This window comes from Nyctereutes procyonoides, unplaced genomic scaffold, assembly GCF_905146905.1.
Source record: "Nyctereutes procyonoides isolate TBG_1078 unplaced genomic scaffold, NYPRO_anot_genome, whole genome shotgun sequence".
NCBI classification, from domain to species: Eukaryota; Metazoa; Chordata; class Mammalia; order Carnivora; family Canidae; genus Nyctereutes; species Nyctereutes procyonoides.
Genome location: NW_026575052.1, coordinates 64,157,278 through 64,258,498, shown reverse-complemented (window position 1 = coordinate 64,258,498; position 101,221 = coordinate 64,157,278). Strand labels below are relative to the sequence as shown.

The 101,221-nt window shown below is 45.0% G+C and overlaps 2 protein-coding genes across 9 annotated transcripts; one reads left to right on the top strand and one right to left on the bottom strand.

Moving 5' to 3' along the window:
• Positions 1-22,885: 22,885 nt before the first annotated feature.
• On the top strand, positions 22,886-92,686 carry NMT2 (N-myristoyltransferase 2). Of its 3 annotated transcripts, XM_055331638.1 has the most exons (13): positions 22,886-23,086; positions 62,652-62,787; positions 63,243-63,285; positions 67,070-67,214; positions 70,506-70,624; positions 70,721-70,812; positions 70,962-71,078; positions 72,321-72,491; positions 73,626-73,734; positions 82,890-83,060; positions 89,842-90,009; positions 91,516-91,653; positions 91,838-92,686. In XM_055331638.1, exons 1-13 carry the CDS (start codon positions 23,059-23,061, stop codon positions 91,856-91,858), a joined length of 1,458 nt encoding a protein of 485 aa, XP_055187613.1. In that variant the 5' UTR covers positions 22,886-23,058; the 3' UTR covers positions 91,859-92,686. The 3 variants fall into 3 exon arrangements, with proteins under 3 accessions (XP_055187613.1, XP_055187611.1, XP_055187614.1); XM_055331636.1 differs by lacking the exon at positions 63,243-63,285; XM_055331639.1 differs by lacking the exon at positions 67,070-67,214.
• Positions 92,687-95,368: 2,682 nt separating this feature from the next.
• Positions 95,369-100,532, bottom strand: RPP38 (ribonuclease P/MRP subunit p38). Of its 6 annotated transcripts, XM_055331643.1 has the most exons (4): positions 100,434-100,524; positions 99,677-99,860; positions 97,610-97,746; positions 95,369-96,306 (listed from the first exon to the last, which is right to left on the bottom strand). In XM_055331643.1, exon 4 carries the CDS (start codon positions 96,295-96,297, stop codon positions 95,452-95,454), a length of 846 nt encoding a protein of 281 aa, XP_055187618.1. In that variant the 5' UTR covers positions 96,298-96,306; positions 97,610-97,746; positions 99,677-99,860; positions 100,434-100,524; the 3' UTR covers positions 95,369-95,451. The 6 variants fall into 6 exon arrangements, with proteins under 6 accessions (XP_055187618.1, XP_055187615.1, XP_055187619.1 ...); XM_055331640.1 differs by lacking the exon at positions 97,610-97,746; XM_055331644.1 differs by lacking the exon at positions 99,677-99,860 and having other exon boundaries at positions 100,434-100,522.
• Between the last annotated feature and the right edge of the window lie 689 nt (positions 100,533-101,221).

Sequence of the window (101,221 nt, the reverse complement as noted above, 5' to 3'; positions counted from 1 at the left end):
AGTCAAACTCGAAATCAGAGAGGGAGACAAACCATAAAACACTCTAATTCTAGAAAACAAACAGGATTGCTGGAGGGGAGAAGGTGGGTGAATAGGGTAACTGGGTGATGGGCATTAAGGAGGGCACGTGATAGAATGAGCAACTGGGTGTTCCATGCAACTGATGAATCACTGAACTCCACCTCTGAAACTCATCTACACTCTATGCTAATTGAATTTAACTAAAATAAAATTCAAATTTAAAAAAAAATAAAGTCTAATAAAAACAGACAGTAAAAAAGTGGTTGGAACCCCGGGGTTAGAGGCCTGGAGGGATATAGGGAAATGGTGGTAAAAGGGTACAAGCCGTCAGCTACAAGATGAATAAGGTCTGAGGATCTTATGTAACGCAGGGCGACTATAATTGATATCACTGTGTTACATAATTGAAATTTGCTAACAGAGTAGAGCCTAAATGTTCTCATCCACACACAAAGAGACAAACATGTGAGGTGATGGATGTGTTAATTAAGTAAATGGTAGGAATCCTTTCACAAAAAGATTTCTTTAACTTTATCCTTGGGGACATTAGCTGTCAGATGATGGCATCTATTATGAGTCAAAATCTCTTGGTTTTCTGGAATACCATAGTAACAATATTTTTTTTTTTTTGCCATCGGAGAATAACCTTTGGAATAATGAGAAAATTGCCTTCGTATGACTCAATATTTTTTCTCCCTCTGTCCTCTGAGGCCTGTAACATTGACCTGCCCTAGGAATTCTGGATTCCAGAAACCCTCGGTGGGTGAAGTCAACACATTGTCGATGAGATTACTCACCAGTGTGATTATCTGTTATCTGTTTCCTTTAAGAAAGTCACTCCCAATTGTTGCAGTGTGTGGATCTACTGATAAAGCCATTACACTCTGTCATCTATATTCATACCCTAGTCTGCTGCTCACTGGGATGACAAGAGTGGCGGCTCTATCTGACTCACTCCTAAGAGTAAGCAGCCCGAGGATAAACGTTCTTAAATTGTTTAAAATGGGTATGAACAGGAAGTTCACATTTTTGCTTCAGGTTGTGGAACTCTTGAGCAATCCAAGGACTCCGAGCCCTAGAGCCTCAATGTTTGCTTCCATGGAAGGTGCTCCAAACCCTTTTATCTGTGACACTGCTGTGACCCAAAAGGAGCAGGCTCCTTCCCTGTGGAATGCGGGGCTGTCCCCCTTGCTTCTCCTAATAATAAACTTGCAATTTTGCTGAGGAAACAAATACACATACTGGAGAAATAAACAGTGCGAATAGACAGGATTTAAGACTTTTTTTAATAATAAATTTATTTTTTATTGGTGTTCAATTTGCCAACATACAGAATAACACCCAGAGCTCATCCCATCAAGTGCCCCCCTCAGTGCCCATCACCCAGTCACCCCCACCCCCCGCCCTCCTCCCCTTCCACCACCCCTAGTTCGTTTCCCAGAGTTAGGAGTCTTCCATGTTCTGTCTCCCTTTCTGATATTTCCCACACATTTCTTCTCCCTTCCCTTATATTCCCTTTCACTATTAACTCTCCCACCTGGGGAATGGCTGAGACAGGCTAATTCACCCAGAAAAATGAAGGGAAAGAGTCGCACAGGTTCTAGGCAGGACTGAGGCCCAGGAGCCCCAGAAGACTGTAGGAATAGTTTGTAGATTAATAGGTATAGTCACCAGTCAGGTGTCTCTTTCTGAAAACCGTCAGGATCTTAAAGTCGTGATCAGAGCCAGCATCTTTGAAAGACAAACTCTGACAGAGAAAAGGAGGCCGTGGAATTACCTGAAGGTGAACATCAACTGCCTCTATGTGGAAGTGACCACACAGCACAGAGTAGGGACCCCCTTTGGCTAAATGGTGTCGCAGCCACACGTGGCAGAGGGAGGAGACTTCAGGAAGGCCAGGCGCAATTACTCCACAAAGTTCAACCTTCACTCTTTTTTTAAATATTTTATTTATTTATTCATGAGAGGCAGAGAGAGAGGCAGAGACACAGGCAGAGGGAGAAGCAGGCTCCATGCAGGGAGCCCGATGTGGGACTCGGTCCCAAGACCCCGGGATCACGACCTGAGCCAAAGGCAGCTGCTCAACCACTGAGCCACCCAGGCGGCCCGCCTTCACTCTCAAGAATGAATTCCTCTTGCGAAGGATCCGTTGAGTGATTCAGTAAGAGGAGGGACTTCACCCCAAGTTGATGCTGGGGGTGCAGAGCGTCATGTGCTGAACTTTCAAAGGAAATGTCTAGAAACTGGTCCCACAACACTTAGCCCATTTCCAAAAGGGTCAGAGAGAGAGTGGGAGCATTTGGGAAGATGCCTTCAGATAAAACAATGCTGTGAACTCCGGGCACAGGGCCAGACCCTGGGGAGGGAGCCGAAACCTCTGGGCAGAGAGGCCAAGGTCACAGGAGGGGCGCTGACCACAGCCTCCTCTGGCTCCCTGGCCATGTGCTCTGCGGTATGGCCAGCCCCATGGGGAAGAAAAGACTGAATGCCAAAACAAGCAGAGGTTCTGCTTATTTACAGGCCTGAGCATTCTGATTAATAAATTGAGGCACACTTTGGCATCCACTGGTCTGTAAGACTGTTGTTCCTCTAGAGAGTGACCAGAAATGACACCCAGCTTGACGGTTTTTAGTGGATGGACAGAGGAAACATCCCCCTGCCCCCAGCAAAGGCTAGCGGGAGAGAAAACCAGGTTTAAGTTGTGTTCAATTATGTAACAAGTTTAAGTAACTTAAGCCTGGTGTTCTCTATTTTCTCCTCCATTCTCTTCCAAGCATGTAGCAGAAGGTGTTCCATTTCTTTAGAGCACCCGGCTTCACAGGTCGTGTAAAAGATTCAGGTAATTTAAAGAAATTGTGTTAAGGGGCTCCTGGGTGGCTCAGTCAGTTGGGCAGCCGACCCTTGATTTCAGTTCAGATTGTGTTCTCAGGGTCATGGGATCAAGCCCTGCACTGGGTTCTATACTCAGAACTGAGCCCGCTTGAGGATTCTCTCTCTCTCTCCTTTTCTTCCCCTCTTCCTCTGTCCTCTACCCCATAAAATAAATAAATAAATATTTAAGGAGATTGTGTTAAGAGTGCTTTTGGCAAATAAATTATTGGGACTTCATCAAGATAAAAAACTTCTGCACAGCAAAAGAAACAGTCCACAAAACTAAAAGACAACCTACAGAATGGGAGAAGATATTTGCAAATGACATATCAGATAAAGGGCTAGTTTCCAAGATCTATAAAGAACTTATTAAACTCAACAGCAAAGAAACAAACAATCCAATCATGAAATGGGCAAAGGACATGAAGAGAAATCTCATGGAGGAAGACATAGACATGGCCAACATGCACATGAGAAAATGCTCTGCATCACTTGCCCTCAGGGAAATACAAATCAAAACCACAATGAGACACCACCTCCCACCAGTGAGAATGGGGAAAATTAACAAGGCAGGAAACCACAAATGTTGGAGAGAATGCAGAGAAAGGGGGACCCTCTTGCACTGTTGGTGGGAATGTGAACTGATGCAGCCACTCTGGAAAACTGTGTGGAGTTTCCTCAAAGAGTTAAAAATAGACCTGCCCTACGACCCAGCAATTGCACTGCTGGGGATTTATTTACCCCAAAGATACAGATGCAGTGAAAAGCCGGGACACCTGCACCCCAATGTTTCTAGCAGCAATGTCCACAATAGCCAAACTGTGGAAGGAGCCTCGGTGTCTATCGAAAGATGAATGGATAAAGAAGATGTGGTCTATGTATACAATGGAATATTCCACAGCCATTAGAAATGACAAATCCCCACCATTTGCTTTGATGTGGATGGAACTGGAGGGTATTATGCTGAGTGAAATAAGTCAATTGGAAAAGGACAAACATTATGTGGTCTCATTCATTTGGGGAATATAAAAATTAGTGAAAGGGAATAAAGGGAAAGGAGAGAAGATGAGTGAAAATATCAGTGAGGGTGACAAAACATGAGACCCCTAACTCTAGGAAATGAACAAGGAGTAGTGAAGGGGGAAGTAGGCGGGGGGTTGGGGTGACTGGGTGATGGGCACTGAGGGGGGCACTTGGTGGGATGAGCACTGGGTGTTATGCTGCTATATGTTGGCAAACTGAACTCCAATAAAAAAGTTTTTTAAATTTAAAAAATAGGGATCCCTGGGTGGCGCAGCAGTTTGGCGCCTGCCTTTGGCCCAGGGCGCGATCCTGGAGACCCGGGATCGAGTCCCATATCGGGCTCCCGGTGCATGGAGCCTGCTTCTCCCTCTGCCTGTGTCTCTGCCTCTCTCTCTCATGACTATCATAAAATAAAAATAAAAACATTTTTTAAAAAAATAAATTTAAAAAATAAAAAAAAAGTGCTTTTGTCAGTTGTGAGGAAGAAGGATTATATATTTAGGGACTAAAAAAGGAACATCCATTTCCTTATTTTTGAGATCTGAATCTGAGGCACATGGATTATTACGAAATTCAATCTGAGGCATAGTTGGACCACTTCCCCTCTCTCAAAATTGTACGAAGATGCCCACTGGTCTTAACTGGCCCTTAAAGTGCACTTGAGAGTGTCTTTCCTTGGGGCTTCTGCTGGACAATTGTGATCCAGGTCTATATGGCTCCTCTCCATCCAGCGGCTCTACTCTAACCCTTAAATCTTGTTAGGGTAGGAGCATCTTGGGCAAGACTGGCTACTTGGTGCCTGGGCCCAGCATCCTTCCAGGTACCACCAGCCATCTCTGTCAAAATCTGGAGTCTGATATGGTTTAAAACAGCCAAACTCTTTACTTCAAGTCAGCAAAGGAAAATCTTGCAGGAGAGATGAGCAGGGTCCAAGGGAGGCATGATTCTCTCTGCCAAACACAGAGACGGTGACTCTAGTTGCACAGACGGGTTGCAGCAGAGCAGCAGGGGACAGAGTAAGTGTCCCTCCCATCCTAACTCGTTATTCTGAATTTTCCTGGGGGCAGAAAGAAGCCTAAACAGAGCAGGGTCATTAACCGAAGGCTAAGAATGGGTGAAGTAGGACTAGCAGAAAGACAGTTCCAGATCTAAAGGCTATCTGGCTTTGGGTACAAGACCATGACGTTGACTATGCTCTTCTTATACTTAAATAGAGTTTCTCTAAACGCAACCTCATGCTATGATGTTGAACATTTCCTGTTCACCGTTCTTTTAATTGGATCTACTTCTGCTAAAGAGAGTTCTGTGTGACTCACAGTCTTTGACTTCTTGCTCCCAATATATTTTTTCTTTATTTGGTTGACCCGGGTCATAATGCCAACTAATACAAATGGAAAAATGAAAGATCCCCCAAAAAAGATTCTCTTAAAAGTTGGCCTAATTTGGTATTCTTTCTTTTTGCCGTACATTTGTAACAGCTAAGGAAGCAAGTAGAGTGTTTTCACTGAGGCTTATTTTTTTTCCCCATAATCTCAGTCTCTTCAGTATCCCAAGCGTGTATCTACATCCCTGGTTTTTAGATTATTCTCAAGTGTACTGGGGATCCATGCAGTAGGAAGCCAAGAGAGGCTCTTTCAATCTTAGCTAATTTATATACTTTATGGGTCTAGTGTAATTGCTTTTTCTATACTTGATCTTAGCCAAAAGGCCAAGAACTGATGTAATTACCTTTTCTAAGGTGATTTCTTAAAAACAAAAACAATAGTAATATATGAGGACTATTGTCCTGGGCACTGGCCACAAGGGTCTGGTCTTTGCTAGTTGTTGTGTTGTTATGCTTTAAAATAAATAAAATAAGTAAATATATAAGTAAACAGGGAAAGAAATGGGTGGAAGGAAGAAGTGGGGGCATCAAAACAGAGAAGGCTGTATCCCTGCAGGGGGGGCTCACATCCAGAAGAAAATTAGCCCTCATGGACTCCACATCATGCTAAAACTGAGCCATTTAAGGGATTTTAAAAATTAACCCCACAACTGAACTCAACGCTGTAAGTCAGAGGAAGAGCAGAAAAACATGCAGAGAGGGTCGCTGCTTCCAGAGGTCATTAGATGGTTTGATGTCATCACAGAACAAGTTGCAAAATTCCCTCAGTGGTCACCTGGTCCAGTCTCCTCATTTGCAGATTTAATGAAAGGCTGGACTGAGGGAGGTTTCAATGTCCATGCGTAGGCAACCTGCAGCTATAAAAGGTGAGGGGCACCTGGGTGGCTCAGTGGTTGAGCATCTGCCTTCGGCTCAGGGCGTGATCCTGGGGTCCTGGGATCGAGTCCCACATCGGGCTCCCATCAAGGAGCCTGCTTCTCCCTCTGCCTGTGCCTTTGCCTCTCTCTGTGTCTCTCATGAACAAATAAATAAAATCTTTATAAAAAAAAAAAAAAGGCTGTGGTGCCAGCCAGCCCTTTACAAATTGCTGTCCTACTCTAAAGATAGAAAATTTTTTGAGGACCTTCAAAGATAGCACATAGGGAACCTGATATAACTGGTGAATTTCTTCCCATGCTCTCTGCACTATGTGGGTTCCCTGGGCCACCTCGCTGAAGCATCCAGCAGCAAAGTTATTTGAGGGAGTGATGGCTGAAAAATACCTATGCATACATTACCCATTGCTATTTTTAAAGTGAATTTGCATTAACTATTCCATGTTCCCTTCTTCATTGGAGAAGGCGGGTGAATTCCATTAAGCAATACTTTCCTGTTGAGTGAGAGTTAGATAGAGCCCATCTATATCTTTCCAGTTTTTCTAATGATTCTTCTCGCATATGTCTACATCCCTGAAGGCTGGAGCAATGGGGGAGAGATTCTCTAATAATTGTGTATCATGCTTTAGTTTACACAATATCCCTCAATGTTTAGCGTCGTTTCTCAAATACCAATTATGCAATGAGCACTAAACAAAATCCTGTGGGAACAGAATGGTCGCAATGGGTTCTGTCCACAAAGCTTGCTCAATCATAGTTGTCAAAGCCTAAAGGGTTGTTTTTAAGTTCTGTTGGTGATCATCTCACCTTGTTAGAACCATAAGAGGTGAGCAGTTTTCCCGTGGGTTGGGGCTTTCCCTGTTGTACATGTGACATAGCTGTTCAGGGCTCAGAGAGACGTTTCAAGGCATTCCATGGCACAGATTGATCCACCCAAGTCATACAGAGAAATGGATTGGGGTCTGGTATCCATCGGTATTGTGCTCCTATGTAAAAATCATCGTGGTAATAAAAGACAAGCCAGTTCTGGGGCTGGGGTTGGACAAGCCTTGGGGATAGAGGACCAAAGAGATGCTCTGAAGGATCTGGGCTGTGAGAAGAGTCCTGTAAGAGGGCTGAGCCCACGCAGGGGGTGCCACAGTGATGACTGGCTTACTCACATGAAATCTTGACCTTCCATAAGAACAAAAAATGCCACTGCATGGGGGCCCAGGGCCAGCCAAGTCCTGGCTTAAGAATCATTGGTGCAGGGATCCCTGGGTGGTGCAGCGGTTTGGCGCCTGCCTTTGGCTCAGGGCGCGATCCTGGAGACCCGGGATCGAATCCCATATCGGGCTCCCGGTGCATGGAGCCTGCTTCTCCCTCTGCCTGTGTCTCTGCCTCTCTCTCTCTCTCCCTGTGACTATCATAAATAAATAAATTAAAAAAAAAAAAAGAAGAATCATTGGTGCATTTGCTTCCCCTTCTCGCCAAATCTCTCCCGAGGAAAACTGTCCAGCTTTTGAAGAGATCCTACTGTGGGACGAAGGGTTATAACATTAGAATGGGACTGATGTTTTCATTTGCAATTTTTATCTTGTCCTTTTGTTCATATGTGCATAAATAGGGTTTCTCGGCTTCTAAAGCTCGGTGCTGCAGGACGTTTCTTTTGATTCAGGGGCCTGGTGTATGAGGGAGAACTGAGATCGGCTGTCTCATGGCTATTCACGTGAGCCCCCAGAAGACACCCCCGGTGCATTGCAAGGCTGAGAGGCGCCACCAGAGAGGCGTGCAGAATGTGCTGTGCTGAACAAGAAGCTGAGCTGTGATTAAAGCTATCAGCCCAACAGGTCATTCAGAAAATTGTGATGAAAGTAAATCTCCTTCCCTCATCTCTACCCACTGCACAAAGGATTTATTCTCACAGGCAGACATGAAGATGACTCTCTAGCTCGTAAAAGGGAGAGGCATTGAAAAGAAGAGGTAGGAATATAAAGCTCGTGGGTTCTGGAGAGGAGATGGACAGCCCTGGCCTGGTCATCGGCACAACCAAAGGCATCATGGCCAAATGTTCTGGAGGCTGAACCTGCCATTTACATGCCCTGCTTATAGGGAGAAAAGGTAGAGACCCCACTAGATGTTTTTAATTCTTAGAAGAATCATTTAATTTGCATCAAGGGAAGGTAAGCAGCATCCACTGACTTGGGATAAGGTCTAGTAGGACCTTGCATCTCTGGCTTGGCAACATTGTCTCCCTGCGGAATGGCCCCATTTTCTTCACGTACTAAGGCCGTTTGAGAGTGAAGACTCGCACCCCAATCCCTTCTCTGCAGTATCTGAAGTTAGGGAAACCGGCAGAGGGGTCTGTTAGCTAAGGAAAACATACACACACACACAAACACACACACACACACACACACACACACACACACACACACAGAGTGATAAAGGTCTAGAAGATCCTTGAAATAAAATGACTGTAAAGACTGAAAGAAACAAGACCAGTGAGTAGGACACTGCTCTGAGTCAGGAGGGAGAAATCAAGGCAGGAGTGGTTCTGTCCATGAGGAAGCAGAGCCTCTTCTGGGGGCAGGCTGACATCCCAGGGGAGGGGTTGACCAAGAGAATCCCAGGTGTAAACCCTTCCTGTCCACACAGCCCTGGGGAACAGAATCCCCTCAGGGAGCTGTGGGAGCAGGGAGGAGCGATCCAAGGGATCCAGCTTCTGGGAGGCTTGAAACATTGTCCAGCTCCCTGTTTGAACATCCCTTAGGGCGTGAGGGGTAGGGCAGCCAAAGGCAGGCCCTGACATCCCCAGCTACAGTGAGTCATACGAGGCCTTGGAGGGCAGGCCGGGTTAGACCTTGTCTTGCTTATCATGTCATGTGGGGGTAGAGACGGACCGTGGGGACCCCAAGCAGGTGGAGGCCACTATTTTGTAAATCTGAGCTGAAATAAACAGCTTCTGAGACTCTTGAGATTTGGGGGGCAGTGGTATACTGTCTCTGATGGAACACAAAGATGGAAATGTAGGATGCCAAGGGAAGAGGCCAAGGCAGGCTCAAGCGGGTCCCTGTACATGAGTGTAAGCCCAGGGGGCACAAGAAAGAGAGCCAATCGTTTACAATGCTTGATGCCAACCCGGAAGCAGGAAGGTGACCTTCACAGCAGATGCCACCAGGCAGGCTGTGGACATTATATCACGCCCTTGACCCTTGCTCTCGGCCCAGGCTTCTGCATATTGTGCTGGACCTTTAAGTCCCCACCAAAGTGGGGCACCTGGCTGGCCCAGTCAGTGGAGCATGCGTCTCTTGATCTCAGGGTTGTAAGTTCCAGCCCCCCATTGCACGTAGATATTATTTAAAATCTTTAAAATGTAAAAATAAATAAAATAAAATCAGTCCCCACCAAGGGCTCATTTGAGACCTTATACATCCAGGCTGTGACCAAGTCCAGCCACTCTTGGGGTGACTCCCCCAAAGGACCCAAGGAGACTGGCATCTAAGAGCCTAACTGCATTTGCTTGGGTGTGTCCTATAGCTGGTTGCACAACAAACTGAGGCCCAGCAATGTTCCCCATCCCCAACCTGTCAGAAACCAAGGCAGAGAACATAGGACAGCAGCGGGGGACAAATCTAGGCTAGAAGAGCAGAAGCAAGGAAGCAGTGTCAGGTTCTGAAATCCTGGAGCGAAACCAGATGCAAGACGCCAGCAGTTCAGAGCCAGGAATTAAATGGACCTGACTTCACAGTCCAGATTCAAGGTGTCAGGTCAGAGGCAGGCCCTGGTGAGGAAGTGTGAGTGCTCAGGCAAGAGGCAAGAGGCAGCAGGTGGGGGGGGGGGGGGGGGTCAATGGGAGCCAGTACTTTCATCTCCCCTCATCTGCTTAGGATCTTTACTCTTTCCTTCCAAGAATGAAAGATGGCTTAACCAGAAGTTTGAAAGGGAGCTAGAAACTCAAGCTTTCCTGAAACCCTCACATGCCCTTCTTCATCCCTGCCATCGGGCTAGTCTATGCCGACAGCAGTAGCAGGACTTGAAAGCACCAGCCTGTTCTTCCTCTGCTCAAAGCCAGAGCAATCAAAGAACTTCTAGGCCACACTTGAAGAACCCACAGGAGAGCCAAACAAAAGGCTGAGCGTCACCATAGTCAACTTGACCTTCACTTTCTGTTATACTATGTTTGCACTTCAGGGACATCTGATTCCTGAAAAATCTACGAAACATAGAATGACACCTGTCATCATTTCTTTTTTACGTAACCCAAGGAGGAAGCTAAGGGCAGAGACTGGCAGAGCAACTATGGGCTGATTTGCAGAAGAGTGAAAGCCAGAGAGAGCGTAATGTGAAATAGTGGGATATGGAACATTCGATCCAAAATTGACTGTTAAACTTAACCTTGAGGGGGATGTAGCTTGACTCTCACGGTCTCAATAGTTATTCTCCTAAGCCCCAAATATACTCTAACAAAGTTGAGGTGATGGTGCCCATTTAACCGTTGAGAAAATATATAGAAGAACAAATGTACCAACCAATCAACTAAATATAGAAATTTGTGTGACATCATTTAAAGGGATGATCTTAAAGCAATGTAGAATTAAAACACTGACTTCTGGGGATCCCTGGGTGGCGCAGCGGTTTGGCGCCTGCCTTTGGCCCAGGGCGCGATCCTGGAGACCCGGGATCGAGTCCCACATCGGGCTCCCGGTGCATGGAGCCTGCTTCTCCCTCTGCCTGTGTCTCTGCCTCTCTCTCTCTCTCTCTCTCTGTGACTATCATAAATTAAAAAAAATTAAAAAAAATTTTAAAAAATTAAAAAAATTAAAAAAAAAAAAAAACGCTGACTTCTCTTAATGTCATACTACTGAAAAGAGTCACACACACACACACACACCCATATAGGAAGGAGCTTTCTCAAATGACCATACTTCCCCCAAAGCTTCCGGCTTACTGAAATTTGTATGGAAGACTCTAAATGTCTCCACAATAATTTTCAAACCTTCACTGTCTGCATAGACCAACCCTAGGAGGGCTGTCTGGGGACAGATATGATGACACATTGTAGATAGTGGAGGATGGGAGTGTAGTGGCCTTCAAGCTTTGAATTTCTTAACATTTAGAGAGCAGTTCATTTTATCACACTATCTGAATATTTTCCCAAGAGTTGGCCTGGTTTTCAATTGCTACGGAATTGCACGTGGTTGATCGTGCAACCTGGTGTGTTATTCTGTTTTGAAAAATACGGTATTTTTAGCATTTTCTCCCCAAAACTGAAAAATAAATATAAGAAAATTCTCAAGTTGGGCTTCTTTCCAAAAGATTTCCGTGAGTTCGCTTGTACCAGACAATAAATAATTTTTGAAAAACAAAGTAGAAGTTAAAGCATGAAGCATGACTGTGGGTATTATACAATCTGATATACTGGTTGAAAAAATGTATGAAATGCCATACTTAGTCGTATAAAGAATTCACTTAAAATTTCATCATGAATATTAGATGACTGTAAAATGGTAGCTTCTGCACAACCACATCAATAATCCATAGCAAAAAAAAAAATGTTATTTCCTAAACTGGTCACCATTAATTATCATAGCCATGAGATAATTCCTTTTACTGAGGAAACGATTACACTTTCTAGTAACTTTTTTTTTAAAGATTTCATTTTTTTAATTTTTTTTATTTATTTATGATAGTCACACAGAGAGAGAGAGAGAGAGAGAAGAGAGAGAGAGAGAGGCAGAGACATAGGCAGAGGGAGAAGCAGGCTCCATGCACCGGGATTCGATCCCGGGTCTCCAGGATCGCGCCCTGGGCCAAAGGCAGGCGCTAAACCACTGCGCCACCCAGGGATCCCTAAAGATTTCATTTTTAAGTAATCTCTACACCTCACGTGGGACTCAAACTCACAACCCCAAGATCAAGAGTCGCATGCTCTACCAATGGCGTCAGTCAGGCACCCCTTTCTAGTAACTTTCAAATGATTGGTTAAAATGTCAGAACTAATGCTCTAAGTGGAGAGTTTACTTTAGACTTTGAGATGTCATCTTCTCATTGAGAATGTTCCAGAGCTCTCCAGATTTCATCCAGCTGTCCAGTCTCTCCCACACTTCTCTTCAAGCCCAACTGGTCTCCCGACTGCATCCCAGACCATCCAGCTGACTTCCAGACCCCAATCTCAGGTCTCAGACACCAAGATTTTCTGGCTGGAGATCCCTTCTTTTCCCTGCCCTCTACTCCCTAAAGTGCCGAAGGAAACCAGCCTCTCAGACAACTCATGCACTTCCCCTTCTGGAACCCCTCCTGTACCTCCCAACCAGCCCACCTACCACGGTGTGCAGCCTCACAGTATCATTTATTTCGGTTGCGTGGCTTGCTACCACAACAAGATGAAGCTCCTAGAGGGCTAGCCAAGTCTTATTTTTCCTTCAACGCCCCCCGGGTGTCCAGCTAGGAAGCCCAGAAGTCGATTTGGTGCTTAGAAGGCCTGCGTTAAAATCCCAGCCCTCCCCGTCATCTCCTTCATGACTCCCCTGAACTAGCAATTACGCCACTGTGCTATGTCAGCCTGTGTTCCGTGGGGGAATTAAGGCCGAATCAGGCATGGGGACCACTTTCTAGGTGCTCTGGACCGAGGTGCATCCTCTCCATCCCCCACCACCAGATTCATACACTGAAGCCTTAATGTTCCATAGGGTTGCAGATGGAGATGGGGGCCCTAGGGAGGTAATCAAGGTTACCTGCAGTCTTAAGGTTGGGCCGAGGCAAGGGAGTGGTCCTGTTGCTAGAGAGGAAGGCCAAGGCTGCTCTGAGTTCCCAAAGCCCCTGGCCTGGGATGTAGGGATCTCAGCATCAAGCACATCTCAGGGGTTTTCCTAGAACCCCCCCCCCCATCTGTCTTCCTAAGCTCTCCAATGCTTCGGGAGCAAACAGCAGAGCTAACCTGCGTAGACAACACTCTCAGCAGAGGCTCGCTTAGCCTCCTCCCCCCTCAACACTTCTCCCCAGAAACTAAAAATGAAATTGAGAACAGGGGATGATTAAACAGTAGCATTCAGCTGCGGCAGGCCTGAGGCCTCAAGCTTATTCTGTAGAACGTGGAGCAAACCAGAAGCAATGGGCCTGCCATGACCCCCTGCCTCTGGTCATCCTACCCTCCTCTGGGCACCGGGAATTCATGGGGGGGTTCACCGGAGCGCACCCCCTGCCTTGACGTGACTCAGCTTTCCTCTTAGCCTCCAGGGGTTTGGTCTTGTCTTGTCTTATCTTTTCAATTTTCCACCCCCTGCTAAATGAAAAACCGTCTTCCTCAACCTCCAGTTCAAATTCCCATTTGATTTTCAGACTCCCTTTGGAAGGCCACACTCATGCAGGGTGTCCTGAGGTCCCTCCGTCTGTCCGTAGTCAGGCTGCCCTCGTCCCCCTGGCCGAGACCTGTGGGCAGGACCCTCTCCCTCGAAGCGAGGGGTGAGCATCCAGGCCTCTGGGGGGCCAGCCTGCCCTGCCCATTGGGAGTGGAATGCTCTCAGCTGCCAGTTCCAGAATCTCCAAGTACAAGGGTACAAGGGAACCTAAACACTAAGAGATTATTTTGCTCCCCTAGCAGGAAGCCTGCAGGAGCTGGAGCTCAGAGGCTCGGTGACCCCACGGAGAACCAGGCTTTTCACGTCTGTCCCCTCTGTCAAGTGGCTGGACTGCAGTTGAATCAGTTCAAGGAATACATGACACGTTAGGATCTCCCAGGGGTTGGGCCGCCTGGGTGGCTCAGTGGTTGAGTGTCTGCCTTGGGCTCGGGTCATGATCCCAGGGTCCCAGGATTGAGTTCTGCACTGGGCTCTCCACAGGGAGCCTGCTTCTCCCTCTGCCTGTGTCTCTGCCTCTCTCTCATGAATAAATTAATAAAATCTTAAAATAAAAGATCCCCCAAGGGCCCCCAAAGGACATCTTTCTGTTTCACTGAGCACAGGAGACACAGGATCACCTCTAGCTTCGAGAGAGGCAGTGAGAGCAGTGAGAGAGAGCAGCTGTCAGTTACTGCCCGGACAGGGGCCAGTGGGTGCTGGTGACAGGTCTCAGAGGGTGGCACGTTGCTTAGGCAGGTGTCTGCTCTCCCCAGGAAACACGCGACTGCCACAGCGCTGTAAGTGCTAGAAGACTTTGCTAAGACACTATTTTGGATAAGTTACATAACCTCTTTGAGGCTCACATTCCCAAATGGAGAACGAGAATAATATCTACAGCACAGAGCTGTTGTGGAGATTAATGGGAAGCCGTTCACATCACCGTCGTGTGTGAGAGAGCCCCTGCTTCTCTCCCGGGCATGCAGCAAATCCACGCTTGCTTCACCTTCCCCGTCACCTACAGTGGAAAGACCCCGGAAACACTTGCTAACCAGATGAAACACCACTTACCTGGAACATTATCCACCTGAAGTTTGTTGGATGTTTGTAGTAAAAAAAAAAAAAAAATCAGTTTGACATGCACAGTAAAAGTAAACATTATAAAAAAAAAGGCAAAGGTTGGCAAGCTAGGAATTAATTTTTTTTTATTTTTATTTATTTATGATAGTCACACACAGAGAGAGAGAGGGGCAGAGACATAGGCAGAGGGAGAAGCAGGCTCCATGCACCAGGAGCCCGACGTGGGATTCGATCCCAGATCTCCAGGATCGTGCCCTGGGCCAAAGGCAGGCGCCAAACCGCTGCGCCACCCAGGAATCCCTAGGAATTAATTTAAAATGCAATCACGCCTCATTGTATTTACCAGAAAGCTCATAACTACATTTAAGCATCTAACACATTTCCCCTAGATCATCTGATTATCCATTGTCACCCTCCCTCAGGCACGGAACCTCTGAATAATCTTCCATTCCTTCCTCCCCGGGCTCGGGGCTGAGGTGTTGGGGGATTTTTGTTGTTGTTTTAAAACTTGGTGTATGTTTAGTGTGGTGTTTGGGGTTTTTTTTGTGTGTGTGTTTTTTGTTTTTTGGTTTTTTTTTTAATCTACTGTAGAGTCTCTGGGACAGACTGGGGTTGTTTCTCATCTGAAATAAGTCAGACTCCTAACTCTGGGAAACGAACCAGGGGTGGTGGAGGGGGAGGTAGGTGGGGGGGTGGGGGTGACTGGGTGACGGGCATTGAGGGGGACACTTGATGGGATGAGCACTGGGTGTTATTCTATATGTTGGCAAATTGAACACCAATAAAAAATAAATTTATTAAAAAAAAGAAATAAGTCAGAGTAACTGGCAGTCTTGCCTCTAGATGCTCTTCCCTACAAGAGGTTCCAGACACTATGGTTAAATCCATTTCTCCCACCTGTATCTTGGACAACATAACCGGTGGATGCTTCTGCAGTGGATTCAATTTATTCACATTTGATTTCAAGACTCTTATCAAATTATCCTAATTATATCACTTCCCAGATCCTTCCCCTGCCAATTATGCAAAAGGCATGTGGTTTCCTTCTTTCCCTTTCAACATGTCACCAGAGGCTCCTGCTGTCTGCCCAAGATTCAAGCATTCTTCCTTTTATTCAAAATTCTTCCCCGGGGGCACCTGGGTGGCACAGCGGGTTAAGTGTCTGACTCTTGATTCCCGCTCAGGTCATGGTTTCAGGATCTTGGGGTGGAGCCCCTTGGCCCTCACACTCACTGGGGAGTCTGCTTCCCCTCCCCACTCCCTTGGTCCCTCCCCGCCCCCCAAATCATCTTAAACCCCATCGCCTCCAGGAAACTGATACTTGCTAAGTGTGATGCTGTATTTGTGTCCTAGGGGTGCCATACAAATGACTACAGACTTACTTGGTGGCTTAAAACACAGGTTTATTCTCTCATGGTTCTAGAGGGCAGAAATCTGAAATCAAGGTGTCATCAGAGCCACACTCCTGAAGGCTCAAGGGGTATACTCCATAGCCTCTTTCAGCTTCTGGTGTTTCCATGCCATGGCATCTGCAGGCAGGGGACCCTATAACCCCAGTGTCTGCCTTCGGCTTCCCATGGCCTTCCCTCCTGTGTGCCTGTCTCCTCCTCTTCTGTGTAATCTCCCTCTGCTTTACCCTCAGGAGGACTTGTCACTGGACTTAAGGTCCACCTGGGTGATCCAGGATGATCTCATCTTGAGATCCCTCAGTTAATTACATCTGCAAAGACACTTTTTCTCAAATAAGGGTATAGTCACAGTTCAGGGGTAAATTTTATGTTACGTATAGTTTACTGCAATTACAATTTCTTAATTAAAAAAATAGAAAAACAACCGGTTCCCTAAGGTCGAGCTTCTTCTCCTGAGAAGTATACTCCTGAGAGTATAGTCGTTCACTTGCATCACCCCTGTGGGACTTGGGGTCAAGGGGGACTGACACAAATACACTCCTCTCCTGTTTCTTACTGTGCCATGAGACAAAATCGTTTGTCTGTGAACCAGGAAGCTCATGTCTTCTAGTAGCAGTAAAGCTGTAACAAGCATATGTGTTAGCTTGCAAGCCAGGTAACATCTCAGATCGCTCACAATTCTAGACACACACTGTCATCAGGTGGACGTATAACCACGGTGTGTGCTGAGCCACAGAGCCCATGCTCCAGCCCTAGAACATTCTGCTCCCTAGTCCTTGCATACAGCACTCAGAAAATTGTGCCCATGATTCCTGCAGAAGACCACAGTGGTGGAAAGAAGCTAAAGTTAAATTCAACTCAACAAAATTTCATTATAAGGGTCTCCCAGGCCCCCTATAAGACCCTAAAGATGACTGACAATGGACCTCATTCTCACGGAGCCCATTGTCCAGGGGAGATGCAGACTCGGGACAATAATAAAGTGTGATTGATCACCACGTGTACCACGTCCAGAGGCAGCAGGGTAGAGACTGACAGCTCTGGGCCAGCATCAAAGGCAGACTCACGCTCTCAATTATTACCATATGGAAAAGTTCCCTGAGAAAGGTATTGTTTATTTTGACATATGATTGCTAAAACATGAACACAAAAATGTGTCATCTTTATTCATAAAAGGAAAATGAACTTTGGCCATACGCTATCCAGCAATGCCCTGGTGGACAAAAGCTGGGATATATTCAAGGAATTTGGGAGCGGTATGGTTTCAAGAGAGTGAAGGCACCCTGTAGCTCAGGCTATGGTATCATCTTGGCATCCTCCAGCACACTCGTTGCCCTCAAGTCCCACCCCATCCTCCAGGGGCGGGAAGGACTCCCCCACCTAAGGTTCCACAATATTCCACAGTCTGCAGTGTTCTCTGTGGTCCCACACTACTGGTTTGATTGCGTATGAAAACTTTTCAGCAGGACACCAAGCAGCTGGAGTGTGCAATTTTCACATTCAGAGTGCCCCTCAGAAGTGCTTCTCAAATGCAATTTCCAAAGGTACAGCATATTCCTAGGTTCCTACACAGTTAGAAATGGAGTCATTTGAAAAAAAACAAAACAAAACAAAACAAAACAAAAAACAAACCATGAACAGGAGTCTGAAGCCGACCAGCTCTGAGGAACAGAGTCCAATGGGCAGGGCTTGGGGCGCATAGAGTAGAACGGGTAAGCTACTGATCTGGCAAGAGTCCCTCAAACAGACCCTGACGTACAGACAGTAACCACACTGATGAGGAGGAAGGAGTCCGTCTTTAAGATCGCAAGTTCTGGTCGTTGTGTATCCCTTCCAATTCTGCTTGCAAACAGGCGACTTCTTTCCTTAGCTCATCTCTTTCTTGCAGATCCCCATCACGTGCGGTTGGGAGTAATCAACTGACAGTTTAAATAGTCAGCCTTGAAATGACCTTTCTTGAATCTAAGTTATATTAGATATATTTTCTCTTATGAGTTGCTAACAACAAGAATTTTACCCAAATTTTATTTATTTATTTATTTATTTATTTATTTATTTATTTATTTATTTATGAGAGAGAGAGCGAGAGAGAGAACACAAGTAGGCAGAGCAGCAGGCAGAGGGAGAAGCAGGTCCTTGTGCTGAGCAGGGAGCCGGACGAGGGACTTGATCCCAGGATCCCGGGATCAGGACCTGAGCCGAAGGCAGACACTTAACCCACTGAGCCACCCAGGCACCCCTACCCAAATGTTGTGACGCTACACAACATGGGACACCATATATATATATTTTTTAGGCTTTTATGGTTTCATTACCACTTTTCCAATATCCGCCTGCTAATTGCAAAGCCAATAATAGCGCATGTTTAGTGTGGCACCATCCCATGTTACATTCCAATTTCTGTATCAGTTACCAATGGTCACATAATAAAATACCACAAAATTCAGCGTCTTGAGTCAATGTCACTTATTTCACACAAATCTACAGGTCTGCTGGGTTATTCTGCTCATCTCAGCTGATCTTTGCTGGGATCATGAGTGTATCTACAGTCAGAGGGCAGGTGAGCTGAAGGTTGACTGGTCCCTAGGATGGCCTTGTCTGGAAGACCCCCTAACTGGTGGAGTCTCTCATCCTTCTAGGAGGCTCTCTAGGCTTGTATTTGTTGCAGTGGCAGGATTCTGGGGGAAAGATGGAGAGAGAGAGGAATCACACAAAGTCTTTTGAGGTTAGAGTTGGATCTGACACGCATCGCTTCCATCACATTCAAATGGCCAAAGCAGGTCAACAAGCCAATCTACACTCAAGGGCTTTTCCTGGAAAGAGATGCAAAGCCATACTGCAAAGGACATGACTACGGGGAGAGGTTAAGAGTTGGGTCCATTTTCTTTTTTTTTAAGACTTATTTATTTGAAAGGGAGAGACAGAGAGCGAAAGAGTGCACAGGGAGAGGGTCAGAGGGAGAGGGAGAGAGAAATCCATGCAGACTCTGCCGAGCATGGAACCCACCTCGGGGCTCAATCCCATGACCCTGAGATCATAACCTGAGCCCAAACCAAGAATCAGATGCTTAACTGACTGAGCCACCCAGGCGCCCTTGGGTCCATTAGAGCCATTAGATGTGGTTCTAAAATATTTTATTACTGTTCTTAAAAAACATACTTTGTAAGCAGAAACAAGGATTATATATAAATCTCTGGTTATATCAAAAAGTTATGGCACCTCACACCCATAGGATGGCTTGCGTCAAACACCTGGGTGGCTCAGTCAGTGAAGCGTCTGCCTTCAGCTCAGGTCATGATCCCAATGTCCTGGTATCAAGCTCCCTGCTGATCAGGGCACCTGCTTCTCCCTCTTCCTCTGCTGTTCCCCCACTCTTGCTCTCATTCTCTCTCTCTGTCAAATAAATAAGTAAAATCTTTAAAAAAACAAGAACCAGAAGATAGCAAGTGTTGGCATGTTGATGAGAACGTAGAAAAATCGCACCCCTTGTGCACTGTTGATAGGAGTGTAAAATGGCACAGCCTCTGTGCAAAACACTATGACAGTTCCTCAAAAAAAATTAAAAATGGAATTACCATATGATTCAGTAATTCTACAGTGGAGTATGTATCCAAAAGAATTGAAGGCACAGATTCCAAATGATGTTTCTCATCCACATCATAGCAGCATTATTCACAAGAGCAAGAAGTGGAACCAACCCAAGTGTCTATGGAAGGATAAATGGATAAACAAAATGTTTATATCCATACAATGGGATATTATTTAGCCTGAAAAAGAAGGAAATTCTGACCCATGCTACAACATGGGTGAACCCTGAGGACATTATGCTAAGTGAAGTCACTCCCCAAAAGACAAATACAGCATGATTCCATTTGTATGAAGTACCTAGAGTAGTCAAATCCATAGGGACACAAAGCTGAATACTGGCTATCCGAAGGGGAAATGGGGAATTTTTTGTTTTTTGTTTTCTAAATTTATTTGAGACAGAGAGGTCAGGTGCACAAGCACGCAAGCAAGAACAGGAGCGAAGGGTCAGGGTGAGAGGAAGAAAATCTCAAGCAGACTCCCCGATGAGTGTGGAGCCCAACTGGAGCTCCATCCCATGACCCTGAGATCATGACCTGAGCTGAAATCTAGAGTCAGACGCTCCACCAACTGAGCCACCCAGACGCCCCAGAAATGGGGAGTCATCTAATGGATACAGTTTCAATTTTGCAGGTTTTGGAGATTGGCTGCACAACAACATGATTATACTTAACACTATGGAACTATACACTTAGAAAATGGCAAAGACGGTATATTTTTTATTATGTGTATTTTACCACAATTCTTAAAAACCAAGAAGTTATCATAGTTTTGATAAAAATGAGACCAATTATACAATTATGGTCTTACACCTATAATAGGAGATGAGTTAGCAGGATGGAAAACTGTCTAGGGCCTCTTTTTTTTTCTTTTTTTAAATTTATTTTAAAGAGAGTGAGAGAGAGTGTGCAAGCACAAGCAGGAAGGGCAGAGGGAGAAGGAGAGAGAATCTCAAGCAGACTCTGAGCTGAGCAGGGAGCCGATGTGGGGCTCGATCTCACAACCCTGAGACCATGACCTGAGCAGAACCAAGAGTCAGACCGTGTACCACCCAGGCGCCTCTCTCCGGGGTCTCTCTAACATACTGGTAGCTACTTTATAGTACTCTCCCCACATCAATCTTGGATCTGAGATTCTAGAAGATGCCACCTGGCTGCAATTCCCCCAAACTCTAGAATTAAATCAGGCAAAGTGGCAAACCTTGGTAGAAACAGCGAGTTTCCATACACGACAATAGGATTTAGGATTCTCCAGGGTCATCTGCAAACTTTGCCCTCCTTCAGCTGATTAACAATGACAAACGCTGTATTATATAATACCTCAATCCTGTACTGAACAGACGTCCGGGCCAACTTCTTTCCATTCTGGGGAACAGATGTTCCCTGTGTGTCATTGTTTTCCAGCGTTAAACTGATTTTTGATGCCCTCGTTCTAATTTCTCTAGGATTATTTGTTTTCTGATCCTTTTTTTGAGAGGTGTGGAGTCGAAGCTTCTTGCAAATTCAAACAGATACGTCTGCTGAATTTCCTTTGCTTTGTATTTTTAAAATCTTTTCAAGAGCCCTTCCAGTAGGTTAGTGACTGATCAGATAAACGGGCTCCTGGCCATGAGCCTGCTGGTTACCCAACTAGGTTACAGTTATCCGACTGTTCATGTTCCCAGGCAAGAGCCGCGGGAAGCGCTCTGATCTGTGTTTGCCTTTATTCTCAAGTTTGGAGGCAGAGGCCACAAGTGACTGTCTGCCTCAGAAATAGTGCAATTGTGAAAGATAGTATTGTATTTCCTTCATGTTTTTGGCCCGATTTTGCACTTCTTCCTGAACTTTAGCAAGCTCAATACTGTCAATCATAAAAGGCTGATGGGCTTTGAAATCGCTCTGCAATTTTTGTCTTGATATTCTCCGCCTCAATACATTTTAAGGGCATGGTCTCCCTTGTGGGGGGATAAAAGAGGCACGCAATGCTCCCAATCGCTTCTGCAAAAAAGGGACCCACGCCAAAACTTTCAGTGGCTTTTTATTTTATTATTACTTTTAAAAGATTTTGTTTATTCACGGGAGACACAGAGAGAGAGGCAGAGACACAGGCAGAGCGAGAAGCAGACTCCCTGCGGGATGCCCAACGCAGGACTCGATCTCAGGACCCCGGGATCACGCCCTGAGCTGAAGGCAGACGCTCAGCGGCTGAGCCACCCAGGCGCCCCTCAGGTGGCTTTTTAAAGTTCCATTTTGCTCGCTGAGCAGTTTCTGAGAACTCTCTTTCTAAAGCTCCGGGTGTCTGGCAGGACTGTTGAACACCAGCCGTGCCAGGGAAGCAAACGAAGGGCTGCTGTGTACGGAACGCGGCCGCAGACGAGCCTGCACTTCACCTGCCCGGTACTTGGCCACCCACGTCCTTCCCTCCAGGTCCACGGGGGCCACCGAGAGTTTCACCGGGGACCGTCTCCGTTCGCTCGGCCGTGTGGGTTCACACTTGCACGTGGCGAATGCCAAGTGTCCGATCCCGCAGCGACACGGACAGCACTGCCCCAGGACCCCTAAGGCGGTGGCTGTGCTCTGGCCTGGCTGCGGCGATGTCCACGGAAAACAGGGGCAGCTCAGGGGTTTCCTCTGTGAAGGGTTGTGGGGCTGCCAGGCCGTTGGCATGGGGAGGAGGAGGGGGAGGGGGAGGGGGAGGGGGAGGCACTGCTTGGCCTTGGACTTTGAGTTGACAGGGTGTGGGCCCGAGACACAAGAAGTGGAATTTTTAAAGAGCGTCTGTGTATGTGCGGGAGGCTTCTAGAAATCATGGGCCCTGGCACGCCTACTCTTGAGTGGAAGATGCCTGCGATGGTTAAAAGCGCTCCCTAACCCGTAGAGCGGGAGCGTCGCGGCGGTGCTCCACGGGGAAGGCTCCGGGATCCGGAGCAGCGTGCGGACCTATTCCGAGCCGAGCCCCGGGCGGGTGGCAGGGAGCGCCCGGGGGACCCCGCCCCGCTCCACCCGCCGACTCGCGCCCCCACCCCCCGGCACCGCCCCCTCCCCTTCCCTCTCTTCCCCTCCCCTCCCCTGCATGGCCCCTCCTCCACCCCACCCCACTCCGTCCGCCGGCTCGCGCCCCCCTCCCCCTCCCCTGCATGGCCCCTCCCCCACCCGCCCACTCCATCCTCCGGCTCGCGCCCCGCCCCCTCCCCTGCATGGCCCCGCCCCTCGCTCGCATGGCCCCGCCCCCACCGCCCCCGCCGCGGTGGGCGGGCCCAGGCCGGGCGGGGCGGGGAGGGGCGGGGCGGGCCGGCGGGCGCGGCGCCGGGACTCCCGGCGCGGAGGGGACGGCGGGCGGCACTAGGGGGAGCTGCTCGCGCCGCCGCCGCCGCCGCCGCCGGTCCCCCACGCCCGCGGCCCCGAGCGCCGCCTCCCCAGCCCGCGCCGCCGCGATGGCGGAGGACAGCGAGTCTGCGGCCAGCCAGCAGAGCCTGGAGCTGGACGACCAGGACACGTGCGGGATCGACGGGGACAATGAGGAGGAGACGGAGCACGCCAAAGGGTAGGCGCGGGGCGGCGCGGGGCGGCGCGGGCTGCGCTCGGACTCCGGGGGCGAGGCCCCGGGGGCGCGGGGGCGCGGGGGCGCGGGGCGCGCGGGGGTCCCCGGGGCGGGCCCTCCGCTGTCACCTGCCGCGCGGCCGCCGCCGGCCCGGCTCGGCCCCGTCCCCGCCTGCGCCTCCGCCTGCGCCTCCGCCTGCGCCTCCGCCTGCGCCCGGCCGGGCCCCGGCCCGCGGGTGCGACGCGCCTGTCCTGGCCGGCGTGCGGCTCGGCGGGACCGGGGGAGGCGCGGCCCCCGGCCCTCTGTGGGGAGGCGTCCTCGTCCGCCGCTTGTCATCCTGTCCAGGTCCTGCCCGGGCCTCCCGCCCCTCCCCCAGCCGCCGCCGCCGCCGCCGCCGCCTCGGGAGGAGGAGAGGACCCGGTGGGGGAGCGGTGCTGGGATTGCGCGGGGTGGTCCGCGCGCGGGCGGCGGCGGGGAACTGCGGAAAGTTGTGCTCCCCGCACGGCCTGCGCGGGGCGGGGCGGGGCGGGGCGGGGGCGCGGGGGAGCGGACCTGCCCCCGCCCCCGCCCCTGCCCCCGCCCCCGCCCCTGCCCCGCGCGCCCGCAGAGCCCTCTCTCAAGCAGGACCGGCCCGCTGGTTCCGGCTCAGGCTTGGCGGGGGCGCGGGGCGGGGGCACCTGAGCAGATCCTGCTTGCAAAGCGGGTGTTTGATCTGCAAAGCCAGCTGCACCCCGCCTTTTAGCACCTGGTCAGATTTCTTCTTCCTTTTCGCTGGCTCCCTTTTCTCCCCCCGCAGACTTGATTTTACTCTCCCTTTGGAGAAAAGATTGCTTCCGGTTAAGGGTATTGAAGTTCTGTTTTTAGAGTTTGGGGGGGGGGCGGTCATTTTAAACCAGACTGGGGTCCTTGGAGGTGGTGTTTGCGTTACCCCCCTTTACCCCGTTGGGATTCAACCTGTGCGCTGGCACAGAGCACTGACTGCTGCTGCCCCTTAGATGTGAGATTTTGCAAACCATGGTGACTGATGAAGTGGGTCAGCTTGAAAACATGATAGGGAGGCCTTCATCACAGATGGCTTATTTATTCAGTTCATGGAGAGGATCCTTTAAATGATTGATGATATAAAGTGTAAAGCATTTGCATTCTCTTTAACGTCTGCTTGAAGATTTGTTTAAGAAAGGAACTTTTACTGAGCTTTCATGTGTTATAAAATATTAAAAGAGATCAAGAAAAGGAAAAGCTGACTAAATGTTTCTCCCATTTGCAAGTTGCTTTTTATATTTTTTTTTTTGCAGTGAATAATACTTCGGTGGCAGCTGCAAGTACCGAATGTTACAATTCAAGTCTGGAATTTGTTTTTTTTTGTTTGTTTTTTTTTTTTTAAGAGGAAAGGAAATTCAACAGAAATCTGAGCTTGAGTTCTGTGTATGTGGGGATAGAAATTTGCCCATGATAGCTCACTAAATATAAATACACTTTTGAGACAATAGTATTAGGGCTAGGGTGAAGTGTGCTAGGATGGTCCAGGTGAAATATGGGTTACCCAAGTAACTTCCGCACCTGTCTGTTATCTTTCTGGAGAGACCCTGGACTTTTGTCTTCTCCACTGTGATTTCTATTTATTATTCATTCTTTGGAAGGTTTGATTTGTACCTCCTTGCCTACACAGTGCAGAGCATTCATGCTACGGAGAACGGCTCATCTGTGTGCCCATTGATCTGGACCTGGCCCAAGACAAGCCTTGCCATGTAGAGGCTGCGTGAAGTTCCCAGATCAGCACCCAGAGGCATCGCTACGTCCTCTTCAGAGATTTTCAGTTTTGTACACGCACATTTTGTAGGCTAGCACGGTTACTCAAAATTTAGAGATGCCCAGTGGACTGAAGTGTTTCAACCAAGAGCAGATAATCTAACAAGTTCTAGTGGGAAGAGATTGATAGAATGGATTTCTTTATAGGCAGTTACATGGGAGGAGATCGGTAAAAAGTCGAGTTGCTGCACTTGTTGGACTGCTTTTTCAGATTTGAATTTAGATGGTATGTGCCAAGTTTGGGGGTAATTGTGTTTCATTTGGCTTGTGTACTGATGCCATGGCTCAGGAGAAACCTAGATTTTTTTTTTTCCTTGCATAGCTCAGGTTTGTAAATGTCTTCATTTGAAAGACTCCTCTTTTCTATGGTCGGCCTCTTCATTCTTTACTGGTTTAAGTTAAGTGACCAATAAAGAGCCTTTGGAGGAATACGTAGGTAAACAGTTTTCCTTTTAATGATGAATTATCGCTTTCAGGCCACTAGGTACGGGTCAGCGCACAAAGCAGTAATTACTGTGTAGAACCCTTGTGGCCTGAAGGAATTAATTTATCCCCACAATTGAGTATGCAGATGACCCTTGAACAACACTGGTTTGAACTACATGGGTCCAATTGTATGTGATTTTTTTCCCCATAAATAATAGAGTGCAGTACTTTTTTTTTTTTTGAGTGCAGTACTTAAATGTACTTTCCTTATTATTTTCTTAATAACATTTTCTTTTCTCTAGCTTACTTTACTGTAAGAATATAGTATATAATATGTATAACATATGCAATATGTGTTAATCGACCGTTTATGTTTTTGGTAAGGCTCCTGGCCAACACTGCGCTATCAGGAGTTAAGCTTTGGGGAAGTCAAAAGTTATACAAAGATTTCAGACTCCATGGGCTGTCAGAGCCCCTAACACCCATGCTGTTCAAGGGTCCACTCTCATGTATTTACTACTCATTTTAGACATACCAAGTTGCAACTAGAACCTCAGATAAAAGGAAGATACCAAATTAGATTCTTTCACACCAAAATGTAAACATATTACATAGTATGCTTTTCTCTTGTTTTTATAGGATTTTCTTTATGGACTAAAAAGACTACTTCATTTTTGTGGATAGTACTTCAAATCCACGAATGAAATATGCTATGCTCAGTGAAAGGACTAATAGATGTTCTCCTAGAAAGACTGTTTAAATAACTCCCCTTAACGTGTGATTTACAATTAGGGGAAGTAACTGAGTCCTAAAGAGTTCGGAGGGAACTTGCAAACTTTCAGGCAAATTCGAAGTTCTGAGGTAATCACATTTATACTCTTATTTTCTTAGCAAAGACTTTCTGCGTAGATAAAAATGAACTTCAATCCAGCTTTCTATGTGAATTATTAGAAATAGTCCAGATTACTGAAGATTTTTGTTGTGCGAGGGAGCAGGTGGCCATGCACTGAAGAGGTTACCTATCGGGTGACCTCTGTGGGGCTTGCCTAGGTGGGTTCGACGTTAGGTAAATACTCAAGGAGCTTTAGTACTTATCTCAGTTTGATGTATAGGTGGCTTCTGTGCCTTTCTTTGGAAAGGATTTGGGAAAACATCGAGGACGTTGTTCAAGAATCTGCCAAGCTCACTATCTTCTCATTCTGCCCCCATTTCATGTATCTTTTCTCCATTCGTAAAGTATATGGGGTAGTGGTAAATACCCCTCATTCGGCCTACCCTCCTCCCACACAGATGAAGCATAGTTATTGTCACAGTTGGCCCCAAATGAAATGAGTGTTGAGGCTGGCACAAAACCAAATCTCTTTTCTGGCTTTACCCACACTGATTTTCAGAATGCAAAACCAAACAAAAGAAAAAATTCTTTTTCCTAGACAGATTGATGTTTTTCATCTCCTTCCCACTAAGAGCTTTCTCCTCAGTATTCACGGCAGTGGAATAGGAGGCAGTTACCAAGAATATTTACTTAGGGAGTAAAATAAGCATATATGAATATGCTGTTGTTGGCACACAAATGATCAAATTATTCCCTGGGGTAGATGTGAAATAGTTTTAGTATTGGAGAGTTATTCTGAGACATTTTTAAGAATTTTTTTTTCTTAAAAAAATTAAAGATCTGGTATTTGGTAAAGACTAAAATTTTGGAATTCTTTTAACAAAGAGCATATAACCTCTCTTCTCCTACACCTAGCTCGGGGGGTGGGGGGGGGTGCGGGGGGGAATTGACCTTATTCTACATGCAGTGTGTTCTTCTTTCTGACTCTATCTGTGTATTGTTGAGACCGGCTGTGGGAATTTCTCGGGAGGATAATTCAGAGCCGCCCTTTCTGAAATTTGACCTGTTATCAACTGTGTAAATCTAAATGGAAAGGTGTATTAACAGCCTATGCCCAAGGAACCCCCTCAATTCAAGAAATACAGTTTGCAATCGTCCAGTGCCTGTTCCAGCTTGCATCTGAAATGTGATATCACCCATGGGCCCTAAAGGAACTTTTTCCAGAAACTGAGCTAAACTCTGGAAAATTTCTAGGTGTGGGACACACTCTTTGTTGTGTTGAAATGGTTTATTAACACGAGTGTCACAGTAATTATATAGGAGTTAGAGTCAGTTGCTTAGTTAACTCAGGGATTAGAACCATATTCTAATCAAGCTCAAGAAAAACGTTGGTTGACTGGGTTTTTGTTTTGTTTTTTTTTTACCATATAGGAAAATATGTTTTGACTTTTACTCATTTTAAGAATAAAATAAGCTTTATTAAAAATTCAGACAAAAGGGCAAGCTTCTGCCTTTGACTCAGATCATGATCTCAGGGTATTGGGATCAAGCCCCCTTTCAGGCACCCTGCTCGGTGGAGTCTGCTCTTCTCTCTGCCTCCCCTTCTGCTTCTCCCCGTGCTTGTGCTGTCTGTCTGTCTGTCTGTCTCTCTCTCTCTCTCTCTCTCTCTGCCAAATAAATAAATAAATAAATAAAATCTTTAAAAAACAAATTCAAACAATAAAGTGTATAGGGAGTAGAAGACCCCTGGTCATCTTATTTGCTAGAGAAACCACTATTCACAGTTTAATCAACTAATATTTTAATAGATACATGAAAGTGCACATTTAACATTAAGAGGATCAAACTTTACAAGGACTCATTTCTTGTCTTTTCCTCTGTTAGTGTTGTCTGCTAGAAGTTTCTGCAGTGATGGGAATGTCCCAATAAAGAGGTCACTAGCCACTTGAAATGTGGTTAGTGTGACTAAGGAACTGAATTTTAAATTTTATTTAATTTTTATTAATTTAAATTTAGCCCTTCCTGAGTAGTGTGTATGAGATTGGACAGCTCAGATCATATCCTGCTTTTGACTTTTATAAACTTTTGTGGTGCTCAAAATACTTCTTTATTCTTGTCTTTAGAGGATAGATTTCATTTTTTCCCCCTCTAATGGTTTGGAAATTCTTTACCTTATTATTTTTTTTTTCTTCTGGGAGTGATCCTTAAATTTTGAACAAGCATGTTTCTATCTGTATTTCTATCGGTGATTAAAATTAACCACGATCCAAAATAGTTTACCATTGAGCGAAACAAAATGTGTAGGATGTTTTAACTTTTCCTTCCTTTACATGTCCTGGGTTTTGTTGGAATAGTCTGAAATTCTAATCCCATGTGGCTTTTTTTATTTTTGCCTTCGTACCCCGTTAAAACTTTCTTCTTAACTATTACATTATATTCACAGCCATATTGTCAAAATCTTCTCAGACTCCCCTGTTTCTGTTGCTTGTCACTATTCCTTGTAAACCATTCCTTCTTTTTTGAGTACTTTCTCATTTAATTTTCTTATTAGCATAGGCAGATGACATATTTTCTGAATTCTTGTATGTCTGAAGATGCCTTTCTTTTGTCTTCATGAATAAACCATAGTCTGGGCATGCGTGTAATTCTAGAATAATCTTTTTTTTTTTCCTCCAAACTCCACAAATGCTTTATTATCATCTAGCATTTAGTGGCACAGATGCTGTCTCTCTGCCAATCTGCTTCTCTTTCTTATATAGGAAACCATACTCTTTCTTTGTTTTGACTTGTTTTGAGTCTGGAAGTTTCTAGGATTTTTCTCCCTGTCGTTCTATAACCTGAGGGTTTTCCACCTTGATGGCGATTTCTTGAGGATGGAGGCCTTCCTGGCACGCCGCCCCCCCCCCCCCACGCCGGGTTCCCTCCAGCCACCCGATCACCAACTCTAGTGCTTTTGGCTCCTTCCCCGCTACATGGGACTCGGGGGCGGTTAGGCATCTGTCACCCCGGGTCCCCCCCAGGCGCTGCTCACGAAGGCTGCTGCACCCCACATCACTGCTCACCCAAGGGATTGACTTAGTGGCCTTGCCCGTCCACCAGCCGCCGCTTCCCACCTGTTCTGGGGAGTCCTCCCCGCCCCCCCCCCGGGGTGTTCTCTGAATCTTCCCACCTCTGCCCCTTCTCCAAATTCCAGGTCTGGCTCCGGTGCCCTTTCTGTCGCCAAGGCAGCCACCCAAGGTGGTAACCCCTGTCCGAGGCCCCATAGGGCTTGCCGGGACGGGGTGGCGAACAAGGCTGGCACCGCAGTACAGGCCTGCCCAGCGCAAGTGAGGGGCCACCTGCCTGCCTCCAGGTGGCCGGATCGTGGACTGTGCCTGCAGCCTCTGATCCCTGCCACCCCTGGTGCATTGAACACCTTGGTGGCTTAACATGAACGTGTAGCCACCTGCCTTCCTCCAGGTGGCCGGAGCGCGGGGACCGTGCCTGTGGCCTCTGATCCCTGCCACCCCTGATGCATTGAACACCTTGGTGGCTTAACATGAGCGTGTGGCCGCCTGCCTTCCTCCAGGTGGACAGAGCGTGGGGACCGTGCCTGCAGCCTCTGATCCATGCCACCTCTGGTCATTGAACGCCTTGGTGGCTTAACAAAGATTTGCTGACCGGATGCCAGTGGTTCTTTATCTCCACTGACGAGTTAATTTCTGATCTGAAACTTTCCCCCGGACGCATGAGGAATTTTGTGATGTGAAGGATTTTTTTCCCCTAATTCTAACTGAAAGGACGTGGACTCTGGATTTGCAGGGGGGTTCTATGCTGCGTCGACCCCAGCGTGGCAAAATAATTGCAAATTTTTTGAACTTTTGGTAACGCTCTTCATACTCTGTGTATACATTTTTCTTGTTGAACCTTTGCAACAACCGATGGGGAGACGGGGGCTTTTCCAAAAGGGAAGAACTCATCCAGGCCACACTCACATGCAGACTCCGGTCCTGGGCCTCTTGCCATCTGACTGTAAACTCTCGGCCCCTGCACTAACCTGCATGAGCCATAAATCAGTGGAGTCATTTGTTTGATAGTGTTTCAAGCTTATCTCCCTTTCAGTCAGAGATGACCAACGTGAGCACCTCGAGAGCCAGAATCCACCGGTGTAATGAGTACAGGAAATGTCAACGAATTTAAAAATAAATGAGTCCATTTCCTTGTGTAAGAAAAAATCTTGCAACTTGATTACAGAGAGCCCTCTTAAATTTCTCTTCAGGTCTGCTCAAGGACTAATTCTAATTATAGCATCCGCATTTTACAGTGAGGTCTTTCTTCTTCCGTGCCTGCTTCGTGGCTGTCTCGTCTCCCTTCTAGAGCAGGATCTGTGGCCGCCCCGCCGTGGCCACCTGCATACCAGCATCCTTCCATGCCCTCCGCCTGCCAGTGCGGCCACCCAGCAGGCCTGCGGGCAGCTTTCCTGCAGGGAGCCGACAGGACTCTGAATCCAGTGTCGAGTGTTCCAGAAGGATAGAGCTGCTGGAGGAATCCACTGGAGCACACTGGTTCCCCAGCTCCATGGCCCGGCTTGTGTGGCACTTGAGCTTGTCGTGCTTTTGTGGGTGTTTTGAGTTCCTGTGAGTGACTTAGGGCCCGTCAGGCTCCCCATGCTAGGAGGCAAGGCAGTGCACAAGTCACCTGGTGGGGGTCCCAAAGGGAGTTGGGATTTTAATTTTACAGTTTTGCTTTTCTTAGTACGTTGCATGTCTGTTACTGGCTTAAACACACACACACACATATGTGCATGCACGAGGGAAATGTGGGCTCCTTCATTCCCGCGGCTATGTTCACTTTGTGTTCAAGTTCATATAGTATGTTCCTAAGAAAGATAGTGATTCAGTTACCATGATCATTTTCCATAGTCTTTTCATTTGTTTTTTTTTTTGGGGGGGGGAGGGTAGAGGGATACTTGCTTTTTACTATCCTTTGGGTGTTTGTTAACATTTTATAGAAACTGAAGAAAGAGGGCAGCCCGGGTGGCTCAGAGGTTTAGCGCCGCCTTCAGCCCAGGGTGTGATCCGGGAGACCTGGGATTGAGTCCCACGTTGGGCTCCCTGCATGGAGCCTGCTTCTCCCTCTGCCTGTGTCTCTGCCCCCCACTCCCCCCCCCATCTCTCAAGAATAAATAAATAAAATCTTTTAAAAAAATTAAAAAAGAAGAAGAAAAGAAACTGAAGAAAGAACCATTGAGGGGCACCTGGGTAGCTCGGTCAGTTAAGCGTCCTCCTTCAGCTCAGGTCACGATCCCAGGATCCTAAGATCGAGCCCCACATCCGGCTCCCTACTTCTCCTCTCCCTCTCCCCCTCCCCACTTGTATTCTCTCCGTCTCTCTCTCTCTCATTCTCTCTCAAATAAATCAAATCTTTTAAAAAAGAACTAGTAAAAGCAGAGTTTTTTGTTTTTCCAAATGAAGTTTTTTAAAAAAAATTTTTCAGAAGCACGTAGAACGTCAGAATGTATCAAGAAGCAAAAAGACCATGCCTTGGTGTATTCATATATACATTTTCCTGTTCGTATTTTTTATAAAAATGCAAACATTTCCTGTCATCCTGGAGATTCCTGTCATTTGACATGCTGTGAACATCATAGCCCTCTCTGGCCCTGGGGAGACTCACCATTTATTCAGTAAATGCTGTTGGGCTTATGCGCCAAGGCCGCAAGTGGACCCCTTCTTCCAAGGCAACACTGTCTTTACTTGCCACCTGGAGCATTTCCCTGGAGCCTCCCACTGGCCCGGGTGTGCATGTGGGATGAAATTGCGTTGGACCAGGTGAACCCAGCAGACATCCTGGGGATGGCAGCAAACAAAGTGGAGGGAGCCTGGCCCATCTTCTAGAACTTAGGCACGTGGAGATTCATGAGAGAGAAGTGAACTCCTGTGTCAGATGCTCTGTTGTGTGGGACCTTACTTACCTCAGGCAGCCCAACCTGTATGCTAACTAATACAACATCTGTGTATTCGCTTTGGCTTTGTACCTTCGTGTTTTGAATTTAAAAAATATTTTGAATAGGCAGTATGAGCACGTGGTTACAAAATACAAAATCGAAAGGCACAAAAGGGTATCCAGTGCAGAAGGAATCTTACTCTCCCAGTACTGAGTATCCCTCCTCAGGAGCAGCTGCCATTGCCAGTTCGTGTCCGTCCGTCTACGTATACAAAGGTATGGTGTGCATGTGTGTGCATGTGTGCATGTGCGTGTGCTTGTACATGCATTCAGTGCAAAGGGCAGCATGCTGTACCACTGCTGCACCTTGGTGTTTCACTTAACATGTGTATCTCTGAAATCATTAGGTGTATCAGACCATATAGACCAACCTCATTTATTTATTTATTTATTTATTTATTTATTTATTTATTTATTTATTTATTTATTTATACAGAGAGAGGAGGAGACATAGGCAGAGGGAGAAACAGGCTCCCTGTGGGGAGCCCGATGCGGGACTCGATCCCAGGACCCCGGGATCACACCCTGAGCCAAAGGGAGATAGATGCTCAACTGCTGAGCCACCCAGGTGTTCCCAACCTTATTTCTTATTTTACTTATTTATTAACATTTTTTTAAAGATTTTATTTATTTATTCATTAGAGATACAGGTAGAGAGAGACAGAGACACAGGCAGAGGGAGAAGCAGGCTCCATGCAGGGAGCCCGATGTGGGAATTGAACCCAGGACTCCGGGACCATGCCCTGAGCCAAAGGCAGGCGCTCAACCACTGAGCCACCCAGGTGTCCCCCAAACCTCATTTTTGAAAAGGCTGTATATTACATCATTGACTGGCTATATCATTATTTCTTTAACTTGTTCCTGTGAATAGATTGTGAGGTGGTTTCCTATCTTTTGTGCTAGTAAACAGTGCTGAAATTAATATGAGGGACACACACAGAGAGAGGCAGAGACATAGAGGGAGAAGCAGGGGCCCGATGCGGGACTTGATTCTGGACCCCAGGATTACGACCTGAGCTAAAGGCAGTCGTCTCTCTTCAAAATATTTCTTAACAAATACCTTTGAATTTTTTTCAGGTAACAAGTTTTAGGGAAGCTGTGCAGCATGCTGAAATTAGTATAAAACCAGGGATCAAGAAGCTTCCATCACTAACCCTCAGTTTAATTTCTCTGAGCGTGGGAGTATCTCTGTGCTTTTTAAAAATTTATTTCTTAAAAAAAAAATTATTTCTCCTACCATCCCCAAAGTGGATTGTGTTTAGCTGCCTTCTGGGTTGTGGAAGTCACATCCTTCTGTGTTTGAGAACTCCTAAGTTCACTTTTGTGATTCCAGGTGATGATTGATTACCTTGTTGCTACGGCAGCCTCATCACTCCTCCTATATGGCAGTGCTTCTCCCCCTTTCAGATGTTGTTCCTCACTTCTTCATGGGAATTTTCTGAGGGAGGGAAAAGCATAATATTTTGCCACACTCTGTAACCGCAAGGATTTCATATGCGTATGGAATGTTCCTGTAATGAGAGATTTGACCTGGTCGGTGATCAGCATTGGGATCTACAAAAAAGAGAATGAAACTTTGATGTGTAAGGGAATTTAGAAACAGGAATATCATTTGAAAAGCATGTTGATGTATTAACTTTGCTGATGTATGATTATTAAATATAACAATGCTAATCCATTATTGAAATGAATCCTAGCCAGGGAAGAGATTTATTTTTGACTTGTTAATAACTATTTGCCTCCGAAAGGTCCAGAAATGAGAAAAGTTGTGTAAGGAGGAGCTAGTGTATATCAGTTATTCTATTAGAAAAACATCGTGAGTGTGGGTGAGAGGTTATAGCAAATAGATGGTTTTTCACTAATTTGAACTATCTTGAAGAGTATTCTTTGCCAACTCCCTCAAGCCTTTAAAAAAAATATTTCCACCTGCTGTGTTCATCATTTCATCTTCAGAAACAGTTTTGCCTAAGAGGCAAAGAAATAGCCTTTAAGAAGTGTGTTGGTTGAATAGCTGAACAATTTGTACTTTGTCTTTTAATTATATATAATGAACTTAAAGATGCACTCAATTTATTATTTACATTTATGTATTTTCTCCTTTATTCTGACCTTGGACTATCTGCAAAGACAAGTCTTAGCTTCCCAAACTGTAATTCACACTAGGTCAGTTTCTAGCCAATGCATATTGACACAATTTTATTGTAACTAACATCAACTCTTACCAGAATTGGGTTTAATGGGAAGTAGGCACCAAAATTGTTTGATAATAATGAAATGATCGTGGAAAGAGAAGGCTAGCGAGGTAGGACACATTTTCTCACATTTACTTTATGGTGAGAGTTGAAACAACTGAAAGCTTGCAAGCAACCAAATATCTAAAAAAGCAGGACTGGTTAGCAAACCGATCGATTGGTCGATCAGAAGGTAGCAACGGGAGTCATCCAGGTTCTTCTACTCCAGCTCGGCCTGGGTTGAATCTAGGGCTTGCTGGAGCTACTGCCCACAACTAGCCACCCTCTGCTTCTAACAGCTTTGTAAATATTGAAATTGTTGGCTGGTCCCCCGTGACTGCCACCCAACATCACTGCCTCAGTCGCTGCCGCCACCGGCCTGACCTTTATCATGATCTCTGACCTCCACTGGCCATGAGCTTGGGGGCATCTTTGAGCTCTGAGCCTTTCAAAGGCTCACTTACGCCATGATCAGAGATAACGTGGCTTTGGGAACCTCTGACCTAGACTTCCCGCGTCAGCCCCCTGAGAAGAGCCGGGTGCTGGCAGAGGGATGGAGCCACCCAACCGATGGGCTCAGGCCGTCGCCGGGCCAGATGATGACACCTGGAACGGCGGCTTCTTGCTCTGGCCTGTGGGTCCCACTTGGGGTTGGAGAAAGAGGGTGGAGAGGGCAGGAGAGGTCCTCCCTGGAATTGCACAGAGGAGCTGCTGGGCCCAGGCTGCCTGGAGAACCCGAGCTGTAGGTCAGATCCATTAGGGACCCGGCCAGCACGTGATCAGCTTGTGCGCTCTGGGTGCCCCGACCCGGCATGAGGAGAGCCTGAGGAGAGCCTGAGGAGAGCCTGCAGCCTCCAGGCCGGCGGCCCCTGCCCACAGCCACAGGTGCAAATTGTCCTCTGTCCACAGGGCACCTGAAGCACCTTTGGGTCATCCTGTTTTTCGTGAACTGATTAAAACCGCGTCCTGTTGCTTGATCCTGGTAGTGCCTTTCCGTGTGGGGACAGGATGTGGCACCCTACCCAGGGCACGCCCGCCCTGAGCGTCCAGTACAATTGGCTGAAAGACAGAGAGGCCGAGGCCCCCCCCCCCCCGGGGGCTCTGCGGTTGAGCGCCTGCCTTCCGCTCAGGTCATGACCCCGAACCCGGGATCGAGTCCCGCGTCGGGCTCCCCTCAGGGAGCTGCTTCTCCCTCCGCCTGCGTCTCTGCCTCTCTCTGGGTCTCTCAGGAAGAAATAAAATCTAAAAAAAAAAAAAAAACCAAAAACAACAAAAAAAAACAAAAACAGGTGGATAGAAAGTGTTTAGAGACCACAAGCAAGGCAGGAGGCCCGCGTAGGTGAGGACGGGCCCGAGGGGGGAGCCGCGTGGAGGAGCCGCCTGCAGCCCGCCGCGCCCGCCGCCGCCGCCAGCCTCTCGGGCTTCCTCGCGACAGCACGTGCCTCACAGGCCGCGGCCGGGGCCCGGGGGCGCCTCTGCACCTTCGCCCGGCTCCGTGGCCGCGGCCCGTCGGACTCGCAGGCGCCCCAGGGTCCGCGGCCCGGCGTCGACGCCGAGGGGGTTACTGCCACGTTCCTTCCTGCCCGTGAGGCGGGGCGTCCCGCCCAGACTCTTGGCTGTTCCAGATCCTTCTTTCGGGAAGCGCCTGCCCACGGCCTGTCCTGTCAGCCTTCGGTCTTTGTCTCATCGATTTCGCATTCATCCAGCAAATATTTGTTGAGGCCCTTTTGTGGGCCGGGCGCCTTTTTAAAAGCCGGGACTACAGGGGAAGGTGCTGTTTTATGGGTGGTGGGCCCGAGCGGCAGGAAGAGAAACACATGCCTACCGCGACCCTAGCTGCACGGCCGCGGGGTGGTCACGCTCATAGGTGAGCTGAGCGATGTCCGTGGGCCTGCTGCCCTGTGCCAACCGGCTTTGTCCTCGCAGTCGGCCTCATGGTGTCCACCGAAAGCGTGTCCTTGTACAGCTGTGGAAACGGAAGCACAGAGAGCTTAAGTAAGATGCTCCACGTCACACAGCTCGGAAGTGGCGGAGCCAGAGTAAAGCCAGAGGGCGTGACCCTGGCAGGTGCCTGCACCCCTGGCCCGCGTGCTCCTCCTCCTCCTCCTCCTGTGCTGGAGAGAAGATGTGAAGGGGAAAGAGCCTTTGGTGTATTCTGGCCATTAACAGTACTGTGTGGTGCGTTTTGTGAATGTCTCGCCTCATCCTTGTAAGCTTAAAATTATTAGGATCAGTTTGCCACAAAACATTTAACTCAGATATAGTCAGGTTATGCCTTTTATCTGTGGCTTGTGCTTTTCAGGGCTCATTTAAGGAATAATCTCCTTCAGTGACATTGTGAAGCTGTTCCCTTATTCTTTCAGCAGATAGGCACTCGATCGCCGACTACGTGCCAGGCTCTGTTCTAGGCACTGGATAGATGGTAACTATGCTGACAACAATCACTGCCTTAAGTTTGTTTTTTTGTTTTGTTTTGTTTTTTAGATTTTATTTATTTACTTGTTGATTACTTTTATATTTTTTTCAAGGAGGTTCTACATGTGGAGCCCAGTGTGGGGCTTGAACTCACAACCCTGAGATCAAGACCTGAGCTGAGACCAAGAGTTGGACACTTAACCAGCTGAGCCACTCAGGCGCCCATAAGATTTTATTTTATTTTTTTAAGTAATCTCTAGGCCCCATGTGGGACCCCATCTTGACAACCCCAAGATCAGGAGTTGCATGCTCTACCTGCTAAGCCAGCCAGGTGCCCCTCATTGCCTTAAGTTTTAAGGTTTTATATATATATATATATATATATATATATATATATATATATACCTTAAATATATATTTATAAATATATATAAATATATTATATATATTATATTATATATATATGTTAAAGATTTTATTTTATTTTATTCGTGAGAGACACCGAGAGGGAGGCCTAGACACAGGCAGAGGGAGAAGCAGGCCCCCTGTGGGGAGCCCGATGCAGGACTCCATCCCAGGACCTCGGGATCACACCCTGAGCCGAAGGCAGACATGCTCAACCGCTGAACCACCCAAGCATCCCAAAGTTATATTTTTTAAGTTTGGATCTTTAACTCATTTAAAATTTATTTTCATAATATGTGAAGCAGCAAACTAATTTTGTTTTTCTCCATATAGCAGGTCACTTTTCCTGACCTATTTCCTATTTACTAAAAAGTTCATTTTTTCACCACCATTTGTGATGTAATCATTATTGCATAGCAAGTTCCTGTACCCCATGGGTCGTTGCTGGTGTGCATATGCTACTTCATTGATTCGTCCATTAGTGAACTCTGTTGTGTTTTTTAAATGTTTCCGTTGAAATGGCATTGTGATTTTTTTTTCAGTGGTTATCTTCATATTAATTCCTTTTTTATTTTTTTTAATTTTTTTAAATTTTTTATTTATGATAGTCACAGAGAGAGAGAGAGAGGGAGGCAGAGACATAGGCAGAGGGAGAAGCAGGCTCCATGCACCGGGAGCCCGATGTGGGATTCGATCCCGGGCGTCCAGGATCGTGCCCTGGGCCAAAGGCAGGCACCAAACCGCTGCGCCACCCAGGGATCCCTTAATTCCTTTTTTAATTGAAGAATAATTCATATACATAATGATGTGATGTTTGTTTTTTTAAAAAAGATTTTATTTATTTATTCATGACAGACAGAGAGAGAGAGAGGCAGAGACACAGGTAGAGGGAGAAGGAGGCTCCATGCAGGGAGCCCGATGCAGGACTTGATCCTGGGTCTCCAGATCAGACCCTGGGCTGAAGGCGGCGCTAAACCGCTGAGCCACCCGGGCTGCCCTGATGTGATGTTTAAACGCATGATGAACCATCGGTCATCACACGACATTGTTTGATATAATTGACTGTGTTCCTTGTGCTGTACGTTATATCCTTGTGCCATATTTATAACTGGAAGATTATCCATCTCCCTACTCACTTCCTCTCGGGCAGCCGTCAGTTTGTTCTCCGTACCTATGAGCCTGTTTCTGTTTTCTTTTATTTGTTCGTTTGTTTTGGTTTTTAGGTTCCACATATAAAGCGTACAGTGTTTATCTTTCTCTAATTTCACTTAACAGAAGACCCCCTAGGTTTATCCGTGTTGTCACCAATGGCAAGATTGCATTATTTTTTATGGCTGAGTAATACTCCATTGAAAGAGAGAGAGAGAGAGAGAGAGTACATGTAGGTTGCTTCCGTATTGTGATATGTATGATATGTAATGCTGCAGTAAACATAGGGGTGCATATGTCCTTCTGAATTAGTGTTTTTGGTTTTTTTGGATAAATACCTACAAGTGGAATTAGTGGATCATATGATAGTTCTATTTTTCATCTTTTGAGGAAGCTCCATACTGTTTTCCACAGTGGCTACACCAGTTTACACTCCCACCAACAGTGTGCCAGGGTTCCTTTTTCTCCACATCCTCACCAGCACTTGTTATTTCTTGTCTGTTTAATAATAGCCTTTCTGACAGGTGTGAGGTAATAACCTCATTGTGCTTCTGATTTACATTTCCTTTATGAGTGATGTTGAGCATCTTTTTATGTCTGTTGGCCATTTGAATGTCTTCTTTAGAGAAATGTCTATTCAGGTCTTCTGCCCATTTTTAGATTATTTAATTTTTTGCTATTGAGTTGTGGAGGTTCTTTATTTAACATATTTGTATGTGTTAAGTCCTTATCCCAGATATATCATTTGTAAATATCTTCTCTCACTCAGTAGCTTGCCTTTTTGTTTTGTTGATGGCTTCCTTTGCTGTGCAGAAGGTTTTTAGTTTGATGTATTTGTTATCATTGCTTCCGTTGCCCTTGCCTGAGGAGAGAGATCAAAAAATAATATTGCTAAGACCAATGTCAAAGAGCTCACTGCCTGTGTTTTCTTCTAAGAGTTTTATGGTTTCTGGTCTTATATTGAAGTCTTGAATTCATTTTTAGTTTATTTTTGTATATGGTTTAAGGTGGTCCAGTTTCATTCTTTTACATGCAGCTGCCCAGTTTTTGGCACCATTTATTGAAGAGACTGTCTTTTCCTTATTGTATATTTTTGCCTCCTTTGTGGTGGATTAATGGACCCATATAAATCTGGGCCTATTTCTGGGCTCTTTGTTCTGTTCTTTTGATCTGTGTGTCTGTTTCTGTGCCAGAACCACACTGTATTGGTTACTATAGCTTTGTAGTATAATTTGAAATCCAAGGGTATGAAACTTCCAGCTTTGTTCTTGTTTGAGATTGCTTTGAATATTTGGGGTCTTTTGGAGTCCCCTATGAATTTTAGGATTATTTGTTAGTTCTGTGAAAAATGCCACCAGAGGGTAAAAATGCCATTGGTGTTTTGATAGGGATTACATTGAATCTCTAGATTGCTTTGGGCAGTATAGACATTTTAACTGTATTAATTGTTCTAATCCACCTGCATGATGTATCTTTCTATTTGTGTCCTCTTCCATCTTTTTCATTAAATGTCTTACAGTTTTCAAAGTATAGGTCTTTCACCTCCTTGATTAAATTTAGTGCTATTTTATTCTTTCTGGTGTAATTCCAAGTGAAATATTTTCCCCCTAATTTCTTTTTTTTTTTTAATCTTTTTTTTTAATTTTATTTATTTATTTATGATAGTCACAGAGAGAGAGAGAGAGAGAGAGGCAGAGACATAGGCAGAGGGAGAAGCAGGCTCCATGCACCGGGAGCCCGATATGGGATTCGATCCCGGGTCTCCAGGATCGCGCCCTGGGCCAAAGGCAGGCGCCAAACCGCTGCGCCACCCAGGGATCCCAATTTCTTTTTTTATAGTTATTCATATATAGAAATGCAACGGATTTCTGTATGTTAATTTTGTATCCTGAAACTTCACTGAATTCATTTATTCTAATAGTTTTGGGTTGGAGACTTTAAGGTTTTCTGTATATAGTTTCATGTTATCTGTGAATAATGATGATTCTATCTCTTCCTTTCCAACTTGGATGCCTTTTAACCTTTTTCCCTCACCTAATTGCTGTGGCGAGGACTTCCAATACTATGTTGAATAAAAGTGGTAAGAGTGAGCATCCTTCTCTCTTTCTTGATCTTAAAGGAAAAGTTTCTCCCAACTTTTTTCACTGTTCAGTAGGATGTTAGCTGTGGGTTTGTCATATATGGTCTTTACTATGTTGAGGTTCATTCTCTCTATTCCCACTTTATTTTTTTATAGTAAATTGATGTTGTGGGGCGCCTGGGTGTTTCTGGTTGATTAAAGTGTTTGACTCTTGCATTTTTTGCATTTTTATTAGATTGGTTTGTGGTTACTGTAAGGTTCATAACCTGTGTATGTAGTAACCTGTTGTGATTTTTTTTTAAGATTTTATTTATTTACTTGAGTGATGGAGAGCATAAAGAGTGGGGAGGGTCAGAGGGAGAAGCAGGCTCCCTACTGAGCAGGGAGCCCAATGTGGAGCTCCATCTGGGACCCTGGGATCATGACCTGAGCTGTAGGCAGAAGCTTAACAGACTGAGCCCTGCAGGGGCCCCCATAGCAGTCTGTTTTAAGTTGGTGTTTAAGTTCAGATGCATTCTACAGTTTAACTCCCTCGTCACCCACATTTTATGTATTTGATGTCATATTTTGCATCTTTTAATTTTGTGTATTTCTTAACTAACCATTGTAGATATAATTGATTTTACTACTTTTGTCTTTTTATCTTCAGACTAGATTTGTAAGTGATTGATCCACTACCTTTTGAGTTGTATATACAGCTATATGTGTGCCTTTACCAGTGAGATGTTTTTTTCTTTCATATATTTTTCTATTTCTAGTTACAGCTTTTTCTTTCTTTAAGAAATCCCTTTAATGGGGATCCCTGGGTGGCTCAGCGGTTTGGCGCCTGCCTTTGGCCCAGGGCATGATCCTGGAGTCCCGGGATCGAGTCCCACGTCGGGCTCCCGGCATAGAGCCCACTTCTCCCTCCTCCTGTGTCTCTGCCTCTCTCTCAATCTCTGTGTCTATCATAAATAAATAAATAAATAAATAAATAAATAAATAAATAAATAAATAAATAAATAAATCTTTTTTTTTATAAATAAATCTTTAAAAAAAAAAGAAATCCCTTTAATTTTCTTATAAAGCTATTCAGTGGTGATGAACTCCTTTTGCTTTTTCTGCTCTGGGAAACCCTTTTATCTCCCCTTCAATTCTGAATGATAATCTTTCTAGATATTCTTGGTTGTAAGTTTTTTCCATTCAGTACTTTGGATATATCATGCCACTCCCTCTGGCCTGCAAAGTTTATGTCAGAAAATCAGCTTATGGTCTTATGGGGTCTCCCTTCTATGCAACTAGTTGATTTGCTCCTGCTGCTTTTAAGGTTCTCTCTGTAATTTTGACATGTTACTTATAATGCGTCTTATTGTGGATCTCCTTGGGATTATCTTTTTTGGAACTCTCCATGTTCCCTGGGCCTGGATATCTGTTTCCATTGCCAGGTTAGGGAGGCTTTCAGCTGTTACTTTTTTTTTTTTAATTTATTTATTTATGATAGTTACACACACACACACACACACAGAGAGAGAGAGAGAGAGAGAGAGAGAGAGGCAGAGACATAGGCAGAGGGAGAAGCAGGCTCCATGCACCGGGAGCCCGATATGGGATTCGATCCCGGGTCTCCAGGATCGCGCCCTGGGCCAAAGGCAGGCGCCAAACCGCTGTGCCACCCAGGGATCCCTAGCTGTTACTTTTTAAGTAAGTATTCTGACCATTTCTGTCTTCTCCTTCTAGGGCCTCTGTAATGCAAATATTAGTATGTTTGATATTGTCCTAGAGGTCCCTTAAACTATCTTCATTTTTCAAAATTCTTTTTTCGTTTTGCTGTTCAGTTTGGGTGATCTCCACTACCCGGTCTTCCGGTCCTCTGATCTGTTCTGCATCTTCTCGCCTGCAGTTGGTTCTCCCTAGGGTTATTTTTCATTTAGTTAACTGTATTCTTCAGCTCTGGTTTTTTGATATTATCTGTCTTTTTGTTGAAGTTCTCACCATGTTCACCCATTGTTCTCTCATGTCCATTGGGCATCTTTATAACCATTACTTTGAACTCTTCAGGGACAATGCTTATCTCCATTTCATTTAGTTCTTTTTCTGAGGTTTTGTCTTGTTCTTCTGTTTGGAACATATTCCTTTGTGTATGAATTTTGCCTAGCTCTCCATTTCATTTAGTTCTTTTTCTGAGGTTTTGTCTTGTTCTTCTGTTTGGAAAATATTCCTTTGTGTATGAATTTTGCCTAGCTCTCTGTGTGTGTTTCTAGGTACGAGGTTAGTTCAGCTATGTCTCCTGGTCTTCAGGGGGTGTCCTTATGTAGGAGATGTCCTGTGGAGCACAGAAGCTCCAACCCCCTCGCCACCAGAGCCAGGTGCTCCACAGGTGCCCTCTGTGTGGGCTGCATGTGCTGCTCTGTTGTGGCTGGGCTTCCAGTGATGGGGGTTTGCTGCTTGGCAGGCCTGGCTCCCGGCCTGGCTGACTTTGAGATGCTGCCTGGACTGCTGTGGGTACACTGGTGGGCAGGGTTATCAGCCTGTCTGCTGCGGGGCTCAAGGAGGCACAGGGTTGTGCAGGGCTCTTAGCAGAACATGCCTCTTGCCTCTAGCAGTCTAGAGAGGAACAGTCCCAAAATAGCACCTGCTAGTGCCAGGATCATCATGGCTCAATGAAACAGCAGAAATGGCTAACACCAGTGTCTTGGTCCTTGGGAAGAGGCCCAGCTGCCTCCTGCCTATCTGGAGGGCACTCAAGATTAATAAATGGGTCTCCTTGACCTGGAGTCTATGACTTTTCTATCTGGAGCTTTTGCACTCATTTCCAGGTCTAGTGAGTCGGGGCACTGGCCCTTTCAGAGTAGGTTTTCCTTTTCCTACAGCTCTTTAGTTTTCCTGAATGTACTCCCCATTGGTTTTCAAAGCCAGGTATTTTAGGGACTCATCTGTCCTATGCGTGATCTAAGCATTGGCACCTGGTTTGGAGCTCAAATCTCTTGCTTCTTCGGGGAAAATGTTCTTCTAGCTTAGGCCACTCCTGACCATGGAACTCCGTGGTTGGGGGGTGATATTTTCTTTCTTCAGCGAGACCTTATCTCTACCTCTTCTCCCCATCTTGGTGCCATCCCTTTCGTGGTGGCTCTGTTCATCCAGTTTCTAGGATGAAACTTCTATATATAGGTGTAGATGTGTTGCGTCTGTAGGAGGAGGTGAGCTCAGTATCTTTTTATGCTGCCGTCTTCAACCCTCTTCCACAGTCTTTGTTCTTGGCCATTTTAGGCATCATAATTATTATAGGTAATTCAGAAAATGCATGAAAACACAACAAAACTTATCTATAATTCCATTGTTTTCTATGCATAAGTGGGGAAAAATTAGGAAATTAAAATATCAAACTGCTAATCGTTTTTGTGAGGAGGAACAAGTGATATCTGGTGGAATCCTGTGAAATCTAAAATTATTATATTGGGAATTCACATACTTTAAATTGAATTCCTTTGATGTCACTCTTAAAATTAATGTATTAGTTATGATGATAGGCTAAACTGCTATGGCGAGTAGACTCTAATGTGTAATTTGCTCACTGCAGTGAAAGTTTCCTTCTTATTCACATGATAGCTGCAGGCAGGGTGTTCAGATGGGTGGCAAGAAGACTCTCCTTCATTCTGTCAATCAGAGCCTACCACTCTCCCATCATGTGGTTCTCCCATCCTCTGTGGTCCCATCCTACGCCAGTGTCCCTCCCATCAGCACGTGGGAAGGAGCGAGAGAACACCCCAGAGTGTCTCTGAGTCAGCAGGAAGTAGCAGACCTCACTCCCACTCCCAAGAACTTAGTCACATGACCATACCTGACCGTGAGCGAGCTGGAAAGTGGAGTCTAGTTGTGAGCCCAGGAAGAAGGGGAAGATGGATTTTGGAGTCCTCTCGCAATCTCTGCACCATTTATTTATCCTGGAGCATCTGCACAATATTTGCGTGGCTGTATTCCATCCCTTTGTTCATTCCATTAAGTCCTGTCTCTGGAATCCTTGAATATTTCTTTGAAGAGATTTGCTCAGTGTGCATATTAAATATTTTGCCATTTCCGTGGCTGAGTGGGAGTTTATTGGTTTACCCCTTAGTGGTAAATGTGGTCTGAATATGCCAAAGATTCTCTTGTTGGCACAGGCAGAAGGACCTGTCCTCCCTGGGGTAAGAAAACTGAGAGACTTTTTGCTATGAATCTTTCATGTGAATTCTTGGGGAAGCGGGAGGTACAACTTCTGTTCTCAAAGAACCAACAGATCTTTGTAAAAGGGCTGAGTGATTTCCATGGCTAAACTGTGGTTAGCCATCAGTTTTGAGCCCTGAGAGTCTGAGTCAGTTTTTCTTCACTGGATTTCCAAGAAGAGTCTTCTTGAGCAGGGATTTTTTTCTTTATTATCTTGAGGCCCCAGCAGCTCTCTCCTGCCCTGGGGCTGTGACATCTCTGTATGTCACATGCTCCTACTGGTCTGCAGGAGGCAGGTATCGATGGGCCGCCATAGCCAGCTCTTGGTCTGCATAGGCTTTGGCATCATCCTACCACCTACAGGAACAGGAGTTTCACTTGCCAGGTTTTTTTAAAAAGATTTTATTTGTTTATTCATGAGAGACACACACACAGAGAGGCAGAGACCCAGGCAGAGGGAGAAGCAGGATCCATGCAAGGAGTCCTATGCGGGACTCGATCCTGGGACCCCAGGATCATGCCCTGAGCCAAAGGCAGATGCTCTACCGCTGAGCCACCCAGGTGTCCCTCATCTGCCAATGTTTTAACAGCTTTGTTGACAATACAGTTCACATACCCTACAGTTCACCCATTTAAAGTATACAGTTCAGTGGTGTTTAGTATTTTCACAGAGTTGTATAAGCATCCCCACCATTAATTTCAGGGCATTTTCATCACCCCCCAAAAGAAACCCTGTGTCCCTTAGTTGTCACTCCCCACTCTTCATCCTTCAGCCCCTGACAACCACTAGTCTGTTTTCTATCTCCATAGATTTGCCTGCTCTGGACATTTTGTGTAAATGGAATCCTGTAATATGTGGTCTTTAGTGATTGGATCCCTTTACTTAGTCTAATGGTTTCAGCGTTCATCCATGTTGTCACGTGTGTCAGGACTTCGTCTTTTGTTCCAGTCTTATTCTGTTGTATGGATATAACACATCTTCTTGATTCGTTTATCAGTTGGTGGGCATTTGGGTAGCTTCTGCTTTTTGGCTGTTGTAAATGATGCTTCTGTGAACCTTTGTGTACAGGTTTCTAGGTGGATGGATGTGTTCACTTCTCTTGGGCACATACCTCAGAGTGGAATTGCTAGTGATGTGGTAACTCTGTGGTTAGCCTTTTGAGGAGCTGCCTGTCTTCCAAAGCGCCTACACCATTTTGCATTTCTGCCAACAGTGTGTGAGGGGTCTGATTTCTCTACATGCTTGCCAACGCTTGGTATTACCTTTTGTTATTACAGTTATCCCAGCAAGTGTGAAGTGGTCTGCCTGTCAGTTCTCATTTCCAAGTTGGAGTCTGCTGGAGGCTTCTCGAAAATGGAGTAGTGGTTCACCTTCATTCAGAGGGTGGGGGATTTCTGCTTTTCACTGCGTTACTACTATCAGACATGTCTGGCAGTGTGGAGGAGGGAATGGCTCATTTAGTGCCCATGAGAGAAAGGGGGGGAAAATCCAGAAAAACCATGGTGCACTAGAGTTAACAAAAATGAGTGGTTTCTCCATTATACCAATATAAGATAGTATCATTTTAACAAGACAGTGTTGGGGTGGGGCGGGGGGAGTTGTGGTGTGTAATACCAGACCCCAAATACAACTTAACAGAAAACTTCCATTGTACCAGGGTCCTAGAAGTTACAGAATTGGTGCTAAACATATTTAAGGAAATTTTGGTGAAATAATCTGGGATTTTTTAATTTACTTATTGTCTCTGTATCAATTCCAGTTTCCATGAGTTGGTTTCATTTATCTTTTTTTTTATAATTTTTTTTATGATAGTCACAGAGAGAGAGAGAGAGAGGCAGAAACACAGGCAGAGGGAGAAGCAGGCTCCATGCACCAGGAGCCCGACGTGGGATTCGATCCGGGATCTCCAGGATCGCGCCCTGGGCCAAAGGCAGGCGCCAAACCACTGCGCCACCCAGGGATCCCTATTTATCTTTTTTTGGAAAAAAAATTGAATGACATACATAGGACCAAAATTTCTGGATTCTTTATTGGTCCTGATTCTTCATTTCTGTTCTTTGGGTAGGCATCCATGCCAGTCATAACTTCTCAATTTGTATCCCTCTGAATGAAAGCATTTAGGAAATTTGGAGATATTTTACACTAGGTGTATTGTTTAGGAAATTTGGAGATATTTTACACTAGGTGTATTGGACAGAAGAGCTGTGAGGTCCTGGGTTCCCAGTGGTTTCTAGAAAAGCCATAACCAGCAGCAGTAAAAGAATTGAGCAGGACAGAGATAATTCCCTGGATTAGGAAGCCAAGGGTATGTCCTTGATGGCTTTAGTGGTAACTTTAGTTACCTAACTTTAGTTACCACTAAACACTCTGTGCCATTCCCCTACCCTGCACCCAGCACACTATTGGGCACATAGTAGATGCATAAAAAAGATGTAATATATAGTAAGTTTACCCTGCAGGTAGGGAGAACTGTAGCTTTCAGACATATTTTACCACCTGGTAGTAGGCAATTGGAGTCCTCTCAAGAGCCAGAATTATTCACTCATTCATTCAACAAGCATTTGTCATAAAAATTTACTAGTGTCAGTCATTAAAGCATTACAGATGTTGGGGGATGCAAATGTGAATAGCTTTCATCTGTACTCCGCCCCCAGCCCACCCTCATCACTGATACAGTGCAGACATAAACCACACAGCCACAGTTCAGCAAGTTCAATACCGTACCAGGCGCCAGCCATGGGAGCATTGAGGGCGGAAAGCCTGAAATACCCAGACTCCCAAATGAGAGAATTCACAACACCATACTTATCCACGGCAGATTTCCAGCTCCGCTATGTGGTTCTGATGTGTTTGTTTAAGCCCAGTTGCTAGTCAGATATTTATGGTTGCCTTTAGCCACCAGATGATTTTAAATGTAAACATCACAATAGTACAAATTTGATCCTACTCAGATTTGATGAAAATAAACCACTCATTTTGGGGTGGAAATGCATTACTGTTTTTAGAGCACTAGGGTACCATTTGGCAGGGTCTTCATGCGTCTCCAAAAATGTACACACTACTTTCTACTTTAGGAATAGGGAACTATGAATCTGTATCTCGAGGGCTGTGCTTCAACAGTTTTTCTCACTATGGAAGATACCTTTCATATTCTGACTTTACAGAGGAATGAATTATCCATTTTAAAATAGAAAAGTTTATGATTTTAGTACATAGTAACTGATGGAAAGAGGAGTCCCTTTATGACCTACCTGCTAGATGATAGGCTAATGCTTCGTATCAGTTAGTAGACTTTAAGTTATCCTGTGCTTAAAACAAACAAAAAAACTCGCAATTCTTTTTTTTTTTTAAGATTTTATTTATTTATTCATGAGAGACAGAGGCAGAGACACACAGGCAGAGGGAGAAGCAGGCTCCCTACAGGAAGCCTGATACAGGACTCGATCCCAGAACCCCAGGATCATGACCTGAGGCAAAGGCAGATAGATGCTCAACCACTGAGCCACCCAGGTGCCCAAGCCTTGCAATTCTGTTGTGTAAGTCACCAAAGATTTGTCTCCCATGCATTCTGTGTATGTGTGTGTGTGTGTGTGTGTGTGTGTGTGTGCAAGCAAGGGCCTCCAGAGGTACTTGGGGACCTAGCGAGGCAGGAGGCTCCATCCCCACGTAATGGCCATCTTTGGATTCAGAGCTGCAGGGCTTGGCTGGTCAGCAGAAAAGAAAGTATAATGGTGCTCCCAATTTTCACCTGGGAGTGGCACCTGTTACCTGTCCTCACTTCTCACCAGCTAAGCAAACTGCCTGCCTGTGCCTCACTTCCAAGCAGGTGGGGATGTATATGCATCATACTTTCTAGTGCCCACAGGAGAGGAGATTCAGAAATATTGGTGAGCAGGAATACTGTTTAGCACACATCTGAGTAGGAAAAAGCCAGCTTTCCCACTGTGTTTCTCCTTGACCTTCATATTGCTGCCACGTCACCATGACACAGGTGTGGGGGCTTCCCCACCAGGCAGTGTTGCCACACCAGCTGGGTGCCCTGCACATTGATGCAGCTCCCATACTGTCTTCCTGGAGGTAGTCCCACGTGGCTGCCCTCCCGCTGCCTGGGATGCCAGTCCCAGGCCCATGTGGTTACCCCTGCGTCTGATCAACTGGCTAGAAGTTGGGAGGTTACCATGACCACCTCCTCAGGTTCAATTAATTTGAATTCCCAAAGCTCAGGAAAACAGATGGCTTAGTGTTTACCAGTTTATTATTTTTAAAAATGTGGTGAAGACTATGGATGCACATTCAATTCAGATGGAAGAGAGGCCTAGAGCAAGGTATATGGGAAGAGGCATGGAGCTTCCATACCCGCCATCTCCAGGTGGGCCCCCCCAGCACCTCTGTGTACCCCCCACCTGGAAGCTCTCTGAACCCTGGACGTTTGGGCTTTTTATGAAGACTTCATGATTACCCATGGTCGGTGGTTAATTCCGTCTCCAGCCCCCTCCCCACTCTCGAAAATGAGGGGTTGGGGCTGACAATTCCAAACTTCTAATCAAGGTTTGGTCTTTCTGATGAACAGAGAATGATATATTTTTTTCTATTTCATACATTTTATAATGAAATGAGAGACGTTCTGTTACTCAAGCTTACACCGTGGTGGGAACAGCAGATAAGAACCCCAGGTTAGAGTGTGCTGAATAGAACAACGCTCAGATGACAGGGGCGGGGCGGGGGGCTGTCTCTGAGTTAGGGGCACCTGATCCAGATTAGGGGAGGAGCACCTCAGAAGAGGTGATTCTTGGCCTGAATCTTGAATGACAAGCAATTTGCTAGGCATTGAAGGAGGGAAGGGTGTCTGGGCAGGGGAACAGCATGCTTAACTATATAATAACAGTGCCTAGTGTTTATTGACTGGCTTTCTTTGTACGAGCCGCCAGGCTACACACTTACAGACCTGTCTCATTTAATTTCCCATGGGTCTTCCATTTGTGTATTATCTAAATTGCATTAGGAATATATGCCTCATAAAGCAAGACTTTGTTATATCTTTATGTTCCAGTAACTGTTACTGTGTAACAAACGGCAACCATTTTATTAGGCTCACAGAATCTGTGGGTTAGTAATTTGGAAAGGGCCCAGTTAGAGGAGGTTCTCCCGGTGAGGGGGTTGGGGGATGTGTGTCTCATGGGGTTCCCATTCAGATTTCAGCTGGGACTGCAGGAAGCCAAAGGCTCCCCTAGACGGAACAGACACCCAAGGTGGCTCACTCATGTGGCCAGCTGTTAGTAGGGGTCAGCTTGTTTCTCCTTCAGTGTGCCTCCCTGGGACCTCACCAGCAGGGCAGGGCTCAGGGTCATCTGATGGAGAGAATGTTCCACAAGAAGTGGATGGGGGCTGCTTGCTTTTCTTACTAGACTTGGAAGTCACATATGGACACATTTGTTGTAATTATGGGTTATAAGTGAGTCACAAGACTGTTAAGTCCATATGTTCAGGGGAAGGGAATTATAACCAGGGTGCGGGGGTGCAGGAGCACCTGGCTCTGGTTGACCCAAACAAACCAGGGTCAGCCACTCACCGCTGACAAAAAACCAAAGGTAGAGAGATGAATGGTGGTAAACAAGAAAGGACTTCACCAGGAGCCCAGTGGGCTAGTGTCTCAAAAAGACTGTCTCTTAAGGGCTGAAAACACTCGCAGGTTTATGTAAGGAAGATGTGGGACAAAGGTCGGTGGTACCTGCAGGGGGACAGTGAAGGTCAAGTCGGTCATTGCCCTGGGGGTCTGCGTAGTGCTTGAGGATATCTTTTGCCCAAGTTAAGAGATAAGCTGGAAAGAAGAACCTGATCAGTTAGAAACTATATACTGAGGTCAAAATGGAGGTGATTGGCGTCCTGTCCCCACGTGAAAATGCCATTCCACTTCTATGGAAGGAGAAGGGACAGTGGCCATTTCTTCTGTAGCTACTTCCTGCTGACCAGGGATGACGTAGGGAAGACGGACAGGGCAGCAGGTCTTCGTGTCTCTGGTTCCTCCCGAAATCTACACAGTAAAGGCCTCTCCAGGCTTGTGTGAATAGCACAGGCTCCCATCTGACAAACACAAAAAGTCAAACAACCACCAAAAAGAACAAGAAATGGAGCAATGCTTAGCAGGGCGTATTTCCATTTGGAAGGAGTCAAATTTAGATCCTGCTAAAAGGATCTAGAGCTAGAGCATTTATAGCAGTGATGTGTTTGTTTAAATCTTCTGTGGCTCTGGTTACATTTTTTGAGTAATTTGGAATATAGACACAACATTCTGTTTTAATGAGAGCATGGGTTCCACTTTGGGCTGCAGTCAAAATATCAAGGGCCATCCAGTTTTGAAGGACTACTTTTCAAATGCATGTGGTTTCCTTATGTAGGAGGGTGACTGCATGCCAGGTTTAATTAAAGATGGCCACCGTGTGCTTAGCTAAAGCCTCTACTTGTCATTTTGCATTGATAAGGGGCAGCTCCTGCGACAAATATGATTAAGGGAGAAATCTATCAGGAAACCACTTTGCCTGATGTGTCTAGCTTTAACAATGTCCTAATTACAAGGAAGCACTGGCAAGTGGGAGACAGCTCCTCCTGGGAGATGTGGGCATCCCCAAGTGCATCGTCCAGTTCAATCATGAGGAACGTGGGCTGTCCACAGTCTCCACTGTCCATAGTTAACCCATGGACTGTGGTCTGCTCCGGCTGTTGAGGAGCAATTTTGCCGTCCCAGCCACATAGAATCAGCCAGGGTGTCAGCTGAGTTATACAACTGTTGGGGAGTCCATCCTGTTGTCCAGCTATTAAAATAATCATATGCCCATGGGTCCTATTATTATTCCCATAGGGTAACAGGCAAGAAGAATGTCCACACATGAGCTGTTGTGGTGGTTTCTCTGAAGTTTATACTTCAAACTGTCCAGCTTAGGCAAACAACAAACATTTAAAGACAATCAGAGGTAGAATCTAACATCTCCAAAGGTCTGTTATTGAAATATAATTTTTCTCCCTCAAATCACCCTCATTTCCATCAGAAGTAGCCAAATGAAAGACTAATTTGTTTGTAAGACAAATTGAGTTTTAACAAACTTGGCCTGATTATTTATATACGCACAGTAAGAATAGTGACTGGCTGTACAAGTTCTTATAAATCTGCTTGCTGGAAGTTTTTATAAGGTGTTTCAGATTGAACTTTTAATATCCTCTTAAGGCCAGAAACCAAGCCACATACTTGCTGTCAGAGTTGCCCAGAGTGCCTATAGGTTTGGGCGAATTCCTCTTCTTCAGGTCCCCAAAATATCCTGAAATTTCCTGTACCTGCCAGGAAGTGACATTCTTTACTCACCTGGTGAGGCTGCTGGGACCTGTCAGCAGGGTATCAGGCCAGCATTTCCAAGGGGCTCATTGGCTCCATCAAGTCAACCTCGCTAAAGGTCCCTTAAGGCTGTCTAGTCACCTCGGAGTCTGTGCCTGTCTCTCTAGTATGACACTTTTAACACCTTGGTAACATACCTTGTGTTTCCAGTGGTGTCCTGTTACAAGAACAGATTGCTGGGATCCCTGGGTGGCGCAGTGGTTTGGCGCCTGCCTTTGGCCCAGGGCGCGATCCTGGAGACCCAGGATCGAATCCCACATCGGGCTCCCGGTGCATGGAGCCTGCTTCTGCCTCTGCCTATGTCTCTGCGCCCCTCTCTCTCTCTCTCTCTCTCTCTCTGTGACTATCATAAATAAATAAAAATTAATAAAAAAGACTCAGTACACTGTAATACTAATTACAGTCAGTCCTCATTATAAAAAAAAAAAAAAGAACAGATTGCTATTGAACCTCTGCAAGTGATTATAATCGCCACAAAAGAAAGAGAACTCACTGAGAGTTTTTTATTTCTGGAGGGTTTGGAAAGGGAGAAAAGATACAGGTTTCAATTTGTTCACAAAGGAATATTTTATCATATTTATGTAAGTCATAGGTATCCTAAGAGAAACTATTTCCTTAAATCTGGAAGAGCAAACATTAGAGAACCAGCAGTGCTTCAAACAAGAGTCACAAGAACTATAATTGTCTTCCTCAATTCATTCAATCTCATGTTACTAATTCCTGTTCTGTTTGAATGCAGCTTTTCTTTTAGTTCCAGAAATTTTTTTTTTTAAGATTTTATTTATTTATTCACGAGAGACACACAAAGAGGCAGAGACACAGGCAGAGGGAGAAGCAGGCTTCCTACAAGGAGCCCAGTGTGGGACTCATTCCTAGGACCCCGGGATCATGCCCTGAGCCAAAGGCAGATGTTCAACCACTGAGTCACCCTGGCATCCCTAGTTCCAGAAATTCTTACCCAGTTTAATTTTATGATTTTAAAGATGTTGGAAACCTGTATTTGTCAAAAGTCTATTCAATGACTCTCCTTAAGATGAAACACATTATGTAAGATCACCAGCATGGGTAATCATCAATGACTCAAAAATGGCCATGTTTAAAGATCTGGTGAGAGTTTATTATAATGCAGTTAACATGGAAATCCAATTATTTTGTGACACACATTTCAGTAATCAGAATGTCAAGTGATGACATACTAAAACTTGAGAGATTTCATCTATTTACTAGAACAGTGATAGCATTTTGCCATACAACATAATACAAGAAGTTTATCATTATTTGTTTGATGGTGTTCCCCAAGTAACTGATCATACCAAATAAACAAGCCTAATTAGTCAAGAAGACTTCATCTAGATTTGAATATTTGGGAACGCTGATTTTAAAAAAACCCTCAGGGCAGCCCGGGTGTATCAGCAGTTTAGCGCTGCCTTTGGCCACCTTTAGCCCAGGGCCTGATCCTGGAGACCCGGGATCAAGTCCCACTCAGGCTCCCAGCATGGAGCCTGCTTCTCCCTCTGCCTGTGTCTCTGCCTTTGTGTGTGTGTGTGTGTGTGTGTGTGTCTGTCTCATGAATTAATAAATAAAATCTTAAAAAAAAAACCTCAGAAAGGGGATCCCTGGGTGGCGCAGCGGTTTAGCGCCTGCCTTTGGCCCAGGGCACGATCCTGGAGACCCGGGATCGAGTCCCACGTCGGGCTCCCGGTGCGTGGAGCCTGCTTCTCCCTCTGCCTGTGTCTCTGCCTCTCTCTCTCTCTATCATAAATAAATAAAAATTAAAAAAAAAAAACCTCAGAAGGTTTTAAAGCACATATACAAATGGGATTGTAGATCATTATAAAACTTAATATTTAATTATCTATTTAACCAAAGTGGCAGTAGTAGATTCTACAGAAGAGTACGTAGTTGTTGGAAAAACTTAGGTTCTTTAATATTGAGAAGTTTCAGTTTTCTTAACTAACCAAAGACCTGATAAAGACAAAGACTTTGGTTTTCTGGGCAGATAAAGGAAAACAAGCTTCATTCACAGTTTCTTATCAAGAGCAAACCAACAATTCAAGAAGACTTTGTGTTTTTACCAGAAAGATGAGCCAAATTTCAATCTTATATAGCTGTACTTCTAAAATTCATTCATTCCAGGGATGCTTGGGTGGCTCAGTGGTTGAGCGCATCTGCCCTCAGCTCAGGGCATGATCCTGGAGTTCTGGGATCAAGTCCCACATCAGGTTTCCCACAGGGAGCCTGCTTCTCCCTCTGCCTATGGCTTTGCTTCCTGTATCTCCCTGTCTCTGCCTCTCTCTGTGTCTCTCATAAATAAATAAATAAATAAATAAATAAATAAATAAATAAAATCCTTAAAAAAAGAAAAATTAAAAAAAATTAATTCATTCCAGTCTGAGTCCTGACCACACGTAAAATTCTTTTTCAAAAACTCCCTTCAGAAACCTCTGCCACTTTGTTTTTACATTCACATTTTGTCTTAAGTTTTCCTTCTTTAATCAGTCTCATTTTAGGACAAAATTATTAGCTCTTCCTTCAATAAAAATGTATTCCCATTCCTCTTATCTGTCTTATCAAAAACACATCTTGGGGCCCCTGGGTGGCTCAGCCAGTTAGGCATCCAACTCTTGATTTCAGCTCAGGTTGTGATCTCAGGGTCCTGGGATCAAGCCCTGCACTGAGCATAGAGCCTACTTAAGACTCTCTTTCTCCCTCTCCCTCTGCCACTCTGGCACGGGCTCTCATTCTCTCTCTTAAAACAAACAAACAAAATGCATCTTACTTTCCCTGCATACAGAATTGCTCTCCTTGTCCCTAAGACTCTCCCCCAAAGCCATGTCGTGTTTTGGTTTATATATTAGGCTCAGGCTTGAAGTCTGCAATCTCATGTAAACTAAGTCTAAGTATGGCTGAGGGCTCTGGGGGTTGATCTGAATACCATACATGGAGCAGGTACCTTGTCCGCTTCCCACACACCCTTTGTGAAATGGTGGACAGATGTAGGAGAGCCTGGGCATGGGGTGGGGGGATAGAAAGCAAACCACAGCCACTGGCCCATAGCAGTTCTGAAATCCAAGCAAGAACCTGTTGGCTGCTCCTGGATTCAGGTTCAGCCCTACTCTCTGGGAGCTGTCCTCCGTGACTCTGGGCTCTGTCCTTTGGGCTCTGGGCTCTGGGCCCTGGCCTTCCAGGCCTCCTTCCAAAAGAAAACTGACTTAGCATCTCCGGGAGTAACCTTCTTCTGTTTCTTGCCTGGAAAAGACTGAAGGTCCAAAGGCTTCTGTTGACTTTGTTCAACTCTCTTTCAAGCTGGTGTAATGCTGTTAGAAATGCTTTCCTGCATTTCCATTTACAATCTGCTCTGGTAAACAAAACTACCCTAAAATCCCTTTCAGATAAACCTTTCTTTCTAAGGGGCACCTGGTGAGAATGTTGTGTTTCAAAGATTCTTGGAAGCTCTAATATTTACAGAGGATAGACAAGGCCCATCAAGCCTTTTGTCCATTTGGAATGGTCCAGAGGCACCACCTTCAATCTTCTAAGGTCCTAACAGAGGGTCCTATGGCTCCACCCTCTCATTGATTTTCTGTTCTGAAGCCATTTTTTAAAAGATTTATTTATTTAATAATTTAGAAAGAATGAGTAAGCAAGGGGGAGTTGGAGAGGGAGAGAGAGAATCTCAAGCAGACTCCCCAACCCCACTGAGCATGGAGCCCAATGACGGCTCGATCCCACAACCCACAGGATCATGACCTGAGCCCAAGCTGACGTCAAGAGTTAGACTCTCAACCCACTGAGCCACCCAGGTGCCCTTGAGGCCATTTCTTAATATGTCAATATGTCAAGAAGGCAAATATCTCCTTTGCCTTCTGGAGACGCTGGGTATGAGAAGCACTTATTTTTTAACCTGCAAAGTACTGGCTGAGTGTATATGTTCTCTGACTTCCACTCAGAAACTAACTAGTTTATTCTTGAGTTGATCCCCCTCTGGTCTCATTATAGACAGCCAAGCCGAGCCGGCACCTTCAATCTCTGCCCAGAAATCTTTAGTTAGATCATCATCAGCTCATTAGGTACATTTTCTGGTTTTCTCCATTATCACTGGCAGCAGCTTTCTAAATATTGCTCCTCTAGTACATAATGAGGGTCTCCTTTCCTGGTTCAGGTTTCTGTTTGAAAATGAAGCACTCACTGAAGTAAACATTACACAAAACACTGTGTTTATTTTTTTAGAGTCCTCACCAGTAAGTCTCCTCTCCTTCCTTTTCACCTGGCCTCCTTGGAGCTGTTGCCTTGTGTTTTAGGGTTTTATTAGAGTGGTCCTCCACTTGCAGGCACCAAATTTCTGATCCTGTTTGTATTGCTCTGTAACACAGTCACCACAGAGCTGGTGACATAAAACAGCAGTCAGTCTGTCATGCTTGAGATTCTCCAAGGTGGAAAGGCAATTTCTCCCTTGGCACCTCTCACGCTGGTGCAGGCATGGATCCTCAGAGCTGATTGTCCAACCAGGCTCCCTCCTGCAGCCCTGGTTGGTGCCGCTGCTGCCTGGAGTTCTGTGCACTGTCTGCTGGCCCGGTGGTCTCAGTACTCGGACCTCTTCCATGGCTCCAGGCTGCCCCTAGAATGAGCATCCTGAGGGAGCCGGGTGGACACTGCATGGCCTTTTGTGACCCAGCCTCCAGAATCACATGGCGTCGCTTTGGCTGCATAAAGAGCAGGTGACAAGCCTGCCCAGATTGAAGGGGAGAGGAATAGACCCCACCTCTTGCTGAGAGAAGGATCAGTGAATTTTCGGACATGTTTCGAAACTGCTTGCACCTGGAACGGCATCTGGTAAAAAGAGAACCTCACTATGTGATGGCATCCAGTAAGTAGGCAGATCTGCCTCTCTTACGATATTTGCTTAGCAGTCTCTGCGCAGTGCAGTGTGACCCCAGTAATAACAAGTTATGTTACTTCTTGTATTTACTATGTATTTTTGAAAAGTAGAGATATGGCACTTGGCATTGTATACCTTTTACCACAATGAATTGAAAGCTAAATATGATTTTCCAATAGTCACAAAGTTAGTAGAGGAGAAACATAGAAGGATATTTATGTAGTTTTGCAGTAATAGGGAAGGTCTTTCTAAGCAATTGTTAAAAGCTCAGAAACTACAAGGGAAAGTTTTTTAAAATATTAGACTCCACCAAAATTTTAAATGTCTATATAGAAAAAGATACCATAAAAAAAAAAATAAACCAGGTAGGGATGCCTGGGTGGCTCACTGGTTGCGCGCATCTGCCTTCGGCTCAGGACGTGATCCTGGGGTCCTGGGATTGAATCTCACATTGGGCTCCCCGCAGAGAGCCTGCTTCTCCCTCTGTCTATGTCTCTGTCTCTTTCTGTCTCTCATGAATAAATAAATAAAACATTTAAAAACAAACAAAAATAAACCAGGTAAGTATTTGCAATCTAAATAATACACAGCAGTCTAGGCAATGTGGTACAGACATAAAGTTGTATCTCATAGGGCTGTTGCAAGGATTGAATGAAAGCACACAAACTAAAAATACTTCACAACTGGTAGGTTCCATCCATGCTTTTATAAAGGCCACTGACAAATCAATTTTTTAAGAGATGAGTAATAGAAAAAGGATATGAATGCACAATCCATGGAAAAATATAAGTTAGTAAACATATGGGAAGATTTATAGCCTCACTCCTAATTAAGTAAAGAAAAGTTAAATCTGCAACGAGACTTTTCTACTTATAAGACTGTCAAAGAGCTCAGTCAGTTAAGCATCTGCCTTAGGCTTAGGTCATGATCTCAGGGTCCTGGGATGGAGCCCTGGGTCAGGCTCCCTGCTCAGAGGAGAGTGTGCTTCTCACTCTCCCTCTGCCCCTGCCCCTGCTCTTCTCTTTCTCTCTGTCTCAAATAAAATCTTTTTTTTTTTTTTAAAGACTGTCAAAGGTGGGGGATCCCTGGGTGGCGCAGCGGTTTGGCGCCTGCCTTTGGCCCAGGGCGCGATCCTGGAGACCTGGGATCGAGTCCCACATCGGGCTTCCGGTGCATAGAGCCTGCTTCTCCCTCTGCCTGTGTCTCTGCCTCTCTCTCTCTCTCTGTGTGTGACTATCATAAATAAATAAAAATTAAAAAAATATTAAAAAAAAGACTGTCAAAGGTGAATAAGAGTGTTAATATTTCAGTATTGGCAGAGAAGTTGGGAAATTACATTCCCATTTATGTACTGTTTTTTGTTCCTTGATAGGAAAAATGTATTTTGCCTCTGGCTTTCAGGATTTTTTTTTTTTTCAAATCTCTGATTTTCTGTAGTTTGAAAAGGATGTGCCAATGCCGAAGCTAGTGTGTTTTGGCACATATCCTGTCCAGTGTCTTCTGAGCTTCCTGGATCTGTGGTTTGGTATCTGACATTAATTGGGGGAAATTCTCAGTCGTGACTCTTCCAGATATTTTTTTTATGTTCCTTCTTTCTTCCTTCTGTTTCTGGTATTCCCATCACGCATATGTCACACCTTTTGTAGTTAGTTATCCCACAGCCTTTGGATATTCTTTTCTACTTCATCAGGCTTTGTTCTCATGGCTTTTCACTTCTTGAGGTTCCTTTTTTTTGTTCCTGTTTTCGTTTGTTTTTTAGATAGAGTGCATACTTGCCTGTGAGAGTGGGGGTAGGGGAAGCCCAGCGTGGGGTGCTATCCTATGACCCTGAGATCATCACCTGAGCCAAAATCAAGAGACAGAGACAGGCGCTTCACCAACCAAGCCCCCCAGGTGCCCTGCTTTTGGAAATTTCCATTGAGCTTTTTTTCTGTATTGTTTTGTTTTGGGTTTTTTTTTGAAGATTGTATTTATTCATTCATGAAAGACACACAGAGAGAGGCAGAGACACAGGCAGAGGGAAAAGCAGGCTCCCTGCAGGAAGCCTGATGTGGGACTCCAATCCCAGGACGCCAGGGTCACACCCTGAGCCGTGGGTGGATGCTCAACCACTGAGCCACCCAGGCACCCCCTGTTAAGGTTTCTATTGCTGTATCTTCGAGTTCAGAGATTCTTTCCTCAGTCATGCCCAGTCCCCTAATAGGCCCATCAAAGGCACTCTTCATTTCTCTAACTGTGCCTTTTTTTTCTATCATTTCTTTCTGGTTCTTTCTCAGGTTTTCTATCTCTTTGTTAATGTTGTTGGCCCTTGCATGCTGTCTCCTTTGTTCCTTTGACACTTCCACATATTAATCATAGCTGTTTTGAATTCCTGGTCTGAGAATTCCAGTATCCCTGCCCTGTCTGACTCCTTTTTTTTTTTTTTTAATTTTTATTGATTTATGATAGTCACACAGAGAGAGAGAGAGAGGCAGAGACATAGGCAGAGGGAGAAGCAGGCTCCATGCACCGGGAGCCCGACGTGGGATTCGATCTGGGGTCTCCAGGATCACGCCCTGGGCCAAAGGCAGGCGCTAAACCGCTGCGCCACCCAGGGATTCCCCCCTGTCTGACTCCTGTGCTTGGTCTTTTTTTTTTTTTTTTCCAAGTGTGTTTTTGGCCTCTCAGTATGCCTTGTAATTTTTTCTGGGTAGCCAGATGTCAGCTACCAGGTGAGCGGAACTGCTCTGGGGGGCCTGCAGTAGCATGGAGGTGAGGTGAGGGCCAGGGGGTTCCATGGTCCTGCCTTTGGGCCCCTCCCAGCTCCTAGTGAGTCTGTGCCTCTGGGCTGTGAACTCGTTTGTGTTTTCCTGAATCTTCTCCTACCCTCTTGTGTGACACAGGACGCTACAGTGGGAGCACTGTGTTCTCAACAAGGCCTGGCCCCCAGAAGAAACTAGTCAACCAGAGCCTAAGTGACATGGGAAAATATCAAACCCAGCCCACTGTCTTCCCCTCTTTCCCTCCCACTGCCAGAAGCATGGGGGGATTGTTGTCTGATGTTTGCTCTCAGAACCTGACAGCTCCTAGAGGTAAAACTCATGAAAGTGTGGGAGATCCCTGTGACTGGATCTCTGGTCCACATGCAGGCCCCAGCAGTTGGGCAGTTACACCTCTGATTTTCTGTTTGTTTGTTTAACATTTTATTTATTTGAGAGAGAGGGAGAGGCAAGATACCCCCCACACACATGCCCCCGCAGAGCAGTGAGCCCAACAACGCAGGACTCAAGCCCAGGACCCTGAGACCATGACCTGAGCCAAAGGCAGATGCTTAAGCGACTGAGCCACCCAGGCGCCCCCACCTCTGGCTTTCTTACCTGAGTCCCACTCTGCATTCCTGAGACTTTGCTCCGGGAAGCAGCAATGCCCTGTATTCACCTGTCTGTCCAGTCTTAGTTTGTCCTGTGTCCTTGCCTTTCTCATGGATCCAAGAGGAATTGTTGATTTTTCAGTTAAGATGGAGTGGTGATTTCTAAGCTCCTTACATGCAGAACCAGAAACTGACATACTGTTGGTAAAGTGGATACTGGCACAGTATTTAGTAAAACAATCTTAATTATCTACTAAAAGTAAAAACATGGGTGCCCTTTGACCTAGCATTTCCACCTTTGGACATAATGGCATGAATGCTTAAAGATATAAGTACTGTACTTTTTTTTTTCAGCATTAAAAAAAAGGTTTCATTTCTTTATTTGAGAGGGAGAGAGCATGAGAGCGAGCACAAGCGGGGGAGCTGCAGAGGGAGAGGGAGAAGCAGACTCCTAGCTGAGCAGGGAGCCTGATGTGGGGCTCGATCCCAGAACCCCGGGATCATGACCGGAGCCAAAGACAGATGCTTCACCAACTAAGCCACCTGGGCGCCCCTGCCACAGCAGTTTTTAATATAGGAATGGTTAAATATGCTATATTTACACAATGGAATACACTCTAGCTGCTAAGAAGAAATGAGGTAGCTCAATATATCCTGACATGGGAAGAAGTCTTAAGACGCATTGTTAAGTGGAAGGCAAAAAAAAAGCAAGTCGGCGAATGGTATGTTTAAGAGACCGTTTTTGTTTAAAACTTACAGTGAAAATGAAGGCGTGCTAAGAGAAGAAAGACAGTTTTGGAAGAATATGTACCAGAAAACCCACTGGTTGCCTTTGAGGGACAAATGTCTCAAGGCTATTCATACATATCTTGTGTGTCTTGTATGATGCAGATATATTTGAAAATTAGGTAAAAAAGTCAAGAGGGAAAGTAGGTAGCAGCAGATACAGCCATTTGAGGACAACAGAATGGAACTGATCGTTTCCATCACTTCACCCTCCAGACAGGCCGTAGTGGTGTAACCAGCTCGGAACCTCACCTTACCTGCTGGGAGCCCTGTGGTAACCTAGACCCAAGTAACTGGAAACGGTACATCTCCTTGTGTCTCTTCCGCTATTTCAGGAGGTGACAGTCATAAGAGGACAAGAGTTCCAGACAGAAATGTTTTACCAGTGGACATTTTCTTCACGTGGAATTTCTTACTGTTAATTCCTCTTGCTAAATTCTTTACCAAGGAAAATTTCCCCTTCTATGGAGAAGCGGTTTCTTCGGTTCTGTGATGTTGAGATGAGTGGTTTGTTGCACCCAAGAGATGTTTATAATGGAGTTTTTCACAACACGTAGCTCTCCCTTAGAAGGCTGACTGGAAAGTAGGTTAGCGGCACTGTGGTTAAGTGTGAAAGTCCTTTGACTTCCATTATAAAATATGGTTTCTAGCTACAGTTTCCCTGCTCGGATGATATGTAAGCAGCTGCAGTATGGCTGAGTGGAGACTAATAATTCTTCCTACTTCCTTGTCCTGGTAACTCTCATCTGACTAAATTTCATTTCCCACCTTACATCTTGTTTTGAGTTTCTGGATCTGATCCCATCATGTGCATGTGGAGCGGGGGGCTTCCTACATGACACCAGCAGAATTCTATTTAACTCCATCCTGGAGGTAGCATCAGATTCCTTGAGGTAGGGGTTCAGTCCTACAGGATTGTGCACACCCCACACTGCCCCCCACTTCAGATGCCAGCCTCAAACCCAAACAGTCCCCTGCACTTCTGACCGACTGGCTATAAATCAGAGGTTCCCAAGACCCCTTGCTCAGATTCCACTAATTTGCTGGAACAGCTCACAGAAGGGATAGAAACATTTTATTTACTAGATGACAGGTTTATCCTAAAAGGAGAGGTCTCAGGACTGGCCAAGTGGAAGAGATGCACAGGCCCAGGTGTGGGGAAAGGGCGCAGAGTCTCCATGCTCTCTGGGCGCACCACTCCCCCCGAATCTCTATGGCTTCACTAACCCAGAAGCTCCCTGAACCCTGTCTTTTTTGGGGTTTTATAGAGGCTGCGTTCTGTAGGCAGGACTCATTAAACCATCGGCCATCCTGCTGCCCCCCTCTCCTCCCTGGATGTTGGGGGCCGGGACTGGAATTTCCAACCCTCTGATCACAGGGCTGGCACCACAAGCAACCAGCTCCCATCCATAGGCACTTTCCAAAAGTCACATCATTAACATAAGACATTTTTAAGCTCTTGTCGCTTAGGAAATATGTATGAGGGTCATCTGAATGATCAAATATGTATGCTTCTTAGAAATCACAATATCAGGTATCCTAACACAGTTTTGTTTTGTTTCTCCCCCCCTCCTGGGTATAATTCACGTTCTTCTCAATGACTAATTTTATATAATGATTTTTCGTTCTTGTTTGATCCTCTGTGACTCTCCTAACAGAAGTCCTGGAGGGGATTTGGGTGCCAAGAAGAAAAAGAAGAAACAGAAGAGAAAAAAGGAGAAACCAAACTCCGGAGGCACCAAGTCCGACTCGGCTTCTGATTCCCAGGAGATCAAAATCCAGCAGCCTTCAAAAGTGAGACCCCAGTTTTATTTTACCCCCTGCGGTGTTTCAGGCACGTGAGAGGCGGACTGTGCCACCCCGCCCCCTGCAAGACCAGAGGGGCGTTAGGGTTGTGCCCTGAGTGCGCGCTAGATGACAGTCGTCACTGGAGGCTTCACAGCCTTCCTGGCGCTGGTGTGGGTACCTAAATGACCAAGAGGTACAGACTGTGTTACTGTGTGTGTGTGTGTGTGTGTGTGTGTGTGTGTGTGTGTGGCTATGGGCTGCAGTTTTCCTTTTGCTCAGAGCAAATTAGCATGTAGATTGTAGTGCTAGAAGTTAAGTCTCAGCGTGAGTTTGTTAGGTGTGTCTTGTCGTGTTTTGTTTTGTTGTTTTTTTTTGAAGTTACACTTAATATGTAATTACTTTTAGTTCAGAAGATATTCACATTTTAATTTTTCTGGGTGTCTGTCTAATTATCTGAATAGCACAACACCATCTGGCAGCAGATTTCAGCGGGAGCAGCCACGGGTAAGTCTTCCGACTTTGAATCCTCAGTGGCCATTCTTAAATTCCATTGCCCAGGGTGGGAAGTGGCTCCCGACAGCCCCCCCTCCCCCCGGAGACATCCCCAGCCAGGACCGAACCTGCAGGGGCTCCGGGGGGCCAATGGCAGGTGCCCCGGCCACCCTGGCTGGGAACACAGGCCTTGCTTGCCGGCCGCAGGAGGCCACTGAGCCCTCTGGAGGCAAGAAACTCACAGGGTGAAAGGGCAGAATCAGAAGTGTGATGAAAGGAAGCACAGATGATTTTGCTGGTTGCAGCCCCACGGCCCTTGTCCTGGAGGTGGTGGTGTGGCCGGAGGGCCGGAGAGTGGCCCGGGGAGCGGGGGCTCCATCACGGCCGCAGCTCCTGAGCTGTGTGGGTGCCGCCCTCATCTGCGACAGGGAGGTGACACTTAGATCCTTTCTGTTGAACGATCTTTCTATTCTAAAGCCCTTGTACCTATGGCAACAGTTACCATTATGCAAGTTTCCTAGGGTTGAAATATTTGTTTCTTGCGCGCAGCGTACACCGCTCGCGCGAAAGGGTTGAAATATTTGTTTCTTGCGCGCAGCGTACACCGCCTCGCGCGAAGCCAGTCTTGCAGGCGGTTTTTGCTGTTGTTACTGTTTTACACGTAAGGACCAGGAGTCACTGAGAGGAGACTTAACTTTGCCCAATTTTCCCTGACTACCTGTGTGGGGGTGAGAAGAAAATGGGGTGTTCCCTCTCGGTTTTCAGCTCGTCTCTCAGGTAACAAATACTCTATCCACCAGACCTGTTTCCCAAGGTCACCCATATAAGGCAACCCATCACCTTGCAAGACATTTTTCCCATTTCTCAGCATCGCTTCATCAGGGAAGTGCAGGGTCACTTCTCTGTAGTTCTGACCTCCTTATTGCTTCCACCATCACCATCAGCTTGTACCCCTCTCTGCACCCCCAGTGATTTTTGAGCCCTTCCCTTACTTCTGGGTACTTACAAGAAACTAGAACCAGCCAAGGCAGGAGGAACTGCTAGCGTTCTATGGTAGAGAAATTTTCTTTTTTAATTGACAGTAAATCAGAATTGTTTTAATGTAGGCCTTTCTCTGGTACATTATTTATTCATTTATTTATTTGAGAGAGGGAGAGAGACAGAGCATGAAAATCGCAAAGGGGAGGAGGCAGAGGGAGAAGCAGGCTATCCACTGAGCAGGGAGCCCAATGCAGGACTCGATCCCAGGACCCCAGGATCGTGACCTGAGCCAAAGGCAGACACTTAACCGACTGAGCCTCCCGGGCACCCCTCCATTGCATTTTTTAAAACTGGAGCTTCTTTCCTTTCTCTAGATAACACTGTAGATCACAGTGGTTTGTGTTTAGAAGACACTCTGTTCTGCACTCAACTACCGGAATCCGATAATACTTGTCTGGATTTTTTAGACTTCTTAGTGGCGGAGGACTTGGACATTTTCCAAGATATTAAATATAAAAGTTAATAAAGGGTAAAGAGTACAATTGGAGTTTAGTATTCCACTGAAGGAAAGAGGTGTGCCTGACGTAGATTCAGTGGCGGGAAGCTAACATGGGGTTGATCCGCTTCTCACCTTCCCTAACACTAATTCATTTCTCCCCAGGCGGTGCTGCTGTGGAAGGTGAATGGATAGGTTTGAGAATGTATCGTAGCTGAATTTTCCTTTGCTGCTTTGTCACCATGGATTTGAAAACTGTGCTTACTTGTATCCACTTCAAGAAAGCACTTAAAATAGTGAGCGTTCAGATACAAATCTACATGAATGGTCATTTTATGTAAAGACTGCTCGTCAGTCTGGTGAGGCTAATTAGGTGGAGTTGAAACCACTCTGAAACCACTCATGGAGTTGGGATATCCTTTGGAACAAAGTTGGCTCCTTTGGAACAAAGATGCCGATTCATGCTAGTCGCAGAATAGCTTGAGTTTAGTATATTTGTGATCGAGAATTTAACTCCAGCATTAGGAAGGAAAACATGCTGTTTGTCCCATAACAAATTCAGTGCAAGCATTGTAGGTTCAGATTTGTCTTTTTAAAGATAAATGGGTGCATGTTCAAGTGTTACTAACTGAAATACACTATATTCAGAGTTCCCGTTTACGTTGTAGGTCTTCTAATGCATTGCCTTATTAAGGGTTCAGATGGATATAAATTTTACTTTGCTGGTATTCAGTAACTCTTATGTTGGAGGTTCAGAGGAGACCAGAGCAAGAGAAATCTAAAAATACAATAAATGGGAACAGCGAAAGTATTTTATTATGTCAATATATGTAGCTGAAACCATACCTCTATGACTTAGACCTCTATGGAAATACAAGAGAAATGTCTTAGAAAATTGTGACCCTCCTGGGTGATGCTGTTAGACTCATAAATGGAGACAGTAAGACAATGAACACATCTCTGATTAGACTCCAGCATTTTGTATCCTTGAATCATTTTAGTGGCAAGGATCCTAAGGAAACCCAACGATAGAGCAAACACAGGGCGGTCTGTATGAAATAAGCCCTGTTTTGTACTGTGTCAAATGGGTAAAGTTTCCCAAGTTAAAGGATAGACTCCAGACCACAGACATCAGATTCAAGGTTGAACAGAAGTCCAGAACTACTGTCAATAAACCAGCAGGGTCGGTGATACCTTTCCTTGGTAGCTGTGGGATGTTGACACACAGGAAAACGGGGGGGCTCTGAAGTTCTTGTTAACCACCTCTGAACTTCAGTGGAGAGCATTCTTTGCGTGGCATCAAAATACTAAAATAATAATTTTGTGTACTGAAAACACTCTGTGATTTTCCAATCCGGCCCTGAGTGCTACTCTCTCAGTTCAAGTATCGTAGTCCCACTTTCCATTTGAGGGACTTTCCAAAAAAAAAGAAAGAAAGAAAAAGAAAAAAAGAGCTGAAGAATCTGCAGAGATAAGAGGGATATTGGCTTGGAGGAAGGAACTTGAGAATCGAAAGGTATCATCAGTTTTCCAGACTGAGAATATGTTTTACTTAAAAAAGTTAGTTTCCAACACTCAGGGTGGGGAAAACAGGCTGTGGTTGCCAAAAAATCTAAACTCAATGGAAGAAACTGCTTGTTCTAGTTGGAAGATTTGTCTCTGGAGAAGCATCTGGGCTGGGAGAGGCAGGGTGTGGTCCAGGAGGAAGGCATACTTAGAGATTTTCTTTCTTGATTAACTTCCTTCCCAGCTCAGCACTCATTCACATTTCTTTCTTTTCTCCTTTCCTTTCCTTTTCTTTTTTCTTTTCTTTCTTTTCTTTTCTTTCTTCTTTTTAATGAACTAAAATTTCCTTCGTCTGCCTTATTTCCATTCTAGCTCGTTCTTTCCTCTGTCCTCACATTGCTACTACAGGGCATTAACCTCAACAGTGAAACCAAGGGTGTGCCTGACTGGCTGCCACCTGGTAGTAATGCATGCATGCATGTCAGTCCTCTCTGTTGCTTGGCTAGTGCAGGAGAGGACCCTCTGCAAATGGGTGGGACCCTGCAGCCCCGGGTGGTTGGCTTTGCTTCAGATTACTCAAAACCTATATCAAAGCCTCATTAAAACCAGAGTCGTTGTTACCTTTAACATACTGTGTTTGCTTCTGTTTTACTATGTTAGTATCCTTGAGCCCGAGGTCCTGACCAGGCTTAGAGGAAGATTGTTCGTGTTTCAGTGTTGTAGTCTCCAAGGTGGATGCACGTGTGTCTGCCCCAAGTTTGGGAGTGGTGGCAGCTTCCTCATTTTTGTGTCTGTGTGTCTTTGCTGTTGTAGAATCCCACCATTCCAATGCAGAAGTTGCAGGATATCCAGAGAGCAATGGAGCTGTTGTCCGCATGCCAGGGCCCTGCCAGGAACATTGATGAGGCTGCCAAACACAGATACCAGTTTTGGGACACACAGCCGGTACCCAAATTAAGTAAGCTTTTCTGCCTACCCCCCTCCTCCAAAAAAAACAGCTGGGTTAGCAACAAACAAACAAAAAACAAAAGAAACTTAACTTACATAATTTGTTTTATACCGCAGATTAGCAATGTACACAAAAGTCTTGTTTTTCTTCTTAAAATATAAATATTGGGTAGTGACATTGGCTTTCAGTAGAGACAACTTTAGAGTTTCATTCCTCTTTCTATTAAAAAAATCCAGCTTCTCCCTCTTGAAACATTATTGTATTAAAAATATATATAAAAGACAGAGTCTCAGAACCTTTCTTGGTCCTGAGCTTCATAGAATTGTTTTTCCTGTGCATAAATTTATAGCAGTCTCACATCTGATTTATTTCAAAGATACAGGAAATTTGCCCTGCTAAATCTTTTTTTAAATTTTTATTTATTTATGATAGTCACACACAGAGAGAGAGAGAGAGAGGCAGAGACACAGGCAGAGGGAGAAGCAGGCTCCATGGACCGGGAGCCCGATGTGGGATTCAATCCTAGGTCTCCAGGATCGCGCCCTGGGCCAAAGGCAGGCGCCAAACCACTGCACCACCCAGGGATCCCCATGCCCTGCTAAATCTTATTGAAATGGAAAATTTTGGCGCAGCTTAACAATAGGATTCTGCAGGCTCACTGCTGGTGTTAATTCCTAGCAGCTCGAGCTGAACAGCTGCGGTTCAGTAGGGACCTTGGGGGCCCCTTGGGAGCACCCTGGGGACTCCTCTGTGCAGGGATGTCTGGGCATCAGGCCTCTCCCCTCTCCCCTCCGCACTCAGCCTGGTCCCTCATGTTCCACTCAGACTCTTGCCTCATAAGTTTCCGTAAACATCATTTAACTCTTCCCTTGTTGCAATAAAAAATGATGCCGTAAATGCACTAAAATGTTTATGACTGTATTAAAAGCTAAAACCTGCTGCTTTCTGTTATCCTCATATGAAGATAGATGATAATTATTTCTCTGTCTGGCTGTTCTTCCTCCTTGATTGTTTGGGTTCCAGAACATGTAAGATGAAGGATTGTCATCCAGATCTTGTAATAATAGTCCAGCCATGTACAAATTATCAGTTTTATCACATAAAAGTCAGGAAACGATCCTTGTCTGTGCCCTCAAATGATGGTTTTCAAACTTTTCAAAGTTACCAGGCCTCTCCCAGCCATGTCCACCCCACGCTTCTTCATAAAACACGGGCTTGGGAATGTGAAAGATAGAGGAAAACAGTTATCCTCACTTGTCTCTTCTTTCAGGCTCTAGAAATACGTGTGTTCGGTAGTGGAGGGAGACTCCAGTATGAATTTACAGGGTTTAAAATGCTGTTGAATTGAGTGAGCTAAAGGGATGTAGGGTTGATTGATCCGATGTATTAGGTTTAGCTGCACATGCTTGGCAAGCTGCTGGTGGCTTTTAGGTCACTGCCCCAGGGGCAGGAAAGCCCGGCTGGCACCAGCACATGTCTTTGGGAAGATAGGGGGCATGCGTCACATTTTGGTGCCCCCTCCCTAAATCCCTGTGGGACTCCCCTAGTTCCAGGGGGAACACCTGGTTTGCATCTCAGTTAAGGCAGCATCAAGGTTGGTGGCAGCAGAGGCAGCCCCACCACCACCACCCCCCTCACCCCCCACCCCACCCCCACCCCCACCGTTGTCCCCAGTGTCCGGTGGGTAGCCAGGCTCTGAGGGGATCTCCTGAAAGGAACTCCAAGGGAACAGCTGAGAATCTGGCTCACCAGCGAGCTGGTGGAGGGGCAGTGAACTTCTGCTTCAGGGGAAGTGACAAAGTCAGGGGGAAGAAAGAAAGAGAAAATGAAACCCCTCCGAGCTGTTGCAGACCTTGTGGCTTCCACAAAGAACGTGTACCTGAAGGTCATTTATTCAGCAGATACCTGTTCCTTTTTTCCTCCTGGTTCTGTTTATTTATCCTTTTGGGTGTCATTGTCATTTAGCAACATATTAGCTTCAGGGGTCAAACAGAATGATACCACATTTGTGTACATTGTCAAATGACCCCCACAGGAGATCTACCAACCATCCCTTACCACACCTAGTTACAGATTTTTTTTTTCTTGTAATAAGGACTTTTAAGATCTCCTGTCTTAGCAGCTTTCAAATATGCAATGCAGTATTATTAACTATAATCATCATGCTGTGTTTACATCCCCTGAACTTACTTGCTTTATAACTGAAAGTTTCTGCCTTTTGACCCTCTTCACTCATTTCACGCTCCCACCCCTGCCCCCTGCCAACTGCCAGTCTGTTCTCTGTGTCTAGGAATTCAGAATTTTTGTTTTTTTAGATTCCACATGTAAGTGAACTCGTACAATATTTATCTTTCTCTCTCTGACTTATTTCACTTCCTGTACTGTCTTCAAGGTCCATCCATGTGGTCGCCAATGGCAAGACTTCATTCTTTTTTATGACTGAGTAATAGTCAGCAGATCAGTGTTGAGTATCTGTTGTTAAATGCCAGGCGCTGGGGAGCGTGCCAGGGGAACAGTGATGGGAAAGTAGGAAAGTAGGATGAAGAGAGTGGCCAGGCGGGGATGGAGGGAGGGCCTCCTCCAGGTAGGAGAAAGCTTGAGTCAGGGAAGGATGCTGTGGGAAAGTGATGTGTAAGCTTCTGTCTGCAAACCCTCAAGTGGCCCACCACATGGAGAGCAGGGGAGGGGCTCTGAGAGCAGAGGGAACCCCCAGATGCCATGAGCTGGGGCCAGTGTGGATGAACCCGGAGAACAAGGCCAGGCAGGGCCTGGGTTCTATCCCAGTCACACTGGGAGGCAGTGGGGAAGGATCTGGAAAGGGCACCCTCGTGGAAACCACGAGACGCTGATGTTTTCAGCTGGACTGCCAGCAGCCCCTGTGGAGAGAAGTCAACGGTCCTGAAATAAGTTCTAGGTTTTGCGGGGTGGGGTCAGAGGTCACCTTGTCACCCCCCACCCCCAGGTGTTTGAAATGCAGAGTAAGAAGAGAGCCCATCTCCAGGCGGTCATCAGACCCACACTGTCCCCTGTGGTGCAGCACCATGGATCTGTCACTTAGGGGTTGAGGCTGTCCCTGGGATGTCGTAGTACACACCCTGTCATTGCAGGAGGAAGGATTTCTCCCTCTAATTGGTGAGATGGCAGCTCCTCTCCACTACCAGTCTCACTCCAGAAGGGGCTGAAACAGTGGTGTAACCCCAGGGCCCTAGAAATGATGTCATTCTCTGTAACGGATCACTTTGGCCATCGGAATACACTATAGTTGAATGTTCATTCTTTCTCTCCTCTGCCCCTCCACAGATGAAGTCATCACGTCCCACGGGGCGATCGAAGCCGATAAAGACCACGTGCGCCAGGAGCCCTATTCCCTGCCCCAGGGTTTTATGTGGGACACCCTAGACTTGGGCAACGCCGACGTGGTGAGTAACGCTCCTCGGTTCGACACCTGCCATCGCACAAATTGCTTCCAAGTGGGTGGCGAGCACTGTAGACAGGACACTTGCTTGGTCTTGTAGCTCAAGGAGTTGTACACGCTGTTAAATGAGAATTACGTGGAAGACGAGGAGAGCGTGTTCCGGTTTGACTACTCACCCGAGTTCCTGCTGTGGTGAGTCTGGCCGGACGCCGGGGGGGGGGGGGGGGGGGGGGGCAGGGGGCGCCCCGGGTGCAGGCAGTGGCAGGGTGGCGTGCCTTGGGCTCTCCCTGGGTTCCTGGACACTAACCTGCACCTGTCATCCTTGCCTGTGTTGACCTCAGGGCGCTGCGTCCCCCAGGCTGGCTCCTTCAGTGGCACTGTGGGGTCAGAGTGTCTTCGAACAAGAAGCTAGTAGGGTTCATAAGTGCCATCCCCGCCAACATTCGGATTTATGACAGGTACCTATTAAAGCTTGTCTGTGTCAGTTTCGATGTGTTGCTTTTCCAAGAATTGCAGTTACAGTGGGCTTTTAAAAGCGACTTACTCAGATTGTTCATAGTGGGGGAGATTGTATGGGGGGGAGGGGTCTAAGGGAACTCTCCTTTCTGCTTTGTTTTACTAAATATAAAACTGCTCTAAAAAATAAGGTTGATTTAATTTTTAAAAATTGGACTGTGAACAAGAGGATAGCTGTAGCTCATAAATGCACACACACACAGACACTTGGTTTTTTTTTTAAGATTTTACCTATTTATTTGAGAGAGAAAGCCGGTAAGCTAGGGGAGAGGCAGAGGGAGAAAAAGACTCCCTGCTGAGCAGGGAGCCCACTGCAGGATCATGACCCCAACGGAAGGCAGATGCTTAACCTATTGAGCCCCCCAGGTGTCCCACACAAGACGAATTTTACATACGTGTATGTACATATGCATCAAGATAAAGAAAGCCGTGGTAGGTATTTCAGATGTATTTATATAGAAAAAAATTACCTTAAAAGATTTTAGGAGAGATTTTTTTTTTAAATCTTTTGATCCATAGGACAGCTTTTTTGCATTTTTGCTCCCAGAAAGTCAGAGATCTAATGCATAGTAGGGCTGTTTACCTTTCAGTATATTGAGTGAGTTTCTTTGCTGCTAAAAAACATTTGATGTCAAGGGATCTCTGTGCCACATGGAATGCCTGCATATCTGAGACCAGAGCAGGGAACAGACTTTGAAGCTCTGGAATGTTTACAGCAGCTCAGAGAAACACCTGCTCTCCTGTGGTCAAGGCACCTCTCAGGGATCCTAGAGATTGCATCATAGTCCAAAAGAAACATCTAACCAGATTGTGCAGATAGCTGACCCAGTTATTGTTCTAATTGCATACATTACAGGGAAAAAAAAAACAGATGTAGAAACTTTGAGGCACATCTTACCCATTTTCTAAAGTGAAAACCTACCAAAACAATTAAAGTCTTAAATGTTTTTAGAACAAGGGGTTTGGGTCTCCATGGCCTAGAGTTGTAATCATTTTGGCAGGGGATTTGGGGACTAGCATATCTACCTGAACTTGTGAAATGTCTAAATGATGGGCTGTTTTTGTTAAATATTGTGTTGAAAGGAGTCCCTCAGTTTCTTATTCTTTGAAATTTTATGGGTGTTGTCTTATTTTTTAAAATGGTTTCATCTTACATTCACTCCGATTTTTGTCATCTTTCTTAGTGTAAAGAAGATGGTAGAAATCAACTTTCTTTGTGTTCACAAGAAATTGAGGTCAAAACGGGTAGCCCCCGTGTTAATTCGAGAAATAACCAGAAGAGTGAACCTGGAAGGGATTTTTCAAGCCGTTTATACAGCCGGTGTGGTTCTTCCTAAGCCTGTGGCCACGTGCAGGTAACACCACCACATGCTTGCCTCAGATCTTATCTCCCTGCTGTGTTGCTACCAGTGTTATTCTCATGTGTAACTCGGGGATTTGGGCTTACCTTATTATGTCGTTGGTGTAGTAGCAGAGGTGGAGGCCAGACCCAAGAACCACTACAACCCGTGTTCTAACAATCTTCCTGCTAATGATGCTGATTCTGTGTTTCTGTGTGTCTTCCCTTGGAAAGACCAGCGTTGCCTGTACCTTGGGGAGCCCAGGGAACTATGGTCTTGAAACGTCCAGCATGCTCGCATTTTCTTTGCTCCAAGCACTCAGATATATCCCGCACTCTGCAGAGCTGTCAGGGAGCTATTCCAAATGCTTGATAAACACTGGCTGAAAAGCCCAAACAAGCTTGTTTGCTAAGTGTAAGAAAAGGCTTAAACTCTGTTTTTATGATTTCATCTGTTCTTATCAAGCTTTCAAAGGTTAATCCAGGGAGAAAATGGTTTATCGGATTTGTCCCAGGACTAACCTGTTTGTAAAGCCTCAGAGTTTGTCTCTCTTGATTCTTTGGACTCAAATAAGATGAAACTTTCCCAACATAGTTATGAGGTAAAACTGTAAAACGACTATCTCCTATTAAATTATTCATAAATAACTTGAATAAGACTTTGCAGGTGGGTTTTAATACAAATCATCCTAGTATCCAAGCTGGAATCGCTTAAGAAATTCAAGGTAGTTTCTCAAAAGGTTGTTTTCTCTGGTATGCGTTATATAAAACCGATGGCTCCTAATTTTGGGGGGTGGGGAGGGGATGTTTTCATGTTTTTAAACTTTTTGTTTGCTTTCTATAGAATCAGCAGTGGTCATTAAATACTTGCATACTAGGCATTTTTAACTTTATTTTGCAATTTTATGATTGCTCTTTACTGAAAGAGATGAAAGGTCACAGACTACAAAGGAACATAACCAGGAAAGAAGGACATATTTTAGATGTATAAAACAGCTGATAAAATAATTATACAAGAAGTGGGCCAGCGTCCAGTACCAGGGGTGGCTTGAGTGTACATTAAATCCTCTATACGGCTGAGCTGAGACAAAGACTAAAAACTGATAGGATTAGAAGCCAATCAGATTTTAATACCTTTTTTGTATTCCAGATACTGGCATCGATCACTAAACCCCAGAAAATTGGTAGAAGTGAAATTTTCTCACTTGAGTAGAAATATGACTTTACAGAGAACCATGAAGCTCTATAGACTTCCAGATGTAAGTAAGAATGTTCTGCAGTTTTTCGAACCTGTAACCTTAACTGAAGCTTTTAATGTAGAAAAGAATTATTGGCAAGAGTCTTAAAAACTGGCTCATGTATTTTGAGAAGGTGAATATGTAGCTTTTTAGAGCTCTGGGCTGGGAAAAATAGGGGAGCTCATTTGACAACCAGGTGTTGGGTTTTGTTGTGTTTTTTTTTTTTTTAAGAGTTTTTTAAGTCTTCAGTTTATGGTTGGATGGGATTTTTTTTTAATTTTTTTTTAATTTTTTTAAAATTTATTTATGATAGTCACACAGAGAGAGAGAGGCAGAGACACAGACAGAGGGAGAAGCAGGCTCCATGCACCAGGAGCCTGATGTGGGATTCGATCCCGGGTCTCCAGGATCGGGCCCTGGGCCAAAGGCAGGCGCCAAACCGCTGCGCCACCCAGGGATCCCCGGTTGGATGGGATTGAACTCAAGACATGGACGTTTTAAAATTTTGAGTATTTACCATTTGTTATATAAAAAGGAAAAAGAATTGAGACTTCACATGCTATCTTAACGCAGAGGAACTAAGGAATAGGCTTAGAGGAGAGACCCAGGAGGGGAAATAAGGTCTCATTAAATTGTCATCTTTTCAGAGGGACCTGAGGGGCTCAGTTGGTTAAGCATCCAACCCGTGGTTTCATCTCAGGTTGTGATATCAGGGTCATGGGATCAAGCTCTGCATCAGGCTATGCTCAGTGGGAAGTCCGCTTGAAAGATTCTCCTTCTGCCTCTCCTACCTCCTCTCTTAAGTAAATAAATAAATCTTTTAAAATATATATCTTTTTTTTTATTTGTTTATGATAGTTACAGAGAGAGAGAGAGAGAGGCAGAGACATAGGCAGAGGGAGAAGCAGGCTCCATGCACCGGGAGTCCAACGTGGGATTCGATCCCGGGTCTCCAGGATCGCGCCCCGGGCCAAAGGCAGGCGCCAAACCACTGCGCCACCCAGGGATCCCTAAAATATATATCTTTTTTAAAGATTTTATTTATTTGAGAGAGAGAAAACATGAATGGAGGGAAGGGGCAGAAGGAAAGGGAGAAGCAGACTCCCTGCTGAGCAGGGAGCTTGAACTAGGGTTTGATTGAGGGCTAGGGTTTGAGGACCCTGAGATTATGACCTAGGCTGAAGGCAGATGATTAGTCAGCGGATCCACCCAGGTGCTGCTATATCTTTTCATTAAAGTTTTTATTTATTTATTAGAGAGACAGCATGAAACAGGGGGAGAGGCAGAGGGAGAGGGAGAAGGAGAAGCAGACTCCCCTCTGCAGGGAGCCCGATGCAGGGCTGGATCCCAGGACCCTGAGATCATGACCTGAGCCAAAGGCAGACGCTTATCCAACTAAGCCACCCAAGCGCACCCTACAAAAAATTACCTTTTTAAACTGGCAGATTAAAAAATAAATAAATAAATAAATAAATAAATAAATAAATAAATAAATAAATATAAACTGGCAGATTCCCAACATGATAAGTTGTCTCTTAAAGGGGAATAGCTAAAGGTGTTTACCAGTGTTGCTTTTATTTGAGGCTTAAGATGGTGTATAGATTAACTAATAGATTAATCTATTGCTGTGTGACAGATTACGGCAAATTTAGTGGTTTTAAACACACGTTTGTTATCTCTCAAGTTCTATGGGTCAGGAATCGAAGCCTAGCTTGCCTGGGGCCTCTGCCCCAGGGGTCTCTCATGACGTTGCCATCAAAGTATCCACAGGGGCTAGGTCTCATCTGAACACTTGACTGGGGATGGGTCCTCTCCAACTCACACGGCTATTAGCAGACTTGAGTGTTTGCTGACAGTTGCATTGAGAGCTTTCATTCTTTGCTGGCTGTCAGCCTGAGGCCTCCGTCTGTTCTTCGCCAGGTGAGAGATTCCCCACATGGCAGCAGCTGACAGTGCAGAAGCTTGCTTCATCAAAGCCAGTGAGGAAGTGAGTCTATAGACAGAATCTGCTAGCAAAGTGGAAGTTAAAACCTTATGTAATCAGTACTTGAAGGGACATCCAGTCACTCTTGCTGTGTTAGCTTCACTGGTTAGAAGCAAGTCACAAGTTCCACCCACACTCAGGAGAAGCACAAGGGTGGGCTAATAACCAGGAGGCAGCATCACTGGGGACTGTCTTAGAATCTGTCTGCCACAGATGGGATCTTCCATTCGAAGTTTTTGTTTCACCAGAGCTATTCTTTCTTTTGGGTTGTCAGAAAGAAGTGACTATTTTAACTTGATTGAGAGCTTCAAGTGGAATGACGCCCGTGTTCCTTTCTAACATGGGGAGAGCTTCACCTGTAGTGGCCTTTCTAGGTGTAGTAGACACAGTTCTGGCTGTGTGTTTACTGGGTACGTGTAATTCAGTGGTGGCGACATGAATCAATGTATTTTTTTTCTGATGACAGACGGGAATCAGCTAATTTCTGACCTTAGGCAAAATTTCATAAGGAAAAAAGTGGAGGCGAAGGAAACCAGACATGAGATCCCAGCATCATCATTCCGGAGCTTTGCAACCTTATGGAAGGATCACTAGGCGGAGGCCTGTTCTTCCCTTCGGTCTTAACTGTTGTTGCAGACTGTGGGGCTCAGAATAATGAACTCACTGCCTCTGAGGCCAAGGAGGGAGGGGAACAGAGACCAGAAGAGAGGGAAATGCAAACCGCAGGCAGCATGACAGAGGAGGGTCCACATGACCTGGGGGTTGGGGAGCCAGACTGTTGTGCTGGAGCGGCAGGAGTGAAGGTAGGCGGGTGGAGATGGGTGCTCTGAAAGGGAGGCTTGGAAGATGTGTAGAGGAGTTATACTGTCAACATGAGTTAATAGTGACTGGCCAGGATTCTTCTGAGGCTAGGGGCCAAGACCCAGAGTGACCCAAGGAGGACAGTCATATAGAGGGATATGCAGTAGTGAGCAGAAGGGGGCATGAGACACAGCGACAGTGAGACACCCCCTCTGCAGGCTCCGGAATAAGCCCAACTGTTAAAGACTTTGACATGCATGAGGGATACTGGGTTTTTGTTTTTTTTTTTTTCAAAATTTTATTTATTTGAGAGAAAGAGAGCAAGTGAGCAGGAGCAGGGGAAGGGCAGAGGGAGAGGGAGAAGCAGATTCCCCGCTGAACAGGGAGCCCGATGCGGGACTCGATCCCTGGACCCTGAGATCATGACCTGAGTCGGAGGCAGAGGCCCAACCAACTGAGCCACCCAGGCACACCCAGGAGTGGAAATTAAAAACTTCAGGCATGCAGACTTTTTTCACTAGGGGCTAATGCTGTTCTCCTGTGGTCACCCCAAATTTCAGTTCATCGAGCCTATAAAGCCATGCAGCATGCATGTAAGGAAAGCACCCACTTCCATGTAAATTGCCTAAAATGGGATGAAGGAGTTTTAATACCTGTCATTGGTTTATTCAGGGTGATCAGAATTTAAGCTGTTAGGAGTATTTTTTTACTTTGTCCCTCATCTTTTATGTTTTTATACAAAAAATCAACTCAGGTAAGAGAGTGTTATTAACAAATCGATCCTAAACCACTGGTCCAGCATCCAGATTTTTTCCCCTAATATAGTGAAGTTCACGAAGTGCTCTTATATATATATATATATATATATATATATATATATATATATTCATGTTATTCCCACAACAACCGTTCAAAGCTGGTGTGTCCTTTGCTGCATTTTGCAGATGAAAAGATCAAGACTCATGCAGGTTGACACTTAGACACGGGTCTGTCACTAATCAGAGGGTACTTGGGATGCATGCCCCAGACATCTATGTTTTACCCCGTTATATCCCTTTGTTCCTGCCATGACCTCTCACACACCCCTGGGTGGTGGGGGGGCAGCGTGGCCTGGTCCCCCCGGGTGTCTCACCATGGGTCACTAGAGCATAGGTAAACACACAGGAAAGCAGATCATCAGGGTCCGAATAGTGCTCACTGGTATGTTCCAGTCTTCCTCCCTGCTTTTAAGTCCTGGGGAAGGAGAGAAAAATAAAGAGTAAGATAATGAAGAAAAAGGGTAGAAGAGATGTGAGTACAGATATTAGAAAATCAGAAGGCACCTGGGAGTCTGCCCCATGAGTTAGAAACCGGACAGACAGTGCAGGGTCGCCTGGCTGGCGCAGTCGGTATGGCATGCGACTCCTGATATCGGGGTTGTGAGTTTGGACTCTATGGAGGTGTAGAGATTACTTAGAAATAAAATCCCTTTTTTAAAAAATATATTTTTTATTTATTTGAGAGAGAGCATGAGGGGGTGGGGCAGGGACGGTGGAGAAGGGAGAGGCAGAAGGAGAGGGAGAAGCAGACTCCTGGCTGAGCAGGGAGCCTGATGCAGGACTCGATCCCAGGACCCTGAGATCATGACCTGAGCCGAAGGCAAACGCTTAACCAACTGAGCCACCCAGGCGCCCCTTACAAATAAAATCTTAAAAAAAAAGAAGCTGGACAATGCAGCATATACTAGACCATGGCCTCCCCTATAGGGACCCAGGTAGGTGATATCGCTGCTGGCAGTTATGTGATTTAGGAACATTTTTGTCCCATTAAGTGTAAGAAGAACCTTACTGAACACAACTTTTGCTCTTTGGGTCAGTCTCTTCTTATCATCACTTTCTTTTTTTTTTTTTTCCTTTTTTTCACTGTTTCTGCTTTATGTCTTGTTTGTGGACTTCTGAATATAAGAGCTGACGTTATGATGGCCTAAACACTGAACACCTGTAGTCTCAACTATGACGCAGGGAGGGCAGGACTGTCACAGGAGGGCAGGTCGTCTTCTAGTTAGGAGAGAACCACCCAGGGCCTAGGCCCCTGGCCTCTGCCACCTGCAATGCGGAGGTCTTCCTGAGAGTAATGCCTTTCCCTACCTTGTAAGCATCGATTTGTTTTTCATTTGCTATTGAGCATTTTCAAACAAAGTTGGATTATTTTTTTAAATTTATTTTTATTTATTTTATTTATTATTTTTCTCAGTGGGCTTAAAGGTGCAGGAATTTAAAGTAGGCAAAAAACCCGACTCAGGTTAATCTCCCGCTATTTTTCCACGGCTTTGCAGGAAGGACACACTTGTGAAGACACATGGTGTTCTTTCTACATTTAGTTGCAGTAGATGCTTTTTTCAGTGTTTAGCGTCTTAGTCAACTCCTTTTTAAATCAAATACCCATAATCATTGCTTACATCTCCACTCTGGAATCTTGGCTCTAGGATAGTTTACACCACATAGTTTGACAGAGAACAACACAGCTTCTGTTTTTTAATACAGCTCTGAGCCTTTTTTCCCCCGCATGCACTGATAAGCAGATTTTACACATAATTCAATGTACAGAGTCCAGCGAGTAATACATGCCGGCGGGACCCTGGGAAAGTGTGCCTGGCTGAGATGATAGAGTTTGCTTCTGAAATGTAAGATTGCCTCAATCGCTGGAAATGTCTTTTTGTTTTTATTGAATTCTCTGGAAACCACCTTTCTTATTTGGGTTTTGCCAGAACATCCCTTTTTTTTTTTTTTTTTTTAAATTCTGGGCTTAACCTTCTCCCCACCTCTTTCTGAAGACCCCAACTTATATTTGAAGGTTTATTTTACATCTTAACTTTTATTTCATTCTTATCAATGTTCTTGGAGAATGTGTGACTTTGTGATGTTAGAAAGTAGCAAGTTGAAGGCCCTGAGACACATGGCCATTGTGAGTTAGCAAAAGTTAATATTCAATATTCTCCCAGTTTTCTGCGATCTTGCTTTTTTTTTTCTCTCTTTTTTTTTTAATAGCTGATACACTCTGATGTTCTCTTTAAAAAAAAAAAAAAGGTACTTGAAGTGCTTATAAATTGCCTGGTGCACTTTGTCTTTGCCTGTTGGCCTAAACATACTGTTTCAGAGTTTTTTGTATTCCACTTCTATGACCCGTTCTGACCTTTGGAGACCTGGCACAGCAGATCTCAGAGTCGGGCCTGGGACCCCTGGAGGTCCTCAGGTCCACTCCAGGGGGCATCAACATGTTTTGACATCAACACGATTTTTATGATAATAGCGAAACAGAAAATGCATTTTTTGCTTTAATTACCCTACAAATGTACTGTGAAGATTACCAGAGAGGCCTTACGGAATGTGTGCTTCTGTATTTTTTTTATTTTAAAATTTTGTTAGTTTTAATTTTTTTTTTTTAAGATTTCATTTATTTATTCATGAGAGACACAGAGAGAGAGAGAGAGACAGAGACATAGGCAGAGGGAGAAGCAGGATCCATGCAGGGAGCCCGACATGGGACTCGATCCCAGGTCTCCAGGATCACGCCCTGGGCCAAAGGCAGGCGCTAAACCACTGAGCCACCCAGGGATCCCCAGTTTTAATTTCTAATACAATAGAGGTGGGTGGATATAACCCTCATAAGCAAAACTTTCTTGGAATACTCAGTGTTTAAGTGGGTAAAGGAGGCACCTGAGTAGCTCAGTGGTTGAGCATCTGCCTCTGGCTCAGGGCATGATCCTCAGGTCCTGAGATCAAGTCCCACGTCGGGCTCCCCACAGGGATCCTGCTTCTCCCTCTGCCTATGTCTCTGCCTCTCTCAAAAATAAATAAAATCTTAAAAAAAGAAAAAAGAGGGTAAAGGGGTCTCAGACAAAAATTATTGGGAACTGCTGCATTAAGGGTGTCTGCCAGACAAAAGATGTTGATTTTAGCGATTCTGTGGCATAAATAGTGAAGGAGAATTGTACTGCAGAGGACTGTGTCTAGGAAGTTGGCAAGCTTGTTCTTTATATCTGAACATCTGCTTAACAGTTGCACATGTCCTGTAGCTTTCATTAATGAATCTAATTGCTTGATATTGTCATTACTGAACTAGTAAAAGAAAAAGCAGTTTAATATTGGGGCATGGCTACTTAAAACTTTATTGAGGTCATCCTCATGGCAGAAAATCATTTTTGTAAATGACTTTTTCAATACATTCTTTGTGTATATATAGTCTGGTTTTCCTGTTAGCATTTGGAGATGTATGTTTATTACATTGTATTTGGAAATCACATAGGTTCCATCTTGCCATGAATTTGCAGTATAGAAATGCTACCAAATACTAAAATTGGCTCAGGGGAAATGGAAAAAAAGAATTTTACACCTGGCTTACACCTAAGTGCCAGGCCCAAGCAGTATCATCTTTGCAGAGCCGACAGTGACTTTTTTTCCTGTCTGTAGCCTTCACCACCCTTACTGAGTAAATGACTGTGCCTCAAAACATAGGAATTCATTCATTCATTCATTCATTCATTTAGCACATTTGGGCTGTTATTGCCATGCTTGCTTGAGAGGTTAAGCCTTGGGTGGAAGCAAGGACCTCGACATTTCTTGTCCTTTGGCTTTGTGATCCACATAAAGGCTAAAAGTACAAGTTCTCTATTAAATGTTAAGAGCTGGGACACCTGGGTGGCTGAGCATCTGCCTTCAGTTCAGGTCATGATCCTGGGGTCCTGGGATCGAGTTCCACATCGGGCTCCCTGCAAGGAGCCTGCTTCTCCCTTTGCCTATGTCTGTGCTTCTCTCTCTCTTTGTCTCTCATGAATAAATAAGTAAAATCTTTAATAAATAAATAAATGTGTGTTAAGGGCTTACCTTCTCTCAATGTGGTCTCCTAAACTGTATTTTAGCTGCATTACCACATCTTTATAGCTTACATAAGTCATAACAGAAAGGCACATAGTAAGGACATTTGGATCTGTAAATACAAAGAACAAATCTATCCCTCAGTACCCCCACCACTCAATGATCACCATTCTTGGTCACGGATCCCTAGGGACCTCAGCACAGCCACTAAAATGGACCAGAGCCAGCACTCAGGATGATACCTGTTTTCCACCTTGGAATGCTACTAGTCTAGGGGCATGCAGGAACTGTAATGATCTATGTATAGAGGCAGTATTTAATTTTAAAGTATTTAAAAATAACATATAAAAGGTAAAGGAGAAGTATTTATATACAAGTTACTTAACACTTAAAATGTATCCACTATTTTTATGGAAAAAATAAAGCTAACTAGAAAAATGGAACTGTATTGCTAAGTTTTTAATATTTTGTACAAACAAGCACTTCTAGTGGGTTTTCTCACTTCTTGGCTCAAGTGTCCTGGTTTTTGGGCAGTTCTTGTGTAGCTGAGTGATATCCGGAACTCTTTTGAGGACACAGTTGAACAAATCCTCATGGGGACCTGTCCTGACCTTTAGGTTATTCTGGTCCTCGTAGAATACCATAGAAATTGTTATGCTCTGAAATGACGGATTTGAATGTTCGAATCAACTTTTTAAATCAAAAGATAGCATGAGAAGCCAGGGGCCAGTACTCGGCAAGCTAGCCATTACCCTTTAGAAAATACTTGGCTGTTACAATGCTTGTCCTCCCCACTCAGAACAACATGATTTACTTTTATGTCATTTTTGTTGCTCACAAGACCAACATAGCTATAGCCTCTTTTTTTTCCTTAAGGATTTTATTTACTTATTCATGAGGGACACAGAGGGAAAGAGGCAGAGACATAGGCAGAGGGAGAAGCAGGCTCCCTGCGAGGAGCCCAGTGTGGGACCCGATCCCGGATCCCAGGATCACAACCTGAGCTGAAAGCAGATGCTCAACCACTGAGCCACCCAGGCGTCCCTAGCCACAGACTCTTCACGAGCCATTGAATAAAATAAGTTTCTCAGCCGTTTTCACCTGCATCTTCAACATGTCAGGGCACTTGTAATGCACATCATTCCAGAACACACGCTAAGATCGTTTGGCCCTGCAGTGGAGGCTGTGAACATTCTTGACTTCGGTACGTAGATCGGTGTGCGCCCTGACTCGGTCGGAGCAGCAGCGCTGTGGGCAGTGCTGACCACTGACCCAGCACACAGATAGAAGGTTCCACACGTTGTCTAATATACTCTGCCTCAGTGCTTTTCATCTTAATGTGTCAACAGCTCCCTGGGGACTCTTGTGACATTGCAGATCCTGACCTGGGAGGTTGGAGAAGAGGAGGGGAAGCCAGGATTTGGCAGGGCTCACAAGCCCCCCCACCCCTCCCCAGGGGACGGCCACACTGCTGGCCTGCCTTTCCCTCTTATGACAGAGGTCACCTTCCCACTTTATTTTGTTTTCACCACAACAAGGCTACCAAGACGTCGGGCCTGAGACCCATGGAACCCAGGGACGTCAGAGCAGTTCGAGACCTGACCAACACTTACCTGAAGCGGTTTCACCTCGCCCCGGTGATGGATGAAGAGGAAGTAGCTCACTGGTTCCTCCCCCAGGAGCACATTATTGACACGTTTGTCGTGGAGGTAAAGAGGAGGTGCTAAGACACCACACAGAAGTACAAGACTGCCCTGAGGTTGAGTCTGTTTTCTGGAAGAATCAGAGAGGGCCCCAGCCTTTTCCTCTGTCTCTGGGATGCTACTTCCAAACCAGATCTCTCTGCTCGCCCCGATAGAACCAGAATTTCTTCTTATGGTTCCCATCCCCAGAGAAGAACAGTTTTTGCTAGTTATTCGTGGGAAATTAGGATACTTTTGTGTTGGTACCGAGGTGACTAATTGCTTGGTGAGGTTTTGAGAAGGCTGGATTGGGATGGCCTTATCTGAGGCAGATGCTTTCCAGAGCTTAATATCCTTGGGTATTTCATGAAGCTGGTTTGAACAGAACGGCTTTCAGTTGAGATGGCACAACTCAGCCACTCAACCCTAGTTCAGGGGAAGGAAGGAGAAACAACAGTCTAGATTTTCTGATTATTGATTGGATGAATTTAGCATAGTGCTTCTTAAGCCTTTAAAAGAAAAAAAGCTTGACATTTGTTGTTCAAATGGTTTTACACATAGAGGCTCTTTAGACTGAAGTGGGATTGGGTTCAAAAGTTGAGATTAAACCTGGTAAGTACCTGGGGAGAGAGAGAGTGAGGAGGCCGTGTGGGAGTTCCGATAGTCCATTCACCATTTATTGTGAGCACTGAGCTGTAAGTGCCTTTTCAACATTGTCAGGCATCAGTCTGGATATAGGATGACAGCCAAGTTAGGGCAGAAATGGTAGAACAGACACAGTGAATTCCGAGGACGTTCCTGGGCAGTCTTTGTTTTCAAGCTCTTATTACTAGAACAGCGCTAGAGTGCACATCTTAAAGCACAAATCTTTATGCACTTGTAAGTTTCTCCAGGGCAGCAGTTTTTCATCTCAGGACTCCTTCACCTTCTTAAGAATTATTAAGGACCCCAAAGAGCTTTTATTATTTGGATTATATTTACAGATACTTATTACATTGAAAACTGAAACAAAAATTTTTAATATTACTATTTTATAAATCAGGTAGGGAAAGCCAAATACTGTATGATCTCACTTATATGTAGAATCAGAAGAAACCAAAAATCACAGATGCAGAAAACAGATTGACAGTTTTGCTGTAGGGGTGGGAGAAATGATTGAAGAGGGAGGATCACAAGGTATAAGTTTTAAGTTATAAAAAAGTCACGGGGATACAATGTACAGATGGTGACTATAGTTAAGACTGTGTCGCATATTTGAAAGTTGCTAAGAGTGCAGACCTTAAAAGTTCTTAACACAAGAAAAAAAATTGTTACTACATGCAGTAATGGATTTTAACTAAGCTTATTATGATCATTTTGCAATATATACAAATATTGAATCATTAACTTACACATGTGAAAGTAATGTTATATGTCAATTGTATTTCAGTTTTAAAAAATAATAAATAATTGAAAATATATGTATTATTTCCTTTAATAACAATATAACAATAATAAACAGATTACCTAAATAACGTTTTTTATGAAAAATAACTTTTCCAAAGCAACAAAATGAAGTATGGCATGTTTTACATTTTTGCAAATCTCTTTAATGTCTGACTTACTAGAAGACAGCTGGGCTCACATATCTACCCCTGCATTCTGTCTGTTGTGATATATTATTTTGGTTGAAGCACGTGAAAAAAAAAATCCTTCACGTGAAGTCTTGAAGATACGGAAAAGAACACGTATATTAGTAGCTATTCAGATCATTTTGAGTATTCCCAATCTGAAAGCATATTTAGTGAATTTTCCGTACCCTGTTAGATTAAAATCCATTGTCTGTCTGGTCCTTTCATTATTCCTTTACCAGTGAATGAGTCTGTAACATATATCAGTCATTTGGAAAATAACGGCTCATTGAGCTAGAAAGATCTTCCAGATATTAACAGTTCATATATAAGATCAAAAAGTCTCATTCATTGATATTCCAACCATTGTCCTCAAAAAAGTATATAATATAGTTCATGGTGGAGGATACTTTAAATTGCACCCTGAAAGCTCAAATTTTATCAGTGGCAACAAATCCCGCCAATATTTTCCTTGAAGTGATAGACTCACATCACTGATTTTCAAGATGTGCCAGATACCCAAGTCTGAATGACCGTAGTATGCTAGTCCTATTTTGAAGTGGTGTTCTCTGAAAAAAGTGGCTAGTTCAGCTCCCAGCTCCATCACCGATGGGCTTCTCTGAGACAACCTTTATGATTCAGTATGCAAAGAAGTGCTCTGTGCATGTGTCCTTCCGTGGCATCACACAAGATGTGAAAAGGATGAGCTCTGGAGTGTCGAGTTAGTACAGTTAATAATTCTTAATAAAAAAAATAATTCTTAATCAAGGACATGCTTAAGTGGAACCTTTTTTTTTTTAATCCATGAGGGTGTGGTGGTAAAGAATAAAAAGACCACCAGGTATACACCATTGCTTCTGCCATCTTCATGCAGATGTCCACGTGGTGAGCAAGGCAAATAACCTGGTAGTGCTGGTATGAAAATCATTTTGATGTCTCAGACTTCTGGAGGGGTCTCAGATACCCCCCGGGGTTCACAGACCACATTTTGAGAACTGCTGCCCTAGTGTCTATACTCAGGGTGAACTGCTGAGGCTGAGGATCAGACGCATTGCTGACGTTACTTAGAGCTGGCCATAGAGCTCACCAAAGTATCTCTTGGCAGAGTGTGTCCTCACTAACATTTGGTTATCATCAGACTTTAAATTTAGGCCACTCTAATGGGTATCAAATGATAATATTGTTTTTCATTTGTATGTTCTTATTAGTAAAGAATTTGAACATCATCTCATAAAGCTGTTAGCCATTTTATGCCAATCATATATTTGCCTCTTTTTCTTTTTAACTGTAATCTTCTTGATTTCTATTGGTTCTTCCATATGTTGAATACTGATATTTGTATTGTGCGCTATTTCTGGGTTCTCTCTTCTGTTCCACTGGATCTCTGGTGTCTGTTCCTCCACCAATACCACTCTGTCTTGGTTACTGTAGTTCTAAGTCTTTTTTTTTTTTTAAGATTTTATTTATTTATTTTTGGGAGAGAGAGAATGAGCATAAGCCAGGGGGAGGAGCAGAGGGAGAAGCAGACTCCCCACTTTCCTGTTACGATATAAGCATATAGTTCTGTAAATGTCCTTCCCTGCACTGCTCTAGCTTCATCCTACAGATTTTGGTATGTCGTATTTTCATTTGGTTCTATGTATGTATGTATATATGCATGTGTTTATTTATTTTTAAAGATTTTATTTATTTGAGAGACAGAGTGCACATGAGCAGAGGGGCAGAGGGAGAAGGAGAAAGACTCCCCGCAGAGCAAAGAGCCTAATGTAGGACTCGATCCCAGGACCCTGAGATCATGACCTGACCCAAAGGTCAGTTTAACTAACTGAGCCACCCAGGCGCCCCTGTTTTGTTTTGTTTTGTTTTTTAATTTCTTTTGAAACTTCTCCTTTGAGCCTTGGATTCCTTAGAATTCTGTTGTCAACTTTGACCTGCTCAGAGATTTCCTGTTGACTTCTAGTTTCATTCCATGATGGTTGGAGAAGACACTGTATGATTTCAGCTCTATTAAGCTTCTTGAGATTTATTTTAAGCCCATATGGTCTGTTTTGGAGAAGGTGTGTGAAATGTATAATCTCTTTTCAGGTGGAGCATTCTATATATGTCATTTACGTCTTATTGTACTCAGATTTTCTGCCTCCTTGATGATTTTCTTTCTAGCAGCTCTGTCAGTTGATGAGAGTCCCCAACTATGACTTTGGACTTGTCTATTTCTCCTTCCACCTCTCTAAGGTTTTTTTGATGTATTTTGATGGTCTTGTTTGGTACTTATACATTTAGGACCTTTGTATCTTCTCAGGGGATCCATCTTTGTACCAGCATGTAATACTCCGCTTTGTCTCTAGTAATTTCTTTGCTATAAAGTCTACTTTATTGGATATAAATATAGTCACTCCTACTATTTTAAAGATTTATTTATTTATTTTAGAGAGAGAGAGAAAAAGAGTACATGTGTGCATACAGTAGGGGAGAAAGAGAGAGAAACTTAGGCAGACTCTGCCTTGAGCCCCATGTGGGGCTCAATATCACGACCTGAGCCTAAACCAAGAGTCAGAGATGCTTGACCAGCTGTGCCACCCAGGTGCCCTGTCACTCCTACTACTTTAAAATTAATGTTTGCATTAATTTTACTTTCACAGCCCTTTTACTTTCAGCTTATCTACATCATTGAACCCAAAAGTTTCTTATAAATGGCTTGTAGATGAACCATGTTTCTTTATCCACTCCACCAGTTTTTCTTTTGATTAGTGTATTTAGGCCATTAATTTGATAATTACTGATAGGCTAGAGCTTAAATCTGCCATTTTATTATTGGTTTTCTCTTTGTTTCCTCTGGTTCTTAGTCCTCTTGTTTCTTTTTCCTTGCCTTCCTGGGGGCTACTTGACTATTTCTTTAGGATTCTCTGTCTTGATGTGTTTATGGTGCATTTGGGTGTATTTGTATAGTTTGCATGATGGTTGCACCGAGTATTCCTGTATATAGGAATATGTGACTTATCACAGCCAACTGGTATCAACATTTTACCACTTCAGGTGACCTTACTTCCATCAGATCCCTTTATCTTCTTGACTTTTAAAAATTGTCGAGTATCAGATGGTGTTAGACCTTGTGTTTCAGTCATTAAGTAGATTTGTAAAACTTCTGAGGATAGTTTAGAGCATGTATCAAGATTCCTGCTCTAATGTTCCTTCTTCCTGACACTCTAAGATTCGTTGTATTATTATTGCATTTCTATTTGGAGAATGTCCTTTGGCCAGTCTTAAAGGTATGTTTGCTAGCCACAGATTCCTTTAGTTCCCATTTGTTTGAGAATGTCCTTATTTCTCATTTCTCCTTCATTCCTGAAGGACCGTTTCACCAGATGCAGAATTCATGGCTGATTGTTCTCTTCCTTCAGCACTTAAAATATTGTGCCTCTCTGCAGCACCTGGGGGGCACAGTTGGTTAAGGTTCAGTTCAGGTCATGTTCTCAGGTCATGAGATGGAGCCCCATGTGGAGCTTTGCACTCAGCACAGAGTCTGCTTGAGATTCTCTCCCTCTGTTCCTCCCCCCACTTATGAGCATTTGCTTGCGCTCGCTCACTCTCTCACTCTCTCAAATAAATTATTAATTTTAAAAAATGTGCCACTGGGCACCTGAGTGGTCAGACAGTTTAACCATCCAACTCTTGATCTCAGCTGAGGTCTTGATCTCTGGATCCTTAGTTCAGGCCCCGCATTGGGTTCCGCACTGGGCATGCAGCCTACTTTAAAAGAAAAAAAAATGTGCCACTTCCTTCTGGCCTCTGTGGTTTCAGGTGAGAAATACGCTGTCATTTGAATTGGTATTCTATTGGTAACGCCTTGTTTCTCTGTGACTACTTTGAAGGCTTTCATCTTTAGTTTTCAGAACTTTAATTACGATGCATCTTGGAGTAGACATCTTTGGGTTTTTCCTGTTAAGGTTCGCTCAGCTTCTTAATTCTCTTGTGTATGTTTTGCCAGATCTGTCTTTCACTCATTATTTCGTCCGCTTTCACAGTCCCCACATTTCTCTTTATCTTCTGGGACTCCAGTGATAGGAGTGTCTGCATCTTTTGTTACTGTCCCACAGATCCCTGAGACTTAATTCATTTTTTTTTCCAGTTTCTTTTCTCTCTTTTGTTCAGACTGGGTAAATTCTACTGAATTCTTCAAGTGCAATGATTTCTGTCATCTGTCCTCTCCACTCCACTCCTGAGTCCATCCAGTGAGTTTTATTTTTCAGTTTCAATTTTTTGAGTTGAACATCCTTATTGATACTGAATGTTTAGGTCTTTAATTCATCTCAAATACTAAAGCTGCTAATACAGAGCAGTAGAAAATCACTTTAGTGAAATGTGAATTCCTCAGTGTCTGGGGGGGAAAAAGGTTTTGTAAATCAGGAGCATTCAAAAACTGGATAATGCATCCATATAGAATTTTCTTTTCTGCTGAAAGAAATATTAGCAAGAGCATACTTGGGGTATAGCCTCTTCAGCTGTATAATTCAGGCAGATCATAGTTTGAGTTGTAGGCCGACTGCATAGGCCACCACAGCTAATTGAAGCAACCCAAACAATACTGACTCACTTCTTGTATTGAAAGGTGTCCCAGCAATGATGAAACCAAGACCTCGTTTGCATCTCTTTTGATTTTTGGTAACTTCAGACTCACAGGTGCATGTTGGCAGTACTGATGCCTTTCACAAGTTTCTCGAAACGGCTTCCAGATTTTATCCAACTTCACTTTATGCTGATAGAATTCTGGCTTTGTGCTAAGATGTTATTGTGATATAGTATCTTTTAGTTGGAGATGGCAGCGTTCTAATCCCTGGAGCTCTTGTTTCTGCAAAAACAGTGACTCCACTTTCATCCCTGTTCTATAGGTCTAGAGAGACTCATTAGTCAGGCTAAGGGAGAACTTTCCTTTCAGAACATTCTGCTTCTTAAGAACATTATGCAAACTGCCAGCTAGCGCTAGGCTAAGAAAAGTACAACTCCATGCTCTTCTCAGGCTCTACCCAATGTATCCCAAGGGCCCCCCTCCCCACTCCAGACTGCCAAGAGAGAGGTAGGAGCTGTTGCTTTTTGTTCTAACAGAAAGTTACGGTACAAGTCAAAAATTAAGAAGCGAGCTGAAATGCATGGATGCAGTTTGTTTCGGAAGGTATTGACCTGACCTGACCTTTGTCCTTTAGAACTCCAGTGGTAAACTAACTGACTTCCTGAGCTTCTACACGCTCCCCTCCACGGTCATTCACCACCCTGCTCACAAGAGCCTCAAAGCCGCCTACTCCTTCTACAACATTCACACGGAGACTCCCCTGCTGGACCTCATGAGTGATGCGCTCATCATAGCCAAGTTGGTAAGCGACTCATCCTTTTTGTCCTGTGTGTTTCTCCACATATGTGTGCCAAAGTATGTAAAACCTCTTACTGTATCTTCTCCCGCATAGGTGCAATTCATTTGAGATATGTTTTATTGTTGACCATCAGTCAAAGGAAGAATTATAAGAGTTTCTTTTAAAACTTCAGAGACTGTTGACATCATTGATTCTATTCCAACTTAACCAAAAAGACATTTTGTGCAAAGTAGAAACTTTTAGCTCTAATAGAAGAATGCATGAAACCTGTGATACAAGGAATATAGAGAAAATACATGGTACCTTGATATAAGGAACATACGTGTTTGGGTGGCAGTGAATAATCAGCAACAATAACCCGTTTTGAACTCAACTAAATATAAATAGTCTCTGAATTTTATTTTTAAAATTAAAGAGTTTAAAATAAAAGGAATTAAATTAAAAAATGGGTCGTACTATATTTGCAATATCTTTCTCTTGGTGTAGTAGTTAAATTCTTGCTACAAATAAACTTTAAGAAGTTGTAGTTGTTATTTCAATGTAATTATTGAACATGAGGAAATATTATTCATGAGAAATTGTGAGCAACACATCAAAAGTATCTTCTTTGAAAACTGAAAAAAAAAAATTTTTAACATAGTACTACTCTTGGATCTCCAAATCAACATTATCCTCTGATTCTTTGATTCTTTTGCTCTTTTTCAACTACTTCCTCCAAAAAAGGCCAGTAATAAATTACTTAAGGTAAAACGCCTGAGAAATAGAAATCTGTCTGTTACCCCATTTTATACAATATTTTTACCTGACATTTTCAAGAAATTCCATTTTTACTATTAAAATTTCACTAAATTTATTTCCCAGCATCAGCCCAAGACAAGTACACATTTAAAATCTTTAAAGCTGTGGCTCAGTCAGAACTTTGAAAAGCCAATAACTAACAGTTCTGGAGATGGAGACTTCTGGCCAAATGTTCCTTCTAAAACAGGGATAAAATATTCTCTGAGATCCTAATAGATTACTTTGTATTAGTGTTAGCCAACATAGTACAGATTTTGATTTGAAATTTTTGGGTGATCTTCCTGACTCTGTCAGACTCACTGTTTTTATAAGACAGTTTTGTTTTTTTTAAAGATTTTACTTATTTATTTGACACAGAGAGAAAGAGCACAAGAAGGGGAGTGGCAGAGACAGAGGGAGAAGCAGACTCCCCTCTAAGCAAGGAGCCCAGTGTGGGGCTTGATCTCAGGACCCTGGAATCGTGACCTGAGCTGAAGGCAGATGCTTAACCAACTGAGCCCCACGTGCCCCTATAAGACAGTTTTAAACTGAGTTCTTAAAAAAAATAAATAAATAAACTGAGTTCTTAGCCTGTACATAGACTATAGACATTAAACCTTATTAATGTGTAGTCAAGCTATTAGTAGAGGAATTGTTATACTGAAATATATAATGTAGAAAACACTCCAGTCCTTTGACAGTTAAAATTTGAAATTCTTTTTCCACTGGCAGAAAGGATTTGATGTTTTCAATGCACTAGATTTAATGGAAAATAAAACCTTCTTGGAAAAACTCAAGTTTGGTATAGGAGATGGCAACTTGCAGTATTACCTGTACAACTGGAGGTGTCCAGGAACAGATTCTGAAAAGGTAAGTGCCGTGGATACACACCCTTTATAAACGTAATAAACAGACCTAGGAAATCCCATGCTTGTTGCCCTTAGGACTATTAAGGTGTTTTTAAGTAGCTTTTAAAAAATACTGAGCCATTGTGGTACAACTTATTTTTTCTTGCTTACCTGTTCTTACCATTCTGTTTCTCCCCTCCCTTTAGGTTGGACTAGTGTTACAATAGATGGATTATTTCTATTTCTAGAACTCGGACATCATCACTTGTTAATACTCTATTTAATGATTCCTGGAACTGCCATTCCAAAGAAGAATAAAAGCACAACTTAATGAAATCGGCGTAGTCGGTAACAATCAGAAAAGATGAAAAAAAACCACCCATACGTGACCAATAGTACATATTTCTAGCTAGAATGTTAACAGTCTTTTTTTTCACTGTTTACCCATTTGTAGAAGGGATGAAAAGGTAGAGAGAACACATTCCTCTAATTTCCAGACTTTTAGCTGTCTCTCACTGAAGAGAAGGTATTTTTCCACTCTCTAGAAAAGGGACTGTTTTTCTATGGACTGGACGGAAGTCACAGAATTGTTAAGAAAGTCTTTGCTCTTACGTGGAGATAAACTCCTGCATTTCTATGTATTAAGTGTTGGTCTGTTCGTCCATGTAACAGAATGAAGGATCCATTTGGAAAATTGGTGCTTCCGTCACCTTACGCGCTGTCACTGGGAGCATTTACGGAATCAGCACTTCCGTAGCTCGGTGACAAGTAGGTGGGTGTTTAAGTTTAGAGGGAGATAAAAATGTACTGCTGACTGGTAAGTACATTTCTTTCTCCAGAAGCAGAATTGCCAAATAAACACACACACATATTTGTACTTTGGTCTTCAGCAGGTCCGTAGATTGGTTCAAAACTCAAATTTTGTGTGCAGATATGTACAGAGAGTCCACACCCATGACCGACTCAACTTTGCAGCTGCCACACACATTCATGTCTTCTCAGCGGCAGCAAGAGATGTGAGGCAAAGACAATAAAAGCTCTAAGGTCAAAAGAAATGCTCAGTGGAATTATTAGTGCTATCAGGACATCGATAGTTTGAATGTTTTTATTACTTATGCAAAATTGCACATATTCCTTTATGCTGACTTTAAGTTATCATGAAAGCTGTCATGCTAATGGAAAATGTCTTATTTGTAAATAAGTATTCCTAATTTTGTTACTGATGGTGTTTTTATCTAGAACTTGAAAACCCAGGTTTCCCAGTGTACATATATATGTATATATTGCCAGTAGTCAAAGGAATGGGGAGAACATGCTGAACGAGGCCACATGAAACTGGCTTTGACTCAAAAACCAGAGTAGACACTTCTCCCTGCCTTTATAATACCAGTGCCTAGGCTCTTCAGTCCAGAAAAACTTAATTTCAGACAACATGATGGCCTTTCCTTTACGTTCTAAGTGGTCAAATGAAACCAGTCAGATCTCCTGTCAGGCAGCAGCTAGCAAACTATGGCCCATGAGCTCAGTCCAGCCTGTCACCTGTTTTTGTACAGCCCACAAGCTTAGTTTTTACATTTTTGAATGGTTGTTGGGTGTGTGTGTGGGGGGGGAATCAAAGTAATGACATTTTGTGACATGTGAAAATTATAGAACATTCAGATTTCAGTATGCATAAACTTTTGTTTTTTTAAGATTTTATTTATTTCTTCATTAGAGACACACAGAGGCAGAGACACAGGCAGAAGGAGAAGCAGGCTCCCTGCGGGGAACCCAATGCAGGACTCGATCCCCAGATCCAGGATCACACCCTGAGCCGAAGGCAGATGCTCAACCACTAAGCCACCCAGGCATCCCTCAGTATCTGTAGTTTTTTTTGTTTGTTTGCTTGTTTGTTTTAAGATTTTATTTATTCATGAGAGAGAGGCAGAGATGCAGGCAGAGGGAGAAGCAGGCTCCATGCAGGGAGCCCGACGTGGGACTCGATCCTGGGTCTCCAGGATCAGGCCCTGGGCTGAAGGCAGTGCTAAACCACTGAGCCACCCGGGCTGCCCAGTATCCATAGTTTGATTGGAACACAGCCACACTTGCTTACGAATTGCCTGTGGCTGCTTCACACTGGAAAAGGTAGAGCGGAGTTATTCTGACAGAACTGTGTGGCCCAGAAGGCCTCAAATATTTACTGTCTGGCCCTTTACAGAAAAAAAACAACAAATTGTTGACCCTGACTTACACTAAAGAGCTGAAAGCCACTCTGCACCCTCCTTACCCTCATCCTAAAGACAAACCCACTGCTGTGACCACCACTAGAGGGCATGCGGGGACCCCACCGTAGTGCGTGATTAGGACAGTTGACCTTTCTGAGGACCCAGAGAGGACTTCTCATATAAGACCATTCAGACTCCACCGCTTTACCTTCTTTCTTAACAGGAGGAGAGTGGCCTCGGAAGCAAAACTGAACCAATTCACCAAAACACCAAGAATGAAATAAATGGGATTTTAACTTAATCTGGAGTCAGGGGTTTAGCTGAGAATTCTGTTGCATTCATTTTTACGGCAGTCTTAGATGATGTGGGTTTTTAGATCATTGCCGAATTGCCAGTCAGAAGTTTTATCACAAGCTCACCTTGTGATGAGACTGTGGGCACTTTTCATTTGTTTACATAATTCTAGTTGTAAGAGAATTCAGATTCTTTCCACAGTCACTTTTAAATACAGTAATAGCGTTATTTCCCTCTTTGTAATTTAGGCAGATTACTGATGAACATTTCAAAACTGAAGACTGGTAAAATTGCTTGTGTTTATAAAATAGTTATTAGAACTAAATTCCACTGCAATATACACTGTCTTACAGATTCAAAAAAACACTGTCCTGCCTTGTCAACAGTGGAAATGCTCTATTTCAGAAGGTAGCTTTCCCTCCCTGACCTTTTTTTTAGCCAAGATGGCATTCAGTAACATTTAAATGAACAGAGGTGGCCTATTCCCAAGAGTCAGCCAGAATTTAGGCTGAAAATATATTTTAGCAATCCAGTACCTCCCCACTAAATTACTAAAGGACCTCTCCGAACACATACTGTAAATAGCAGATGCTTTAACAGACATAGAGCATTGATTATGCTCCATTTCCTAACATAAAGAACCCCAGCCATTCCACAAACCCATCTCTGAGGCCTCAAGCTCCTCAGTTTTCTCATTCTCTTCCTGCTTCATTTGACCTAATTATCAGCATTCTTTTTACCCATGCTGGATTTCCAAGGAGATGAGTTAACCATGCAAAGGGGTGAATTTCAACTATTCACAATAACGTATCTGGGTTTTTCCTATAAACACTTTTCTCCCAAGCTCATGCATATGCCTACCAACAAAGAAAATCAAATCAACAGTAAAAAAAAAATTCTGAATGTATTGCTTGTTTAGTATCTTTCTTTTAAAACTGATCAATCTGCAATCCAGTTTCATCTGCATTACTCACTAGAACCTGTTTACTGTGGCACATTTTCCAAGTTTGATAGAAAGATGTCAAGTGTTGTAGGATACAGAATTTCTTGCTTACAAGCACTGTACCAGCCTTTTAAAAAGTGAATTTATACAAGCATAGAAATTAGCTTCAATAAACTTTTGTTTTGATATTCATATTTTTGAATATTTTCTGCACTTAGTGTTTTTAAGTGTCAGCCTATTTATACAAAGTCTTACACCTAAGGAAGGAACATTACAAAAAGTATCCCGAGAACATATATAAAAATAACATATTTTATTCGTTTTAAGGCTTCTTTACAGAGTGTCTTTTTACAGCTGTAGGAAACTACAAGTTTATAGATTACTTTGAAGTTGGTTTTTTACTTTTGGGTGGTTTCCTTATCTTACTGGGGTTTGGAATCACTTTCTTTATTTTCAGGGGTTGTAACACTATAGCCTGCTGACCTTCCACAAGCTTCTTTTTACGTTTAGAGGGGTCTTCAAAGGAAGTTTCTAAAATCTCCTTGTCCTGGCTTTCCAGAGATTCAGTGTCTACATTTTCCCAGGCCTCTTTAGGCTGCCCATGCAGCCATGGTACATGTAAACTGGGTACTCGGGGAATTATGGCTTTTACCTCCTCAACAAAAGCCGTGGTGTCCTTTCTGAACCCCAAGGCCAGGACACATTTTAAGCCAATGACAGGTGCGAGTGTCTCACTGAGACGGGGAACCTGACAAGCAGGCACTGATCTGCTGGAGCTCAACTGAATCAGGTGGGAGGTGATGATGGCAGGCTTGGCTGACTTACACACGAGGACCAGCAGCAGCCCATTCCTTTCCAGGGCTCTGGTCACTTCATTAACACCGATGGCAAGCTGCCTCCTGACGAGCACAGGAGTCCACCCTGACCCTTGCTCATTATCTTCTGGTTGTTTCTCTTTCAGATCCTCGCTCATATCAACTTCTGTGCTACATTTGTCTGGGCTTTGTTTTTTTAAAAACTGCTTTTTCTTTCTCTTCTTATCCTCAATCTTCTGAAGCCCAAGAGATTTAAATCTGTCTTGAAGTGTCTGTAATATGAAGTGCATGTCTTCTCTCTCTAGAGTAGTCCAGCAGATAGTATATGGGTTGTTTAACGATGTCTTTACAGTTAAAGGTCTTGTCTTCCGGATGGAACCCCGCCCCGGTGCTTGAGGAGCTGCAGCCATTTGGAAAATCTTTCACAGAGAAGCAAACGACAAAGTGAAATCTGTGTTACTAACAATGCATGTCAGAATATCTTGTTTGTACTTTCTCTGATTCTTGGTAGACAATAGCAAGCCTGATTATATAGAACCAATTATGTGACCACACTGAACCTCTTAAGATTAAGGAATTTATTTTCCCCATTTTTTCACGACTTGGTCTTTATTCATATACAGGCAATATATAAGTGTTTTGCATTACTGCAGTCACCGTGAAATTCTATTTCATTTATTAAAAATGTTCCATGTTTCTACTTGTTCAGGATTCTGTTTTTAATGACTGTGTGGTATTAATCTTACAGATTTGTTACCATTTGCTAAGTTGGTCTCCAGTTAGGCTTCCACCCTACAAACACTCCCCAAGCGTCTCCAGTGTGCATGCAGTATTCTAGTCACTGGGGTTCGGCAGTGAACAAGTCCACCTGCACAGAGCTCACGATCTAAGGACCCAGGGCCCGGAAACCTCTACCATTCATAATTAACCAGGTGTGGCTTTTAAGAAACGAATAGTGATAACATTATGATTAAAAATCCAAATGATACTTTAATTCTGAGACTTTTTGCAACTCTCCCTCCCTCCCTGGGCCCTAAGCTTCTTCCTTAAGCATCTCATACATACACAGGTATAGATCCCCCCCCCTTTTTAAATATTTTAGTCATTTTATTCATGAGACACAAAGAGAGAAGCAGAGACAGAGGCAGAAGTAGAAGCAGGCTTCCTGCAAGGAGCCCAATGCAGGACTCAATCCTAGGACCCCAGGATCACCACCTGAGCTGAAAGCAGACAGATGTTCAACCACTGAGCCACTCAGGTGCCCCACAGATTCCCTCTTCTTAACAGTTACTCCAGGCCGACTGCTTCTCCAGCTGGCAACTTGATGAAAAGTAGGGAAACTTTGTAATGAAAGTTGATATTAGTCCGTTAAAACTAAGAAGGATCCTTCTTGGGAAAATGTTAAAAACCACTGATCAAGGGACCGTATCCTGGCTGTTCTTCCCAGGTCAAGTGCACTTCTCTTCCCTCAGTTTTATTCTTCCCTTCTTCCTGGTGCTCAGCTAAGAACCACAGTGACCTCTGTAGCAAAACAGAAGGAAGTAACACGAGCCAGGCCCCTGGAAGTCTAGGGCTGTCCCTATTTTCAGATAACCAGCTTTTCTCCCTGCAGGGAGGAGGTCTGACCCTCATTCCAGGTCATTTATCCTACTGGGGCCCACCTTCCCCAAAATGCCACATGCACAATCAAGGATTAAGGTCTCCAATTAAACTTCCACTCACCAGGCTGGCTACTGATGGTGAAGAGCAGCTATCTTTGGGGAATGTGTCAGAATTTGGGGGGAGTGTGTAAGAATTTAGAAGGCATTTTTTCCATGCATGATTGTGATTCTCACAAAATTCCTATAGAATCAGCCAACCTGTGGGTGAAGGAACAGCCTCGGGTTAAATGCTTTGCCCAAAGTCACAACTGATTTTCCAAACACAAAGTTTATGCTCTTTCCATCCTGGCTGCACCTCAAAAGTAACCTGTTGCCTTTTAAAACATACAGGTGGTTGGTCCTTATCCTGGACGTACTGAACTGGAATCCCTGGGAATAGGACCAGGGTACCTGTATTTGTCAAAGCTGCCCAGATGACTCTGATCCAGAACAGGGTTAGAATAGCTGGGATAGGACAGGCTGCCCCTTGACACCGGACAGGCCTCCTGAGAAATGAAAAATGGCCTCTTGACTGCCACTGGTCTCCACTGCTCCTCCTAAGTCCTCTTGTAACAGAAATCCAAACTTCAGCTCCTCCAGGGAGGGTCGGACCTTGTTCAGGACCTTGATGCCAGAGCCTCAGTACCTGCTGTGCAAGCTGCTTCCTTCATACCAGCCCCTCTGCACAGCCATCCTCACTGACACCCCCCCCCTCATTTTCTCCACATTCCCCCCAAGCAGAGGGAGTCAGGAAGCAGCCCAGCTAAATCCATTCAGGATTGGTAGAGGCTGGCATCAGGTTGAAGGTCAGGAAGACGAGCAAGACAAATACGACTGAACAGAGCTCTTGCCAAACTGCAAGTCAGCTCATGTGCCTCAGCATCCAAGCAGCATGATGCTGAAATCCTTAAGTAATACTTATACTTGTGTGCTCTGGAGAGACAGCAAGTGAGGCATGAACTCTTGTCCTCAGAATCTAGCGGGAGAGACGAGAGCCAAGTAGTTCAGATAGAGCAGAACCTTCCACCAGATAATCCAAGAGCAAAATACTGATGAGAAGGGATGGCTTTAGAGCAGAAAAACATGAAGGCCTTGCTGAGGTGCCTTTTGGGCTATGTCTTGGAGGCACTCACCACCTATGGGATCAAGTGCAAACCCTTTAAAGTGACCTACAAACCCCCCATGCACTGGCTCTCACCTCCCACCAGCCTCTTCCACCATTACACCCACTTACTGCTTATTGAGGCCACCAATTTCTACCCTCCCCATCTTTTTAATTTTTATTCATTTATTCATGAGAGACGGAGAGAGAGAGAGGCAGAGACACAGGCAGAGGGAGAAGCAGGCTCCATGCAGGGAGCCCGATGTGGGGTTCCATCCCAGGTCTCCAGGATCACGCCCTGGGCTAAAGGCAGGCACTAAACCACTGAGCCACCAGTGCTGCCCCCCTCCCCATCTTTATACATATTATTCCCTCTGCCTGGAATACCGTTCCCACCTTCGGCCCCACAACCACCTTTCTTCTTCAGCAAGTATTTCTGGATTATCCACAATGTACCAAACCATAAAGTATTAGCGTAAAAACAGTTACTGGCCTCAACAGAGCTTAGAATCCATGAAAACAACAAATGAGCAGGTAATAGTATAAGATGTGCACATTCAAGTCTGGGAATTCTAAGGATACTAAGGAAACAGCAGAAGCATGAATTAGCTGAAGGGGTGAGAAAAGAGGTCCTGGAGAAAGTGACCTTTCAACCCTGCATCTGAAGAGTGCCCGCCAAAGGGGGCATGAAGCAGAAAGAGTACCCCAGGGAACAACATTAACGAAATGAAGGAAGTTCAAGCCGCTGGGGCAGAGATGCTAGAGATGCTGAGGTATCAGGAAAGGGAGGCGAGGACCAGAGGGTGAAGGTCCCGCAAACCGCATAATGAAAGCAACTGCAACGTTTGAGACACAAGAGCGAGCGTGATTTGAAAGACCCTGCAAAACGATCCTTGTGGATTCCCCGGGGCCACTCCTTTGCCAGAAGTGGAAGGAGGAGCAAAGAGGTTCCCAGGGTAGGCTCGATGGTGGCTTGCACGAGAGTGGCCGCAGAGGGGAGTGGGACAAAATTACATGCAGTTGGAAGAGTTAACTGGTGGCACCTACCCGGCTTGGAGCTATCAATAGGAAGCAAAGGACTCAGAAATGCCTTCCGGGGGATCCCGGGGTGGCTCAGCGGTTTAGCACCGCGTGATCCTGGGGTCCCGGGATCGAGTCCCACGTCGGGCTCCCTGCATGGAGCCTGCTTCTCCCTCTGCCTGTGTCTCTGCCTCTCTCTTTCTCTCTCTGTCTGTCATGAATAAATAAACAAAATTTAAAAAAAGAAAGAAATTAAAGAAAGAAAAGGGAGTTGGACGGCAGCCCCAGGGCCCGCAGGCTGCGTTCCTGTCCCCGAGCTCCTCCCCGGGCCTGCCGCCCGCCTGGACCGCGCATCCTTCACTATTTAGCCCGCACACCGCAGTCCTACAGGGATCCGCCCGCACTTGTAGGCCTGGAGCACTGAGGGGCCGGGGGGCGAGGGGGGGCTTTATCTCGCCGTTTCCCGTGCCCTAAGATGCTCAACCCCAGGCAGAGAGAGGACAGGAAACCCAGGCCCGGAGGCGGAACGTAGCCCCCGTCGCGCTGGGGCGGCCTGGCCGGACGGACAGGTCTCCCGGAGAAGACCTGGGGACCTCGCGTGCCCACCCCGCGTCCCGAGCCGGACCCCACCGGGGCGCGCCCCGCTCCCACTCACGACCACAACCCAGCCGCCTGCACGTGCGCCGCGCGTGCGCAGAGCCCCCGCCTCTCTGGCCCCGCCCCCCCCCCCCCCCCCGCCCAGGCTCAGACCGCTTCGCATCTCATCGTCCCCCTTGTCACTCACGATGGGGAGAGTCGGCCCACAGCGCCCAAGGCCCGAGCCACAAACACCCAGAGTCCGGGATCGCGGGCCGGGAGCCTCAGGGCTGCGCCCTACCGCGGCAGCGCGCAGGCGCAGGGAGACTTCACTGCGAGTCTCGCGAGACTTCACGGTTGTCGTGGTAACGCGTCGCTCTTAGTCTCGGTCGCTGGGTCTGCTGGGTCTGAGGGCTCGTCGGTCGCCGCCCGCAGCTGTTTGTCACATCTGCCGCCCTCTCGCTTCTAATCCAGTCTGTACCTCTCAGCTCCCGGTAGCCTTGGCTCGCTCGCCCTCTTCTCGCTTTTCGGTATTTGGCTTGCCTGAGGGGAACGCAAAGCCCCAGGCCGTGCCCCAGCGTCCCCGGCCTGCGTCGACTCCCCGGCACCAGGGAAGTCAAGATGCAGCGGGGATGAGGGGTGGTCTGGGATAAGAACGTGCTTACAGGCAACCGTGTAGGCGATCTTGCCCCCCCACCCCCCACCCCCCGAAACAGGAACGGGAAGGCTGCTTCGGAGTGTGCGACAGCAGCTCCGAAAACTCCCCCAAGTATCTGCTGTAGCTGCTCCGGCCAGTGAAAACTGACGGTAGGAACGGGGTCGCTGGGAGGTCCTGGACGACTGCGAAACGGCTGGAGGACGTTTGCAAGGTCAGGCATCGGAGCGTGTCGATCCACCCGGGGCCGGGAGGGCGCTTGGAAGAAAGTAGGTTGCTTCTGACCTGAAGAGCCTCCTCCCGCCCTCGCCACCCCCTTCCTTTCCCTTTCCAGCCTAACT

Coding starts and splice junctions, on each gene's coding strand:
- NMT2 (XM_055331636.1), top strand. CDS start 22,977: ATGGCGGAGGACAGCGAGTCTGCGGCCAGCCAGCAGAGCCTGGAGCTG. Junction 71,079..72,320: donor AACATTCGGATTTATGACAG/GTACCTATTAAA, acceptor CATCTTTCTTAG/TGTAAAGAAGATGGTAGAAA. Junction 90,010..91,515: donor CGCTCATCATAGCCAAGTTG/GTAAGCGACTCA, acceptor TTCCACTGGCAG/AAAGGATTTGATGTTTTCAA.
- RPP38 (XM_055331645.1), bottom strand. CDS start 96,297: ATGGCTGCAGCTCCTCAAGCACCGGGGCGGGGTTCCATCCGGAAGACA.